This window comes from Pollicipes pollicipes, unplaced genomic scaffold (genome assembly GCF_011947565.3).
Source record: "Pollicipes pollicipes isolate AB1234 unplaced genomic scaffold, Ppol_2.1 Scaffold_4740;HRSCAF=5597_pilon_pilon_pilon, whole genome shotgun sequence".
Taxonomy (NCBI): Eukaryota; Metazoa; Arthropoda; class Thecostraca; order Pollicipedomorpha; family Pollicipedidae; genus Pollicipes; species Pollicipes pollicipes.
In genome coordinates this window covers 17932409-18066395 of record NW_023596545.1, presented here as the reverse complement: position 1 = coordinate 18066395, position 133987 = coordinate 17932409, and the positions used below count along the sequence as shown (strand labels likewise).

General features: G+C 52.1%; 2 protein-coding genes across 2 annotated transcripts; both read left to right on the top strand.

The window, feature by feature from the left end:
• The first annotated feature begins 21195 nt into the window (after positions 1–21195).
• Positions 21196–67898, top strand: LOC119098012 (homeotic protein ultrabithorax). Its single transcript, XM_037220944.1, has 5 exons — positions 21196–21588; positions 21667–21784; positions 66596–66631; positions 67291–67599; positions 67864–67898. The coding sequence occupies exons 1-5, from the start codon at positions 21322–21324 to the stop codon at positions 67896–67898; spliced, it is 765 nt and encodes a 254-aa protein (XP_037076839.1). The 5' UTR covers positions 21196–21321.
• Positions 67644–113732, top strand: LOC119098011 (homeobox protein Hox-B7-like). Its single transcript, XM_037220943.1, is given in 5 exon segments — positions 67644–67718; positions 108577–108917; positions 108919–108933; positions 109218–109491; positions 113182–113732. Coding segments are annotated over 4 exon segments (783 nt in total). The 5' UTR covers positions 67644–67718; positions 108577–108683; the 3' UTR covers positions 113442–113732.
• Positions 113733–133987: the final 20255 nt, after the last annotated feature.

The window sequence follows — 133987 nt, the reverse complement described above, 5'->3', positions numbered from 1 at the left end:
CGCCTGAGGCAGCAGACCGTCAGGTGAGCGGAGGAGGCTAGACGAGCGACGAGAGCGCGAATGTTCCGCCACCATTGGACATGAACGGAGGATAGCACGGCCCTTCGGACGGAACCATTTTTACTATGGTGTAGTTCAACGGACGAATACATTTCTCAAAACCGAGGCCTTATGACCAAAATAACCAGCCTGCAGTATGCCAGGACGTGCAGCTTAAAGAATATTGAGCATCTCCATCGATTCATCGATACCTTGAAACCTGCTCCATCTGCACATCGATCATGGTTTCCTTGAATATCGACTTTAAGTGGTGAGAAACCCGGTGTTTTTGGCAGCGCTCGTGGTCCTTCGCGGCCATAATCATCGTATCAGGCAGTCACTGAAATATATCACAAGAATATTCAACATCTCCGGCAGTGCTCAGTGTCACAAGTTACCATGCGCACCACTGGAAGTGCCGAACGTTTTCAGAACATATCTGGATGATTGACCTTAAATGCCAGCCTTTGTCTTAAAGGCCACGCCCCCCCCCTACCCCTCCTGGATAGGCGATATCCCCGCTGTGACCGAAGGCCCCAGCACTTTTTAACAATTTAAGACGCCCGCGGGGCTTCCATAATATAATAACGGGCCCCAGAGGCGCTAAAACGGGATCACGAACCTGAAAAGGTTCCCTGAATCCCAAAATATCTTGCAGATGAATAGTGGGGTCCCTGAGCTGAAAGAACCTGACTGACCCGGTTGATTACCTTCTGGCCGAGGTTCTGGCGAAGCCACTGGATGAAAACAGAGACAACACTGAAATTCTTCGAAATCCATCAAGATGCTGTTGTCTGATGTTGGAATGTTCATGAAAATTTCAAAAGTGAGGAATAAGGGTAACAAAAACATCTGATTGATGAAAAAGGATAACTGGAGCCTGGGCTAAAACAGAGCAATCTGTCGACAGCTAACCCGGCCAACAAACAAGCCGGAGCCCTGCGCTGAGCTGGCCAACAAATAAGCCGGAGCCCTGCGCTGAGCCGGCCAACAAATAAGCCGGAGCCCTGCGCTGAACCGGCCAACAAACAAGCCAGAGCCCTGCGCTGAGCCAGCCAACAAACAAGCCAGAGCCCTGCGCTGAGCCGGCCAACAAACAAGCCGGAGCCTTGCGCTGAACCGTCCAACAAACAAGCCAGAGCCCTGCGCTGAACCGTCCAACAAACAAGCCAGAGCCCTGCGCTGAGCTTGCCAACAATCAAGTGTGGTTGTTGGCCGGCTCAGCGCTGCTGGCTCGACTCGTCAGTTAGTGGTGCATCTGTTTTGTTTCAACAGACAGGGCAATGGATGCGGTCTCTTTCGTGCTGTGCGATGCTACGACACAGTCATCCAGTGGCCGTTCCAGTCCAGCCTCTTCGGACCGCTCCCAGTTGAGATACCGTGCCAGTCAGGCCGAGCAGTCCCCGTGTTTCTGCATTGGAGCTATCTACATTGGCATGGCCTGAGACATTCCGTGTGCTCTTCTGCTTTGCTAACAGTAAAAGCTCGTTTCTGTTCCTTTGCCAGTAAGAAGTTAGCCGATTTGTAAAATGGACCACAAAGCGCCCACAACGCCATTATGTCTTCGCAGCTCAGCAGTGACCGCGCCCAAATTGTTCCAAGGTTGCAGCGCAGACGTTAGAGATAGCGGCAAATTAGAGAGCGGTGTCGTGATTTTCTTATAATTCATTTGAATCACACGTCACTCCCAACTTCCTCGAGCGCCAACTACCTCCAATCACGGCAGCCCTCACACATAGCGGTTTTACGATCACCCCACTCACAGCCGGACATTGTCCCGTGACTTCCGGCCGGGGCGTACGGAGCCCCGCCCCGGCACCCGGCATCGCGCACCCAGCACCCGGCACCCCGCACCCCGCACCCGGCACCGCCACACAAGCCACCCAGGCCCGCTGCTAACCCCTCCCCCCTCCCCAGCCAAACCTGCGCACGCGTGCATACCGCAGCGTCGCGGCTGCGGCGGCGGCGGCTGCGGCGGCGGCGGCGGCGGCGGCGGCGGCGGTGGTGGTGCGCGGACGGCAGCCGCCAGACCCGGGCCACGCAGCGGGGCCGGCCGGCGCTGGCGGCGGCGTTCGGGCGCTGCACGCTCTAGTCGGGCCGCGCCGCCGCCGCGACCGTGCAACGCCAGTGGTGCTCGTGCCCGCCCGCGCCCCACCGCCCGCCGCCCAGATGTGGGTGAGTGCACGAGCCGTCGACGCGGGGGGGGGGGGGCGGGGACTGTCGAGGGGAGGGGAGGAGTAATGTCGTTGACGAGGAACGCTGACGGAAGGGTCGGAGGAACCAAGAAGGGGTTGGTTTGGGGTGGCTCGGCTTCGAACGCAGCTTGCCTCCGCGGTCGTCGGGCGGGATGTTTTACTCCACGTTGCGGCCCGTGTGAATGACCGTAGTGCCCAGGACTCGGCGCTGTCGTAAAACGTTAAGGTCTATAAACTTTGGGGGCGTGAAGCGGTAAAGGGTTAACTGTACGACACTAAAGGAGATGAGAAGGGACAACTTGCCACAGCTTTACGATTCCTCAGCTGGGCTGTTTAGCGTCACATAATCGTCGCAATGATAATAATGCAAAGAAGCGAAACCACATTACGCGCGGTCGTGCAATGAACTGACGAATCTGAATTGCCCCTGTTATCACAATCAGCTAGCGGACCAAACCAGCCCAGCCCATCTCATGACAAAACCATGCCGCCATGCCACTTCGACCACACCTGTAAATATTCACACAGCGCAGACATCCCCACATCAGCCGCTGAAGAATCGATACCTACCGGCCATTGGCAGCACAGTTTCCCGCTGCGAGACCGGCGCTTATCTCCAATCGATCGCAGACGCGGCGGCGGCGGCAGCGGCGGCGGCGGCGGCGGCCATATTGCTGGCGCCGGCCTCGGCCGAGAACGCCGCCCCGCAAAATGGACGCACGTGGCCGGCAGCGTACGCTGCTCTGGCGGGCGGGCTGGCCGCCGACGGGGCCACGACCTGAGACGGTGGCAGGCGGGGGCGGATCCGGGTAGGGGCAGGGGTCACGGAGTTGGCGGTGGCTGCAGCGACAGGGAGTTATTTCAAAATGCATTGACCGGTGTGCACAAGTGCGCTTGACGTTGAGTGCTTGCCGGATATCCCGACCATCAATTGGGAAAAAGTGCAGCATAGGTTAGGTCAACTGAATGCAATATTGAGCCACGCCATCGGCAGAGGAGCAGGCTACCTACTGCCAATGACGAGACGACGGTGTGCAGCAACAAACACGTCTCCAAAACTGGGCCATGGCCGGGTTTATACAAAAAAATCGGTCTTTGGGGAAGACTTCACGTGCGACGGATAAACCTTGTTCACTGGTAGCACGTATTATCCTCTGGAACTTACAAAAGAGGGCTTCGGAATAAAGCTCAGACGTCATCCCACCCACACCCTAGGCTAACAGCACGGCACACGCCTGTGGTGGTATTGGCAGCAGGAGTGCAGGGTATGCATGAACACAGACCGTGACACAGGCGAGAGAATGGGACCAGCGACAAGCATGATTGCAAGGTGTTGCATGAAGTTATGGGCCAAAGACATGGTGCGAGTATGTGGAATATGGTTGGGGTAGACCTGGCGACTACGTCAGTAACGTTTCGTTTCGAAGCGGTTATGTGCGTCGCTATCGAATGTGTGAATGGTCCGTGTGCGAAGGTTTTCTGGAATAAAACCAAAACAAATGTATGGTTCCGCACAACAATATTTCAGGGCATACAAACTGGGATGGGAAAACAGGCAATAGCTTTTGCACTGCTTCTAAGCGCTAATGCTCCCGAGGGAACAGCTGGGCGAGTCTGAGGTCAGTGCGGTCATAGAACTGTGTGACTTGAGGTATGGCTGGGCCCATCATGTGGGCCAGCAATGCTAGAAAAGTAACAACAACGTCGTTTAGCTGTTAGAACGAGGCAAATAGCTTGACCCGCCATTATGATGGAAATTGGCGCCTATTTTTAGGAAGGGAAGTGATGACTTAATGCCTTGATGAAATGCTGATGCACGTTTGAAATAGGAATGAGCTCGCCGGTTTAAGTGTTGGATCTTGGGATATTGCCTGAAATGGCATGAACATTTGATGCAGTGACAGTGACAGAACACGCCTGCAGTGATGGAGAGCATGTACAGGCATTGCACCTGGCAACCGTGGACACAAAATGACCCCGATATCGACGCGCCCTAAAATACCAAACCACCACTACATCTGGCAACCGTTGGGACTTCCATTACATTAAACAATATAAGTACTTACCCGCGTATGGGCCGTGAAAAAGGCGCCCTCCACGTGGACAGATGCAGTCGATCTGGTCGCTGATGGCGTTGGACATGGCCAACGTCACGCAGGGAGCAGCCTTCCACCGGTTCCGGGGCCAGACTGGCCGGCCCGAGCTCACCCGATGGGGGCGGGGAGCAGCGACCGTCCCTTCCAGGGGGCGCACCCTCCCCTGGCAGCGGCGATGACGAACGGTCTGCTCCCCTTCCCCTGTGCGAGACACCCGCTGCCAGGCGCCATCGGCCACCATTGCCAAGAGAAGGCGGCTCGACGCCGTATGGTTGCGCGATTGGGAGCTTTGCGCAAATGAGTTCTCTCCGAACAGGTCAGTGAGTGATGAGAGTATTTGGGTGTCTTTCTTGGTGTGTCGAAATGCACATTGCAAAGTACTTATTTTTCGCACGCGCAATATACCAGAAGATGCTGATTAAGCGATGTTATAGTGCCAAATGACGATCATGTCCTACTATTCGCTCAATTTGCTACATTTGATCACGTTCTGTTTGTTTCATTTTGTTCTAATTACTGTTTATATAATCGATGCATAACAATGCAACGTCGCTTAACCGGCATTTCCCCGTGTACATTAGAGCCTTGAACTCATTGTACTGGTTACCGCGGCTCATTTTGGATCTTTAAATTTTCTTCACCTCCGTCACGAACCATTCTGACCTCATAATAACGTTAATCGGGATATACATTTTTCACGGAATACACCCAGGAATTCTTCCATGCAAACATGTATTAGACTTTGTTCTGAGACCGACGTTTCAAATAATCAATTAAGATGAGAGGCAGGAAGCAGGCCTGATTTCCCCTAAACTGAGATTTTGCCTTTTGAAGTGCATGTAGCACATCCCTCTTCATATCCATGTACACCCCGATGGCTAATTCGACGTGTGTTAGATCATTTGAGATTCTCCTAGTCAAGGGCTTTCCCCCTTCTTTCCCCTCTTTCCCTGAACGTATCAAAAACATTTACACAGCATTACGCCACCTTCTCTTTGCATTTCCAACTTAACGTGCAAATAAACAATTCACTCATTGAAGAGAAAAAGAAATGAAATACTTTGGTGTACTCATTGACAAATCTCTTAAATTTACAAGCCACATTAATTGTGTTGCAAGCAGAGTAAGTAGAAATATTGGAATAATAAGTAGGGTTAGGTACTTCATTGATAAAACAACCTCACATCTACTCTATAACACTTAAATACTTCCTTATTTAAGTTACTGCTACTTGGTTTGGGGTGTTAATTATGCTTCTCAACTAGATCAGTTAGAAAGTTTGCAAAAAAGGGTTGTGCATCTGATAGAAAATGTGCATTCTTCACAAAGCTCAGAGCCAATCTTTAAACGATGCAAAATTTTGAAACTATCGGATATTGCTAAATCCCACATGTTAATTGCGATGCACAAATTTGTAACTTCACAGCTCCCTGCATCATTCGATTTGGTATACAAGCTCTACGAATCAAATGATATGGATATGAGGCGAGTAAAACATTTAGACCGACCTTTCTCTAATCGTAATGATAGGCTTTTTACAACATCTTTCCTTGGCCGAAGCTGTGGAACGACATTATGATTTCATATTTTCCAAGAATAACTGATATCTCTGCAGCAAAAACCATCGTTAAGAGCATCATACGCAAGCATTTCGTGAAGACATATTAACGTAACCAACATGTTTGTAGATATTGCAATCCTTTGCGCTGCACATATGCCACACACGTCATATTTAACCTTCTTCATGCTCCATAATCACGTTCTGATGTAATTAAAGTCATGCACATGTACCCAAATTCACGGCGATGGCTCCGGGAGCTCTCCCAGCAACAAGCTCCGCTTAGGTTGTTGGAGTCCCTGGACATCCAGCTCGAAACCCAGCACGAAAATGACCAGGTAATTGCCCCTCCGACTTGTGTGACTGTACAACCCTTACTAACACTGTGAATAAGTAGTAGTAGCTTTGGGTGATTCTATCGGGCTGTCATTAGCTGACTGCTAATAACTACTTTAAGCCTTTTCTCGTATGATTTTTCCCTGCCTATTGCCTAACACGATTCCTCCGGGTCTGCACCACCTCTTCGCATGCTTCTTTACGTTTGTTTCCTCTTCCTAGCTGGGGGTGCCGCGACTTGATTTTATGTTTTCTGGTGTTAACGCACGGTTCATAGCGTCGCTGCGATCGAGGGAGGGCCACTCCTGCTTACCTACCTGTCATAGCGTCGCTGCGATCGAGGGAGGGGCACTCCTGGTTACCTACCTGTCCTTGGGTAACGGCATAGAAAAAAGAATACGTCCACAGGCTCGGAACATGGGATCACAATAAAACAAAATTGGAAACAGGCCTGATTTCCCTGACACCCAGTTGGAAAATAACTGCCACATTAGTGCATATGTTTAATTGTAACACAAGCCTGCTGATAACAAGTTCTAATGAGGGTATTCAGGCAGTGAAACCTACCGTACCTGCTTATTCGTAAAACCCAGAAGACCAAAGCTCTCGCCAGCTTTCTGAAAAATTACTTGAATAGGGGGGAGTTGGTGGTTGGAGGATCGAAGCCACTGTGGTGTCCTGCAATGCCATTCTTTCTTTGCACAGCGGTGTATGTCTCTATAGGAATAAAGTAAAGACAAATAACACCATGCATTTGGCGTGGATGCGACAACGCGGCCAAGCTGTGTGCTGGAGTTCTTTTTAGACTGAATCAATCCACGGATTGTGGATCAATCCGCGGAGCGAATTAGACGGGATCAGAACTTCGACCAAAACACGAGTTAGGACCGGACCGGGTTTTCAAATTTACCAGCTCATACGGAATGAGCGAATCTAAAGCCAACAAAATCGAAATTACCACTAAACTGTTCATCATATGCTTAATGAAATATCAGCTAGAGAAAATACATTTAAACCAGTGCAATGCAGTACCTTTAATTCCCAGAAATGGACAAACAGGCCACATAGATCATAACTAAACCACACATTTCATAGAAAAATTATAATCAGATCACATTGACAAATTGATATCAGTGAGTGACACTCATATTTGCTGCTGTAAAATATTAAAACATTTGTTTCTTCCCAGGTAACCAAAAAATCTAACGATCGAATACCTATCGTATCATAACATAGCTGCTCTTCCTCCTGATCATGTCAGCAATCTCATCCAACCTCAAGGGGTGACACTGAATTTCAGACTTGAAACACAAGCCAGGTGCGTGTTTTGTTGGTGGAGAGCACACCATCGAGCTTTGAGCCACAAGCAAATTGAGGATGCTGCTTAATTGATCCACTTACAGGTGCCTACCAGAACGAAGATTGTTGCACCCTCGCAATTATTTATTGACCCACCCTCACACCAATTCATGTATTTCAAAGAATGTGCACGTTGTTCGCTACCATCATGAACCAAAGGTACTCTCTCACCCGCCAGATGGCTTCTTGATGTGAGCGAGGTATATTGGCACCTAGCAAAAACTTTGGCGCTATGTATGCACTTATGTGTGTCCTATCTTTTCTATTCCCACCTGCATGAACTATGCGGACATTGGACGCCAACGATACATTTGCATGTTTGTGAGTCTCCTGTAATTATTCCAAAAGTCCAACACACTTGACATAGAAAGTCAGGAAATTAGCGTGGGTGAACATGCCACCCATGACTGTCCTTCACACCACAGATGAATATTCGGTGAGATTTGGAGTAGCTTGCACGATCGCTAAAGGCAAGAGGCTAGAATGCATATGATATGCCAAAACGCCAGTGGTCATGACAAATGTTGGAATGATGGGCGACAAGTGCCTAACTCTCGCACCACATTTTGTAAATATGGGAGGTTTCTCTATTTGCGCCTAAGGCGCTCATGTCACACGAAAGACGTTACACACTTTGACTTAAACTGTGCACCATGTAATAAAGCATTCATGGTACTTCTCTTAGTACCCCGACAAAACAACGGATGCAACGTCACACACTGTTGTCAATACACATGGCAGAATTTGTTTTGGCCTGTCTAAATCTAGCTTCATGCAGCTATGCCATGCACGATTACAACTGAAAATAGCCTCCGCAAGTCTTCCATTATCACCAAAGGAAGGAAATTTGGCGGCGTCTGGCATCTTGACAATATGATTGAAAAATGACGAAACTGTATCATTTTCCTGGATGAAAGAGCAGGTACGACAGGCAGTGGACAGTCGCGCGAGTGAATCATGTTAACGCAGCCGGTTCTCTACTGGAAAATAATGGTCGCAGTTGAGGTTGTTTCATCAGTTGGTGAGTCTGATAATGAATACACACCTGAAGCATCACATATGAGGTAAGATAGTCGTTCGAGCTATTCCGAAGGCACACCATATGAGCATCGTCTTACGCTTGTCATCTGGGTGCCGATGGCACTCGAATGGCATGTGTAGGTATGTTGCACCTAACCTGGAGGCTGAGAAGTGTGAGATAATGTGCTCATGTTCTCAGATTATTGAAACCAGAGCGATTTTGACGCGTGCGAAGTGGTGGTACTTGTGAATTATTGGCCAAAATAGCAGTGAGGTGGCCTACAATATGGTGAACCCTGCCTGTTCTGGTCGGCATGCAAAATTACGTTTCTAATGGGCAACAATTTGTGTTAAGCATGTTTGCACCCATTAGTTTATGACAGCTTATTGCATATATTTATGGGATGAAGTCGACAATTTTATTGAATGAGACAAATTTGCTGTTAAAACTTAAAAAATGCCCTTAATATGGAAGCGCATTGGCCCGAGTTCACTCCGCAGACTTTCTGTTGAGTCGAACCGGACCGGATTGGACTGAGAAGCCTGGGAAAGTAGATCTGGGGCGGACTGGACCTGGACCAGCCGGACTGGACTGTACCGGACCCTGAAAATTCAATCCGTGAAAAGTGCTGTACTTTACCCTCAACTTTGAGTCGGGCCAGTTGGGGTCAGCGAGCTTTCCGAACTTATGTCCATTGCTCACGCGTCTAGCAATTCAGCACGCAGCCAGTGATGCCTCAGCGGATATAGCAAGGCACCGCCATGGCCGATGTGTCCTGATTGCCGGTCCACTGGAATGAAATTGGGCCTGCCAAAAATTCTGTCAGAAGTACCGCGCAACATAAAGCCGTGACTCCCCTATGTGCATCCCTTTTTGCCACCTTTTACTTTTAATTCCATTACACGCAGCAAGATTCTACACAGTAGTCACTTCGACACAGGTTATATGTGGACAGCGGAACACCACTGTTGACTGGTGAACCAGGATTCTGGGGGTGCACCCATAACATAACGTTACGTTGCAGGGGGCCGTGTCCCGCCTCCCTTTTGGCACAAATGGCAAGGCTTTCAATACAATGAGTTCGTTGAAGTCGAATGGCTGCTTATAGAGATGACACGTGCCTCTTGTTTTCGCGGAGTCAAATGTAAAGAAAATATCGTTAGGGGATGAATTAAACTGAATCTTGTTATTACTCGTAGACGAACTTGACTCGAAAACCTCTTGGGTTCAGTTCATTGTGTAAAGAAATGCTGAATATTTTGTCAATGTAGCTAAATTAAAAATGTTGTGATATGACTCAATTTTAGCTGCGCTCCATGACCAGTCATGATTTTTTTATACTTCGCCTAAGCTTCGTCCGTGTAGTATTGCAGCACTTGCCGGTGCTATCTCAATTTCCGCAATACTCGTGGCCCTGACTTGTGAGGACGTGCGATAAACGCCTCTATAACCCCACCGCACCAGCCCTGAGCAGTTGACTGACTGCTTGTACCTCCTCGCAACCCATTTTGCTTAATTAGCGGGTGTGTCTTCGGACGGGATCTTTCACACCGAGGTCACGAGCAGCGCAGTGTGCATTGTTGGAGTCACTGGTGACGCGCCTACGGCGTATACCACCGATGGCGTCAGCTGAGCGCCTCCTACTCGGGACGGGACTCGCACCGCATGCGTGGTGTGGCCGGGTGCGCTCCACGAGCCGGCCCGTCCAATTCAAGGACATCTGTTGGCTGTTTTCGGAACTAAGCCAAGTGCGGGTCGTTCACGATGTGTGGATATTAAGTGTGTGTGGGGGGGGGGGGGGGGGGGGAGGGCACTGGTCGATGTTCCATACTGCGGGTTGTTGCGGAACTGGTGCACCCATCGAGCTGAACTTGGACTCTCAGCTATCGAAGAGGTGGGAAGACAAAGAGACAGATAGGTAGTGGATTTAGGGCGATTAATTGTGAATAAACAAAAAAGCGCGGCGCAGTGTGGCCCCGAGCTGAGTTCGAGTCTCTCCGGAGCCGGTCACCGGCGCAGTGTGGCCCCGAACCGAGCTCGAGTCTCTCCGGAGCCGGTCACCGGCGCAGTGTGGCCCTGAGCCGAGCTCGCGTCTCTCCGGAGCCGGTCACCGGCGCACTGTGGTCCCGAGCCGAGTTCGAATCTCTCCAGAGCCGGTCACCGTCGCAGTGTGGCCCCGAGCTGAGTTCGAGTCTCTCCGGAGCCGGTCACCGGCGCAGTGTGGTCCCGAGCCGAGCTCGAGTCTCTCCGGAGCCGGTCATCGGCGCAGTGTGGCCCCGGGCTGAGCTCGAGTCTCTCGGCAGCCAGTCACCGACGCACTGCGGCCCCGAGCCGCCATGACAAACTGGACCGTCCGAGCCCTCGTACGTGCTGGCCAAAATAAGACACTGCATCCTGGAGGGCTGATGCTTGGGGCCCTGGCTCAGTCGGAATACGTATGGCATTATCCCACGCTGTAGACTTGCCTCCTGAGTGTCATCTCTGCTGTCATGTCCAAACATGCCAATGATTCATTTACAGCCAAAGTTGAGTCAAAACTTAAGCGCCCGATGCAACCTTATCCATTTTTAGGACCATAACCAAAAAGTGACACAAAGTCAAGATGACCGCGGCGATATTTGGTAGCATTTATGATTGCAGGACCTTTGCACACTGCAGGCAGATCATGCCGGATCAAGCAACCAGGATGCTATAGCGGAGTGTATGTCCAACCATTGTTCTCATCGCTCTCAGTGCATTGGGCGATAACCCGCAAAACCTTGGAGCGTTCCTTTTGAAATTACGTACGTTATTCAGTGCACTTGCAATGAATATAATGCATACAGATGACGCAACACTAATAGCCTTATTCCTCGCAGAATACACAGAAGGAAGGAGAGATAGACATGATCTTTTGGTTACGTGCTTTCAACAAAATAAAGATCAGTAGTAAACTCAAAATTTCCTGACGATCCTATCCGATTTTCAGATTTTTTTTAAGCAGCGAGCCACGGCTTTTACAGATTACCGGCATTCGGGGGATTAAACAGGAGACAAGGGCCCGCCATTTCCATGAGACAGCGCACATCAAGAATAAAAATACGCAATAAATACCTGTACATGCAAACGAATTCAAGTTAACAGGCATCGCGGGTAACACATCACTCATACCCGCAAGCTATTTCAAGGAAATTATTTTAAATAAACAGACATCATGCACCAGGCATCACTTGTACATGTGAACGATTTCAATTAAAAAGGCATCGTGTATCACGCGCCAGCATCATTCATACACGAAAACGATTTTAAGCTGGCGAGCATCACACATCAAGACACTTATCACATTCACATGATCGGCAATAATGAGCCATATACGTTAATGTCTAGTCACCGGCTCCTTCTTATGAGAAGAGATTCGCCTATTTTCCTATCTGGATGGTCCTGTGCTCTGTAGATGACTTTGAGCTTTCAAATGGGTAAAGCGCCCGTACCTCCCTGTTTAATTGAGGCAGGTTCGAACCTGATTTGCCTGTTAAATTGAAGCAATTTGCATGCGTAAGTGATGCATGATGCGTAATGCCCATTTACTTAAGACTGTTTTCTTGAAATTGTTTGAGTGTATCAATGGTGTGTTTTGCGTGATGCCTCTTAACTTGAATTCGTTTGCATGTATACGCATTTTTCGCGTATCTTAATTCGTGGATATCCACTGTATCGTAGAAATGGCCGGCCATTGCTCATTGTTTGATTCGCTGAATGTTAGTGACCTGCAAAAAACTGTGGGTCACCGTTTAAAAAGCCTAAAAAATCGATTAGGAACGGTAGACAAGTTTTTATCTACTGCTGACATTCGTCTCGATAAAGGCATATATCAAAAATATCACATCTATCTCTCAATTCTCCCGTTTATTCTACGAAGAATGAGGCTATTAATACTGTCTCATCGTTCGTTTTGAAGATTAAGTACTTAAGAATGGCATGCCCGCAATAATATCGAGGCTTGTGGTTTACTGTCATGGTAAGTCGCACAAAACAGCAAAATTTGGGTGTGTTACTGCAACCTTTTGTTTGATTTCTGCTAAACAAAAGTGAGTTTGGTGTTTCTTCCACTTTTCGAAGGGACGCGTCTTCCATAGACGGGGCAACGGTAGGTGCACGTGCACGCAAGGCCTGCGATTTGGACCAGAAGGACTAATAATCAAAGTCATGATCACGATTTTATCATCTTAAATTCGGACCAACTGACACCACAACCTGAAGACAAGAGGCTTCAATTTGAAATTGATTTTGTTTTGTTGCCATAACGCTGAGCCAAACTATGTGGGCGAGATGTGTTTGTTAGTAAATGTCAACATGTGCATATCCAGGGCGTGGCTGCTGATGAACTTATGCGCATGTTTCTCTCATTACACGGTCTCCACTGTCGATTAACCGATAATTGCTGAGGTCAAACATAAAGTGACAAGGTCTTCTCTGTCGGCCTCAACAAGACGGTTACAGGGAAACTTTGAGGAAACCTATCAGGTGTCATGGCAAGCCTGGAGCACGTCGGTGTTTCCTCCCGACTTATGATCGTTGGCATGGCAAGCCTGGAGCACGTCGGTGTTTCCTCCCGACTTATGATCGTTGGCATGGCAAGCCTGGAGCACGTCGGTGTTTCCTCCCGACTTATGATCGTTGGCATGGCAAGCCTGGAGCACGTCGGTGTTTCCTCCCGACTTATGATCGTTGGCATGGCAAGCCTGGAGCACGTCGGTGTTTCCTCCCGACTTATGATCGTTGGCATGGCAAGCCTGGAGCACGTCGGTGTTTCCTCCCGACTTATGATCGTCGGCATGGCAAGCCTGGAGCACGTCGGTGTTTCCTCCCGACTTATGATCGTTGGCATGGCAAGCCTGGAGCACGTCGGTGTTTCCTCCCGACTTATGATCGTTGGCATGGCAAGCCTGGAGCACGTCGGTGTTTCCTCCCGACTTATGATCGTCGGCATGGCAAGCCTGGAGCACGTCGGTGTTTCCTCCCGACTTATGATCGTCGGCATGGCAGGCCTGGAGCACGTCGGTGTTTCCTCTCGACTTATGATCGTCGGCAGGGCAAGCCTGGAGCACGTCGGTGTTTCCTCCCGACTTATGATCGTCGGCAGGGCCCTGAGCGTAAAATTAGAATTTTTCATCAACATTTCTTGGAATACGCCGCCTAACGCTACGTGCATTACAGTTAACTACTGAGCAGCACAAACCAACAGATATTGCTGTACACTGAGTATTGTGCAAGCACTTTGGCAGCACAACGCTTTAATTGCTTCACTTTACCACTTCTATATTCATTGCTATTTCGTTGTCCCTGCCTTGAAATTGCGTCATACTTGTTGATCTCTACACATGTGCGCAAAAAAACTTTATCTGGGCCTTAATCAACACATCTTGTGAGAAATGTAGCTTCTTCACAAAACAGAACACCAAGATCGCACTCACTCGATGGCGTCATCACTTAGAGTCCCAGGCCTAGTAAACGTAAGCTGCTTTCCAGTGAGTAACCAAGATCGATCATAACATCATAACCACAAAAAGTCATGCCGTCTTAGTGAGGAAAAAACATGGTAGGTAATAGATATGCGCAAACATTTAAATGGTATTTATTACGCACTCGGGTGCTGTTATCCCCTAACCCGCCCCCCCTGATGAACCCTCCGAAAAATTTTCCGGAAAAGTTTCTTAACGGCCGGCGTAGCCCCGCCAAATTTTGCATAGCTATAGACAATTGAATAGCGGATCGTCTGGTATCAAAAATTTGGATGTATCTTGTGGGGTAGCTGAAACTATGGCAGGTCAAAATCGGGCCATACTTTCAGCGAAAGCAATCTCTAGGGAGTCGTTTAATCTGATCCAACAACGGAGTGTTAGACGAGGTCATACATCTCTGAGATTCTTTCTTAGACAGCACAATAAGTGAATGAACAAGTTGCATTGACCTAGGGGAAGATACGAAGGTCAGTCCAGGGTCAAAACCAACCTGCTTTATTACTCTAGTGCTTGCTGTATGGGGTAGTTTCTGGTGTTCATTTCCTATTTACTGACGACAGAAACCGCATTATACACCTTCATTTACCTTTTAAATGTCAGAATAGATAACTGACCTAAAATGACCCAGGTCAGCATTTTGTTTTAAGGAACATCCTGCCTAGTGTAATCATCTTTGGCACTTACCCAAATGCAAAATCAAAGCAGTATTGCACGATTCTAGTCACCATGACCTTCAAAAGATTAAGCAAGATAACTGACCTTAAATGAGCTACAGAACAGCTATCTAGGTTCTGGGGACCCTTTGGAGACCATCCTGGAATCTGACCTTGCTTGATCCTTGACTCGAAGGTTATGCCCTAGGAAACTTAAACTTTGACCTAAGTGAGTTCACGTACAGGTCAACATGCGCTGTGAATTTGGTATCTCTCGCTCTCTTTATTCCTGAGATCTCATGGGGTGCGTGGTGGGGGGGGGGGGGAGGTGTCAAAATGGCCCCTCACCCGAACGAACCACATCCAACCGGCCACCCGGGCGCGTGTTAAACGTACGAGAACCGAAGGTGAAGTTTGTGCAGCAAGGCCTTAACTCGAGGCCATGCGCTTCGCTGACAAAGTGAAAACTTTATGGACAATGAGCTGGCGGTTAAAGATGGCTGTTTTGCATTTGACTTTATAATTGCATTCAATCCTTCTCCTTATACCTCGTGATGATTTGTGGATGCCCATGCTTGCCTTAGTTTTGCTTTTTGAATGAACTAATATTAAAAATGCTGGACACACAGCTAGTAGTTTTCAACTATGCGGTTGCGTTTTAAACTGCTGATCGAAATGCCAGGGTTTCTTTCACCACTCCCCAATCGTGCCAAATGCCATTACATGGGCCGAACATCGCCATGAAAAGCTCTCTTATTTAACGGTACCATGCTGGTATATTACAGGTGATAATTGTCCAGGTTATGGCGATTAATGGCGAAGTCGGCATGATAACTAATGCATTCAAATTGGATCCATTTAAACACTCTACACGCGAAGGGTGTATCAGGCTGGAAACGTGAAGGCCCTTCGAGTCGATCCATCGACTAGGATCAACGTTTGCATTGTTTTGTTGGCGGCGCGTGACTCATAAACTTTGCCAACTCCTCTATGGCTCGATAATTGTACGTTTGTGTTCCTTATTGCCCGGTTTCTTGCCCAAATGACGTCAATATTACCAACGGCTTATGTCACTTGTAATCTCATGACCCACTTATATGAGCACGTTCACGTGCTCCCTACGGCACACAGCCTCCTTGCATCATGCATATTGTTTATAAGCGCAGAGTAGCTTCGTTCTTTGGATGCGTTTGTAAAGATGTTTCGAAAAACGGGGGCTTAGCTTTAACTTGCATATCTTATGGTAAAATGCGCTTGCCCCCGCCGATGACTTCCTGGCAAAATCGTGGCCATAAAATCAAATTATAACGTTTTTAACGTACACACCGACCATACTTAAACTCAAGGAGAACGATTTCAGATATCGGTACCCCGCTGCTTTCGCTCAATATCAGTGCGCACATTTATTGCGGTGATGTCCTATATGCTATGCGGCGTACTTCCCTTGATTTTTCCTGCTCTGAGCAGCTCGGATGATTCAGCCGGGCTTGTCCTGGCAAAATATCCATCGATGGCGAACCTGTGGTTTGTCTTCTTTCGTAAAGATGTTTGTCAGAGGCATGCCAATGATACCACTCACACTTGTGTCGGATAATACTATGACAGAAAATGCTTCAAACTGCCCCGAAACAGCCTGGACCTAAGCCATCCACGCGTCACATTTGCGGTGGAGCCAGTTTGCACTGACACGGCCACGCCAGCACTCGCATGACTGGATCAGATGCGCCTGGGTGAGCTCGGGATGAGCCGGTTGGAGTGGGCTTCACACTCCAGATCAAGGCGTCAAACTGCCCAAACAGAGAAACGCACAGCACCGAGCTCCAGCTAAGATCCAGTCAGCGAGCATGATGAAGGATCGGTCTCGGAAGCTTCGCGCGCAGTCAGTTCTGGCTTTTGTTTTTGTTGACGACGGCCTGTGGCGACAGCTTGACGATGGCATGGTGGGAGGTCAGTTTAGACTCGCGACCAGTTCGACAGCTTATTTCTAACCATTTCTCGCAGTGACCTCAGAGAACCGCTTTTAAGAGATGCTGAGGTAATGTTTAAGACCTGCTAGAACCGGAAGATATGACAGCAACAAACATGAAGCGAAGCGAACTGAGAGTGGCACTGCTAAAAATCGCTGGTCGTGTTGAAAGCCGTGGGCCTCACGGGATAATGCTGCTTTTCAGGAATGCGTCACGATAAGTAGCTAACAAAAAGGTACAAAACACTCTTGTACATAGTATTCTAAACGTGCTTTTCATGCCGTGTGTTCTTTTTTCCCAAAATGCTGTGGATGCTAGCATTCCGCGAGGAAAGGGATTGGGTTCAGTTGCGCCATACCGGCTTCACCGACCGGCGGCGGCGGGCGGTGGCTGGAAGTGAGACTGACATTGAGGTGACCGAGTGTGCACATTACCACGGCATAAACGTGTTTTGGAGGATGTCGCTTGTCTTATTGTATCCAAGCTCGGAATGGAGCGTTTTAGCCCCGAAATAACGCTGATAAGGTTTGTAATATTTCTTGTGTAATACAACATGTTTGCCGCACACCAGGCAATTGCAATGTTTTAGTGCAAATTCAGTCGCGTGGCCCTGGTGCACTGGTGTCCCAATGTTGATTCAGCATATGTACCTCCTGCCGCACTGTTTTACAGCTGTGCACTGGTGTCCCAATATTCATTCGGCGTATGTACCCCCTGTCGCGCTGTTTACAACGCTGTAAGTTACAAGAACAAGGGTAGGCATACAAGACTTCCCTTTATATTTACAATTTGGGGCAAACAGTTTCTGATTTGGCCGCCTTTTTCTGAGGTTTGCCCATTAGGTTTCACTTTGCCCCAAGTGTATGCCAATGAGCCCGAATTGTATATGATGTTTGCATTATGTGGAAAGGTTGTCCTGATTGGATCAAGGCATCTCAGATTGTTTGGGGCGCGCACCAATGTTGTTTAGGGTCCGCACCGCTGTTGTTTGGGTTCCGTACCACTGTTGTTTGGGGCGCGCACCGCTGTTGTTTGGGGTCCGTACCGCTGTTGTTTGGGGTCCGTACCGCTGCTGTTTGGGGTTCCCACCATTGTTGTTTGGAGCGCGCACCGCTTATGTTTGGGGGTGCACACCGATAATGGCATACACTGGCATGCGCTCAAGCGCTCCTGCCAGACGCGTGCTGCACTGTCCCTGCTACAATGTCGACCCAATTTCGATGCAACCAATCACACATCCTACACGCGTCGAAAAATAATATAAAAATAAGGAATTAAGTTGTTGCATGGAGGAGACAGTTTTGAATGTCTAATGTCATTGATTGTTATGAATGTTAACATTGCTTTGAATGTTAACATTCTCTAATGAATGTTAAATGTCAGCCATGTCTACCTCTACAGGTAGTGCTGAGCACATACCGTTAGCTTGCTCCTCTCTTTTTTTTACCTTCGCATCGGGCCTTTATCGGTTAGGGCCTAACGATAGCAGAAGAAAATCTTGACGGTTCCATACTTTGTCGGTAATTGGTGATGAGTGAGCGAAATCCAGGGAGAAAACAGCTTTATGGCGCGCTTGAGACATTGATTTAGCATGTGCGCGTTCAGCCCCAAACGCATGTTACGAAACTACCCCCCTTAATGTGAGCCTGAAAAGGCTAGTATTATCAACTATTCAAATGGGGTGCGCTTACGCCATGACCACTGTGTATTCAAGGGTACTTTTCCCTCCCTGTTTAAAAGCGAAAGGGCGATTATTTCTTCCATTGCTAGTGTCATTGTGCAAACAAAGGAGCCATTTCACTTTGTGTCAGGTGCGACTAACTCCACTTAACGGCAAGGCCCAACAAGCTTTGCAAGTTCGTGGCAGTTAGTGGCAAATTGGACTTGGCGTTTTGCATAGCTAGTATGCGCTATAGTAGGTATGCAGCCAGCTGTAAGCACCATTTCGTGTCACATAAGTTTCGCCGCAAGAAGTTGATATCAGTATTATCGCAGGGAATTTCCACGCCGAACGACACGTTCTCTACGGGTTCCAATTCCCGATTATATGCCCGTCCTTTGTGTGAATGTGCCAGTGTCCCCTGCCTCCCCCCCCCCCCCCCCCCCCCGGGGCGTGCGTCATTCGATCCTCCTCTAGACCGTCGGCTCTTGGCCGTTCCTCCTCTCATACGGCGCCATAACCTTGAGCAATGGGCCCCAATTGGCGCATGCGGCCGAGCCGTCAGCAGCGGCGGCGGCGGCGGCCGGCTGCGGAGCGTGGCTGGCTCGTCACCTGCTCGGCCGACCGTGCTGCCATCTCGGGACGGCGGCCACAGCTGTCTTTACGGTCAATACGAACTGGCCTGAGACGTTGTAATTTAATGGATACGCCCACGAAACGAGATGAGGAAGAGGCCCTGAAACGGCGGCGACGACCAGCCAACGATATCCACATGCTCTATTCTCCACGGAAATATGGGTCATCTACAAAGATTGACTGGTCCAGTGTCACAGAGTTACGCAATTCGCATTACCATCAATTTAGCTGAAACATGCAATGCAGTCTTTGCCATGACCTTTGAACATGTTCAAACGGCTGCTCTATTGTGACGCATGTGGGTCATCGCATACGATCGTGTTAGATGCATGAGTTTCTGTCAGACAAACTGTAATAGGTAGACGAGGCGGAAAACAATTCGGAAAAGGGGCCATAAAAACAGTGATATATCGTTATGCGGTAGAGTTAAGGTTTCAAGTATGTTATCGTGAAAACTCGCATGGACCTCCTGAACAGTTTTGAGATCTCATCCTAAGACGCCTGCTCTAAATTCGATGCTCTTTAGAAAACTGGAGAAGCGTGGTAGTCAAAGATGGGAGGTTTTATTCAAAAAGGTGGATGGCAAGGGGTCCTTTTCTTTGAAACGACTTCGGTACCGAATCGTGCCGTGTCAGTGATAGTCCGGAGCAGACTGTCCCTATGTGAGCGCTCCTCGCACCAGGGGCCATAGAAACTAGCTATGCAAAAGCTAGTTTGCTATAGCTAGTTGTTCTGACGCTTCTAATAAAAAAATCTCATGTCCGAACTTAGCTTGACGGTTAGGTGTCGTCAACAGGATTTATATGGTGAGTATACGCTTTCAGTAAGCGTTCGAGTTTTTTTTTACGCTGAGGAAGCAGCACGTTAAGGACGAGGAGCATATGAAAAACTGAGCTAGAATGAGCCTTCAAAAAATAAAATACAGTGGGGTGTATCCACGAAGCACCTAGAAACGGTCTCCTCAAACGGCTGCGCTGAAAAAGGTCTAGGCCACTAAAATATATTTTCTTTGTCATTGTTGTAGTGTGCACAGCTTCATCGCAGTCAAAATTTAACGAAAGAACAAGTTAAGTGGATTTTCGAACGATGAGCGCATTTCATTCTCTTGTCATGACCGGCAGGCCTTGATACGAGTCTCTTACGCCCCTGGGCAAGTGGACGCTTTTTACCTCTGGTCTTGACCTCCTACTTGAACCATTTTAAAGCCCTATAATCCCCTTTAGACGCCTCGACGACGCGTTTTTATGTTCTAGAAGCCGTTTCGGGAATGCTCATTTAAAGGCACTCGAAGGTAATGTTCCGCATTTGAAGATATTGAGGGAAACAGTAGATATAATGTAATAATCTCACCTATAGCTTTTCGCATACTTATAAGTGAAAAAGTCTGCATAAAACAACACAATATTTCTGTTTAGTAAATATGCTCAATAATGCGTTATTGTTTTATCACGCCATCGTACTTTGCACCATATTAATCTAGAGGCAGTTGACAACTTTTTTCTGGAAATCGTGCTCAGAAACGAAAGACATGAACGTCTGATATGTGCGTCTGTAAAACAAAAGGCACGGGGTTAGATAGAAGGGCGGTGCACGCCCTTCCTGCCAGAGTGAGAGACAGGCGACGCCATGTAGCCCCAGTAGCTGAGTGCGTCGTACAGCCGTAATGACACACACACTCCCTTTAAATTGGCAAGAACTACTGGGGCCTTGGGCTCGAGGAAGGCCACGCTACCTCCACGAGGGCCTCACCTCCGCGTTACTTTGCGACTGTCTACGACCCGAAACATGTTTCAAAAAAGGAATGGATCCCAGTAACATTTACGGCATTGTTACGTCCATATATGTGCCCCTCCCAGAGCCTAGGCAAACTGACATTAGTGGCGTCATCTGGAACAATCATGGGTAGAACGATAGGTTACAACTTCCACCGTCAGAATGCGCTGGGAGCAGATTGTGGGCTGGCCGGGAGCGATGATGACGTCAGGGCACTACAGTCGTTTGCGCACGCAGCGGGGCCGTTCGCCGGCCAGCGGTGTTCAGCGCTGTGATTGGCTGGCTCTAGATGCCCTCAGGCCCGGCCTTGGATTGTTTACTGAGGAACTTCTCTTGCCGTAAAATTTTATCCAGCACATCGTAGTGAAAAGTATAATCGTCAACCAGTGGTGATCATAACTTAGTGGGAGCAGTTAGCGGGCGTCTCTGAGCTCCGTAAATCTGCACCTGGTCAGGTGGGAGCCGTTTGGAGCGTTCGGAGTCGAGCCGGACCATTTGAGGTGCTCGTGTGGCGTGATTGAGGTGACATGGGCGACAATAACATCGCGCTCCGTCCGTACTTCGAACAGAGCGGCTTCTACCAGCGGAGCTCTGGAGAGCAGGCCTACCCGCCCGGGTTCCTCGGCTTCCCGAACTACCAGCAGACGCGCGGCCAGGAGTCGCCCTTCGTGGACCCGACTGGCGCGTGCAAGCTCTACCCGGGCAACGATGTGTCGGCCACCGCCTACAAAGTCGACTGCTCCAAGGAGCCGAACGGCTACAGCCCCAAGGAGCTGAGCGGCTGGCCGGGCTCGGTGGCGGCGGTGGCCGGCGCCGGTCGGTTCGCCGGCCTGCCGGCGGCCGCCGTCGACCCGGCCCGGGAACGTCAGCAGGCGGCCTCCAACTGGCTGGCGGCGTGCAGCCAGAGCACGGCCCAGCAGAGCGCCCAGCTGGCGCAGCAGCCCAGCCAGTATGCCAGCACGCCTATCTACCCGTGGATGGCGATGGCAGGTGAGTGGCAGCCGCGCGCCGGTCCTGCCGTGCGCGGCCCCTTCAGTCCCGCCACCCGCCGCCCGCCGCCCGCCGCCGCCCGACTTTGCCGACTTTGCCGCCCGACCGGCCGGCCGCGCCGCCGCGCGTCGCGCTGTGCGCCGCGACCCGGTGCGGCCGGCCGCTGCGCCAACTGCCCCGGCGACGAGAGCCCCGTTCAGGCGGCGACACTTCGAGCCATCGCCACAGGGGGACCATTGTCGAGCCGTTCGTCAGGGTCTGAGGCAGGGTAAACACGGCGAAGTCGGCCGCCGCCGCCGCCGCCGCCGCCGCCGCCTGGACGGGCCGACCGGCCGAACCCTGTTGAGCGGGCGCCGCTCTCACTGCATCCGACACCCTGAGCCCCCGACCCCACCAAACCTGGGGAGGCACTGGAGGCAAGGCCGCACGTCATGAGCCAGAAGTGACAGAGAGACATGGAGGCATGTGTTGTCCACACTGAGGTCCTATACCAACTTGCCAGCATCTGCACATCAGACTGAGCTATTCGGAGAGGGCCCAGTGTCACAAAGGTTTGGGGATTCACTTCTGTAGACAAAGAGAAACTAGCAAGGAAGTGTGTAATACATGAATCACACTACACAGGGGCCTGTGACCCTGCACACTCTTTTTTTAGCTCCCGTCAGCATACCAGTTTGCCGACTCTGATTTGGATCGTCAATTCCAGTTGCCTTACAGAACGCTGAGAAACGTTGTTTCTGTGATGCGAAGTGTGGCGGGAGATCTACAAGCAATGGTGACGTGAATGCGTCGACACTGTGGGCGCCGCATTCCTCTGGATGCAGTCTATGTTAGCCGCAGACCTGGTGCAGCGTTTGTGTGCGCATCAGCCCCCTCACGGGCTGAATGGTGCCACCGTTTGCCATCGGAAGGGTGTTGTCATATCGACGTTTCCAAGCCCCGCAAGTTTTGAGTCCCAGTCCACATAAGTCTGAGTGGGAGCGACGATCCCCATTCCATCACAGTGCGGCCCGATCCTTTATTCCCAGTATTAATTGCCGCCTCCTGGTGAGACATTGTCCAGGTCCAGCTCCTGGCCCGAGCGTAGGCAATTTAGTTATCGAACGCGGCGAATTTACAGCGGGCGTGCTCGGTGCGCCGGGGCGGCGCGATTCGCAGCTGCGATTGCCTCGCCTGGAGCTGCGCTCCAGACGCCGCCGCCGCCATGTCTCAAACGCTGCCCACATTAATCATGGCCCGTCCGCATAATTTCAGTTGGCGGGCATAATTCCGGTCGGTCGGCGGCCCCCGACCGCGCTCACTCCTAACTGTCGAATGACGCCGTTAAGCTGGGGCGGTCTCGGCGCCGGCTCGCCGTGTCGGTTTATGTGTCGGCTGCGTGGTGTTGTATCACAAAACGCCGCCAAAGCTCAGCTGGGAATCCACCCGTCATGTGCTCACCGTATGGCGTTGCTCTACTCGCCTGTTTAGTAAGCGTGGCGCGTCGGGGGCTGGAGAGTCTGGGTTGGACAGGTTGGGAGAGGACCACAGGCCTCTTCGCGAAATTGTAAGTTTCACAAAGGATGGTGTGCAGAGCTGCTATGGGACTGCCCCCCCCCCCCCCCGGCGGGTTTGCTTGTGTCTTCACTGAGAATGAGTGTCGGCAACAGACCAACGATTTGACAGTCGTTGTAAAGATCTAAGCTGGGTTTATTGCGGGTTGAAGCCAAGGCAGAAGTGCTGCGAAAGGCACTCATCAGCTACGCATGCAACGAGACGCTCTAGTACATTGTCCACTGCTCAGTCTGTGCGTAGATACACCGCATGTTGCGCGGGTTTGTCGTGGCAACTTCTGCAGACTGCAAGCGGAGATTAATTACACTGAAATCCGGACATAAGCTGCACGCCTCAGGCCAAGATGGATGATGCTTGTTGCCACTGAGTGATGCCAGAACGTGCTAGCTGACGGCAGCATGAGGCCGTGTCTACCAAGCCACGACTCTATTGATGAAACGTTCCGCTGTGTGCAGTTCTACCTTACCACTGGCGCTTGGGAGCTCAAAAGCTAAAATTTGTGAGGAAATATTTGCAATGACGTTACAATCTATAAGTGCAACTCACATTGGTGTCCAATGCTTGTTTCCAGCGCAGTGACATCACTAATTCACCGCAGGAATAGTGCCTAATGCCGGCTGCAATTGAGTGACCGATTGACGTAATAACTCTATCGCACACTCGGTAGCTTGGACCCGTTACATGACTGCTCTTGACGCTTCCCGTAAGTCTTGCAGCCAAACAGCTCTACACTCACAGAATAATCACCGCAATCCAGCAGAGTGTCAAAGTTCCGCGCGCTGGGAGCCCGCGCGTGCTGCGAGCACGCTGTTGTCTCGATCTCAGCAGGTCTCAGCCAGCGGTGCGAGCTGACCTGCTTTACTGGACTATCGCCGTGCTGCTTCTAGCCGTCAGGCGGCAGTATTTATGACAGCATTAAATGACACATGATAACTTAAATGCAACAAACGGCTTGGCCAGGGAGGTAAATCAGAGCGATTTCACGGCTTCCTGCCGGCAGCAGGTCGCCACTGACGCGTGCGTCGGTCGGTTTCCTATCGGCAGCAGGTCGCCACTGACACGTGCGTCGGACGGCTTCCTATCGGCAGCAGGTCGCCACTGACACGTGCGTCGGTCGGCTTCCTGCAGGCAGCAGGTCGCCACTGACGCGTGCGTCGGTCGGCTTCCTATCGGCAGCAGGTCGCCACTGACGCGTGCGTCGGTCGGCTTCCTGCCGGCAGCAGGCCGCCGCTGACACGTGCGTCGGTCGGCTTCCTGCAGGCAGCAGGTCGCCACTGACGCGTGCGTCGGTCGGCTTCCTGCCGGCAGCAGATCGCCACTGACGCGTGCGTCGGTCGGCTTCCTGCAGGCAGCAGGTCGCCACTGACGCGTGCGTCGGTCGGTTTCCTATCGGCAGCAGGTCGCCACTCACGCGTGTGTCGGTCGGCTTCCTGCCGGCAGCAGGTCGCCACTGACGCGTGCGTCGGTCGGCTTCCTGCAGGCAGCAGGTCGCCACTGACGCGTGCGTCGGTCGGCCTCCTGCCGGCAGCAGGCCGCCACTGACGCGTGCGTCGGTCGGCTTCGGTTTCATGGGAAAGGGATACGTACAGTCGGTGACCTCGGTGAAATCCACGGTGAAATCACTCTGTGTATTGCCTGTAATAAGTTACTAGTGAAATGAGGTGTAAATCGCATTTAACGTAAGCTAAACTCGCGCTGACTTTAGCGTGACTTACTTATTTAAGGCTCGGCGAAGAGGGATACATTCAAAAGCACCGATAATCATGTCGATGGATGTGCAATTGGGGACGAGACATCGCCGTTTTCATCATTATTCTTACATTCGTACATCATGCGAACAAATGATATACGCCTCTCCACGTACGGCACGCTATCGCCCCGGCGGCAGCGCCGGTCTTCCTCCGCGGTATGGCTCGCCTGCGCGGTATGGTCCACCTCCGCGGTATGGGTACACCTCCGCGGTATGGGTACACCTCCGTGGTATAGTACACCTCCGCGTTATGGTCCACCTCCGCGGTATGGGTACACCTCCGCGGTATGGGTACACCTCCGTGGTGTGGTACACCTTCGTGGTATGGTCCACCTCGCGGTATGGTCCACCTCAGTGGTATGGTCCATCTCCGTGGTATGGTCCACCTCCGTGGTATGGTCCACCTCCGTGGTATGGTCCACCTCGCGGTATGGTCCATCTCCGTGGTATGGTCCACCTCCGCGCCGAGCCTCCACACTCCATCGGCGCACTCACCACGGCCCAATTTCGACGATGCTTTCTCAATTTCCAGCAAAGTGGCGGTGGCCGGCGATTCATTAGATGGTGATTTCGGCGGCGGCCTGCGAAACGGGCGAGCCGGCGGCACCCGCGGGACCGTCCGTCATTGTTATGACTTGGCCTAAGCTGCCATCAGAGAGGCCGGCCGTGAGCAATGGCACCGGCCGTCGGCCGGTTACCGCCCCGCCGACGACGGCGGCCCGGGCCCGTCGACTCGGCGCCGGCGTCGGGCGCCGGCCCCGGCCGAGTCCGCCGCATGCTTCGGCTGCAGTGACGGCGCTCTGCGTAGCCTTCACCTGCCTTGCTGCTGTCGCTGTGTGCTAAAATATGAAGCCTGGGTGGGTGTTTATGCAGAAACATCTCCAGCATCGTCACATTCAGTACAGACTGAACGTCAAGCATGATTTTTCTTTAAAAAAGTTTTAGTATTGGCTATAATCTTTTTCAAAAAGGACTTCAGAAGTTTCTATGAGCAACTTGCTGAGACGTGTCGCTGAGCCAGGAACCAACACGCTGGCATTGCTTTTGTAACGACGCCTGTTGCTGCTCCAGCACAGAACCAAACAATACGTCTTCATGACAATTTATAATCACCTTTTGAAATCACTGGGATCATCCGTTACGGAGGCTCAAAAATAGTCCCATCAGGCAAGTGCCCTGATAGCGTATTTGACCCAGTCCCTTACGGGTCTTGATAGTGAGAAACGTAGGTGTCAAGGCGCATCAAGCTCACGGACCTGTAAAAGCACATCAAGCTCACTGGACCACCCGGGTATCGATGGCCCGCCGGACAAGGCTGGACCACGTCGGCACACGGCTCGGTGGCGCCAGCTGTCGTGACATGAGCGTGTTGCCTGCGGCTGGACGTGCCGCTCAGCACCGCCAGTTGCGCGTGCTGCTGCGGCGGCGGCCACTGCCGAGGTCAGAGCGTGCCGAACCCTGTCCAGTCCGCTCAGCACCGCCAACTGCGCGTGCTGCTGCGGCGGTGGCCACTGCCGAGGTCAGAGCGCGCCGAACCCTGTCCAGTCCGCTCAGCACCGCCACCTGCGCGTGCTGCTGCGGCGGCGGCCACTGCCGAGGTCAGAGCGCGCCGAACCCTGTCCAGTCCGCTCAGCGCCGCCACCTGCGCGTGCTGCTGCGGCGGCGGCTTCCGCCGAGATCAGAACGCGCCGAACCCTGTCCAGTCCGCTCAGCACCGCCAGCTGCGCGTGCTGCCGCGGCGACGGTCACTGCCGAGATCAGAGCGCGCCGAACCCTGTCCTGTTTGAGAGGATTTGCGACGGCTTGAAAGGCGGCGCGCAAACCTGTGTCCACTGTTTATTTTACCAGACCGGAGTTACGATGTTTATCTAGTTGATGTGTGTCTGCCGGGAGTCTGGGCTGTGGGTGGGCGGCTGGCTCTCGGGCAGGCGATGTCCTGTCTCCCTTCGGTTCAGGTACAGCATGGTTTGCAGGCGTCACACCGGCTGTCACCTGGCGCGAGCTCAGGCTGGACCGATGTCCTGTCTCCCTTCGGTTCAGGTACAGCATGGTTTGCAGGCGTCACACCGGCTGTCAGCTGGCGCGAGCTCAGGCTGGACCGATGTCCTGTCTCCCTTCGGTTCAGGTACAGCATGGTTTGCAGGCGTAACACCGGCTGTCAGCTGGCGCGAGCTGAGGCTGGACCGTCGACATTCATTACAGAGCTAGGAAATTCAGTCAAGCACCTTGCGTATGATAGTGATAGTTCATTCCACTGATTTACTGAGAGGTCGCCAGTCCCGCTGTGCCTCCTCCTGTGTCAGCTGTAAGACCGTCATCTACGATGGAATTCTGATGCGCAAAATTTTGGCTCAGCCTAGGCGGAATGGGAAAGGGGAGAATAAGAGGTACAACGAATGCCGATTGCAGTAGCACTGGGGCTTCTATTCACTGAAATTTAAATTAAAATTCTGCAGAGAAATAAATGGAAGAGCAAACAGCTCGCAAAAAGCGGGCCAGAAAAACTAGTTCGGGGAAGGCGCCACATCTTCGCTTACAGTGAAGCCTGAAGCAATTATTCGGTATGCCCATGCTCTTTAAGCTAAATGGGGGTCTACACTGGTAGAAAAATGCACGGCGCCAGAGTTGTGTCGCTTCGGTAAAAACGAATGCTGATGACCAGAATAAAGCGATGCCTGAATGGTTGAAGATGTCATGACGTGCCCTAGGCTGCTGGGGCGCCGGAACCGAGGAGCAGCCCAGCATTAGCGTTGCCCTCTGACCCGGGATACAATTTTAGCATCATTTCTATTATGTTGTGTGGTAACAATGGGCTCAATGGGCTTTTCCCGAACTTTCCGTTGCCCCACCGTCTCTGCCCTGTAGGTTGCATTATCGTATTTGGAATATTGCATTTTCTTCACAGATAATGTCTCGATGCAAACATCAACCTTGTGATATGTAAGAAACAAAGCTATTCCATCGCTATCGTGATGCGCAAAAATGATTGTCGAAGAGGAGATGGGGGCGAGACGCGCGCGCGGGTCCGGAAGACTCTACGCGGAGGCGCGCCCGAGCGGCAGCCCAGGACCGGAGGACCGCGAGCGCCCGCCCCATGGCGCAGGACTGCAGCCCGGCCCAGCTGACTGCCGGTGCCGCGGGTACACTCGGCGACTGACTGCCGTGACGAAGGCTGGACGATCGTTGGCGATGAGTGCGCAGCAGTCACGGTGATAGACGTGACTGAGCTCTGCAATTACTCTGAGAGACGTGAATGAGTTCTGCAGTGACGCTGACAGACGTGGCTGAATTCTGAATCCCGCTGACAGAAGTGACGGAGTTCTGCAGTCACGCTCAAGGACACGAATGAGTTCTGTAGTCACGCTGATAGACGTGAATGAGTTCTGCAGTTTGGTTGGTAAACAGGCACCTGAACAGTTTGTGTCGCCTTGTGTTCCAAAGCTGACCCTTGCCAAGCCACACAGCCAAGTGCCCCAGTTCAGCTGAACAGGTGGTTGTTTGAGCACGGTCAGCTGCGAATGTGTAATTACTGCCCTGCAGAACATACCAGGCCTTACAATTAAATACCGGTACAATTAATCAACGGTCATACCACATTTTCATCAATAACAGGCGAATTTGAGGCGCCGGTGGCGAGGTAGACAGCTCACGTGCCAGACCTCAACTGTCCATTCTCACACGCGCACAATGACGACGGAAAGTGGAGCTGACACCGTGACCTTTCGTCCCTGATGACGCATCAGACCACTCGCGTCACTTGCTGGAAGGTTACGACCTCCTCAAACCAGGGTTTGGGAGAGTCGCCGGCTACATCGCTCAGGCGGCATCCGTGTTATGCTAATGCAGATACATGTGGTGATGTATGTGTAGTCTAGTGTGAAGTCCATAATGTAAACCATCGTTGATTAAACAAATGGTAGTTCATTAACTTCCTTCCGTATTCTGTATTTCTAGTTTCTTTTTTGAATGGGCAAGGAGGCACATTGCGTAGGGGGTGTGGTTTTACGAAGATCAGCCCAGCTCCAGCCTTCCTACCGATTGCAGTAGGACCCAGTCATTCTGCTCCCTACCTGAGCAGGATAAGCAGACACTGATGGCCGATTTCATGGATAACGACTGGATTAATGAGCCATCCCAGCTGTTTCATCTGCCGGCTTCAAACACAGACCAACCGACCTAATGCAGACCACCACGGTGGCCCGCACGTGCCGGGCATGTAGCGGCACAGGGATGCACATGGCACACAGCATGATGAGGTGCAAGTGCCGGAAAGTCTCGCAAGTGCAAGTGTAAGGGCTGTTTTTGTCATTTTGGCTGCCGGTGGGAGTTAGTTATTGAGCGTTTACAGACCTTGGGGAGATTACTTGGTGCTGCGAGCGTTTTTTGTTTGCACGCCTTCAAGCCAGCGCTGACGCCCAAAAAAGCGCTACTGCTGGCCATGTCGCTGCCGACGGTCGGTAGCCGAGCGGGGCGTGCGGTCATCCGGTGCCGTCGGCGACCTGAGGCCGTCCACTTCCGGCTGCGGCTCGAACGGTGACGTCACGTCGGCGCCATAACGCCAGCCCGGCCGGCCCACTTGAGTTTCACCGTGAGATGCGGACACCGGAGTGGTCCCCTGCTCAGGGTCAAGCTCAGGGAGGCACGCTCAGCGAGGCCGGACGTTCAGGGCGCGGTTCAGGACGGCGACTGGCCATCCCTGACACGCTCCAAGACTGTCCAAGGGACGGCTCAGAGGGAGCTGTGTTTCAGGCTTCGCTGTCTTTCGAGTAGGTGTGCGGTTCATATGAGGCTTGAGAAACAAGCGTGCAATGGCACGGAGCAGGATAACAGCGTTGGCGTTCCTGAGACCCTTTCGCCTCTTGGCGTCCAGTTTGGTCACTTTCGGTCTCAGTTGTCTTGTTCTGCTGTTTTCCACTTTTGAACTTCATGGCGTTCAACAAACCTGTTCACAAAACCTTGTATCAGAACTACACGAGCGATGCGGCGCTGGTCGACCTGAAACTCAGGATGCGTCGCAAAATTCTAAGAAACAAACATACTGCATGGTGCATTATTGCCGTCAGACGTTATTACCGTCAAACATATTGCCGTCAAACGTTCTGGATCAGCAGGTTTAGCATACGCTCCTTCGAGTTTCCTTTGTCATTGCCGTGTGTATTTGCCCACAGGCCATGCGGCTCGTCAGGTTTCCTTTGTCATATGGTTCGGTATTTGCCACAGACCATGCGGCTGGTCAGGTTTCCTTTGCCATATGCTTCGATATTTGCCACAGACCATGCGGCTCGTCAGGTTTCCTTTGCCGTATGGTTCGGTATTTGCCACAGACCATGCGGCTCGTCAAGTTTCCTTTGCCATATGCTTCGGTATTTGCCACAGACCATGCGGCTCGTCAGGTTTCCTTTGCCATGTGCTTCGGTATTTGCCACAGACCATGCGGCTCGTCAGGTTTCCTTTGCCGTGTGGTTCGGTATTTGCCACAGACCATGCGGCTCGTCAGGTTTCCTTTGCCGTGTGGTTCGGTATTTGCCACAGACCATGCGGCTCGTCAAGTTTCCTTTGCCGTGTGGTTCGGTATTTGCCACAGACCATGCGGCTCGTCAGGTTTCCTTTGCCGTGTGGTTCAGTGTTTGCCACGGACCTGTCCGCCGAGCTGTGTCCGCCCCCAGACAGCCATGGATGGACAGGCGTGCAAATAGTTGCTCAAAAACGCTGCGCATTCATTATAATGATCGGGGGCGGTAAAGGAAGAGCTGCACATTACTGCATATATTTCAGCACGTAATTATTCATGGTAAAGAGACGTAATGGATTTAGAACAGGCCCATAACAGCGGTCATAATGGACGGCGGCGGCATTAGCCGGGCACTAAAGGTGATTTTCTGTGCAGCCCGCCTTTGGCTTCGTTCCACGCAGTGCCTTTCGCAGAAGCGATTCCGTTACTCGTGATTCATGACGGCTCTGGCATTGACAGCCGTCTGTCTGCTCGGCTAGCCGCCTGTCTGGCCGCCTGGGCGGGCAGGCAGGGGGGGGGGGGGGGGCGACGCGGCTACATGGGTCGGCGAGCTGTGACGTCAGCGTGAGAGCGAACCAGGCCGGGCACCGCCTCCCTCTGACGACGCCTCCACGGCAGAGGAGCGGGGCCGTCTTCGTGGCGGCCACAGTGTGTAGGACCCCAGATCGACAGTTTAAAAATGAAAGGGGGGCAGGTCAGTCCCCGACGCTGTCTGCCCGCCTGTTGCCCATCTGGCAGCGCCGGGGAGAGACGGACAGATCTGGCAGCACTGGGGAGAGACCAGAGACGGCTCCCCGGCAGCGCCCCACCGTTGGCGTCCATTGGACGCGGCGGGCACGACACGGTCAGCTAATAGAAAACAGATCAGATTAACTTCAGCCGCTGCATGCGCTGGCGTAATCAACGAGCCGGCCGCACGCTAGCCATGTCCAGCGGGAGGCAGGCCGGCAGGGGTGCAACAGTGCACTGTGGGGCCGGCCAGGGGTGGACCGGCCCACTGCGCCCATATGGCCAGGTGTCCACCTGGCCACATGGGCGCAGTGGCCAGCTGCGTCCAAAAGCGCCAGCACACTGCACCGGGACACCAGAGCGGACATCCAGTGGGAGGGCTCGTGTGGGTCGCATGCTGAGGGCGACGAGATCAGTGCCGTGGATTCGGGCAGCTGGTTCGGGCTGCTGGCGGCCGCCGCTCCGCAGCTCGGCCCGTAGCCCGCGGGTCATGCTCAGCCGACTGGAGGCGTCCAGTGGGATCGGCTTTCTCGTCCATCATTGATGCTCAGGGGAGGCCGTCGGCGGCCTGCAGTATACAGGCCGCAGGCAATGTGTGCCCTGCGTCACTGATGTCCGAGTATGATGGGGCTGTCTTCATGCACTACTCCTGGCGTTGCTGTGACGCACACCGTTCTGTCAGCACCATACTGCAGTGGGAAATGTGACCCAAATGCGACAGCGTTGTCACTGGAATATACAGTTGTCGCCGTCATAATTCTGACATGAATGCCATTGCCGTCAAAGGTGTGTTTTTGTATTCCAGTGTGCTTCGCAGTGCACTCGAATATTTACGCTCCTCTGCTTATGTGGATCCTGTCGTGATCACTTGGGTTGAAACAAAGATGTGAATGCAAGGAGTGCGATCCAAAGCCTCCCGGCAGGCTGCGCCCGCCGCTCACCATTACCAGACATAGGGGGCCTCCCAGGGATCAGGCTACCAGGGACTCATCAACTGATGGGTACACCCACCGCTCGCCATCACCAGACGTAAGGGGCCTCCCAGGGATCAGACTACCAGGGACTCATCAACCGATGGGCACACCCACCGCTCGCCATCACCAGACGTAGGGGGCCTCCCAGGGATCAGACTACCAGGGACTCATCAACCGATGGGTATACCCACCGCTCACCATCACCAGACATAAGGGGCCTCCCAGGGATCAGACTACCAGCGACTCATCAACCGATGGGTACACCCACCGCTCACCATCACCAGACATAAGGGGCCTCCCAGGGATCAGACTACCAGGGACTCATCAACCGACGGGTACACCCACCGCTCACCATCACCAGACATAAGGGGCCTCCCAGGGATCAGACTACCAGGGACTCATCAACCGACGGGTACACCCACGTCGGCATTGCTCACATACGAAACCTCTCCGGGTGACCCTGCATCAGGTCCCAGCAGGTGCATCGGGTCTCAGCAGGTACACCAGGTCTCAGCAGATGTATCAGGTCTCTGCCGGCACTTGTCGGCGGCTGCATCGAGCTGAGGTGTGTTCAGCCTCAGAGAGGCCTCCAGGCGGTGCGATGAAATGCAACACGGCTCGTACGGCCTCCGGTCATGGCTGTCGTGACGCGTCACGGCCAAGCACGTGAATTTGACCCAACACTAAGTACCACGTTGAACCGGTAGTGGGAGCTTGTAGGTCGCCTCAGTCCTCCGCGAGACGCCTCAGGAGACTTTTAGGTCGCCTCAGTCTTCCGCGAGACGCCCGACGCGACTTCCTCGCGCCGCGCTTGTCGGTACTGCGAGAAAAAGCCAGGTGCTCTTGGTATCAACGAAGCCCGTCTACAATGCATGGCTTGACTGTCTGGAGAGACCAGGTCAGGCTTCGCATGTGGGACGAAGGAATAATCGGCGCTTAGGACATAAATGGTGGCAAGAGGACGAAGCGGCCTGCTCACGTTGGCGCTTTAACTGTGTACTGGTCCCAGTAAGGCCCTGCATGCCGTCTGTGGTAAGTTCTCGTCTCTGGCCAGCTTTTATCAGCACTTGCCCTCTGCTTGGCCATCTAAGCTTCTTCTTCAGTCCAAGACTGCAGCTTTTTTGTATATGTACGTTGGTCTGCAAAAGTCCTGAGCACAGGGGCAGTTGTATCTTGCTACTCAGGCATCAAATGGCCGTCTGATGTTGCCCTGCCTGCTGGCATCTGTTGTATGGGTGGCGGCTCAGGCTCGCCTCCGTCTGCTAGCGTGAGGCTGGCCTGAGGGCGGCTGAAGCTTCAGCGCCGCGGGCTATCGCAGCCTGTGGCCGAGGCTTGAAGACTGAGGCCTGGGGCCGGTCCGTGGCTGTCCGAACAGCAACGGCCAGCCAGTGGCCTGAGGCCTGAAGCCGGTCCGTGGCTGTCCGAACAGCAACGGCCAGCCAGTGGCCCGCCAGTCAGGCACGGCTTGGTAAATCAGGCGGCACGGTGGCGGCCGTGTTATCGACCGCCCCGCCGTGGCAGCCCCATGCACACGGTCAGGTCCAGTCCAGCTCTGGGTCATGGATCGGCGTGCGCGCTGATCCCGGTCGGATTGTGGGTGCCCCTGACAAAGGGTGGGGTGGGGGCGACACTGCGCACGGTCCCATTGGTCTGGTCTGCTCTGTATCCTGGATGCTGGAACACAGACCGCGGAGTCCAGGACCTGTTATAACACCACGGTTGGTCAGGTCATGTCAGACCACGAAGTTTTTGGTCCGGACGCAGCTGTCGAAGCCGGTCATCTCGGCGTAGTTTGGGCGCACGCGACCGAGCCGGTCCGACGCTTCAGTGACGTCAGCCATCCCTGTGAGGTTGAAGTCACATGTTCGGCATCCTCTGCCCTCAGCCGGGTCCGAGAGCTGAAGACATGCCTCTCGACGCCGGCTGAAGCGGGCCTTCATTGACCTTTAGGGGCCGTGGAAGGACTGATTCTGCTAACAGGCATTCGTTTTTTCTGTTTTGAAGCGCTTAGTGAGCATTTCGGGTGACCTTAGCTGGACACCGAAGGGCTAATGCAAGCAGGGAGGCTCAGCTCCTGAGCAAAGCTCCGCCTACGATGGCAGTGTGGTCCAGCCAGGCGGGACAGGGAGGCTCAGCTCCTAAGCAAAGCTCCACCTACGATGGCGGTGTGGTCCAGCCAGGCGGGATACAGGTGGCCATGTCCTCTGGCCACACTGTGCAGCAATGGTAGACTATGATCAACGATAATAATGTCAGGTTTTGTTTGCATGGACTCATCGCTGCTTAAAGTCTACGCAAATGGCGCATTAGGAATTTGTGATTTTGGCCTCTTTGATTCTCCTGCATTTCTTTGCCAACTCGAACAGCGGCTGTGCGCTCCAATATACCGCAACAGTATAGCGGGCAGCAGACTTGCACTATTCGGATACAGTAGTGCGGAAGCAAACTTACACTACCCGTATACGGCGGCGCAAACAGCGCAGTGAGGTAGCAAACTTACACTGCTCGGATACGGCAGGACGGCACATCGCCCGAAGGCGGGGCTGGCAGCTGCAGTTGGCTTCCGTTCCGGCAGATCAGGATCGTCTCACCTGTCTCCCCTCCACCGTTCAGATTGTAAATCAGGCATTCCTAACCAGGAGGAATCTACCACAAGGGGAATACAAGGACCTCAGCCGACGGGGGATGTGAGATGACCATAACAGGTCTGAGTCAAGGAGGGTAACTTTTCAGGCATCGCCACCAGGCAGACGCAGAGTGGAAGGTAACGCTGCTGCATGTACTTCCAGGCGCCATATGGGCTGAGCTAAAAATGTCTTTCACGTTTCTCTGGACTCATCAGCCGCCCATATGGTTCTGCTCCCAGTGCGAGATGAGAATAAGCGTGGCTTATGCTGAAGGAGTTCTTTTTTTTTGGTTCGTGGGGTAAAATGATCAATTGAGCCGTCCTTAGGGCAAGGGGGAATCAACCATACAAAGGTGGAAAACGCCGCACCAGATACTCCGCATTCCGGCAGAAGGCAAGCTGGGTCGCTTACATCGCATAGTCACGCTAGACACGGCCTGCGAATCGATGCTCACCAATCCTGTTAATGTAGTACTAGAGGGCTTGAACATGGCAGCATATATGCAGGCCATGGAGCGCTGAATACCCTGCAAAGCCTTGCTTTCTTCCTGGGCCAATTTGTGCAGCACAAATATAGGCATTCCAGGTGGTTGCGCAAGGCATGAAAAGGAGAAACCTGATGCAAATGAGACTACCAAATGGCGGTCGTAAAATCCCACTTCTCATCACAACTGTCATCACGATTTTACCACATTCAGCGACGTGCATGGCATCACCGAGTTATCCCAGCGACCCGTCGGCAGGGCGGTCCCACCAGCCTGTCGGCAGGGCGGTCCTACCGGCCTGTCGACAGGGTGGTCCCACCAGCCTGTCGGCAGGACGGTCCTACTGGTATGTCGGCAGGGCGATCCCACCGCCCCGTCGACAGGCCGGCAGGCACGTCCCACCGGCCTGTCGGCAGCGCGGTCCCACCGACCTGTCGATAGGTCGGTCCCACTGGCCTGTCGGCAGGTGGGTCCCACCGGCCTGTCGACAGGGCGGGCCCACCGACCTGTCGACAGGGCGGTCCCACTGGTCTGTCGACAGGGCCGCGCCACCGCCGAGTGCCTTGCATGCAGCGGTGTTCTTAATCTCCCTGACAACTAAATAACAGCGGCCCGCCGAGATAACGACCCCGGCCATGCACAGGTCACAACCAAGTTTGGAGCCACGGCCCCTGGCAATGCCCTCACAATGACTTCGTGGCTTTACACGGTCACATATGTAGAAGAGACACGAAAGAGCTTTACTTCTTTGCCATATGTTAGCATCCACACTCGACTTGGTCAATTACGGTTAGGCAGAAAGATTTTGCTTCAAAGCGTCCGTGTGGCGAACATGATCTCGAATTGGGTGCTACAAAAGAGGCTCGGTTCTTTCTTTCTTTCTTTCTTTTGGCGCGTAAAGCAGCGAATGCGACCGGCACAAACCAGCCTTGTGCTGTGTCCATGCTGTTATTTTGCATTGCACTATCGCCGACACTCGGCATCGAATCTGTGCGCGTAGTTCGAACTAGGTGCTGCATGACCATTTGTAGTCCACGTGTGCAAAAGCCCTTCGCTAGCTTTTGCAAAACACGACAGAACGCAACCATAGTGTGAGATATTCATAGTGTGTAAACAATGGCGGTAGTAATCATGACCTCAGTACTGTGGCCATGTGGATGTGAACTGAATGCACGTTACACATACGTGCGTCCATCGCCAGCAGTGCCTTCAGCAGCGTGACATGGAGCCCGTGTATCCGAGTTTCGAATGCACTGTACGCCATAGCGATCGGCCCTTTGAACCAGGACCGGTTTGATCCCGCCGGATGGCACTCACTTTTGAACCACGCGGTGCATACCTATTGTGGTGGGCATACCAAAGGGACGCAACATGAGCATAACAGTGCTTTAAATGACAACGCATACGCACATTGGCTGTTCTGTTATGACATTTTGTGTTAGTCGTTCTATTATGAGCATTGCCATTCTTGAAACATGTTTGTATAAGTATTGCACCTTGATGCAAACTATTTGTAAGATGCTTTCAGCTGCGTTAAAACTACGGGCTGCTAGCCGGGGTTAAGGCAAACAAAGATGTTAAAGCTCCGTTTCATCAGTTAACATGGCATAGCTGTGACACAGTTCAGCGTTCTACAGTAAGTTTGTTTTGTGACTCAGTATTGGACGCAGTGGCTGACACAGGATTTCCAAATTTGAGCGGAGGACACAGCTCAAAACTCACTGAAGACTGAGCAGCTTGCTGGAAGTACGCGCAATAGGTGGCTTGAACTGAAGCAACATCGCACGTTCCCTGCCCTCCTATTATTACGTATGCATGTAGTTTTATGCGTCTCGTTTTGCTTGTCTACCAGAAACTTTATTTGCCAAGATTAAGTCTCACCATGCATATATATATATATATATATATATATATATATATATATATATATATATATGCATGGTGAGACTCAATATATATATATATATATATATATATATATACAGCCACAGTTTGGTGAGGGAAGGGAGCACGTGACACGGGCGCTGCTATGTGCTTACCTCCCTGGGCGGACTGAAACTGGAGACCACTTAACAGATGACACATCCAGCGCGACTGCAATGTGATATCAGATCAATGAGAAATGCGAAGCTCAGTAGTGATAATACCGTGAAGTTGTGAAAACAGACACCTCGGCGAACCTATTTACCAATGCAAGCGAATTTTGTTGGCTTCTAAGCGTGTGGCGTGCTAATTTCGGTTGTATTTCATCACACGAATGACCCAAGCAAAAATTACATGGGTCTGGGTAACAAGCATGAAACTGGTATCCTGCTAACCGAAATGTATTTTCTTGAGATTCAATGCCCCTCAAAGAATTGCGTAAAATGTTCAGAGAATTTGCCAGGAATATTATTCACAAAGATAGCAGAGTAGTAATGGCCTTATTCCTCGGATAAGAAACAGGAGAGTGGAGATATAGTTGGTTGATATTTCGGCAATATGCCCTCTTCCAAACAATAGCAGAAGTGTTATTGTTTCGAAGAGGTGCTACTGCTTCTGCTATTGTTTTGATAAAGACATGTTGCCGAAATATGAACCCATTTATATATCCATTCTCCTGGTTTTCTCCGAGGAATAAGGCTATTACTACTGCTTTCTCCCTCAAAAAACTGAAATCTGATGTGTCCGCAGGTGGAGGGTTTAAACGCACGCACGTGGAGAGCTTATATCACATGACGTCTCACATATTCAAGAGCACGCCGCATGAGACGCCCTCTGGACGGATATGTAGATGATAACGGTGGTGTCGATGAGCTCGGCGGCCCACCCGTGTGCCATCTACAGCGCAGTGCACACACGTCTCGGGTTCACTCGCACTGGACGGCAGCGCCCGTCAGCGCCGCACACCCCGTCCGCCGCTGGCCGCCGTACCACCGGCGGACTGCGCGCAGGCCCAGCGCTGGTGTGCGAGAACGCGTGCCCAAACCGAGCTGGCTCAATCTGTCCGGAGGTTAGCAGCGTCTTGCGGCGGGCTGCCGCCGCACATTCCGTGATATGCCCAATCTCTGAAGGCGATGTCAGTCCGGTTAATGTTGCAATGGACAGAACACTTCGGGTGATGCATCGCATTCTGACGCAAAGCAGTGGTGCATTCTGGTTTCACTAGCCAGACTGCAGACATGCACCCGGGATAATGCAACGATGCATTCAGTGCTTAAGCTACAACCTGGTCGCTCGGATCTCAGTGTGGCACTGGACACCGCACCATTCAGACACACTGTGATATTTGACGCCGGACCATTCCGACACACTGTGTGGGTACCCACCTGGGCAGCGATAGATCGTTCGCGATGAGCGCTGCCCATGCCGCTGCTTAAGCGCCCCGCCCAGACGTACCACTTCGTCGTTAAGGCAATGAATTTCCGTCGGCGACATGGACGGAAGCCGTCAGCCGGCTGGCCGATATCGACTGTGAAGACCTCATTTCCTCCATTTGATTTCGGCGGTCATAACGCGTGGTTTCGCTAGTGACTTGCCAGCCTCGTAAAACGTCAGGGGCTGTAACGTTGCATAATATATGCGATACAGCCAGCGATTCATTCCCCGACCGGGGAGGTTCAGCGCGCGCCGTGCGGACCATTGACTCGGAGCTGTTGGAACCCTTCTCACGAGGCCTGGCATGTGATCCGACGTGATCCTTATGTTTTGATGGCAAACAGTGATTTCGTGTGCTACTGTGCTCTCCAGAACTTGGCTGTGTTTTCTGCAGGTAATATGGGTTCAGAACATCATGATGGCTGTCTGCTCCCTTTGTTACAGAAGTTCCTCTCGTTTAATTGGCCCATTGCGGGCCAGTGCTGCCATCTTTGGATGACGGCGCGAACTATCGTCGGCCTGTTGATGGCGATGCAGTTTTCGTGTGCTGGCAGCGCGCGCCGGGCTAGAATTTCAGCCATTGACAACGGGCGGTGGAAACAGAGAACAGGGGGGGGGGAGGGGGGGGGGGGAAGACATTGGGCGACCGCGCCCATCTCTGAGCATCGTGCACCACCCATCGACCACTGTGCAGCATTGACACTTCCTGTTAGAAATAGGACTAGCAGTTCGAAAAAAAATGTTGACGAAAACAGGGAAGGCCATTTTTTCATTTTGTCCCCCTGAACCCGCTTCTGCCTGGTAAAAGGCTTAAAAGGGCTCTGAGCAGATGTGAAGACTTAGGGTGTCCAGAGCGTTACTGTGAGGATGCAGCTAAATGACATTAGCTACCAGACAGAGGCGGAGCCGACAGTGGGCGCTCCGGAACCAGCCGAGAACTTTTGTGGCTAGAAGGGCTAATGGTCAGTCAGAGGTGCTCTTTGGCAGGAGCGCAGCCGAGGCTTTGACATCTGTGGTTGTAGAAGCAAGAGGGCAGTGGCCATGGCTCCCAATTTCTGATACTGTTAAGCAATGATCCTATGTCAATGCTTGGAAAGAATTTGCTTCGCAATTGAGATTTCTCCTTGCACATGCTCTGAACCGTTTCTACACCTTCTATTCCTGAATCGCTTCTGCCACTTTGATCGTGTTATATTGCAATATTCATCCTCATGTTGCAGCCGTCTTATTTACCGGAAGCATCAATTTCTCCTGTAATAGGAATGGAATGCGTACTATTCCGGGAAGTCGAGGCCCTGATAGTGCCGCCATATTTCACTGAACGTCCTTCCAACGCCTGACCCTGGAACCGTCCCTGCGCGTGCCATCCGTCCGACAGTTTGATCCAGTGTTTTGAAAAGGTATAGAAGAAAAGTCAGAAAGTTTTAGGGACCTACTCTAATCCCCTATGAAAAAGCAGCAAAATACCCAGAGCGGCATCCGCAAAAATAGAAGAGTGTCATCCCCCCAAATGCACCCCCCATCCCGGCCCCGCCCTGCCCGGAAGCCGGTTGGATCAACAAAATAGTTACATAAATTTAAAAAAACAGGCAACTAAGACTGTATATAGCACTATGTCACCCCAAGCATGGCCGCCACCATCAGTGTACTTGCCACTGGCCAATTACAGAATGGATGTTACAAAGACCATGACTGCCTTGACAGCGCGTTGCGGTTGGGTTTTGGTTCTACTGGTCAAACCAATTGTTTCCCATGGGCAAAATCTTATTCTATAAGTATTACACCGGGCTGCGATAAAAACGGCGACGCGTTTTTTTCATCGAAAATGTATCACAAGATCTAATGGGTATGGATACGTAATATGGGCCCAAATGACCACCGTCGACGCGCCATTAAACTCAAACCGCCATCATCATCACCATCACAAATTGTCAACGAAGTTGTTGAACAATTATTTTGACCATAGGCGAATACAATTAAGCTGAATTTTATGCAGGACGGCATTTGCACTTATAGCGAGGAAAGAGGAGTCCGATGGAATTCCTAACGCCGCCAGATCAAGAAAGCATAAACATTTGGGGGATATGAATTGGCTAAGTTATCTTGAAGCGTGCAAATAAGCCAGTGGTCTTGTTTCTTAGATGATAGGCTTGGGTCTACTGTCTTTTAACCCACATGAAGCCTCCAAGATATTAACGCATCGCGGCTGAGGGCCAAAATGCACCAAAACTGTCGAACTTCTCTACTTTTATAAACTTGCTATTTATGTATCTGTATAGTTATATTTGTAGTGCAGTCGTCTGAGAGTGGTCTGAGCCAAAAATAGACTTGGGTGTTTTACAGTCTGAGGTTCTGTCCATAACAAAATAATAAGAAAGATGATCGCACAAATCGCACAATCACCGCACTTATATAGAGGTGATTTGTGCAATCACCGATCGCACAAATGAACCGTACTTTGGCGAATGTACCTTACTGGAGTCTTAGTACAAGGTATTTTCGTCTGATCATGACATTAACCCACATTTCTAGACAGCATTTTGACAAATGTTCTTCACATTCTAAATTGATATGCTCGGTTTTTGTCGTTTCTACTTTGCTGGACACAAGTCGTTTCGGGTGACGTGCAATATCAGATAGCGGTAAATATGTATACATACAGAATGAAGATATGGTACGCCAATATTCGGCTTTCGAGGCTGATTTGTTCGAATTTGCAGGTTGTTGGATGTTACGTAACAAAGCCCACTGCATGCATTGGAATCGCTCCTACGCAAGCAGCGGGGGGGAATCACACGCTGTCTTCATGGCACTCAGCCACTTCCATCTCGCCAAAAACCAGGCGCATGCAGAGCAAGTGTCCATACGTTGCGCTGAATAAACGAATGCAATGCACCGCACGTATTGTGTCATGTCGCATTGAAGGCGTAGATCCCGTGTTGTGACTCTCTCGAATTCTTTGAGCTCCTGAAGAATTATTGAGTGGCGTTCGACTCAGATAGAATTGATTTGTGATCGCTGGCCCCGTGTCCTATTCCTTGTCCATCTCCGATTCCTCCCCATATCACTTACTGACTTCTCCTTCGCTGGCCGACCTAACACCACCCGACCCTCGCTGGCCGACCTGGCACCGCCCTACCCTCGCTGGCCGACCTGGCACCGTCATACCCTCGCTGGCCGACCCCACCACTGCCCTACCCCCGCTGGCCGACCTGACGCCGCCCGACCCTCGCTGGCCGACTCTCCATGGAGCCTCGGCCCACGCCGTCTGCGTGACACGGATACGTTTGGCCATTCTACACGGGCCAGACGGCGGCTGACCAATCGGCGGGGTCGACGGCACGCCGCTTGGCCGACGGCCGTGTCTGGAGGGGGGGGGGGGAGGGGTGGGGTTGACACACCCGGCTGGCCCGGCTGGAGGGTCGGACGCACCGCAGCCGACCCGCCTTTGTTGGCAAGCCCGGGACCGGTGGGCTCACGTGCATACGGCTCGTTGCCTCGAAGGATTCGAGTGATTAGGTCATGTGGCCGGTTGCTATGTGGCATGCTTGCACTTGTGGAGATATCTTACAGCGCTCAAGAAACGTCATGTGAGGGCTTGTAATCGGATGCTACAATAGTCTCAGACGGCTTAAAATTGCGAATAAATCAGCGGCAAAACAAGCCATTGCTTCTGGGTCGGGCCAAAATATTTTAGAAGGACCACTTCGGAACATAAAAGATTCGTCTACAAGGCATTGTATAGTGTAATAGAATGTTCTGATCTACAGCAGCTGCCATTTGGACCACATTTCACCGGCAGAGCGCATCGTTCCAGCGCTCTGATTAGAGCATAAACCATGGCTCGGCTATAAACCCCACCGAATTGCTGCTGCAGGAGTGCTCAAAGTGTGTTTAATGTATCCACCTACACTGTAGGCGGGTTGTAGGTCCTACAGCAACTGCTTCGCCAGTGAGTGTTCAAACGCATGCGAGACGCATGGACGTTAAAGAGCGTACACAAATAAAATAAATCGTCATTATCGGAATACAGGTTTGTTTTGTTAAGCACGAATTATGATTATCCCTAATTTTGATAGAGGGGACAGTAGTAATGGGTGTTAGCGTTGACAGAAAGAATGGAATTCAGTTCTGATATTGTTTCGATAAAGGCACGTTGCCGAAATATCAACATATCATTGTCTCCATTCTCCTAGTTCTCCTCCGAGGAATGAGGCTATTAGTGCTGTCTTATTATGCGAATAATGCTTCTCGCAATTGTACTTAACAACTTCCGTAAGTTTTATAGTTTCACTTACCTGCAACTTTGCCCACGCAGATCACGCAAATGCAAAGATCAATTGTGGAAAGAAGGCTTACTACAAGGTTAAGGTTGGTAGATTAGCTGTTGTATGGGTTACGCTAAGTATTTCGTTTTGTGGCCGCTGTTGTGTCGGAAAAAGCGACATATGAATTGAGTAAACAACTGCAAGTCTTGCTATTTGCATCTATCAAGAACAACTGGAAATATTAAGATTTTATAGCCGAATGAATTCCGTCCCACTACGTTCCACTGTACCTGTGGTAAGTTCGTGCGGTTTACGTGTAACCCATTCAATCCCTGCTCCTGAAGTAAGTTCGTGTGGTTTAGGTGTAACCCATTCAATCCCTACTCCTTTATAGGATATGGGTGTGGTGTGACCCACGTTCTGCTTTTCGGCATTGCCCACTGAACCGTTGTATAAAGCGTTCAATCTACTATCATATCGTACGGCTGATGGCCGAATTACGCTAAAACTGTCAACTTCTTTACTTCTAAGCAAAAATTAAATTCAGCTGCGTTTCAGTGTTTACTTCTATCCATGGAAAAATCAATAGGTATAATCACATCAGTCGTCCGGAGAACCGTACTTGGCGAATGTACCTCGCTGAAGCCTCAGTATAAAGTATTTCCGTCTGATCATGACATTAACCCGCATTTTCAAGAAGCGTTTTGAAGACTTCCCTTCTAATGCAAAATCGGTATGCTCGTGTTATTTCGGTTCTTTTCTGCTAGACACGGGTTGGTTAAGGTAACGTGCGATTATAAATACAGTCAAATATGTATAAATACAGAATGCACATAAAATTGTGGCAGTAATGGGTTCTTGGGACTCATTGGTACGAATTTGCAGGTTATTAGATGTTTCGCAGCAAAAGGGCACTGCAAGTACTGGCCCCGCCCTTACGTCAATAGCAAGGTATTGGGCACTGCCTTTACGGCGCTCAACCACTTCAATCGCGCCAAAAACCACAAACATACAAAACATGAATCCATATGCCGTAGTTAACGGACGAATGAAATGTACCCCGTCACGGTTGTCATGCCGCATTTGAGGAGAAGATTCCGTGTTCTGAAGTGTAGTAGATTCAATCCCTGCTTCTTTGCAGGATATGGGATTGCCACCCCTGTTTCACTTTTCGGAGGAGTCCACTGAGCCGTTGCTCACACCTAACGACATTGTTTGCAAATGAGTTTTAGCCTTTCGATGCATGATTTGCAGACTCTAAGTTCCTTTTACGACAGAAAAGGAGCCTAAACAAGGAACCCCTCGTCCTCTAAGTAATCTTATTTTCGGCACAGATACTCTGGAAATGTGGAATGGGTCAGTCACGATAGTTAAAATACGGTGGATGACCGCAGATTGACCGACGAAACCGTTGTCATTTGAACCAGAACCACCCGCAGACGTTTAAACTTAAGTTGGCGTCAGTTCAGCCCCGGAAAATTTAGAAAAGCTCTTCATGCGTTACATTCAGTCATCTGTCATATGTCAGGAGCTGGACCGACACTAAAGGCCGAACGAGTGCTTAAGAAAACTGGCGGGAACTACTGCTCCTGAGAGGCTCGGAAGAAACTGGCGGGAACTACTGCTCATGAGAGGCTCGGACTGGCCAGTCACACTTTCACAGGCTTATACCTGAACAACCACTCATAGCACCACCGTGCAGGCTGCACCCACTAGTGCAGTAGGCCTTCAAAAGTTGCGCGATGATATTTTAGAGACATGTTTGTACGCAAACTGCTTGGTCAGACGGGATTCTCTTCCACAGCTCCATTGCCACCGCTTCACTTCTCCGTTTGGTTGACACGTGAAACGCAAATCTTTAAGTTGCCAAGAGGTGAAAGAATGTGGATGGAGACTGGGCGCAGATATGAACCACAGTTGTCGCAGCGACATGAGACCAGCACATTGCGACAGTCGAGAGAACGGACAGCTGCATGGTCAGAGTGGTCAGTTGATTTGTGCGGCCAGTCACTCGCTGGCCGGTGCAAACCCTAGATCCGCACGTGGTGAAGCATTGCTATGATTGATGTCAGGTCCCGGCAAGCAGTGCAGATGCAATCGTCAAGCTCACTGCACGGCACTGCATACAAACCACTAGGCAATCTGCACTGTCTCATGCCACGGCACTGCATACAAACCACCAGGCAATCTGCACACTGTCTCATGCCACGACACTGAATACAAACCACCAGGCAATCTGCACACTGTCTCATGCCACAGCACTGCATACAAACCACTAGGCAATCTGCACACTGTCTCATGCCACGGCACTGCATACAAACCACCAGGCAATCTGCACACTGTCTCATGCCACGGCACTGCATACAAACCACCAGGCAATCTGCACACTGTCTCATGCCAAAGATGCGCCAGTGAAAGATTGAGAAGCAACCAATGTGGCCTTATCCGAAACTAGTCTTGCATATAATATCCCGGAGTTTGGAAAAAATTGGGCCATTAAAAGTAAATATTTACTATGCACACGGGACATGCGCATGGCCAAGTATATTGTGGCATATTGCCAAGCATGTTTTGGTCATAGTGGTCGAGGCCCGAAACAATGCCAGCTTCGCTGATTCTCTGGCTACAAATGCCAGGCCTTGCACGTTTTAGTTACCAAAGCATAGTCATTGTTAAATTCACGCGTAAACACTACATGCCAGTGCATATCTGTCTCCTACAGTTATCATTCAGGGATTGTATGTACTGAAAGGGTGAACCCTTTCTGTGTATACATTGTTTGCATCTTATGCCACAGAACCAGTTCACCGAACCATTAATACCGATGAATATCCATCCGTGTAAAACATTCCCATTGTTAAAAGCCAATGCATCTACTTGTATTTTGTTCATTTCATGCCGAACTTTTCATTAACATCGCGCTCTTGGTGAGCAACAGACAAGCAAGCAAATAAACAGGAACTGCCGTCCGACTGTGGGTTTATTCTGCGTTGGAGAATAAGGCTGCGTGTGCCATCACTGTAATTTGAGCGAAATTATTTGGTTTCTTTATTACTTGGTAAGCAAACAAGCACCGTAATAATATAAATAAAGGATGATGATGAAGGATACGAAACAGATGTCCATATTCTTCATACAAGGGTTTGATACGATTGTCTACAAAGGTTGACACTGAAAGTGTGACCAGCTACGTCGTGCGCGAGCTGGCGACTAGAGTCCAGTGCAGACAATTTGGCATCACAGATGTGTTATGCTCGTGCAAGAAAGTGTTGACAAGGCTGAACTCATCGCATTTGATCGGACACAGCAGCGAACGATTCAACGCGATCAAGACTCTCGCGTCCACTTCACATAACAATTGCAGTATCTAAACTAACAACCAGCTTCGAAATCCATTGGGACTGGACTCAAGTAACCACATATTTGTTGAAATGTGCGAGATAGCGCTATTTTGTTATCTTGCAACCACCCTGGACCTAGCGTCGGAACGTAAGCTTTCTCGGTCTCATCGTTTTCGCGCTGTTTTAATATACGCGCAGCTGAGACGCAATGAACCGCTGTAATGACATTTCTGTAGCCGTATGTAATGCCCAGTCGCCTTGATTGGACATTATTAAAAGCGTAAATCTTCCCGCTTCAAATACAAGGCGCGCGTCAGAGATACCACAACAAGGGGAGGGGGCGCTGGCTTCGCAGACTGCCGGCTGGGCTCCTCATGCTCTGCCAGCGGCGCGATGGCTTTGCTTCGCCTCCGTGGCCGTGCTCGACGTGATAGATGTGGCGGCTTCTGGCAGTCGGTTTGGACGGCAGGCACGCCGGGCGCCCGGCTTCGGCGTGCCTGCCGGCGGCGCGGTGGTTTACTGCTGCCTCTGAGCCGGTCCGATGCTATCAGAGCGTGCTTATGCACGCGGCGAGACAATGAGTGCCGCAGAGGAGTCAGTCACGAGGCGGGCTCGGACGGGAGGCAAGTCACGACAGCGTGATGGCTGCGTCCGGCCAGGAGCCGTGTCTTCTGACCAGGCGAGGGGGTTAGGAGCCTCCCCGTCGGATGGTCACTGCGTCCGGCCAGGAGCCGTGTCTTCTGACCAGGCGAGGGGGGTAGGAACCTCCCCGTCGGATGGTCACTGCGTCCGGCCAGGAGCCGTGTCTTCTGATCAGGCGAGGGGGGGTAGGAACCTCCCCGTCGGATGGTCACTGCGTCCGGCCAGAAGCCGTGTCTTCTGACCAGGCGAGGGGGGTAGGAACCTCCCCGTCGAATGGTCACTGCGTCCGGCCAGGAGCCGTGTCTTCCGACGAAGTGGAAAGGATTTGAATCTCCCCTGGGATGGCCACTACCCACGGCTGGATTATGCTTGAGCGTTGCAAAGATTGGCACATCCCTTGGGACAGCGAGGGAAGAGGGAGTTGGGAGAGGGGCGGTGGAAACACAGCGTAATGTGAAGCCGTCGTCGGCGGGATCTCCGGCAGCCGGCACGGTGGCCGGAGTGATCTGATAACTGCCCAAGTGCCGGCTGACGCTTTCCACCTCCCCATCGCTTGCAGTGGTCTCCCTGGCGCTGTATCTGCAGGGGAGGAGCTTAAACGTGCCGCGGAGCTGGGGCGTTTGTTTTCATCCGATCCCAAGTGTCCAGGGGAAATGATGGCATCCATAATTTAGTGAAGTTTGCTGGGGCAGAAACGGTCCGGACTGCTGACTTTACCTTGCAAATATTTGCCAGTTCGGCGTTCCAGGATCAGATCACGAGGATTTCAAACGGTTAAAGGCTCGAAATGAAAGTGCTGAAACCTAATGTGTAGTGTTCACCTCGCGCTTTTTTGCTCTGAACTGAAGGCCTTCTGCTCTTTGAAATGTCACTGGGACAGGGGTGAAGGAACCTCCAAGCAGTCTGGGGAGTCGCATGAATGATTCGCAAAGAAATTCTGTCAATGCAACGCCATAAGAATAAGGTTAGCTAGATTTTTAAAGGATTGGAGCATTCGCTTCCTTTCCCTGCCCACGCGCTATTGCTTGAAAATAATAATAGATGGCTACATGGCTAACGTTGAAGAATGGTCGTCAGAACGGTTCAGGGTTAAATGGTTGTGCTGCGGCATGCAGTTAATGAAAGATCCTGAGATCGCTAGATGCTCCAGCAGCCTTGGTTAGAGAACGGCCCTCTGCGTCCATTAATTTACCGCATGCAACCGCACTTAACGTGTCGTCAAAGCTGTTACCACTCACCACTGTCGACCGTTTAGCTGCTAATGCGGTGGCTGGGCAATAATTTTCTGATTTGGGCTCATTTTACTCTGTGACTTATCACAGGAATGCCTTAGGAGACTATTGTATCCTTCGCTCCTAGCCTATCATCTGACAAAAGTGGCATTTCCAAGAAAGTTTTTGCTCATTGACCGTTATTTCCCCTTCATCGAAAACGAACACTGAACAGCTCTTGGTCCAACGGCCTCCGACACTAACTCCTCGTCACCTCACTTGGGCAAAACACAGGTTTCCCGTATCCTGGGGCGGGCACTTACCGTGTGAATTATTCAAGATGGCCGCCGCCGCGGTGCCAGCCCGTCCGGCCCGCAGCGGCCGCCGCCGGCCGGTAGCCAACATGGCGGCAAACACGGCCTGGCGGCCACCGGCGCCGCGCCGGAAAACGGAGCCATTTTGCCTCTGTTTAAAGGTAATTGCATGTTTGGAAAATTAACGAAAATGAGTGCGCTTAGATTCACTGCGCTTGGGCGGAGTTTTAGACCACATGCTGAAGTTATTGGCGCTAGATTTGGACCATATCAAATTCATTCCCCTCTAAAGTTTTGCGCAGGTGCCGCGTTTGCGTTAACTACTGCGCGTCTGGGAAACCAGAGGTCCGGGTTCGATTCCCCGCGGTACCCACCCTTCCTGCCAGGGTTAGAGGCAGGTGACGCCACATAGCCTCAGCAGCTGAGCGCGTTGTAAAGCCCCAATGACACTCGAGGGTTTGGCGCAATTACCAATAGACTGCTTGAGTTTACTGCAGGCACAGACAATAATGGGCTGGGGCTTGGTACCCCGTCCCCACACCCGCCTTATCAACCTCGATGTGAGGTTGAAATGAAAACAAAAAACTGTGTTTAATGAAAAATTGGACCACTCCTCCCACATAAAGAAGAATGTTTTCCCGCCAGCTGCCCGTCAGTTGTCAATGTCCAGTCCGTGACAATGCTAGTGTGATTGCTGTTCGTATCGTTTATGGACGTGTCACCCATATAAAGCAACGCACGGTCACACGTAAGGAATATATCATCATTCGAATTTGGAACATTCAACTGGCTATGCCCACCACGTTACTGTCATTTCCTCTTTCAAGGGATATTTTCAAAAGATACCTACGTCATCCAAATTCACCGCCGAGCCTTGACCAATCAGATAAGACGTCCAAGAGTGCCCTAATACGTTCCTATATGTTACACGTTGTAACACACGTGACGTAATGTAGATCAATGGCAGCATGTATACAATACACTAAGCAAACATTGTTACGGTATACCCTGACCTGATAAGTCTTGCCGGCCAATGACTGGATAATTGAGAATGTTATTCGTACGCCCGTGTATATACAGCTGGCATGTAATGAGTTTTGAACAATTAAGTTCTAGTGAATATAATCCAGCAGGTTACATAACCGACACAAGCGCGTCTACACCGCCTGACTGCTTTGATGGTAGCCGTTGAACCACTGCATGAAATCAGAATTTCAATTATTGTCGAAATAAATTCGAGTGAAGTATGTTTCAGAGGTAGTTACCCAAAATGTCGGGGCGCATTCAAAGGGCAGCAATCGAACTACATACCGCCATAGCATATATGGCCCCTCAGGAGCGGAAATTTAAACCCACGCACAAACTCATGCTAGGAATATTCGCCGACATGCAATTTGGTTGTAAAGGCAATTTTAAGTATTCTTCAGTGGCACTATTTGTGTTGTGCTCTCCAATGAGTAGGCTTACACCCCTCCTAAGGAGCGTTGCAAAGGCAATGACCCTTTGAACAGCCTCACAGCTATGAAATTACGAAGCTGTAAGGACCACATGCAAAAACAATGCAACACGGGCCTTAAAGTGTCAAGACCCGTGCGATGACAAATTCAATAGGTTAACCATCAGAAGTCAGCCGGCGAAATCCAACTTCAAATTGATAAAGACAGTTATATGTATTTCATTAATAGTATAAACAGTAGGATTCATTCATTTTGCAGCATGCGCAACCACCATACACCCTCGGATTTTCCTTGTCATATTCTCATTTACCAAAACGTTCACCACTTTCGAACTAACAGGCAATCTAACAGTTATCCCACTCAAACCAATAGGCAAAAGACCGAACGTACTTCAAGATGACCATCTTATACTGCGCCACATTGCACCACTGTTTACCGGAGCGACGGCAGGACGGCACACGGGCCGTCACGCGTCCCCCACTCCACACGGGCCGTCACGCGTCCCCCCACTCCACACGGGCCGCCACGCGTCCCCCACTCCACACGAGCCGTCACACGTCCTTCACTCCGCGCGAGCCGTCACGCGTTCCCGACTCCGCGCGAGCCGTCACGCGTTCCCAACCCCACACGGGCCGTCACGCGTCCCCCCTCCTCACGGGCCGCCACGCGTCCCCCCTCCTCACGGGCCGCCACGCGTCCGAGTACTGGGCGCCGGTACATCGCTGCGTGCGAGGCCGCCCCACGCCCCTGTCCCATAAACCCTGGCCCTGAGCTGTGCGGCAGCCTGCCGAGCCGGCCGGGCGTGCGTATCAGCGCCGACGCTCGCCGCGCGTTTATAGCCCGGAATGTCTCAAGGCTGGGCCCGCACTAAACCCGTTCATGCCGCGCGAGCGTGGTGGCGAGGAGCGTCGCTTTGGCTCGGGAACGGGGTCCGAGCCGGCGTCTGGCCGTGGCGCCAGGCGTCAGTCGGGCTATGAGACGCGTCTGGCCGCGGCGCCAGGCGTCAGTCGGGCTCTCAAACGCGTCTGGCCGTGGCGCCAGGCGTTAGCCAGCCTCTGAGACGCGTCTGGCCGCGGTGCCAGACGTCAGTCGGGCTCTCAAACGCGTCTGACCGCGGCGCCAGGCGTCAGCCAGGCTCTCAAACGCGTCTGGCCGCGGCGCCAGGCGTCAGTCGGGCTCTGAGACGCGTCTGACCGCGGCGCCAGGCGTCAGCCAGGCTCTCAAACGCGTCTGGCCGCGGCGCCAGGCGTCAGTCGGGCTCTCAGACGCGTCTGGCCGCGGCGCCAGGCGTCAGTCGGGCTCTCAGACGCGTCTGGCCGCGGCGCCAGGCGTCAGTCGGGCTCTCAGACGCGTCTGGCCGCGGCGCCAGGCGTCAGTCGGGCTCTCAGACGCGTCTGGCCGCGGCGCCAGGCGTCAGTCGGGCTCTCAGACGCGTCTGGCCGCGGCGCCAGGCGCCAGGGGGCCGTCGAGAGGCGCGACTGGCTGGCCTCAAGGCACCGGTCGCGCGCTGACGAGGTATGCATTTCTGAGCGCGGCAAGAGCTAATGGTGACAGCCGTGTGTGACGGCCTCGTTAGTGCGGACGTTAAGAGCATTGTCCTGACGATAATGGGCCGGGCATGCAACACTTGACGGTGCGTAACAATGGCGCGGGCGTCATATTGCACACATGCGTGCGGTAAGTTTCAGGCGCCTGAGGAAGTTGTTGCGTTATCATGGGACGCAACACAGCGTCACAAAATTTTGTCATGGATGGAAATGTGTGGGAATGATTGTTAGCGGCCTCTTTGTTTCACCAATTAACATTAGTGGAGGTGCCATTGGAAAACAGCAGAATGGTATATTTTGCGTGGCGGAACAGACCGCCGGCAGGCACGGATGCAGGCTTCAACACTGGCTAAAGCGACGAGGACTGAAGCAAAGGACGAAGGACGAACGAGGACGAAGGACGGGGACGAGGACGAAGCAAATTCGATGGGATCATTATCACCGAAATCAGTATGCCGTGATGTAGCTCAAATGCTGCGCAATTTATCGGATGTCTGGTGTTTTGCGGGCCACAGGCAGACCTGTCTTCGATTCAAGATGAATGGGTCAACGATTGGTAAGTCGCAGCCTTTTCGGGTAGACCATACGTGCGTCGATGCGTTCTTAGCAAACTTCAATGTAAGTCGTAACTGGAGCCGATGGCTGTTAAAAAAGAATCGATCTGAATCGTGCAACCTATGCGCAGGCTGTATCCATCATTGTTTTCAAACCTGTGCACAAATTAGCTCTTTGTCTCAATTTTATTGGCGGAGATAGACATGTCCAATCAAGCCCTGTCAGCACGGCACTCATGAATGACGCCAGATAGTCATGGGCTGTCTTATCAGACTTAAGGCATGCCTAACCCACGTACACAAAGGCCCAGCTGATCCCGACCTCGCTACTACCATTGCCTTTACCTGCCAGGTCAATTTATCGCAGATCCCTCCCATATCCCATCCCCGCATCCAACAACATCTGAAATAGCGAAGGTCCAGGAGCAAATGGGTGCTGCCCACTCAAGTCGAGCAAAAGACCCAGAGGCAAATGGGTGCTGCCCGCTCAAGTCGAGCAAAAGTCGTATTAAATGAGAGCAAGTCATCCTCACAGCTCGACTTCCGCGGCAGTGCGCGTGGGGCATTTGCGCCGCCTATTGCTTTAGCTGCTACATATTGGGTTTATCCAAGGGTCTTAGTGAGCATTTTTTCTCGGAGCATTAATGTTTGTCCTAGACAGACAACTACGCAAGAAGCAGGCATGATATATGAAGCCATCAGCTAATTATAACAGCTCTGTACAAATGTGACGCACATGGAACGGGCATTCTTGCAGTTCAGGCCCAAGTAGGTTGGAGCATGGATAAATTTGTTGGCATATATATATATATATATATATATATATATATATATATATTGATGTGCATATATATATAAACTGATATATAATATAGCTATAATGATAGCTTAATGAGTACAGCATTTCGGGCTTTGGCTATGTGCCGGTTAAGTTTCGCAATCCTTCACACGCTGTGCTTGACGACGTTTGTAAATGTAGAACGTAGTTAGCCAAGAGACATGTGCTGTCTTTATATATGTATATTTGTTAGTGTACATCGTCTATCCGTTTTAAACTTCCCTCTCAAAATGATTTTGCCACTCCACGCACCTAAAACATGCACATAAAACACGAGCGAAGCGCAGTCAGTAATAAGCAAAACACACATGCGCTCTCACGCAAAGGTTATCTTTTGCAGTGTGAGTCAACACTCAAACTCAACCACGTACAGATATGCATTTGTCCGGCATTGCGTGATACGCACACACACACACACACATCACGCATATATATATATATATATATATATATATATATATATATATATATATATATATATATATATATATATATATGTGTGTGTGTGTATATACATACATATATAATGTGTATAAAGATATACATATCCCTGTTTATATGTTGTGGTCGTTTTTATGTTTTCTGCAGAGTTTGGTTGGTGCAGACTGAAGATGAGACGAATATGGACGGACTGGGGCTCATTGGGAGAGATACAAAGCTCTACACGCGGTTGATTTGACGATTTTGTGTCCTTCCTTGAAGTTTACCCAAAGAAACGAGCAAATTGTCTGTAGCCGCTATAAGGCCATGCTGTTGCCTGCGTCCCCGAAAACGACATCCTCGAGTTTCAATGAGACAGCTGCGCTCAATGGTTAAACAGCCGTTAACTAAGTTGCGCGTCAGCTTCTCCTCCGTGTTTGGTCTGACGCGCCGGCTCGGCGGCCTGCGCACAGCGGCCGTTGGGCTGGTCACGACACGTTAGTACCGCGCGCCCCTGGGATACGGCGCCAAATGGAGCTCCCAACGGCCGGCGTATGAATGGAAAGAGTGCGTGATGCACATTTACCACGCAGAAAGAAACTTTATTTGGGGCTAATTTATAATGTTCCCAACATCGGCGCAGCCGCTTTGCCGACCCCTGTGGCCACAATCTGCCTGTTCGCCACGTTTGCGCCCGTGAGGCACCAGTGCAGGCATCAGTATTAGGTAGAAAACGCCAGCAACAAACCCATATTTTTGCGATCATCTTTGCAAATGTAGGTGCAAATTAGCGTCTATGTTCAGTGCTTATTGCAATCCTGGCGAAAGTGAGGAGCCAAAAAACAATATGTGCACGATCAGCGCCTGCAGACCGGTTTACGGCGAGAGGATTGTGGCTGAATTCCCCCACGGCTGCGTTCTGATGCTTTAATATTGTACGGAAGCTTACGTGCTATAGCCGGAACACAGCTTTATAAGTATTCCAAGTTCGCCAGGAGCACGAGGCACACCTGTTTCAGACAGCTGATTCAGTGCACGCGAAAACTGCGCGCTCCTTGAGAATGCTACACGTGCTGGCATATACACATTGATCGGAGGTCATTCTCAGTGACATCGCTGGTTTCACTGTGTTGAGAAGTAACGTAGACATAATTTGCAAAATCACAAAAACGAGTTCACAAGAGCGTCCTGACGGCATGCCTTTCGTCTTTTGTTGCATTACAATTACGTTTTCATGTTGCATTGGGTTGCGTGGTTAAGTCACAGCATGTGGGGCGCAAGCGAGGCACGAAAGTTGCGTAACAGCACCGATCGATACGACATTTTGTGGCTATCGAATAGGGGGCTCGGGCTAACCTTGAAAGTCAATTTTGACATTTCGTGGTAAGTCATTCATCGGACAAAATGCTTTGGGTGAAAACTTTTCTAACCTAGCCGAAAATATAGTTAAGCGAGGGTCTTTAAGATCGCGAATAAATATTGATAAAAAATCATACAAAAACATTCTGACCCATAGCCCATATGGACAATATTAAGAAATTCACAGGGAATGCGAGGATGTGCTACGACACAGCCGCAATTAAAAACCACACATATTGATCACTGCACATGGAGGCGAAGTTGAGAAGGCGGCTATGGCGGGTCTCGCCACTCTCACCACGCAACGCCAGACATTCGACGTCACAACGCCCATTGCCTGCACCGTATATCCACGCAGCACGCGTCCTCACCGCTGACTGGCACCGGCACGCGCTCCCCAGGCTCACGCACTGGGGATGCGGCCAGTGCGTGACGGCCGGGCATCTCGTGTTCGGCCGCTGCCAACTGCGTCAGCTCTGATTTAATCGGTTCAAAATGGCCGAGCGGCGCGACGACCAATCAGCGCGCGGCTAGGCAGTATCGACCGCGCTCGGCCAGCCGGCCGTGCGTGCTCTGCCCCGCTGCCGCCGCCACCCCCGCCGATGCCGGACGCCGCTTTTGTCTCGGCGCCGCGCCACGACCGCCGCGGGTATCAAAAGCTGTAGGTGCTGCGGACAGAGGGACGTTTGGTGAGCCACCTACCCGGCACGGCGTGTACGGAACAGGCCTCCGTGCTAGTTAGGACACATTACTGGATTAATGCAACTATGGCGAAATTTGATGGAAATGTCATGGAAGTTTCTTGTCGGACGATTCCATAAAGATAATTAGAACGTATTAGGTGCAATTTACGACCAAAAGTGATGGGAGTCTTCCGAAATTCTAGTATCGTGAGGACTTACACGACCTCTAAATCAGGCCTAATGAAAGGTTAACCCTCAACGATCAAAATGTTATACACACACCCAACGGAGAAAATCACGTGGGATAATTATGTCAATTATTTTATAGAAAAGCACACCCCTAATTTTTAGGCTCGGACTCGGAGTGAAATCACGCCCCTATGCTCCAGGCCACACCGGGTCTGCAATCATGGAGCCCGCCGCGGGGCACAGCCTGCCAGCTGCCGCTCGTCGATCTCACAGATGCGGCGGCTGCCGAGGAGATTTACCAGGCCGTCGGAAAGGCCGGCGAGATTTAGCACAGCGCTTTCGGAGTTGCAAAGATACGTCGGCCCGTTTGAAATATCGGTGAATAAATCGGCCGGGCTGGGGCCAGCCGGGGCGTTACTCTGGGGCCGGCCTGTCCGGCGGCCGCCGGTCTCATGTCCGCGGGCCGTCGGATGCCCAGACGAGTCCGGCTCCCGTCCCTTCTGCCCGGCGATTGGACATCACCGCCGACGCTTCGGCGGAGGTAGACACACATGACTGGGAACCACCACACATGGCTGCCATGACAGAGACGACCACCGGCGGCCACGCAGACGGCCGCCAGTGGACTGAAGAGGCGACCAGTTGGGCAGTGGAAGGCTAGCGGCCGCTGCCGGTGCTGGGCGTCTCCTGGTAACGTGTGCCCGCGCAGTCATACCGTACCCGCGCAGTCATACCGTACCCGCGCAGTCATACCGTACACGGGGGGTGACGTGGGTTGTGCGTAAGGGATGTGACGCTAAACCATGCACCGTTGCCTCTCTAGAGCTCATTCATTCACATATGAACAGTTCATCTATGATAATCGATCTAGCGTCCTCCTGGCGCTCCTCGTGCCAAAGGAAAGAAAGTAATATTTAACCACTTTGGTTATCATCGGGTGCCCAGAACACTGCCAGGCTGCTGGGGGGGGGGGGGGGGGGGGGGAGGGGAGGGGAGGCGAGCATGGTTCACTAGGGCAGAGGCCTCCGGGAGAGATGGTCCGCCCGCTATCATCGGTGCCTGCAAGAGACGGGTTTGGAAACGTAACAGTTGAAACAAGTGTTGGAGGGGACGAAGGGGTTGCTAGGTTACATGGATGGACTTGTAATACAAAGGCCAACACATGTGCTTGAATGTCTCATTCAAAATTCAGACCGCGCTGTTTTGCCTCTCTTCCCAAAGTCGACGAAGCTCAAGATTTCACATGTAAAATGAATAAAACACACAAAACAAAACAAAGCCAATAATACCTATTAAATAGGCCTTACACTGGCAGTCAAGTATCCAAAAATTACAGTATGTGTCCCAGTGTTATCCCTTTTAAATAATTTGCCGACACGTAAAGCTTTACCCATTTTATCACCTTTTAGCAAAAAAATCGCTGCAATCGCCTTCCATTGCTTTCTGCTGCAAGGCTGGGTGGGGGAGAGAAAATCACCTCCGACAAGCAACGTAAGGGCAAAATAGACGATACCATTCATTTATCGCCTTCGTACGCAAGTTGAAACAAGACATACGGGGACAATTTCTTGACATTCGGACTGGGCCATAGCCCGGGCGTAAATTGCAGTCCCAATATACTGTTGAAATGGGTCTTACTTATATTGACCCAAAACGCAAGGCGTAAGCAGCAGCCATGCGCCTCCATATACCAGCAGCCGCAAAAGGCCTCCTGATTCCAGCAGCCGCAAAAGGTCTCCTCATACCAACAGGCGCAAACAACCTCTATATACCAGCAGCCGCAAAAGGTCTTTATAAACCAGCAGCCGCAAAAGGCCTCCTTATACCACCAGCTGCAGACGGCAGCACTTGTTCATCTTAAGACAGTTATCGAGTAACAAACACGTTATTAATGAGCACAGGGCTTACATATTTAAACCTGTCTGATCCCAATGAATAAAGGCTGAGGAGCAAGGAGCCTGATGATGTTTGATAAATCACTGGCGCTGTTAAGCCTCAAGATTGGCGTCGGGGGGAAGAGCCTCGACAAAGCAACTTATCCTGGTCACATCTTGATCTCTCTGTCTCTCTATATCAAACTTTCATGAGGTACCCCAGGAATACGCACACCTGCTGGCTACTCACGAGCATATGGTCCATTGTTACGTGCACCTACTGGCTACTGGAGCGAATGGTCCATTTGCAACACGCTTGAGTCCACACCGTATTTTCGTCACATGAGGGATGTGTCTCACCCCATGGATTCGGGAAGGCGAATTTAGCTGTAACATTCGTGCCTGTGCACTTATTTGTTAAACATCTGCTGCCTCCGCCTCTGATGCCGCTGTCTCGGCCTTTGGCCTATGCTACGAATCGAGGCATAAGGCGAAAATGGGCAGAATTCAACAGCGACAGTTATATAAAGGTGAAAGATCAAAAGCTTAAATTTCGAGAGATACAAAGGTCCACAGGAATAAGAGTGCAATGAAAGGATGGACGGGCAACTGGTTAAAAGACAACAAAGAAGCAAAATCCGTCGTAAAATAATAAAAACGGAAAACCGTGAAGAAGTGCACCTTAGCCCACCAATGGGGATTGGAAATAAGCACGGATTGGCCCCTGCCGCATTGAAGGGTTTCTCGCCTTTGTCGGACCCCAGACGGCCTCTACCAGGCCCTAGTGTCTTCCCATTGTATCTAAATAATTGTCAGGACTCTGATGGAGGTCGTCGTCGAATGGCCATCATAAAAGTTATCAGTCTGAAATATCATTATACTGCTGCCGCCTACGGATGACCATGAGTGAAATCAAAGTTTGTTATTGGCATGATACCCTCATTTTTAGATAATAACAACCCAGAATTTAACAGCGACATGCAACTAATGGCTCTCGATTAGCACCCCTGCGGTGCCACCCTCGGCCCAATGGGACGTGATATAACGTTCTGTAGCTCGGTTCGTGTGGTTCATTGCCAACCGCGAGTGACGCCGTGTAGTGAAGAAGCTCTGAAGGGCGGAGGTGGTGCAGGGCATCCGTGCCGTGATGTCCCTCAACACGCGAGCCGCGCAGTGAAGAGGCTCTGAAGGGCGGAGGTGGTGCAGGGCATCCGTGCCGTGATGATCACCAAAGGCTTTGGTCCCAGAGTTACCCCTTCATATCCTTGGGGTCCGATGATATTTATTCACATAGAAATGATGTTAACAGATGCTTTGTATCCCAATTTGATTTGATACTTCTGATGATGATTATCAGCGAACTTTGACTGCTCTTCACCGATGATGGGAGAAGAAGGCGGGGTAGGAGGGTTAGAATAGAATAGGCCAGAAAAAGGCAATGGTCTCTTAGTACAACCAGTGATTTAAACACTCCCAAAGCCTTCTCGTACAATCGGCGAGCGCCAGACAGAATGCAAGTAACTCCAGAAAAAAGGGTGTCACGGGACGCCGTTCCTCAGACCGTTCATACAGGAGCGACATGATAGTGGGCCAGTTACCTCGAAACAAGACGAGACAAGAGTGTTCTATGGGGCTTGGGGGATGGTAAGGCGACTCCAGCAGACTTACTGTCTTCCTTTTAGAGAAAATTGAAGCATGCCTCAGGCTGGAGTAAAACGATCTTGACGTTTGAAGGGGAACGGCCTTCTCTGTTTGATTGAATCTGAAATTTCGCTGGATTTTTATGTCGGCCGATGAGAGAAATGTTGAAATTATGGAACTCACTTCTTAATGCGTCTCCGAGTTATGTCCAGAAACTTCACTCATTATCTCAAGGCGCGGCATTGGTGTTGTTTGGCTCGGCCAAGACATCCTTTACTACGCGCAATGGAGCGGGGGAGGGAGGCGAACTCCCTTCCGTTTTCGTCAGTATTTCCAGAGTGAATGCCAAATATGCATGCTGTTGTGTGTGCCTGCAAATGGGTACCTAGCGTGTCTTTAAAATAACTAAGGACAGGATTGACAGGTACGTTTTCAAAATGCGGTCCGTCAATTTCACAACACGGCCAGCGCGACGTCCGAGCGTGGAAGTTGGTGCTAATGCATTCCAGGAATATATGCAGTAAGAAATGCTCTTGACAACATTGGCATGTTTTTCAATGCATTTTGTAATGCATTATAACATCAAGTTCATGGTGGCGTGGCCGAGATCGTTTCATGTCCAGTTCGTAAAAGGTTGACTGAAGCAATCTTGGGCCACCTCAACGTTGTCACATGCACAAATGCCGATATGTGAGTCATGTCCTTGGTCGAAGTTGTACCCTAAGCTTAATGGCAGCTCGTGTTTACTGCTCTTGTCAAGCAATACGTGTGGATAATTCATCAATTACCGATTGCGCCCTTAAGCTGTTTCTACGGAAAATCAGCTGCTGCCGGCCAAGCGCGATGGCATTACAAAACATTCAAAATTTGAAATTCTAGACCTCACCTTACCTTAAAGATATTGGTCTGGGGATGATTCCCACAATATTGCTCTCTATGTTATCCACCCGCCGTGTGAGTCTCGCCACTCCACCTTTCACAATTATTAAAACGGCAGGAGAAGACCCGCCCCCTGCCCCCATACGCTGCGTAGGATTATGAACAGCCCTCCCGCTCATGATAAAGGGATTGGGCATATTTAACAATAGTTTTCGACCAAAATATGTAGAAACTTGCAACGTGCCCTTTTGCCTCATTTGCTTCGTTCTTATCTTGGCTTTTAGTATGGTGCTGCAGTCAAAAGCCAAAACAATATGGTGCCTCGGGTAGTTGACTAGTTTCTCCGAAACGGTTTGAATGAGCTGGTTGACGCCTTCTGGTTTTTCCTAGCATCTTTTTGACTTATTGAGTCAAAAGTTTGGGTTAATTATATAAACAGGGAAATTCCAGGGCTTGGTGTTGTGAGGAACATGCATTGAAGTTTGGTGACCAAGTTTGAAGACCAAAGGTAGGCATCCAAACTTGTTTTGGAATAAGGTGGGAAACCTTCCTGAAAGCACTTACAACCTGTCGTAGTATTACACTCAAAACCTAGCCCTAGCCAAATCTGATGACATTTTTTAAAGATTATGCTGAGCCATTGAACATTTTGTTTTGCCTTCCCGGCGACAGACGTTCCTTCCCAGCTCCCGCGTGGTAAGTGTTGCAGTCTCACTATGATGACTTGAGCGAAGCCAGAGAGCTGGCCCGCACGTAACCTCTCGGGCGAGACGGCCATTACATTACTGGCACAGGGGTGACCACACCGCAGCCGAAAAGGCAGTCGGTGCGTGCTCTGGCGACGACTTTACTTCCTAAGCTCTGAATCAGCACCTGACATGTTGGCTTGCCCCTTCATTGTGCGACCATTCGGCTTTCCACAAATCTTGAAATGTTGGTGCGTTGGAATGTTATCTTCGACAACGATGGCTTTGCCTTAATTAGCCTTGCCTAAGTGGCCATTTTATCCAAACAGTCATTCATGCATGCCGTTTAACCACGTTCGTCCTCGTGCATTTCTTCGCTTTTCTTGACAATGCCACATTTCATTGACCTGAACACTTGCGTGTTATCAGAACATTTCAAATAAAAATATGAATTCCAACAAAGTAAAAAATGTAGCGATGTAGCATACTACGGGTTTGCACACATGCAAGGGCAGGTTTGGAACACCGCTTGAGGGGAGCAACCCTGTCTTGGGAGGCCAAAATCATGATTGTCAAGATTTAAAATTGACAAATGAAAAAATGCCAAAATTTCAGCTCACAGAGGTGTCATGCTTAAAAAAGCACACTATTTTTATTTCCTTTGCGTAAAGAAGTGTTCTAAAACAAACTTTGCTTAGTCAAAGGTGCTCAAAATTTCTTGTAAGTCCAGAAACGTGTCATTTTTTGCCCAACTTGACCTATTTTGGGTTGATCCGATGCATACCGATATCCTCGACTGGTGGCGACACACCTTACGTGTTGGACTAAGGCTTATTTGATTTGGCCCACCATCCCCGATACAGTGCATCTGTCGCGATTGCGATACTGAGCTCTTTTTATACGCATGCTCAGCGTACGGCTACATTTTTATTAAAGCAGAGAACGAAACTAGCTGACATGCGGTGTACATCGTCACGCAATCCTCTGACGACGGTACAGCGATAGAGATATAGGCGCGAAGAGACCTAAGAAGCCGAGTGCTGACGATGATGATATTTAATCCTCTTAACACAGCGATCAAATACACGCAATGTTGTGCAAACCGATTGGTTCGAAGGCAAACCAATAAAAAATGGCCGAAGATCTTTCCGGGGAGCCTGGTCGTGGTGGGTGTTCAGCATTGGACAACTAAGACTAAACAAAAAGCGCGGGTAACAGCAGACTTGTTGCCTGTTATGCCAGACTGCACGGGGAAATACGTACCCTTCACATATTGCGAGAGCTCGGTTGGGCTTGTTGGGCTAATTACATGCGCCAGGATCAGCATATGAAAAGGCGGGTTATCTCTGGTTTCCTCTTCTAATTTTGTGCCGAATATGAAACAAAATATCCTCAACTGTCATGTAACACTTGTTTGCTTATAGTTCCTAATAACAACTTAAAACTTTTTAAGTCGCAAAAGCATTATGATCCGGTGAAGCGACCGCTGAACGATGTGACGTCAGCAAATGAAAACCAGAGCTGGCAGCCAGCCAGCGGGCGCCAACTTCCTTCGTTCATATGGCGCTGCTTTCCTTTGTTGTGTGTAAAGTGATATAGTAATGTTTTGTGGGTGCTGGGGGTTGATATCTGTCCAGTTGGAAGCTGCAGTCAAGCTTGGGAAATTCCGGGAAAGTTGGCACGGTAAAACTATCAAAACGGTTGTCATTTAGTCGGAAAGTCGCAAAATAATGGCGATTTCAAACATGACTTGTGTGACTGCTGCCCCATCTACCATACAGCATTCCCAATTCATGGCTGCAGCGCGCTTGCTTCAGAGACGAGAGAGGCTGTGAGCGGTATAGCAGGCCGTGAGCGGTGTAGCAGGCCTTGAGCGGTATGGCAGGCTGTGAGCGGTATGACGGAGTGTGAGCGGTATGGCAGACTGTAAGCGGTATGGCAGGCTGTGAGCGGTATGGCAAGCCGTGAGCGGTATGGCAGGCTGTGAGCGGTATGGCAGGCTGTAAGCAATATAGCAGGCCGTGAGCGGTATGGCAGGCTGTAAGCAATATAGCAGGCTGTGAGCGGTATGGCAGACTGTAAGCGGTATGGCAGGGTGTGAGCGGTATGACAGGGTGTGAGCGGTATGGCAGGCTGTGAGCGGTATGGCAGGGTGTGAGCGGTATGGCAGGCTGTGAGCGGTATGGCAGGCTGTAAGCAATATAGCAGGCTGTGAGCGGTATGGCAGGGTGTGAGCGGTATGGCAAGCCGTGAGCGGTATAGCAGGCCGTGAGCGGTATGGCAGGCTGTGAGTGGCGGTTCAGTGGAGTGGCACTGGTGACGTCATGTTCATATGGCAGAGCACTGGTCCAGAGTCAGGCTGCAGGGCCGATTTCCCTGACGGTCTAGCTGCTCCAGAAGTCAGAAAACAGTGGTGAGCCACTGCTGGGCATGGCCCACCAACCACATCTTGCGCTGATTTTTAATGCGAAGATCACAATTGTGTGGCGATTTTGCTGTGACGACCACGCTTTTGCTATACTGAGATGTAAAACGTCTGCATCATGACGCGACATTGCAGTTCATAAAGGAAGTCCAAAGCGCGGTAAGCATGATGCACGACTGCAGCCCCCGCAGGACTGGCAGCTCCCACTGGCCACCACAACATTTTAATGATTATTTGTATACATTTCTCTGGGACTAACACATACGTGCTATGTCAAGCTGGCACGTCAATTTCTCCAGTCATCTCAGGGGATCAGGGCTTTTCAGTGTGATTCATACTGACAAGTAGTAAGGTCTTAGGTCATTTCTGCATTCAGCAGCCATACACAAAGACATCCTGGATATGTTTGGCAATGAGGTCTCCAACGTATATGGCACTGGCATCAGCCATCAGACCTTAGGCCTAGCCACTGGTTTGTTGGTCCTGAATAAAGTGCAGAAGACCATCGAGATCACCAGTGGAAACCAGACCTTCATTACTGCTAAAGATAACATAGAAAGTAGCATCAGCAGGTGTGACACTTTTGAAACTGGCGGCGGCGGGCGGGGCTGGGTCCATGCGGTTGAGCAACCGACTCCGAAACCTGATTTTTTCCCAAGTTCTCTGCCACCTTAACTTGCATTGCTGATGTCTTTTTCGTATTTGATTCAAGTTTTACTTGTCCTGCTTTGGAATGACTTCCCATCTCCAGGTAACGTGATTATGCATTTTTGCAATACTCAAAATGGGTTAGTTCAAAGAAAAGAAACATCACGGTATTTCGAGCCCTTGGGAGCGATGAGAACAGGCGCCCTCCATCATTCGTCGAAGTTGACCCGAGGTGAAAAAGACTGTTTTATGCAGAATGACGTGCCTGACATGCAGTTGAGAACCTGCAGAAAAGTTTTGGGTACACTACTGTGATATGCCTAAAAAGACAAGCAAGACTATTCCTGTCTTGATTGATAAATCTAGTACCTTAAGTAGTCACAATTTTATTGGTGTGGAGCGACTGATGACTACTGCTGCCGCTGATCATGTTTTGCCATCCCATTAGTATTTGAACACCACCAGAGTCACGACCGTGTGAAGAATATTCTTGCCACTGTTGAGAGAAACATCGGCTAACTTTTATCTGGACCATCCTGTACTTTTAAAAGCTGCTACATATTGCAGTCAAATGCTTTTCATCCCAATCCAAGGTGTCATCGTGTGAAAATCTGTTAACAGTTTGCAGATTGGCCTAACACATGAAAAAGCTGGCAAAATAACACCTTTGGGAACCTACAGAATGCTATTTGGTACAAAAGGAGCAGGATCATGATAATTATTCGTCTAGGTCTAGGAAGTGGCATAGCCCAGATGCCACCCAGAACGGGGCTGAAGCATAACAAAGGGCGCCACTTCGTCGCATATAGGCCCTGTTTTTTAATCTGCGGACCATCCTAAGCTTGTAATGCCGTTTTGATGCTTGAAGCGCCGTATGTTGATGTTTCAAACTTTCTACGGCAATCGCGCCCTTATTCGCCGTTTTTCACAAGACGAATGGATTGGAGGCGGGGGAGATGAGGGGGAGGGGGAATCGGGGACACCCCTGCGATTTCCAAACCAAAAGTAATATAGACTGGCGGGAAAAGCCAGTGGTTTGGTCTCAGCGAGATCTTGGGATGAGTTATAAGTGTTGTGTTGCTTCGTCAAGAATTGGCCCCACTAGCCACAACAAAGGTGAATTTTTCCCACATCCTGGGATATTTCAGCTTGGCGCACCAACTTATAAAAGTCATGCATCGCTTTAACATATGATTTATGCATGTTATGTGCATGTTTAGTTTAATTTTGAGTACGCAGGCATGTAGGCTTGTGTGATTTGAGCAAACATTGGGGACGTGAGTGACCGTAAATACCACCGTGTCTTTGGCACCGCCGGCGATCGGCAGACCCTTCGGCTGCCACCCGCCGGCCGCACCGACCGCAGATCTCCGTGCAGGGTCGTAAGCAAAACATCTCTACTCGGAAGTCAGAAATGACAGATACGTTTTTGGTTTAAAGAAACACGTGCAGTGAATGCTCCAGGGAATGGTGAAAAATTGGCGGCAATTTCACACCACATTGGGAGAGATGGGCGGAAAACCTACCAGAGCAACGGTAGAGACGGTTGGTATGCCAAAATGCACTGGGGCCTTCGCTGTCATTGGGCACCGCCTTCTACAAGGGGGAGGGGATGTGACACGACCACATAAACCCCACTTCATTGGCTACACCACTGGTCATGCCTGTCAGTCCGCCCGTCTTTAACCCTCATGGAGGCTGAATTGGTTAAAAAGGTTCCTTTATCGGAACACTTCTTTATCAAACGTTCCTTTATAATTCTGACATGTCGACTCATGGGCTCAGCAGGTCCGGCCAGCGACTCCACGGTCTTCCGTGTGGCTTCGGTACACTGCACACTGTGTGCGGGGTGGGGGTGGGGGCTGTCTGTCTGGTCAGGATGACTGAGCGCTCCCAGGCCCTATTCGAGCGGCTCTCAGGCCCTGTTCGAGTGGGCTGTCTCTCTGGTCAGGATGACTGAGCGCTCTCAGGCCCTGTTTGAGCGGGCTGTCTCTCTGGTCAGAATGACTGAGCGCTCTCAGGCCCTGTTCGAGCGGGCTGTCTCTCTGGTCAGGATGACTGAGCGCTCACAGGCCCTGTTCGTGCAAGCTATCTCTCCCGTTATATTTACTGAGAGTTCTTAGGCCCTGGTTCGTGCGAGCTGTCTCTCTGGTCGGAATGACTGAGCGCTCTCAGGCACTGTTGGTGCAGGCTCTCTTCCATCAAAATTACTGAGAGTTCTCAAGCCCGGTCCGTGCGGGCTGTCTCGTTCTTCAAAGTTACTGAGCGTTCTTGAATTGTTTAGCGTTGTTGAGAACTACGGTAAGCCGTTTGGTAAGTTTTTCGCGCCGACTTTCCTGCTGATGCTGCTGCCATTCGATGCCATCCGATGCCGTCCGATGCCGTCAAGTGCCGTGCCGAGACCGGTGTATCCTTGTACCCCATCCCCCGACTTGTGTACCTTCGTCCTTCCCCCGACCAGTGGTACTCCACATGCCCCGCTGATCCCATGCCGTCCCGCTACCTCACCAGAGGGTCTTGTTGTTTTCCACCGAGCTACCAATCTGTGCAACCTGGCACTGCCTGTTACCTTCCTCTCGATGGGAGTGGGGGAGCTGCCTGTTACCTTTCTCTCGATGGGAGTGGGGGAGCTGCCTGTTACCTTCCTCTCGATGGGAGTGGAGAAACTGTGCAGGCGAGGCAATGGCTCATTTGAACGCGTTTTAATACGTTGTGTGACGTATGAAAAATGACGCTATCAAAGCGATTGTAATTTGTGTTGCCTGCAGCAACGTACGTGGTCACGATTCGCATTCTTTCATGGATCTGTGCGTGTTCAGTCAGCTAAGTTTTCTCCTTTTGTTTTCAGCCTCGGAGCGCGCCAATTACCCCGCCTGGCTGCAAAGTAAGGAATTGCCTTTAAGCGCGCTTTCCTCTCCTGGCCCTGGTCGCCCTGCCCCGCTGCCTCACGCGGCAGCCAGTAATGCCCGGTCCTGATCAACACCAGTCCTGTTCGACAACTTCTGCACTCGCCCCTGGCGGCCGGCCCACCCGCGTATCTTGCTCTGTTTCACGGCCTGTGCTACCTCAGTTGACTTTTATGCCTCGAATTACCCCTATTCTACCCTTTATGACCTATCCAAGTGTTCGGGATAGCATGCCGGGGTGCTGACGACGTAACGCGAACGTCGGTGGGCTCCTTTCACCTAGCGGAGAAAATGTGTACTCGAAGTGTGGACAGTGATCATCAGGGTATTCACCAGGACTAGTCGACGAGTTGGTTTTGGTGCAGATGCTGGGATTCGATAACCTTGCTTTATTGATAATTGAGAATGATATGCACTTCTTATGCGGTTGGCTTGTGTATTTCATTATCTCATCACAGCTAATTTGCAATCAAAGTGCGCTTGGTCTTATCGGAAATTTTGAATTTAATCGTGGACTTATTAACACCCAAGCTACTCGTCTCCGCCCAGTGCCCATGCCCTTGCAGTGCCTTGCGTGACATTTGCACGCCCTTGATAACGACACTGTGTCTGAGCGTCTCTCCCCGCGTGCCCTCAGGTCATGGTCCGCACGGCCTGCGGCGACGGGGCCGGCAGACGTACACCCGGTACCAGACACTGGAGCTGGAGAAAGAGTTTCACACGAATCACTACCTGACTCGCCGGCGCCGGATAGAGATGGCGCACCAGCTCTGTCTAACGGAGCGACAGATCAAGATCTGGTTCCAGAACCGACGCATGAAGCTCAAGAAGGAGATCCAGGCTATCAAGGAACTGAACGAGCAAGAGAAGCAGTCGCAGGCGTCCAAGTTGGCTGCGGGGGTAGCAAACTCCGACGAGAAGCCGACGCAGCAGCCGCTGCTGGGCGGCGCCGACCCAGCGTTGGCCCAGCCGCCCAGCAGCGCCGCGATGCCCAGCGGCGCCGCGCCAGCCCCGCCTCACCCCAGCTCAGTGGCCAAGTAGACCTGCTCCTACTGCGTCTCACAGGTGAGGCCACCCAACCAACAAAAGCGCACAGGTCCCTCGCAGCGGTATTCTGAGTTGGACCAGTGTCCGGTGGTGGCACGTTCTGGCTAGTTATTTTCTTGCCTGACATGTGGTCAGGGCGGTTCACCGCCACAGTGTCCCACAGACGGGCCCCTCTCCTCGCGCCAGCGCTCCATCTGAGAGTCGCGGCGTCCGATGCCTCGCGGCACCGCGGCCCTGTTCGAATTCACCCGCCGTGGGCCGGGCCAGCGCCGGGGCGACGCGCAAGCACATCGCAGGGGGCGGAGCTTAAACGGAGGGAACTACTTTCAACATGGCGGCCAGTCGATGGTTGGTGGCGGCGACGGTGGTTAGATTTGGAGATTCGGCAAGTTTGTTTGGATAATGCTTCTAGTGATACTGAGTTCTTTGCGTCTCTGAGTGAAAGAAGCAGTGAGAGATAGGCCTGGCAAGTACGTTCTGAATGTGATAGTGGCGTCACAGGTCAAGCTGAGACGTTGCGCAGTTAGTGTGGGCGCACTGCTTCGAACTGAGCTGTGCCGAGTTCCCCGAGCCGCCTCTCTCTCCGTGTAGAGGAAAACTGAACGTATTGCGTGGCATGAATGTATTTCAGGGCAGTGAAAGCCACGACCAGTGTTGACCTAATGCACTCAAAATGCTGTCACAGCTTGTGTAAGACACGTGAATACGATTGCAAGTATAGTAAGGTTGGGAATTTCGGAGTTCAGCTGTTAATTTTGTCTCAAGTGTACCTAGATGATGAATTTCTCCTTGATATGGCCTGAAAATCTTCAAAAAAATCTTCGGCGTAGTTGGTTGTCCAGGTTTTTTCGTTCTTACCAATGTGAAAGATAAGCCAAATTTGGATGCTCCTCAAGATCTAGTCATGAATTTGTAATGAGTTGTACGTGAAAACGTAAATGTGTGATTAAAATATAAATTCACACCAAGTTAGGTTTAGTGCAACCGATTGCACACCCGATTAAAAAAGTTATCTTAATAAAGACACAGTTCTATCTTAAAACGTGTCTCACGAAATTAAAAAAGTCAGGCATGTCATATCCGTGTTTGAAGTATTGAGTAAATGAACAACCTTTCCTTTACCATATTGCTGTGCACTCACAAACTTTGACATGCTTACATGCTTTTGTAAAGTACCTGTAGGTACATTGTTGAGTGATGCAGGCATGCGGGCAAGACACCTGAGTCAGTGTTCATCCCAAAATTGTGCAGATCAGTGTCACACATATTAACCTTGGCTGCAAACACGTCAGGTTCGTGTTGTATTTATTTTCTTATTCAATTCATTAACACTTGAAGTGATGCATACCAGTCTTTGCAGCCAGTGCAACTACTTATATGTGATGTATATCATGATAAACAGAATTGACCGTCTGGCTTCAGTGACAACGTTCAAATTCGATGTCCTCTGAAGCTGAGCGACACACAGATAGGTGGCGACTTAAAGCTGCCTTGGGGCTCACTCACGCGCTCGCAAGCACAGAGGCGGCCCGACCTTTTGTGTTTGGCGCGTGCCTCGCGCACGGAGCGAACGGATGTACCCGGAGTTGAACGGAGGCATGAGCTCTGGGACCGATGTCATCGCCACAGAAGTCGGCCAGACGAATCAGGCGTGCCGAGTGATGGTTTGGGTCATATTTGGGCATCAGATTGCACTGGCGGTATCTGTACTGTTCTGCCATGATGTGCACTAGGAGCATGGCCGCAGCGGATTGTATTGCCCACATTCAAATAAGATATGCCGCGCGCAGTTACCAGACGGACCGTTTCCGATCCACCGTATTGCATTTGCTGAGTGGGTATGATTGTCAACGTCCAATTGACAAAAACGTCATTTTCACATGGTAGATTGCAACCGATTCGCATCTTACAGATAGCTGCCGACGGCTAAAAGTGTGATACATGTCATATATATATATATATATATATATATATATATATATATATATATATATATATATATATATAAACCATCGCGGAACGAATGGGCTGGGGGGCCAGCTCGTTCCGATGGGGGGATTACACACGAGCCGCCCAGCATTCCAGGGCACACGCGTGACGTCATAACGTCACTGGACAGAGCGGCACACGCGTGACTGAACATAGTGGCACACTCAGAACAGGACGGGTGTCTAGGGCAGGAGTGTAGAACGCTCATCGATGCTGGCATTTGATGGCATTCGTTTTCGGCGATGATTTGCTGCTTGGCAGTCAATGTGCGCGTCGTGCCCACCGCCCCAGATCTGTCTGGGAGCGTTCCTGACTGAGAACGGACGTCTGGCTTAGAGCCACCGTACCCTCCCACTGTGGCATATCACAAGGCCCCGTGGCCGGCCCCCGTACGTCCGCCTACGGGCAGACGTACATGGCCCCGGCTGGCAAGATCGGCTATTCATTCGCTGGTCAGCATGACACGATTTCAAACAATAAACGCACAGAACTGAACTTGCTGAACTGGACCGTGGATTAAGCTGCTGTACGCCGAGCTCTTGGTTGATGAAATGCTACAAGTCAGTTAGTGCACCACTTAAGGTGAGTGGCGCCACTTTTTGTGGCAAGAATGAAATAGTTCAGTGACTTCATTCTCCCAAAGATGCACTCGCCCAGGCTTCGTTGCGGATAGCAGGTCACTTGATGACAGCAACAAAGGCCTTCAGTTTCCGGTTTTTTAGTATAATGTGTGTTGGGTTCTCATGGCGAGTTATCGATCTTCAGCATAGGAGGAGGTACTTGCTAAACAAATAACCAGTACCTCCTGGTAAATGAAGGTCGGTAACTCATCTGAACATCTGAGCTCACTGAACACATAATACAGAGTTAAGTGAGTTAACTCCCTCTGTATGGGTCAGAGCATCCGTTAAGTCGTATTTTCCAAAGCCCTTTTAGATTACTGGTCCAGATGTCGCGCAAACTCATCTGGCATAGGCTGGCTGATGGAGGGACAGTTCAGTTCCCACAGGAAGAAAATGTCTTGCTCGATAGCATTCGTTTCGTGCGAGGCTGGATGCGAAGAGGAGCGTATAGTAGGACACCAAACGCTAGAACACCAAACGTGCTCAATTCACTCTTATGATTGATGAAGCAGCAGACAATAACATGAGTGTCATACCATCCATTCACAACCATCTGGCATGACAATTCCTAGTAGCCTTAGCAGCCTTCCTGACCACATTAGAGTTTTTACACAGTTGGCGAATATTGTGAGAAGCTTGTGTTGAAAAGGTGATGAAATAAGCATCCTTCAACTGGTATATGTTTTGATTATGATAGATGGAAAGGATATTGGCGCTAACGGCAACACGCTTGCCATATCTACATTATGCTCTTGTCAATTTTTTCTCCTTTTTCCCGCATTCTCCTCTCGAAAATAGGACCCCTACGTCGGTGAACATGCGGAACCTCCAAAAGCATAGAGCTGATATAACATACACATTCGCACACATTACAATGAAGGCCATAGAAGACGCTGCTTGTTGTGCATCCAATTTCGCGATCATACTTACACGACATTTTAGGTCCCTTTGCTAAATGATGTCGCTGAAAAATCCGCCGAAAAATGAAGCAGGCTCTTACGAAATATGTATATATATATGTATATATATATATATATATATATATATATATATATATATATATATATATATATATATATATATATATATGTATATACGTATATGTATATATGAAATGTATATATATATATATATCTATATATCTATATATATGTGTATACGTATATGTATATATGAAATTATATTTATATATATATATATATATACGACAATTACATATATATATATATATATATACGACAATTACATATATATATATATATATATATATATATATATATATATATATATATATATATATATATATATACACATATACATATACATATATGAATTTGTGAGCGTGAATTTGTGCTACATGCACCTTGCATTAATGAACAGCTATATCAATAGCATTAAGGCTGTGTACTTCATTATGGCGATCTAGCCACGTGTTATGATAACGTGATGTTTTACCGTCTCACCTGATCAGTGCGGCGCTCCGGCGACGCGTGAGGCGCTAGAAAAACTGTGTCACGCGGCCGACACCGGCTGTCCACTCACGAGACTGATGTCGGCCAGCCAACGCAGGTTTATTGTACCGAGCGGCGCGTACGTTTGTTGGCACCCGGTCAGTTTTATTGAGCGCTCGCCGGGCCCGCGGACGGCGGCGCCCCTTCCTTTCACTCGCGGCCGCCGGCCTGCATCAGTGGGCCGCCTAGGCAGTAGTGCTGTGTTTTTGTAACTCAATGTCACCATGCAACGACGATTCATACGCGTAGGACAGGCAGATGAGATAGTTAATTTTCACATTTTTCTAAAGATGTTCAAAAGTTTTGAGGTGGCGTTGAGCAAGTGGCTTTGTTGTAATGGGTTTGGGATCAGAGTCTTTAGAAAACACGGCTACCTGCACGGGTCCTGATTGCATCCCCCCCCCCAAAAAAAACAACAGAAATTCGGTTTGCGGACAACTTTTAGCTGAAATCGGTTGACCCGCCACTCAATGCTACAACATGGCCGCCCAGTTTCAGCCACACCATCATTGCCAATTGACAATTCTGCTCCACAAATGAGTGACAAAGTGCGGTGTCTAGGGCGCGACCGCCTATTTTTACCATAAATTAGCTAGTGTTCCACACCCTAATGCTCTAAGAACTGAGGTACAAAGACGACAAATGTACGTGAATTAAAAAGATCATGTTAGCTTCCTCCCAGGTTTTAAACTCAACCATAGCCAGGTTTCAAATTACCCAAAGACCCTGCAAAGAACTGACGGTTGACCTTATCGATAACCGCCTCGTCACTGAGTGCATCACCTGGGGATAGTCATATCACTCTTTCTGCTGCGTTCCTTTCTGCAGTCGGTGGACTCTTAGTTGTAAAGTGAAGAAAACCTCTTTGCCTTTGGCCTTACGTCAGGTGAAACAATCTTTGCCGCGTACTGCCCAACACATTACTACTGACAGCATGCTTGTGATGAGGGATGGAGTGTCAGGGATGGGGGAGGCTCATGTGTTTCTCCATGAATTTTAGCCCTCTTTGCTGCGGCGAACGGATCTTTTTTGTCTTTCATCGTTTCTTCCTTGGTTTCATTATCAGACGAGCCCTTTATGCTTATTTAAACAGTATGTGCAATAGCCATGACCATCAGAAATATCCAAGCGAGGGAGGCTTTCTGTGATATTGAACTTTTCCTCATTTTCTTTTGCGTTGCACCAAAAATTTCAGCGGTTGAAATCCACGTTAAGGGGCAGAGCCTTCACAGAATAATAACTGACTCTCCTGCCTCTAGTCACATCATGCCACCTGTTACTACTTATTATGAACAAGTCGTGTCAGGGCCAAGAAGTACCCGCTTCTAGACCATCGTAACACAAAGGGATCGCATCACTCAAAATACAGCCGTGATGGTGAACAATTAGTCAAACAAATTCAGATGCCGTCATGCGTTCGTAATCAAGCGTTCTTTCTAGGACTGGGCGTGGTGAGATTAAGTCGTGAGGTTCTCCACGCCGAAACAAAGTTTGAGTTCCTGAGTTCGCAGTAAGCTGATGTGGAACGAGCTCATCATAAGCTGCTGTAATGTGACCTGGGTCTGGCAGGGCGCGCGTTGGGCATGACAAAATTGGCTCTGAACCTGTAGGAGGCACCTATCGGATTTCCACATCACACCGCAGAAGGTGTAATCTGGGAGTGCTGCGACGCCGTTCAAAGAGTCCAGCTACCTCCTAACGGACATTTAGAAGAGTCGCGTCGGAGTAGGGGCACCATGAAGTCCTCACACCAGTTCTTTTTCCCCGCCTTACAAGATCTGTGCTCGAATCGGATCTCCGCCTCGATGGGTCTCCCACACAGAGGCTCGTGATTTGCTAGATGCAATCTGCACCCAACCAGTTCAGCCGTCCAGTTGAACATCTCCGACGACCACACAGGCCGCGTTGATCAGGTGCCTCCGCCGGCTCTCCGGCTCCCCTCCCCTCTCCCGACCCCACTCCCTAACCGGACACCCGCTCGGCGGCGGCAGCGCTCCGGTGCCGCCCCCCCCCCTCCCCGGCACGCCGACCGCGGCGGCGGCGGCGGGAGGGGGGGGGGGGGGGCGACCTTGTACAGCATGGCGGCTGACGGACCGCTCAATTACAGCGTCGTGCCGCGCGCTACACGAGCGCGCAGCGGGCCCGGGCCGGGCCCGGGCCGGGCCGGCGCGCCAGCCCGGCCGGCCGAGGCGAGGTCGCGCCGCTCACAGCTGACGCACCTGGCCGGCTGCTGGAGCGGCGCCGGCAAGGCTGGAGAGCGCGGCGCCGGAGGCCGCGCCGACTGAGGAGCGCGCCGCGGACGCCGATCCGCGTCTGGCCGTGTCAGCTGGAGACGCTCGGACGCCGGCTGGAGAGGCTCGCACGCCGGCTGGAGAGGCTCGGAGGACAGCTGGAGACGCTCAGACGCCGGCTGGAGAGGCTCGGACGCCGGCTGGAGAGGCTCGGACGCCGGCTGGAGAGGCGCGCAGCGGCCGTGCGGACTGAACCTCGCCTGAAAACAGATAAATGAGCTTGATTATCATCCAAGGGCTGGAGGAGCGGTTTGATGCTCTGTACAACGAGCTTGATGCTGATCAATTCTCACGTTTGGTGCATGTGTGCTTGTCGACTGATCATAATATGTAATCAAGTTGGGAGCACCAACAAGTCATGGCTAAAGTAACTTTGTCCACAGCCGACAACGCTTGCTTCTGCATGACGGTGGGTTCTTTCAGCTCAGTGGACGGGCGTTTGAGGCTAGCTTGTCTTCTCATGACCCAGCTGACGTCAGCACCCGGTTTGGCTCCGCTCATACCAGGGTCAACTGGTGAGGGGGCGGCGTCCAGGTCAGCTCAGAGGCCTCCGACAACAACCGAGAATGCTGTGAAGATCCCAAGAGTAAATCCAGGATCCAATAAGGTGCCATGTTAACAAGAGTCATGGATCGGACCCTGCAAGTTTTTTTGGACCCAGGCACATGTCTGGTCACGAGGCAAAACAAGCCACGTGTGCCATGCAATAAAACAAGTCAGTCGTTAGTGCTCACTAGAGCAGAGGCAGCGGCGCACCAAGACGCCGCCAAAACGCAACCACGGCCCGAGTACGTGTAGCGAAGTAGGAGAGGAGCAATCGCGCCCAATATGACGGCCCGAAATTCGGTCACAGTTTGGCAACGGCTGATGTAGCGCCTACCGGCCTAAGACTCCATCTTCTCCGGACTGCCATCTGGCAACTCCGACAGGCCGGTCGGCATCTGACTGAACCTTCTGGCCGGCGCAAAGCCACAGCCTCCGGACCGACGCAAGGGCACAGCCTCCAGCCCGCTCAAAGCCGCAGCCTCCGAACCGACGCGAGGGCGCAGCCTCCAGCCCGCTCAAAGCCGCAGCCTTCGGAGCGGCCCACTCGACCGTCTCTCGCGGAGCTTTCCCCGAAGACGTCATCGGGCCGCCTCGACCCGGCTGATGATGTCATTAAGGCCGCGCCGCCGGCTCGCGTGACCCGCGCCAGTCACATCCCTCTGGCTGGGCTTCAAATTACCAAATGATAGGTTGAAATTTTGGCCGGCAATCACGATGATGAATGCCACTGCTGTAATGGCGGCCGGGGCGGCGGCGTCCGACGTGGCCGGCTGTAATTGGTTAGCTCCGCATGGCCGAAACTCATTAACGGCGGATTTCTGTGCACAGGGGTGGCTAATCACACACCGGGCACATCGGCTGCGCCGTTAGGAGGCGGTAATGAAGTGATATTCGATGTTTTGTCCTACAAGTTTGGGTTTCGGGTAGTGTGCAGGTACGCAGTGGCATGGCATTGGTGCAGTCGTGTGAACGATGTAATCGCATGTCAACACAGAACGGACTGGCCATGGATTGCAGGATTCCCGAAAACGTATGGTGATTTTCCTGTTTTGTTTTGGTTAAGACTAAATGGATCACCAGAGCAGAACCACCGCATGAAATTTTGCCTGGAAACTGGCAATGAATAGTTGACTTCTTTTCCGATGGGATATATCCGGGGTTTTGTAGCCAGTCCTTGAATTGAACTAGACTGCAGATACGAAGTTTCCCAAAATAAGTGTGGGGAGGGGCTTAACATGGAAAATGGCTAAAGATGCCCTAAGTTAGCCCAGAAAATGCTTGGCTTACTGTATTCTCAAAGTTGGTAAGGGCTGAAGTGTCCCTCTCCAAATGAATAAGAAAATAAACTGCTGCTGATTGGACCAGAAAAACTTCAGACGACGACTGCACGTCAAACTGATGGCAGCTGATGGTGCGCTGCTGGTCACTGCACGTCAAGCTGATGGCAGCCGATGGTGCGCTGCCGGTCACTGCACGTCGAAATGATGGCAGACGATGGTGCGCTGCTGGTTACTGCACGTCGAACTGATGGTAGCCGATGGTGCGCTGCCGGTCACAGCAGGTCAAACTGATGGGAGCCGATGGTGCGCTGCCGGTCACTGCACGTCGAAATGATGACAGCCGATGGTGCGCTGCTGGCTACTGCACGTCGAACTGATGGTTGCCGATGGTGCGCTGCTGGCTACTGCACGTCGACCTGATGGTAGCCGATGGTGCGCTGCTGGCTACTGCACGTCGACCTGATGGTGGCCGATGGTGCGCTGCTGGCTACTGCACGTCGACCTGATGGCCGGCCGACACCCACCTGTGTGTCGGCTGGGGAACGCCGATGTTAAGGCCACGGTCTAGCCACAGATGGCCTGTGGTTGGGGCCGCGAAACAGTCACACATGGCGGCCCGCCCGCCAGCCGAGCACGGCCAGCAGGCCAGTCGGTGGGCGGCGAAACAGTCACACATGGCGGCCCGCCCGCCAGCCGATCACGGCCAGCAGGCCAGTCGGTGCACCGCCAACAGGTCAGGAGTTTTCAACCCCAGACCAACGGCGGGTCACTCCGAGCCTCGGGTGGTCCTCGAGCGGTCTCTGTTCGGCTCACCCCGGATGTGACCTAAGTGATGCTCCGTGACAGCGATCACCTCAAGCCCATTGGATCTGGTACCTTCTAAGAAGCTTGTGCAATTCTTGAATCAATAATGGATCTTAAGTAGTCTGTATCTGCAAGCCTGTATCTTAAGTGGTGCTTAGGAATAGAAACCACGCATGATTAGGGTCAGCACGCTAGATAAGTGATCTAGAGAGCTAACAGCCCACACGAGTTGATGCTGGGCTAGGTTCCTAGAAATTGTATTCAACACGAACATAAAATCCCGCGCCTCATTTGCCGCCTAAACAACTTCAGTATCTTAGCTCCCACCCTGATATGGATGGGAATGGTGAATGGGGGTCGATGCGAGCCTCCTCCTAAGGTTTTTTAGAATACCTTTGCTGCATTTTATGCAATCGCGCCCGAAAGTTCAGTAACCTATCGGGCATCCATTGTGCGTGTTCGACACTAAAAACATGCTCCTAGCTTTCCTAGTTGCGGAGCAGCGGCGGTTTTTGAGGCACATCACACGGGGATCTACGGCCGCCGCGGGCGACGGGCGACAGCCGAGGATGCCGCGGAACGCGCGCGGCGGGCGACATATCACATTCACAGGGCCATAAATAATACATGTGTGCTCAAAACACACTAAAAGTACACCAATGCACTCGGAATTGAACAGTGAATACGACTAGGTTGGTATTTGTGTTTGTTTGCTTGTGTTTGTGTGTTTATGGCCCTATAAGGCATGGTCTCTTATGTGTGGCGTAAAGCTGAAAAGTACGATATTTTGGAAAAGCTGGCCTTTGGCCTGGAATAATGGGATCAATTACTAATCTTAAAACATAGAACTACTAGCAATGGCGAGATCTCGCTAAGACCAATCCACTGGTGTTTTCTCCATTAATTCTATCTCCATGAATTTAGAGACGCCGGGAGGGAGTTCGCACCGCCGTCCCCATCCACCCGCGTCATGAAAAACAGAGAATCGGGGTGAGGGTTAACACATCTCATGCTGATGGTACACACAAGCTATTATCTCAATGCTGTTGTGTAGGCATGTTTTATGCCCAATCGCATGAACAGGTGTTGGAAATGCGGACGTTGTTCGTATATGCCGTAACGAAATCCTTTGATGGAATATGTCAGCATCATGCTACTTTCAACGATGTTTGTGTTGCCGCAATTACGCTTACCGATGTCACATCTGCCATTTACAAATGTAAGAAACTTCTAAGCCTGACCACGTATACAGGTTATTGACCAGTTCATGCTTAAGTATGGTTCATAAGAATTGATTTCGGTTTTGGGTCAAATGTTCGCTACTCTGTCGGAGTTGATCATGTAAATAACGCTGACGGATTAATCCTCTCCACGTACATGTTCTGAATTTGACGTCTTTATCTGCTCACGCCGAATGGAAAACAGTTTCTCGCTGCGGCATGATAATGCTAGACGTTTGGCTGTGTGCTATCAACCAAGACCTGAAGCCCCTAACATCCGTATAGTGCTGTTTACAAGTCAACGACCTACTTGTTTACATACGGTTCATAAATAAACGGAAACATTATTGTGCATAAAGCCTCTGTTGGCTGGGAATCCGAAGTGGTAAATCGTGCTCATCTACAGGCTTGCCGTGTTTGTTGAACAAGCACCTGTCCCTGTAACACGATTAGATTGTGTTCAAAGCTCAGCGTTTGCTCTCACTCGAGGTGTAGTTTTATGGGATGCTCCCGGGACACTTTATAGCCGCAGTGGCTGGAAACAGGTCGTAACGGGTTTACGCCGAGTCGTTAAAGCATAAACGTCGAACGAGTGACAACAGACCCGAGAGACCGCTGCAGACTGGTGACGGCGCGTGTCCGCGCGGCCGGAGAGCGGACCGGACCGGGACCACGGCACGTGCTGGCGGTCATCACACGGATCATCCAGTCATGCTTGGCGCCACGAGAACGCGGCCAGATGATCTCATCGTCCCGGTGGTGGCCGGTGCACCTCAGACAAGTTTCGCCCCAGGCACTGGTTGCATGTTATCCAAACCACGGAGAGAGGTCTGCCAGCACCCCCAGACTATGGCTCCAACCTGCCCAGGGACCGGTCCTTGCCCCAGGCCGCCACCGGGCGCCATCATGGGAGTGGTGCAGGCCGCCACCGGGCGCCATCATGGGAGTGGTGCAGGCCGTCGCGGGTTGCCACCAGGGGAGTGGTGCAGGCCGGCTGCCAGCCGGCGCTCGGGCACCCTGCTGACCGGCCAGGGGGGGGGAGGAAGGGGCAGCCGGCGCTCGGACACCCTGCCGACAGGACAGGGGGGGGGGGGGAGGCCGGCACGGGCAGGCCGACTTTGCCGACAGAGCCTCTCGGCTGCAGTGTGGTCGTCTGCAGCTTATCATGACTGTGTAGACGCGGCGACACATGCGCATAGTCGTAACGCGTGTGAGCACCAGTGAAAGCGGCTCTTCTTGGGGACATGGAGGTGCAGCAACCTCGTCATCATGTTAAATAGAGTCATGCAAATGGAAACGATATTATGCTTTTGAGGACCGACGTAAGCGTTCTAAGTCATGTTTCTCATTGGCAATGCCGATAGTAATTAGTACATTCATTTCTCTAATAATGGTCTTTAAAAAGGGCTTGGACAAATAGATGACTAAGTTGTTGCCAAGTATGCGAATGCTACCTTTTACCCTGGCCGAATAGGTCATCCTTAGTCCTAGTAATAATGATTCATGCGGTTATGGAAGACATCTGGCAAGTCAGTGCCACTTTCCCACATTCATCCAATGCAATTTGATTTAGTGATATGTACTGCGCATGCATTCAATCTACTGGTAATTCTTTTGAAACGTCCGATCTGGTTGCTTCAAAAAATGAGATAAGGCGCAATTCGTATTGAATACTCCACCACATGTGGAAGTGGTCTGGATTGTGGGTTGACGGTGTTCTACGTCCACATAATCGAGGACAGCCGTGGTGTCAAGAACATTCCGCAGATATGTGACAAGCTTGTGGGAAACGTAAGTTGCACCTTATTTTCCATGGAATACCATGAGCCATGTTAGTCTTTTCAGACATGGTGCAACTCTGCCTCTCTCCTCCTCCTTCACTCCTGCCGTCCCTGCTTATTCACATCAGGCACAGCCTGGGTGCAGGGAGGATCGACTGCAGCCTTTGCGGTGGACATTCCTATGGATGCTCTTCCTGGTTATGAATAACTGCTCATTACATCGTACCGAAAATTATGGCTTAAACTATTCATGCGTGATGCTATCATGTGCGCCATGCCCTAGATAGTCCAAAAAACATCGACCACACGCAAGGCTAAGCGGACAGGATGTTGGGCTGCCAAACGCAGGGTGTCACAATCCCATTGATATGAATCCATATGGGATCCTGGACCTGCGCTTGTGATCCAGGCGCATGTCTGGCCACACGGGCGGTGTTTGACCGCACGCGAGAGTGCTTAGGGCGTTGTCGTCTCCAGCACAAGGCCGCTGCCATTTGTCGGCCCGCATTTAGCAAAGAGCCGTCGAGTTTTCATCATCGCAAAGAGACACAATCAATAAAGATGCCCGAAGATCCGTATCATTTCTACAAACCCTGGGCATCCGTAGACGATATGCAGGCGTGATCAGGGGGCTGGGGCAACTGAAGCCAACACTGCTACAGGCGTGATCAGGGGGCTAGGGCAACCAAAGCCAACACTGCCACAGGCGTGATCAGGGGGCTAGGGCAACTGAAGCCAACACTGCCACAGGCGTGATCAGGGGGCTAGGGCAACCAGAGCCAACACTGCCAAAGGCGTGATCAGGGGGCTAAGGCAACTGAAGCCAACACTGCTACAGGTGTGATCAGGGGGCTAGGGCAGCTGAAGCCAACACTGCTACAGGCGTGATCAGGGGGCTAGGGCAACTGAAGCCAGCAATGCCACCATGCCTGGTTTTACGGAGCTCAACTCGTCATTTGGCACCGCGTATTGAGCTAGGCCGGTTTTCATGACAATGCCACACAGGCGGTTTTTAACTGCACCCAAGAGCGATGTTCTGAACGAAATATGGGTACCAGCCAAGGCTGGGGCTGACACATGATAATTCGCTCTGGCGTTGCTGCTACAGTGTACTGTCGACGCCCCCAGTTACTGCTCGTAACGACGAAGGGAACACGGGGCCGGGCTCAGTGTTCTTTTCAAGCGCGATCACGGGTAGTGCGACTCCCAGCCGGGGCCGACAATGACCCAGACTGGACTGCCAATGCGTCGGCTGCATCGTGTACCCTGAAAAATGGCATAAGTGAGCTCCCGATAAAACTACTACCTTAAAACAATGAGACATACAGCGATCCTGTAATTGAGCGGAAAGAGATTTCTAAAGCGTCTGGGAGTTATCGACTTTTCAAGAAGTTGCGACGAAATGAGGTGACATCTGGGACAGATAAAATCTTGTACAACAAATCGCAATATGCGGCATAGTTAAGCCTCTGAACGTAAGCAACAAACACAAAGAAGTGAAGAAAATGACGAGCGTACCTTGGGGAAAAAATTAATGAAATACTTTTCTACGAATGCTCAAAATTCCTCAAAATATTGAGCAAACAGAGTCAGCGTTAAGTCAAAGGAGATAAATCTCACAACCTCCAAAAACGGGATTATGCTGATCGCCTACGGCTCATATCGTACAGGTCCGCTAAAAAGCAGGCGCCGGCCCGAGGGCTACCGTCTACCGAGGAACAGTGCACGCCCAGAAGCCTGCATATGGATGAAGCCTGCAGTGAAGGTCAGCAGTGGATACCAGAAATGAGGAGATTGGGGATAACAAATAAATAGCCGAAAATGGCAGCGAAAGAAAAAAGTGCTTGTTTGTGTCTGGGCGGGCGGGTGGTTGTGGCCGGGGGGCTGGAAAGCCGGGGACAATCTTATCGTGCCAGTAGCGGAAAATATTGTATAGTAGCTGCAAGATCAAAACAAGCAAGCAAGTAAAAGCCTTCACAGGTAAGACTTAGGAAAGCAGGGAGTATTTGTAGAGAAGCAACAATGTTTGTTTGTTAGCAGATGATTGAAGATGGGCTAGTTGAGACATCATCCTTAATTTGGACCCGTTGGTTAACTTATCATAAATTTGACCGGTCGACCTGGTAAGCAGAAACAATGATTTTCCATGGAGTGCGTCTTTATACTTTTTGTCTGATAAGAAAATATATTTCCAAATTTGATGACGTCATTTTCACAAAAAAACTTTTTCCTTCACTGAATCGCAAGATCATCCCCCCAATCCGATGCCATTGCTGACGGATCACGGCAAATCTTGTTCGTCCATCAGTGCAGTGCTTTTTCAGTTTTTGTTGGTGCATGATGTTAAGACAACTTGGTTGATCAGTCGGCATGTTAGTTAGCCTGGTAGGGGTTGGAGCTCTGGTCCTGCAAAGCAGCATCTAGGTATCTTACCATTTGGTAAAAATATGTCAGTACTGTTTGCATTATATCTTTTACCAGTTTAATATGTGGATGGCTGCACTCTAGTAATTATCCAAACTATGCTACAGAGAAGTGACTGTTGGGTAGGTGTTCGGAACATACTATCAACAATGGTCGCCGACCATCAATAGACAGTGAGACAGACGGCTGTGTACGCAGATCGTAAAGTGTCGAAGCAGGTTTGAGGGTGGACAGAAGATAGAAGAAAAAGCTCACGTAAGACAGCTTGACTTTGCCAACATAATCTGCGCGGCTCGACTGTCAATTCTGTACTGTAAACTCTGCGGCTGTTACTTAGATCCTCTCTATTATTGCTTACTTAGGTAGGTAGGCTTAGGTGGAGTAATAAGCAGTCTTATTGGTTATTTCTCACGAACGCTTGGGCCACGGGAGTTGCCGGTCAGCTGAACATTGCCTCCCGGGACGCTTCGCATAACTGATGCTGGCATCTAGATTCACTGACTAATATTGACCAGCGCCGCTCAGTTTCATTCAGTTGCCCGGGATCCTAACCTCAGAGCAGGGACTTCTGGTATGACTCACGCAATGCGCCGACCAATGAGACCCTCGTAACTCAGTGACGTAGATGGCAGCCAGACGGCAATCGGGTTTTATGACGGCCCTCAGTTGAAAATGGCCGCATTTCTGGAAACGTTGGCTCCGGTTTGTTTTCACATCTTTCCGTCAGTCATTAAACTGGAGCAAGGCCGTATCTAGGCAGAGAAAGGGGGTGTAGCCAGAGGTAGTGTGGAGAGGAGGGGGGACGTGGCTCTACCATGGGTTAAATGCTAGGGCTCGCTGCTTTTATAAGGCCTGATATCCATGCAGCGTTGAAATGTCATCGTATTATGTCGCAATATTCCACCATCACATAATGTAACACAATGGTGGTGATGTCAAATATCGCAAAAGTAATAGGTAGGGTTGGGGGGAGGGGGGGGGGTGGAGTGGGAGGAGGCGCGCCACGGCCGGAGCCAGGGCTCCCGCGTGGCTGATGAGGATGAGGATACGATGAAGAAGAATTGGAGGAGACTGAGGGTGTCTACCCTGCGGTCTATATTGCCTTGTGACCCCATCGGCGTCATCGTGAAGTTTCCGGCCCTGGCAACACCGCCGCTGTTGCCTGTGGCTGCGCATTGCGGCAAACTCAACAGAGAGTATAATTATCAGCTTCATAGTCACTGCCGCCTTCCTCTCGAGGGCCCTCCGCCCTCCCCCTCCCCTGCCCCGACCCCACACAAGTCATGGGGTTGCCGACATCCATATACTAAAACGGTGGATGTGGGAATTTATGCGCCAGTAGCCACCGACCCTGTTTTCAAGAGCTCTAGGCAACCCCCCCCCCCCCCCGCCACCGCTTTGTGACGCGGGTAGCCGCAGCCAGCACTGTCAACCATTTCTTTGTTTCTATGTAATGCCAATGTAATGTTGAATTCCGTGGTAGCCGTGGGACGCGCCGCCCGTGCCAGCCGTCGGCGGCGTCTGACGGCAGTACGCCGGGCAGACGCCGTTCGGCGAAGCTCGTCGGCGGCGCCGTCACGGAGCCGGCGGCGGCGGCGGCGGCGGCCAACGCAGCAGCGTCACGCGAGGCGGCGCCGCGCGGCCGGCGACGACGCCATAGCCGCCGCCGGCCGCCGCGAAAGGCAAACAGCGGGCCCTAACGCGGCGCAGTCACGCGGCGGCCGGGAGTTCGTGGAAGCGGGGCGGCGCGGCGGCTGCGCGCGCCGATGGCCGCTCCTCTCTGATGAACGACGCCCCGCTCCGGCCGTGTTCCCTCTGAGATATGGTGCTGTCAATGCGGCCTCATTAGCCCGCGTAATTATTTTAACTGTGCTTAGATTCAATTACGGGTGCAATTATTGCTAATAATGCACTCGTTTGCGTGCGATTATCGCTGGTGGAAAAATTGGGTACAAGGCATGAGGTTCGTGCAATTTTAGCGTAAGTCGTCTGGCCGTGCCATGTATACAATGGGCCGGATGTAAGGTGGGCCGCCATTATAGTCTTCAGGGCACAAACGTGTGGATCGCTCAGAACGAGTGGAGGAAGCTGAAAGCGGGCTTTTGCTCGGTTTGAGTTTAGTAGAGTCAACTGGCACTCCGATCCACAATGCGCATGGTTCACTGCAACTCTAACATTTACAAGTTTGGGTCGGCTCCACACCTGGCACCTGCTACTAAAAATGAATGGAGTCGCCTTTTACACCGGCCCGAGAACACAGCCCAATTTTGGAACCGTTTCCAGGTGAAATGACTCTCCCTGTTTTCTTTTAGGTATTATTCCGATAGACAGCTTCTGACATTGTTTAACATGTAAGTAAGTAGCCGGACACCAGGAAGGAATGTGCGCAGATCGATCGACTCATGGTCAGCACAGGCCGGCCGACTCATGGTCAGCACAGGCCGATCGACTCATGGTCAGCGCAGGCCGATCGACTCAAGGTCAGCACAGACCGATCCACTCATAGTCAGCACCGATCAAACGACTCATGGTCAGCGCAGACCGATCGACTCATGGTCAGCACAGACCGATCCACTCATGGTCAGCGCAGACCGATCGACTCATGGTCAGCGCAGACCGATCGACTCATGGTCAGCGCAGACCGATCGACTCATGGTCAGCGCAGACCGATCGACTCATGGTCAGCACAGACCGATCGACTCATGGTCAGCACAGACCGATCGACTCATGGTCAGCGCAGACCGATCGACTCATGGTCAGCACAGACCGATCGACTCATGGTCAGCGCAGACCGGTCGAGTCACGGTCAGCACAGACCGGCCGACTCATGGTCAGCACGAACCGGCTGGCTCATGGTCAGCACAGGCCGATCGACTCATGGTCAGCGCAGACCGATCGAATCCAGCGCAGACCGATCGACTCATGGTCAGCGCAGACCGAACGACTCATGGCCAGCACAGACCGATCGACTCATGGTCAGCGCAGACTGACCGACTCATGGTCAGCGCAGACCGATCGAATCCAGCGCAGACCGATCGACTCATGGTCAGCGCAGACCGAACGACTCATGGTCAGCACAGACCGACCGACTCATGGTCAGCGCAGACCGACCGACTCATGGTCAGCGTGTATGCGAGTGCCAGGACTGTTTCAGAACCGAGCGCCAGCCCCGTTCGTAGCACCTGCACAATGCAAGCGGACCACATACAACACAAACATTCATAGGCGCTGTACCTAACGTATATGTTGGCTATCGATGTCGCCTGTCCTGGCGCCGAAAACAGCTGCGGCCCAGCTGCCTACAGTACAAATCCGTTGGTCGGTCGCTGAGCTTGTCAGTACATACTGCTGGGGGGCATGACGTGTTCACACTCATGCCGGCCAATGAGATGTAAAATCAGCACAACTGTCCCGGCCACCGGACAGTGGAACTATATTTAGTAGTGTAGTGTGAGTGAGCGAGGTTATTCCTCCCGCTGGTGATTTGTTTCCGCTCGGAATCATAGGACGTTGGCGTGGGATATAACTCGACACTCTTCGTGCTCACTACGTGGCTTGAGCTGTGACTGTGACAACATTTTGCTGGACGTAACCGGTGCCATGGGCATTCCCACATCCAGCCGCCAATCTGCTGGTGGCATTGGCCGCCTCTCTGTTGCTGATGAAGTTCTGGGCCGAAAGGCGAATATCATGCACATTGTAAGTTGAAGTTGAATTATTTAGGACAAACTAAATATTGTAATGTCAGGATGAGAAGTCGTGAATGTGCCCGGCTATGCTAACGCAGTGTGATAATACACACGTGTTTAATACGTCCATATAAGCTCAAATGCTCAACTGAGATCTAACGTCAAATCGGTATAAAACATTATGGATTGATACGGATTTTGCTGGAAATATATTTGTTGTGACGGATTAAAATGGGAAAGCTTTAGAGCTTGTAATTAAAAAGGAAATGGCCAGGTCAATTCAGCACAAAATTAGTAGATTGGATGACAATAGATCCCGATAATTCGATCCCTGGGTTTTTAAATGACGTCCACTCTTCTCTGTGTAACACAGCGTTCCACCTTCCGCCCTGAGCTGTCCAATCATCAGACATGACATGGTCGTTCTTTAACGACGCACTCAGCTGGTGAGCCTACGTGGCGTCGTCTGCCTCTCACCCTGGCAGGCAGGGCTAGTACGGCAAGGAATCGAACCCCGTTGCTCTGATCTCCTAGGCAGCGCAGTTGCTATCACAAACGCGTTAACCGCTACACTATCGGCACCCTCTTCAGACATTGCAGACGTTCAGTTCAGATGGTGGGGTGCCTCACACGCTCTCCAGTTTAGGGAGACGAGTCGGCGCCTGATGCCGCAGCCTTCTGGCCCCTTCCGAACCGCAGCGGCAAGAGCGCCGATCGCGCTCGCCTCCGAGGCAGCACAGACACCGAACGTGTCCGGCGGCCAGAAGCCGCCCGGCCCGTGCTGGAAAGAGTGCCAACGAGCGGGGGATCATCTCGGCCGCGTAACAGGCCATGGGGTGGCAATAAACGGGCCAGACAGCGTCTATGTGACTGCCACGCGGGCCACGTCATAAAACTGGCCACCCTCGGCCTCACCGTAGTGGCATCACAACAGGCTGTGACCCGAATCAACGGTGCTAGGGTTATAGCGGCTCGATTGCCCGGGAATTTATCTGTCGTCGATCTCGGGCATCCGTTGAGACAATTGCTGTCGACGTCATTTAATCAACGGCACAAAGAGTCGGGCTGAAATCCACAGGCCGATTTCAATGTTCGGCTTGAGTACACTGGCGTTCCTTTAGCAGTCTTTGACCATTACATACCTCTAAGATTAAAGAGAGAGGTAAAAGTGGTAAAAGTGCGATAGACCCGCTGCGATCTCGAATTGCTTCCGACGACGCTGCTTGCCTCGCACAAGGAATCTAAGCCAGATCTGTGCGGATGCCCGACCGGGGCTGCCAGCCAGGGCGGCCGTGCGACAGACTCAACCTCCCGGGGCCCCCAGCCAGGGCGGCCGTGCGACCGACCCAGCCAGCCGGGGCTCCCAGCCAGGGCGGCCGTGCGACCGACTCAGCTGCCCGGGGCTCCCAGTCAGGGCGGCCGTGCGACCGACTCAGCCAGCCTGGACTCCCATCCAGGGCGGCCGTGCGACCGACTCAGCCGGCCGGGGCTCCCAGTCAGGGCGGCCGTGCGACCGACTCAACCAGCCGGGACTCCCAGTTAGGGCGGCCGTGCGACTGACTCAACTGGCCGGGGCTGCCAGCCAGGGCGGCCGTGCGACCGACTTAACCAGCCGGGGCTGCCAGCCAGGGCGGCCGTGTGACCGACTCAACTGACCGGGGCTGCCAGCCAGGGCGGCCGTGCGACCGACTCAACTGGCCGAAGCTGCCAGCCAGGGCGGCCGTGCGACCGACTCAACCGACCGGGGCTGCCAGCCAGGGCGGCCGTGTGACCGACTCAACCGGCCGGGACTCCCAGTCAGGGCGGCCGTGCGACCGACTCAACGGCACGGGCTGCGGCAAAGGACGGCCGATCAGGGTGGCTGATGAGACGAGACTTTGTGGGGATGCAAAATGAACTGGGGCTTACGAAGAGGCGGAGCACATTACGTAAAGCTCAACCGAAGTTAAAAGTTACCATCTACCAAACCATAACCCTTACGCCAGCTGCAACGTTCAGCAAAAACGCAGGATATGCTGTCAGCTCACAGGAGCTTAGACTGAAAAGGAGCATGACACTCTTAACAGGGACTGTGTTAGTGAAAGCAATCATTAGCAGCCTGCGCGGATTCGCCGAGGCGAGTACTTCAGACGGTGGACCTTTCCTGCCATCTAGGAACAACAAATAGAACTATCTTTCGCTTACCGTCCGCCAGGGCTCACCTCAGCTCGGCGCTAGGATGTGGTGGGAATGTGTCAAAGGCACAGGCAACTTAAGTTTATTTCTTCAGTGGTCATTTTGTTTCTGTTGCTTGCAGTCAGGTAGGGTGTGACCATTCATGTGTCATCGATATCAACGAAGAATTATGCAATGACAGCCATGTTGCTATAGGCCATAGTCATAGGCCATATCAACGCTTCTTTCGCAATTCTCGCCTCATCCTGCCTTCCCACCACGTCCCGTTTATTCAGGGTGAGCTGTGTGCACCAGCCATGTCCCGAGCGAAGGCCGCATACTCCAAATAAAGGTGCCTGCACCTGTGCTGCCATCTGTGCGCCGATGTTCGGCCCGCACAGGGCGAGATATTGGCGCGGGACTCTCGGGTGCATTTAATCTTGCCCCACCATTATCCGCTCTCCTTCTTTTCATAGTTCTGTAATGAGCACTTCTGGTCGAAAGCGCTTTAACAAGTCCTCGAATATATCAGAGTATTATGGCTGTGCCTGCATTTTTGATGTTGTACCGTTAGACAACTTCATCTGTCCCGAACAAACTCAGTAACATCTGGATTTGCAGCGGCTGGTTTCTCACCCCTCTTACATCTCCTGTCTTTGTAAATTTCCCATTTTCAAGTCGCCATTGCGCGTTAATTTCGCATCTATCAATTTCGTTCCGCGTCAGTTATGTCAAGATTGATGAGTGAACATGACAGTTGTTGCTCAGCAATAAGATATCACATATTTCGGGAGTTTCGCTCCCTTTCCTGGGCAGCTTCAAGCACTAATGGTAGTACTGCCACCGTACAAGCCCCTTGTCATCACACCTGATTCGGATGGTCGTACGGGAGGAATATACCGCTGACTGAAATCGCACCGCGCTGATGCCGTTTACGTTCCTGTTGCACGCGCAGGCGGCCTGCTGCTTCGGCGACAAGCTGCCCGCATGCTACCTCTTAACGGCTTACGCCGCGCGTCGTGCCATGCCTGGCCGCCAGAGTGCTCGCGTTCTTCTGGTCCTGGCCAGGGTTGCCCTGTAGCGTAGAGTCTGCACCAGCGTCCGCGTCGAAAATATTGCGCCCGCAGGCGTCAACCTGAGTGACGTCATACGTCAAAGGCGAGCCGCGCTCTGTTGGGGACTGAGGTCGAGCACAACTGCAGAACGACGTTCTAGGATCGCTAGTGCTGTAAGGCATTGTACTTGAGAGTAGATCGATGGCCTTTAAGCTCTAAACGAACTGAATAGTTTGTTGCTGAGGACATGTAGGCCCGAGGCTAGTGAAGGTTAGAAGTCTAGTTGGGGTGCGAATTTTCGGCGTTCACCACCATAAGTTGGGTAGAGAGGGAAGGAAGAGAAAGGAGGCGATGCCACTGCCCTACACCTGCCTCTGCCGGCGCTGGACTGGTGGTTTTGAAGACTTCCTGCCAGTGTGACGCCGGCGCTGATGATGGCGAATGCCGATGATGCATACCGCCAGCCAGACCTCCTCTGGCCTTCACTCATCCACTAGACCACAAGTTTTGAGCAGACAACAGGTCAGGTCATTTAGAACTTAAAGGACAACTATCCACTCACAACTGCAGAACACCCGGTTGGACTTTCACGAGTAGAAAGAACATCGCAGCCAAACAGCATAAGTGATTGGTAATCGTATATTTGGTTTATTTCGGTTAGCTAGTAACTAAGAAACTCACCAAATTATTCACAAGTCATCTAACATGTCGCCTTGGTCCGTATTTGGGAACGGACGGGGGGGGGGGGGAGTAATCGGTCATGGTGCTTGAACTGAAGGTGGTTTCTTAGCGATCTGACACTGGCCTGTGATGTATATCGCATCGACCCAAAACAGGAAGCTGTATGCTTAAGCATTGATCAGCTTAGTCATTTGCGTTCTCATGACCTTTGTCCCCACTCAAGAATATGTTATCCCACTCCGCGCGAGGCCCCATTTCTGTGTGGAATGCACTGCAAAGGCTTGGGAGAGATCGTTCTTGCCAACAGAACTATTAGATCATTATGCGTTCCTTTCATGCTGTTCTTCCCTCTCCATTGAGCCATTTTTACGCGCTGCTATGCGCTAGTTGGGCCCTTTGCGGCCCATCATTAGATGCAAGACGAGCCAGAGCCGTGATCTCGTCTGGCTGGCCAGCGAGCACTGCTTCATGTGTGTAGTGCGTGCTCCAACCGCGGAATGACGTGATGCTCCAGCCCATCAGAGCCCCAGAACCTCTTCATTCCGCGTCTGTTTGCAAAAGAGGGCCAACCCAAACAAGATAATCCACCCAGAACGCAGAGCGCCATAAATTGTCGCTGAGAATCATGCCTGGATGCGTCATGCATAAACACATAACTCCTCTCCCGTCATCCCACCACATGGCGGGGAAGGGGCAGGGGGACGGGGCCAAACACAGCCGACAGACGGAGGGGCGTAACTGCGGATCGCCCGTGCTCCTCTCGGTCGGGTTCCTTCGTTCGTGGAGGACATGTTACGAAGCACAGCAGTGCATTCCTTGACCATCAGCGAGACCGCATGCTGGTTATGATAACAATACAACAGTCTGCCGTGGGCTCAGAAACCAGACAGGAGGAAGGCGCTCTAAAGCTGTAATTGTTGGGGCTTATGAAATGTCTGACTTTTTCCATTCTATTTTCCGCCAGATTTGAATTATTCACAGGTCATGTCTCTCACAAGATCACGTTTCCAAAGCTGAGTTGAAAACTTGCCCCAGCCTTGTTTCGGGCCTGAGTTATGTTACTCTTCGCCAGGCGGAAGCCATTTCCGTTCGCGTCGTTGGCCACGGGGCGGCCAGGACAAAGGTCATCATTCCTTGCGGCATCCCGTCGCAACTCACGTCCCGCCCCGCAGAGGGACATTCGCAACTCACGTCCCGCCCCACAGAGGGACATTCGCAACTCACGTCCCGCCCCACAGAGGGACATTCGCAACTCACGTCCCGCCCCACAGAGGGACATTCGCAACTCACGTCCCGCCCCACAGAGGGACATTCGCAACTCACGTCCCGCCCCGCAGAGAGACATTCGCAACTCACGTCCCGCCCCACAGAGGGACATTCGCAACTCACGTCCCGCCCCGCAGAGGGGCATTCGCAACTCACGTCCCGCCCCGCAGAGGGACATTCGGCCGTTCCTCACTTCATTGAGGAAGGCCAGCGGACACCCAGCCGGCAGCGGGCCAGCTTGCTGAGCAGGCCTTCCGCCGTCCGCGGCCCTCGAGCGGCGGTCGAGATGGGGGCTCCGGGCGAGGAGGGTTTAGCACAGGCCTGCGGCTCGCGTTCACTGGCGAGCAGCGTCCCCATGTACACATGGTAACCAGGCCTGCGGCTCGCGTTCACTGGCGAGCAGCGTCCCCCGTGTACACATGGTAACCAGGCCTGCGGCTCGCGTTCACTGGCGAGCAGCGTCCCCCGTGGTTCACTGGCGAGCAGCGTCCCCCGTGAACACACGGTAATCGTGCCGGAGCTGCCTGCGGCGCTGAAACAGATAACCGACCCAAACACTTGTGGCGACGGCAGCATTATCACTGAAATGATGGTCTGAACTTCCCGGTGATCCGACCTCGCGTCTCACAAATCGTGAATCAGTCGACCGTGTGTGAAATACTACCAAACGTATGGAAGGCAGCCACGTTTACCACTTCACAAATCAGGCTCTGTGTGGTTTTAGGGCGTGTTAAATACCTTGGTTATTTAAACAAGTACAGGCTATTACACACTTCAAATTTAATTATAAAGCAATCTATTCTGCCCACTGTGGCTGAGGCGACTGAACGCGTCATTTACAATCAGCGTTGCAATGGCTGTCGTGCTGCGGCTGTATGGAGCGGAGCTTCCGCTGCCATCAGGGACCCACATTTTGACTGGCTGGCGGCTGTATGGAACGGAGCTTCCGCTGCTATCAGGGGCCCAAATCATGACTGGCTGCGCTGTGTGGAGCGGAGCTTCCGCTGCTATCAGGGGCCCACTTAGCGACTGCCGCGGAAGGGAGGCTCGGCCGTTGTTGAAGGGAGGAAGCCGACTGGCGTAGGCCAGGGATTTCTGACATGGTGAGAAGGTTCGATATTTCTGTTGTATATTGCGTTGTACCAGCATTGTCACAAGAGCCATCAGTGGCAACCGTGCACGATCAGTTATGATCATGCTGGGAGCCGCGGCATCGTGCTCCATCTTGAGCTAGAGCTGTACAACGAGGGCCGGTGGAGACCCTGCCATCCAACAAATCCATCAACGTAAAGTTTTACGCTTTGAGTTCAACTAGTGGCCATCCAGTTCAGGTTAAATACGATGCTTCGGTACACAAAGTCAAGAATTACGATTTGAGGAGAACCATAGCACAGAGCAGGGCAAATTCGAGACAGATAATCACAAACACCTGTTCCGAATCGTGTGCGGTGCGGGTTGATCTTGGCAAAACCAGACTAAAAATGTCATTGATCTTTCTGCAGCGACCTGTGTGCTTATCCATCGTCCTTCTTTGCCAGTCCAGTGCCCAAAAATGGATGTACCTTTGCCAGCTCCGGGCCCAAGGGTGGATGGAACTTTACCGACTCCGTGCCCAAAGGTGGCAGTTAGTACCGATGGACATCAATCGACTCGCATTTCGTGTGCGAAAAGCTCTGCAGGCTCTTACAGATGGCACTGCTACTAATCACATGACAATGCCTCGGGCCAGCTGTTTCCAAGCCATTTTGGCGCCGCCTTTTACGCCTTTCTGGGTCTCAACGGGGCCGGTTGAGACGGAGATACTCCATCGCTTAGCCCGGCGAGGGCCGACAATCCAGTGACGTACCGCCCACCAGCGGCGCTCGGGTCCCTGGAATACAGGGGATGTCCCTGTCAGCTGCCGTTCACCAGCGGCGCTCGAGCCCCTGGATACAGGGGATGTCCCTGTCAGCTGCCGTTCACCAGCGGCCTTCCAGTCCCTGGAATGCAGGGAATGTCCCTGTCAGCTGCCGTCCACCAGCGGTGCTCCAGTCCCTGGAATACAGGGGATGTGTCTGTCAGCTAACGCTCACCAGCGGCACTCCAGTCCCCGGATTACAGGGGATGTCTCTGTCAGCTACCGTCCGCCAGCGGCACTCCAGTCCCCGGATTACAGGGGATGTCCCTGTCAGCTACCGTCCACCAGCGACACTCCAGTCTCCGGATTACAGGGGATGTCTCTGTCAGCTACCGTCCACCAGCGGCACTCCAGTCGTTGCATTCCAGCGGATGGCTCTGTCAGCGCTCCGTTTCACACGGTACCCACCGACGCGCTGAACATCGTCCCTCGCTGCCCATCCAGTGTTCCACAGATGAGGAAGGATCGACGCCCATATTTAACGAGCGGACACTCGAAGGGAGGAGTCGCCCGACAACTCAATATTCCGACGGCGAGCTACGACCCCATTCGGTGGGGCCCGGCAGCCGAGCGGCCCAGAGCGGGCCGAGTAGCCCGTCAGCGCGGCAGACCCCTGGCTGATTGCGGGGGCGCTGCTGCTCCACGCTCCGCACGACCGAGCTCAAACTCCTGGCGTACAACTCCTGCTCTGCAGGTCCTTACACATACACGGCAACATCTGAGTCGTAATGCAAACCAGGGATGGAAAGAGCACATCTTGTTAACACAACCTGATAATTAGAGTGAATTCACGTCTTTGCAGTCTGCCACATGCCCAATGGCCATGATGCTTCATTTCAGAAGGTCGTATGCTCAGCTGCACTGAGTGGGCAGCCCTGAGACCAACGCGTGCATCGCAGTAGTCTGTGCACATGAGTGCTACAGTATGTAAACCTGCACATCCTGCGCAATACGGTAGATGCATATTGCGCAGTCACGATCGCCGCAGAGCACTAAATGCCGTTGGCCACGTGACGGGGTGCCGTCAAACACACACCACACCGCGGGCACCGCAACAGGGCCGGAAGGAAGGCACTGGCTGTTTGTCACGGTGGCTGGGCGCCTGGTTAGAATAGGTGCGCACATGACGACACCTCCTCCCCTGCTGCCACTGGCGCCCCCCGGGCAGGCGGCTGATTCAGATACCGTGTGTTACCTGGCCAGTTTGTGCGCAGCTCGGCGCGTCTCGTCGTGCGCCACTGTGCGCAGCTCGTCACGTCTCGTCGTGCGCCACTGTGCGCAGCTCGTCACGTCTCGTCGTGCGCCACTGTGCGCAGCTCGTCACGTCTCGTCGTGCGCCACGTGACGAGCTGCGTTCCTGGTCAACAAAAGCCGCACCACGTCTGCTTTCGGCGGTGAAGCTCCGCGTGGTGGCTTCGGACTCGAGTCTCCAAACAGTAGCGTCTTTTGTCCCTCCGACGCCCGGCGCGCCTCGTTTACGGCCCCAGATGAGTTCAGATGTACCGCTGTCTGCTCTATGACACGCGTCCTTTCCGACTGACTGATGATCAATATTTACCACAGCTTCCAGCTAGCTACTTGCCATTTGCTCTTGTTGAATAGACAACTCTGCCATCACAAGCTCGGCAGCAAATGCACAGCCCAGGGAACAAACCGAACTGCAGTCATCAACCCCAAATCGCAGCCTGCAATTAGCTGCAGCCGCAGCAGCGACCGGCTGATTTAGTAGCGTGCTGAGCGGATGCACTCCCGACCGCCCCCGACACGGCTGCATTCACGGCCGACAGCGACGGAGCCTCCTGCGGGCGCCCGCCAGCCGTCAAGGCGTCGGGCACGGTGACAGGTGGTCTCTCCCCCCCCCCCGTGCCGCTGAGACAGATCTCGGCAAGGCTGATCATGAGATCCCCTGTCGCGGTCACCGGAGGGGGGGGGGGGGTAGGTCACTGGCCTCGCTGGCTGACTTGTCGGCTAGGCCTCCGGTCGGCAGCTGGCGGCCGCACTAGCAGCCAGCGGCTGTTCGCCGCTGACACCGCGGGCGGCCAACCGACTCGGCGTAAAAAGTACGGTTAATGTTGTACTTGACCCGGGAAGTCGCTGGGCGGACGGCGTCAGGCGGCGGCCGGTGGTGAGCTGGCGCCGGGAAGTCACACCTCACGGGCGCTACGACCCGCGGGGTGGGCGCTGGCCGGCGGTCCGCCCCCGCCAAACGGGCTTGTGTGTACGGCCGCTGCTATCGAGGGGCAGGGGGTCACGTGACCCATTCGGAGGTTGTGTAACAGGAGTCGGATATGCAGCAGAACTGGCCATTCGGACAGAGGCGTTGTAGAGTTCTGAAATCAAACGGCATGCAAAGAGTGGACAGTTATCTGGATTTTGACCAGGGTAACAGAAGACCGTTATCAAATTTGCAGTTTATTGAGAAAAGATGATAATAAGTTGGTATTTTGTATCACGTTTTATAAATTTCGCTTGACCATTGTTTTCTAATATCGGTAACCCAAGCAAACTAAATGCTTCTTAGACCCGTGTACCTTTGGAAGACGTTTAAAAAGATTCCCTGGTTAGATGTGCCCGGCTGACCAAAAACTGTGAACGATTGACTTGGCATAGGATGTTGGCCGGCACAAACCTTGACCACACGCCCGCGCCTGTGTTAAAACCCACGACGACGGCTGTCACCATCACGGACAAAATGTGGTGTAGTCTTTCCGCCACTGCCGCCAGCGCAGCTCGACTGCCCGAGTGGTCCCTGCTGGCCGGCGAGCGGCGGACTCGTATGCGGGTTAGTCGTTCCGGCACTGCCGCCAGCGCAGCTCGACTGCCCGAGTGGTCCCTGCTGGCCGGCGAGCGGCGGACTCGTATGCGGGTTAGTCGTTCCGGCACTGCCGCCAGCGCAGCTCGACTGCTCGAGTGGTCCCAGGTGATCGGCGAGCGGCGGACTCGTATGCGGGTTAGTCGTTCCGGCACTGCCGCCAGCGCAGCTCGACTGCTCGAGTGGTCCCAGGTGATCGGCGAGCGGCGGACTCGTATGCGGGTTAGTCGTTCCGGCACTGCCGCCAGCGCGGCTCGACTGCTCGAGTGGTCCCTGCTGGCCGGCGAGCGGCGGACTCGTATGCGGGTTAGTCGTTCCAGCACTGCCGCCAGCGCAGCTCGACTGCTCGAGTGGTCTCAGCTGGCCGGCGAGCGGCGGACTCGTATGCAGGTTTACCTGCAGGTTTACCATTGGCCCGCGACAGGCCGTGGCGAGCCGCTGGTGCCCTGCGCTCTCCACGCGGCGCGCGGGGCTGGCGGGCGCCGTGTCCGCCCTGTGGCCGATCGAGTGGTGGGGACAGCCCGCCCGGCGGCCACGAACCTTGCAGTCTGCCCGGCTTGGGCCGCCCACCAGTAGTGATTGGAGTTGCAGATGGCGGCGGCGCCTGGCGCCCAGCTGTGAGGCGTTCGCAGTTTGTGGTCACTAGAAGTGCCAGGAAGGAAACGGTCATTCAGATGGGTTGAGCTGCACTTAATATGTGTACAGCTGCCGCGGGATGGCGCCAGCTCAGTGGCTGCGTTTTAGCCGATCAGCTGTTATATCCTGGAAATCCAGCGGGAAACATTGCACAAACGTTCGTCGGTCTCGCGTCGAACAAAGGCAGACCAGCTGCAGACCCCCAGAAAGTGTTCATCGCCCCGTCTGTGGAGCCGAGGTCAGAGTGTATCGGCCGCTGGTTACAGTGCAGGCTGTATGGTGAGGTCCCAGACACCTGCTGCCTCTCTCTTGCTGCAGGCACTTGAAAGGTGCAAAATAACACAGGTCTGTTGATGATCTGATGGGACTCACAAGTCAAACGGCATAGCTTACCCTGCCTGTGGTGACATACGAGGCCTTCGTTACCTACATTTACCCGAGGTTGGAGCATCAATAGGGGACGAGACGGCCCAAAGCCCTTACATGTCCGTAAACAAGTGAGGCTTAGCTTAAAAAGGGATAAATAATCATACAAAACACAAAAAGCTTCAGTAAAGATCGAAGCGACAAATAATAGCACGCGGAGCGAAAATCGTTTTGAAAACAATTCACGAAGAAAGGCTTTTCGAGTGGTTTTGTGGCTTTCGCGTGAGCTGAACTGAGCGGTCTACCCGTCATCATCAACTTATGCATAATCTACAAGTACCTCCTCCGCTATGCCAGAAGACTACTTCTGTTCGGCAATAACCCCGACGTCTCCCTCCGCCCGAGATTGGCTCAAGCCCTCCCTGATAGTCAGCCGTTAATCCAGTCGTCTCTCAAATAACCCAAATAAATACATAAATAACAGTGGATGGTAAAACAGGTGCCATAAACCCAGCGACCCGTTCCCTAACAAGCAGAACCGTGCACAGCCACGCCATCCCGTGGCGTTCGTTTCACGCCGAAACGGGCGTTGTTTTTAATTTGGCATGAAGATGCACAATACGTTTTCGATGCATGACGATATAGCAGTGAAGGAAGATGCAGAGTCACGTTTTGTTCTCGCTTGTGGGCGCAAAATGCACTTACGTCGCATGCAAATTGCCAATTAACAATCCTCAGTCACATCTACTTCAAAAATTAAGATGAAATATGCTTATTTTTCAATGAACTCAAAGCCTAGGGTGACAAGTAAAGCTACATATTCTGTTGATGACGACTTAAGACAGATTTTGTCATCCCGCGTTGTTTGCAAAGTGTTTTGTAATACACTTCGACCCTTCTTTCTCAAGTTGTTTTAACTTGACAGTTTCGCTGCGAAATCATTCTGCTCATACTTCACGGTTGCGTACTGATGAGGGTTCGTTATGCACGGAATGAACCCCAAATGTAGTCTGCCCACTCGCCCACTCAGTTACGACGTGCCAACAGAAGTGTGGCAAGCAAAGTAAGGCATGACTGCTGTACTGCGTGACCAAGATACAGGGAAGGCCGAGGGGGAGCGGAGAGGGCCATGGTTCCCCAATACTCATTAACATCACCATGACGTGACGCCTGAAAATGACATATTTTAGGGAGTAGTAAAGCTTTCTCGCTGATAGGGACGTTTGCGCGGCCGACCATGTACCGCATGTTGTTCCTTCTCGCAAGGAGGCGACCCGATATGTGGTCGTCTCCAACACAGGAATTACCATGAATTGTGGGAAAATGCGGTGGTAAAATACACAATTGCTGGTGACGCAGGTTACCTCAAGCATGCGGCTGAACATGCAAGTTGGTTTTTAACCCAGGGATGACCAAGGCAGAGTGGAACGAATAGGAAAGCATACTGAGACTAAGGAGTAAGCAAGCGGTTTCGTGTAGCTGAACGTTTGCGGTCTACACTCCGACTGGGAAAAATCGCTTTGTGCAGTCACATAATCAAGTCTACTCACTTGTCAACTCAGTGACTACATACCAAACTGAAATGTGTTAAGCAAAGTAAGTCATGGCTTCTGCATCCCTTCACCAATATGTGGAAATGGCGGTGTGTGTGTGGGGGGGGGGGGGGGAGAGGCGGGGGCGGGGGAAGTTATAAATCCAAACCTGAAACGTTTGCGAAGCAAGCGTTTTGGTGGAACGTGTTCATGATCACGTTTTTGTGAACAGTCAGTTTTCGTCACGAACCGGTGACAAATCTTTTGCACATGATCAGGGTTCAAGGTAGTGAAACCCTATCCAGCACCTTCAAACAGCAGCTGACCGAGCAGTGGCCTCACATAGTGTGGGGCTGAAAGACTGACTGAGCAGCGGCCTCACATGGTGCGGGGATGAAAGACTGACTGAGCTGCGGCCTCACGTGATGTGGGGCTGAAAGACTAACTGAGCCGCGGCCTCACATGGTGCGGGGCTGAAGGATCCGGAATTATTTCCGCTGCCCAATCCAACAGAAGTGATGAGCAATCAGCTATTGACAGTCTGATTTGCAGACATCCGCTGCAGCGCAGTTTATGCCATTTGGTTTGGAATCTCACGAGCACACATTTTTTAACAATCAGACAGTTGTCACGACCTTAGTGTAACAACTTAAATTGAATTGCTCCATCCCAGCCCCTTTTGGTATTTTACAGCCCGGTTCATGAGCTGGCTAAGAGGCTAGGTCAGCGCAATCAACAATTGCTTACGAGGCAGCTGTAGAACGGTTCGCAAAGCTGTTATCATGAGCCAGGGCACTTTGGGTTTAAAAATGACCAAACGCTACCCTATCCCGCCCCTCTAAGACCTCTAGCAGCCTTACAACTTGGCAGACCATAGACATTGGAGGAGGATGTCTTGACTGAAAAGTAGGGTCACATTTAGAATATTACTCACGACTCAGTTCCCCTGAAACTTTAAAAGTGAGAGAGCTTTAGACATTTAAGCTTAAGTAGAAGAGCCAGTGCTAAAGACCTTGCATTTTGGCTGCCCTGAAATGTCATAACTAAGAGAGCTAGAAACCGGTCGAACGAAGGTTAAGCAACGTCAAGCTTTAAATAATGTCGGAAGTGCCGTCAACTTTCCTCTCCAACTGATTTGGATCAAGATGCATTTTCAAATCAATGTGACACTCATAGTAATTTCTAGTCTTTCTGTTCAATGACCTGATCTGACTTTCAAAATGCCAAAGTGAAGAAGATCTCTCGAAATTATTTCGAAATTCTGACTGACAGCCGCCATGAAAACTGCCGTCGGCATCAAGTCTTGTGCAATAGGTTGATCCTCGCCATTTAAGGTCAGTGACATCATTTTGCTCATAAAGTTAAGGTGGGACACCGGTTCACGTGCTTATTTTCTGAACAGACATGGTCTTGGTGTGACAGCGACTCATACCACGATACTAAACTTGTTTCCGACGTCTTAAAGTTTGTCTCTGAGAACTGTACAGTTCACTTACACATCTGGAAAGCTGTGCCCAGACCAGGGGCGTCCGACAAGAACCACATTCACAGGCAATCTGGTGTAGTTGATCATGCTGAGCAACATCCACATGGTGCAAAGCGCAAAACATAACGCCGAGTATTGGGACTTTGTACCATGCTACGATAATATGCTGAGAATGCTAATGACTTCCTTTGAAGCCTGCTTTCACAAGGCAAAAAGCAGTTGCTCCAGCATGATGAATAACTTCCGTCACTTATCTTATTCAGCGAAGAAAGGCATTTCCATCATTTGTGTTAACTGATGTCGTGGGTTTGTTGCTCAGACCATGAAGCGGAAATTAGCTGTGCAATACAACGCGGTTCATCAACGCCGCTTTGCAACGAAGACGGGCAATTAATATTCCAGTCAATTCGGCCGCGATAGAGATGTTAACAGAAATTCATGTTGGTGCACTAGGTACAGCTCTACAAATGTGGCTGACCAGAGCTTTGCGATCTTACTTCTGAGTATATATATATATATATATATATATATATATATATATATATATATATATATTACAACAACTTTAAAGTGCATTGCAGGCCGAAGCGGGCGCTGTGTTTTAGGCCGCAAGAATGACACGCAAAACGTGCCCCTTCCAACGTCAATTGTATGAATTTATGTTGGTTGATCAACATTTGGCATTGTCAACCGAAAGTGCCATTGATGATGTAAGAATTTTTTTGCGATTTTGCAAAGCAGCACGGCTGAGCTAGACTGACTGTTGGCTGCAGTTGAAGACTGCGGGGTGCGGTCTGCAGTGGTCTGTTTTGCCCTGCCGTGAAAACGCGCGGGCGTTATCGGGACGCTGTCATCTTAATGCAGCTCAAAGCATGCCCTGAGAATAAGCCTTTCTCACCACGTCCCCCCAGACTGGCAATATCTACCAAACAATGGGCAGCGTAGTGTCCTGCCGCGCACCATCCTGCCGTACAGTGTCCTGCCGCGCAGTGTCCTGCCGCGCAGCGTCCTGCCGCGCAGTGTCCTGCCGCGCAGTATCCTGCTGCGGCTGCTGCACAGTGGTCTGCCGCGCCGTGTCTTACCACGCAGTGTCCTGCTGCGCAGTGTCCTGCCGCGTGGTGTCCTGCCGCACAATGTCCTGCCGCAGTGCCCTGCCGCACAATGTCCTGCCGCACCGTGACCTGCCGCGCAGCGTTCTGCCGCACGGTGGTCTGCCACGCAGTGTCCTGCCGCACAATGTCCTGCCGCAGTGCCCTGCCGCACAATGTCCTGCCGCACCGTGACCTGCCGCGCAGCGTTCTGCCGCACGGTGGTCTGCCACGCAGTGTCCTGTCGCGCAGCGTCCTGCTGCGCCCGCTGCACAGTGCCTTGCCGCGCAGTGTCCTGCCGCACAGTGCTCTGCTGCACAGAGCCTTGTCGCACAGTGTTCTGCTACGAAGTGTCCTTGCCGCACAGTGTCCTGCCACACCGTGACGCTCCGCGCAGTGTTCTGCTACACAGTGTCTTTGCCGCACAGTGTCCTTCCGCGCAGTGTCCTGTTACACAGCGCCCTGCCGAGCGGTGTACTGCTGTATAGTGTCCTGCTGCACAGTGTCCTGTTGCGCGTTGTCCTGCTACATGGTGTCCTGCCGCACAGTGTCCTCACCGCGCAGTGACCTGCCACACAGTGCCCTTACCACGAAGTCTCTTGCTGCACAGGGCCCTGTTACGCAGCGTCCTGTCGAACAGGGCCCTGCTGCACAGGGTCCTATGCCCTAATCCATGTTTGCATTTCTGCGATCCTCTCGAAGATGTTTGTTGACGTGCCCATATACTATGCAAGCATTCGTTCGAGTGACTGCTGCTGTCGTGGTTATAAAGCTCATACAGGTTTGCGATGATAACCAGGGTGTAATGCCAGTAGGTGTCTTTACCTTTAGGGTTTATTTATTCAGCAGTCCTTGCACTTGACTGACAAAAACGTTTTTGTACTGCATTTCAGCGTTGGTATTTCTGGCATTTGAGCCTTGGCGACATCTGTCCAAATGTCGATTATTTATGGCGGCTGTCGAAAACAATTCGCAGGGGCCAAGGGTGTCAAACATTCCGACTTGTTACGCTCGTATGCACTTCCTTACCATGGTACACCATATTTCTGTGGAAGTTTCTCTAGCTCACGTGCGTTTTCCCTATTAGCGCAAGCCATTAAAAGTCAGATTGTGCGCCTCTCCATATCTTGGTTTATCTGCAGAATTCCTGATCGGGATGCAACAGCATTCCAATTGCCCAGAAAATAACCATCCGGCGTTTGGCATTTCGTACAAAATGAACGCAAAAAAGGCACACGCATTCCCAACATTTTTGAAAAATTTCGGCTTTGGCTACATCCATGCTAAACTGCCAATAGTTGCGTATATGGCTGATTGAATGGTGGATGGCGTCGACAAATACGGACTCCTGATGCCACCGGTCGTCCTCCACGCGGCGCCAGTCCACGAAATGGATCGCTCGCTGATTGGTCTAGCCGCCGGTCACGTGGTGCACGATGCCGCCGACCCATCGGACCGGGGACAGACTCCGACAGCCATGCCACGACACCGGGTCATGAGAGACGCCTGCCAGCGGCCGTTGTTGTCAGTGGCGAGTGGTGTCCGGACGTGGGCGGCGCGGTGACGAGCACGGCGTGGGCACGGGGCGCGGCTGGCACCGGCGGTGAGTGGGACCGGGGCGGGTATGACCGGGAGCAGCTCTGCCCGGGGCTTACGGGCGCATTCGCTCGGCGCGGCGGCAGGGGGGGGGGGGGCTGTTTGGTGCCCACCTCCGGTGCTGGCTGGATTTGTGATGATACGATACAGCTGATGGTTATTTCAGTTTGTTGTTTATTGGTCAGGTCATATGAGCTGCTTCTTGCGAGGTGACCGGTCATACAGAATTACTACTAAATACAGCGTTTGATAGCGTACAACAACATGCCATTTATTAGTGTATCGATGTGATGTTGCACAGTACAATTCTGCACTAAATATATAGTAATGCGATATTGACAGGTCTGTTTGCGCTGTGGACATGTGGAATCACGCATGCAGTAATTAGCAGGTAATGCGATATTGACAGGCTGTTTGCGCTGTGGACATGTGGAAGCACGCATGCAGCAATTGGCGCGGAATGCAATATTGACAGGCCTGTTTGCGCTGTGGACATGTGGAAGCACGCATGCAATAATATGCAGGGAATGTTGACGCGCACACGTATTTCAAAGACAGAGGTAGAGAGGCAGGTAGTCTATACACCTTTGCTTGAAACAATGACGTAATAACCGACATAGATTAAATCCCTGCGCACTTGTTGTCTGAGTCCCAACAGGAAAGGGCACCGTAAAACTATCCATAACAGAGAGCCTACAGGTGCAGCCAAGACACCGCTAGAGCGCCAGAGCGGTCCGGCTAGGCCAGTGGCACATGTGAAGGTCTGTAGACCCCACGTCACGGATCACCATCAATGTTGCATTCGACGGCCCCGAGTCATTGATGAGCGCCTGTTGGTGGTCGTTGCTACCTAGGCAGGCCATCACCTCCGAACAGAGCCGGCTGAAACAGCATTTGGGTAGAATAAGGCAGGAGGCCCATGGAGCGCCAAACAATCGGCGGAGGGGCAGAGCCACAGAGCAGGCGGGGGCAGTGGTGGCTGATGATTGTATGACTGGCAGAGACCAGTGCCTCCACCGCTGGCCCGCTTTTCCACGCGTCCTGCCTGCTCTTCAATGCAGGGGGCCGGCGGCGAACCCAGCATCTAATGGCCTCGCGGAAGCTGTGCATTGGGATATGTTTGCCATGCCGGAATATTGCCGGTCCCAGTGTGGACCGTGATGAGAGGCGGCGCTCACGATGATGCCGCATTTGGAGGGGCCGCCAGAAGTCATTTGGGGTGGGGTGAGGTCAGTGGAGGACGAAGGCTGTGTCAGCAGCTCGATGTTGTCAGCCAGAGTTTCAATCAAACAGCGGCGCGATGAGGAGGGGCGTTGTCGCGGGAAAAATGAATTGGACGCGCGTCTTTGCCATGCTGTGCGTGGTAGTCGCCGGAAAAAGACGTTCATTCATTTGCTCCGTCGACAATCATACTGATACGATGAACTGTTCCGCTGGTCATTCCGATGTTCTGAGGCATCTGCCCGATTGTCATACGACGATCTTTCATCATGGCAGCCTCCATTTGTGTGACGTGGACAGATCGGTCTGTACCTCGGGTCTCCCAGAGAGTGGTAAACCCCTCACGTTCGCGCTACTCTTCTCCAGACCACACACCCACCTACCCACCTTTTCACTCGGAAAAATTGTTACTGCCATAAACTAGAAGAGTATCTTTGTGTAACTCCCCATGCTTCTAGTTTTCCGGTGTAATGCAGCTGATGATCGGACGCTACAAGCTTGCGTCGAAAGGAACACAAAATTTCGGGTATGTAAGCACGTGAAGCAAGCTCCAAAATGGCATTCTTTCCCTCAAATTAATCACGATTTCGTGCTGAAACCCTGTGTCTTAGGAAAGTGGATTAAAAGGTTACTTGAAAAAAGGTTACGTGCCAGGCCACGTTATTTTTTCATAGCAATGAAATGGAACTTATTTTTAGAATGAGCCTTGTAAAGAAATGCAGGACGTATCTGTGTACACAGACATAATACATATCAGGCATTTGGAGGGCCAGTCATAAGCTCCAAGGAGGTGGACCAACTTTCGGAGAAAGGTTTTTGTCCGGAAAGATGAAGCCGACGCGTCGTACCGGGGACCGAATTCAGCGATGAATGTGCATTTTTTTTCGACCAGCATGGTAGGAAAAGACAAAACCTACTTCCGGGAAAATTATGAGTAAATGTTCCCAGACTATGCAGTGGCTGCGTCCATGGCTGTGTGCTGCTGGCCGGTAGTGCGCACAACCTAAGTATGTTTATTTAAATAGGTCATTGCTTGGCGAGGCATTCACGTGGGAAGTGGGTTTCCCATCGGCGCAGATCTTGACAAGCCATAATGACAATGATATCTCAAATTCGGACTGGAAATATCTTGGATGCACGTTTAGTCCAGAAGCCTTCTTGAATCGGAGAGGCTGAGCTTGCTGACGGCGGGTCGGCGCCGCCCGCAGCCCTCGCTGCTGTATCGTAAGCTCGTCTGGCGTTCTTGGCGGCAGCCAGTTTGTTGTGTCGGACACCACTGACCAGCATGCAGGATCAGGTTGCACGATCGGTGATCAGTGTTCCGCCAGGACTGGGTAGCTGATCGGTGTTCCGTCAGGACTGGGCAGCTGATCAGCGTTCCGCCGGGGCTGGGCAGCTGATCGGTGTTCCGTCAGGACTGGGCAGCTGATCGGTGTTCCGCCAGGACTGGGTAGCTGATCAGCGCAGGAATGGGTAGCTGACCAGTGTTCGGCCAGGGCCTGACCGCGCCGTCCGAGCGACGCGCGCTTGACTGGTGTTTGGTTGACGGGCCAACTGTCGCTCAGGGGCTGATTTCACGCCGACAGGGGATCGACACGGAGCACGGGGTACATATGACCATGCGCGCGCAGCCGAAGCATGCGCTGTGTGTCGTCCGGCCGCGCGATTGGCTGCAACATCTGGACTTAGCACGTGATTCGTCGAAACAGCTGATGAGCCGGCTGACCAATGGTCGTGGTCGCCAACCGAATATGTTTTCCAAAATTTAGCCCGGATCTTTTGATTGCGTGAACTTATGAGATCAAAGCCCATGATCTTCTGAGATCAGCGCGGCAAAGGAGCGCTTACCGCGTGAGCTCCGACCTCGCCATGCTATCATGGAATTCCTGGTCAACGGTATAGTTTAGTGGGAAAAACTGAACCTGCCACAATGCTCGATACGGCCCGGTCAGCCCTCTCCCGTTAGCGCTACTGCTACCACCGGTCGCAGCCCATCGCGGTCAGAGGCAAGTAGCGAGAGCCTAAAGCGATTCAAATCGACCCCATCACATAAGGGTGAATCGGAGGGCATGCACTCCAATCAGCTGAGCTATCGGGCAAACGTAGCCGAGCGCCTGGCGACTGCCGCCTCGCTTTTGTACCACAGGCAAGGAACGGGACCCATGCGACCTCGTATCTCTCAAGTTCTGACCTTGTTCGCCTGCACCGCCGTACCGGAGTACACGATCTCTAATTTTCGCGCTCAAAGTTCGCTTAAAGCGCTATACACACTAATCCCTCGGTCTCCAAGCGACCACGTCTTAATGAGGAAGCCCTGGCCTGTAGTGATACCAGCATACAACGGTTATCACCCTGTCATCACCTTCTGTGAAAGCCGGCTCCACTCGCCAACGTCTGTTTTGCGTTGAACTGGATGCTCTGTGATCCAATCATCGTCTCTTAGCTTAAGTGGTCTCGTATCCGACACAGGCATGCCATGTGCCACGGTTGAACGCCGTTTATGGCTTGGCCGGGAGCACGCCTTGTGATCTGCAGCCGCCTGACGTCCGCACATGCGGCGTGGTGCACCGGTGCACGGCCGACGAGCCGCCGAGAGGCTGCATAATGGGCACCTGCTCACCAGTGCAGACCGCCGGCGCGATGCGACACCGGTACGCCACTCTCTCACAGCGTCCGGGTGGCTAGGCAACGTTTCCCAAGACCACTCTCCGCAGCTCCCATCAGCTCGTGGCGATCAACAGCAGTTTGACATCGGCCCAGTCTCCGCGAGCACGCCGCCAGCACCCAGCTGTGCCGACCGTGGCGGGGGGGGGGGGGGGGGGGGGCAGCTGGAACTGGAGAGGCGTCTGCGGTCGGACCGCCCGCCTGCCGACGGTGCGTGGCCGGCGGCTGGGCTGGTGGCGGCGTTGATTTACACGCGGGGCCGCCGGCGCCGGCAAGCAGGTCGAGTGTGCAGCTGCGGGCCGCCGCCCGCGCCGGCGTCATTAACGCCAGCGAGGTGATCTATGCGTCTGCCCACCGCGACCGGAACACAATTAGTCGCAGTCTAGCAGGCGCGGACAACGGAATTGGGCGCCTCATGTTTGCAATGCTGGATTCGAGACAGCGGTATCATACACAGGATGTATTTCACGCGAGCGGCTGACGCTAACTGGTGGTTAGAGTACGAGGGCTGGTGTGAGGCGACCAGTCGAGGCGTGGACAGGGGTGCCACGGTCCGCAAGGGCTGTGCGGGCCGGACGGCGAATCAAGCACCCTGCTGAAGTGTTACTCCAGCGCCAGGTTACGCTCGCACCGATGGCATGCACCACTTTAGTGTCCTGTACCTCCTCGTGAGAACGCTTAAAAGACAAGGCTAATACCGCCTGAAGAGGCTCAGGCTCATATTTCTTAACATCATTTACCATATCACTCTTTATGATTATTACTGTTCTGTACTATCAGCATTTTTTGGTCACGGAATACCAATAAGGCAAGCTTTACGTACCTGCCCGGCCAGCGGAGATAGACTACACCGGCCCCAGCCAGCGGAGATGGACCACACCTGCCGCCGGCCAACGGAGATGGATCAACACCGGTCCCCGGCCGGCGGAGATGGACCACATCGGCTCCCAGCCAGCGGAGAGGGAACAGGGACCACACTCACCCAGGCCGATGGAGGACCACGCCCGCCCCTGGCCGGTGGAGATGGACCGCACCGGCTCCCGGCCAGCGGCCTTGGGCCACACCGGTCCCCAGCCAGCGGAGATGGGCCACACCGGCCCCCGGCCAGCGGAGATGGACCATGGACCACACCCACCCGGGCCGGTGGAGGAGGATCACGCCCGCCCCCGGCCAGCGGAGATGAACGACACCGGCTCCGGCCAAGGGAGGTGGACCCCATCTCCCCCGGCCAACGGAGGTGGATCACATCCATCCCAACCAGCGGAGGTGGACCACGATCAAACGTGGCCGACGCCCGTTGGCTCGTAAAAAGAGCCATTCATTGACCAGCGGGGATGGGGCCTGTGCGCGCGGCCGCTCGGCCCCTCAGAGAGGGTTTTGGGGACGCATGACTTACGAGACGGACCGAGGGCGGGGAAGGATTTATGCCTCCAGTCCCGGGAAGTTTCTAATTAACAGGAGTTCCACGCTCTGGAAATACATGGCGTCCGCTAGGAAGCGCATAAATCACCTGCGCAATCGGCGGTGCAAGCCATTTGCGACTGTGCACCGTGGAAGTATTGACCCTGCTGAAGCCTTTAATGGGTGTAACCGCTGGGTTCGAGGCGCGAACTGGCCATTTATTCTGTGGTTGAGAGCGCAGCTAGAGAACGATACACCACGTGTTAGCACATAAACTATCTCAGCTGCCCAATCTGGTCTTGTGTCTGCTTTTCACTATATTTTTGTTTTCACTTGTAACGCTGGTCAGGTGCGTCCATCCATGAACTTTGTTCAGAATATCCCGAAAGTGCTGGCTGATCGCGTCACCGGTGATCGGTGACCACGAGATTCGAAACTGTCATCTGCGCATCGTTAGCCGATGATGTACGGGTCACTAACTCAGCAGGTAGCAAATCCGGCTGTACCGAGCTCAAGAGGGGCCATCAATTCAAAGCGTGGCTTACAGCCAAGCCATATGTTCTGTGTCCAGACTGTGGTCGGCCAACGAACCGCGTTCTATTCTGCACGCCCGTCAAGTGTTTTCTCTCATATGTTGGTATAGCAAAATGCCAGATGTCGGCTATGTTTCACGTTCAACGCTCTCTTAGTCATAGGCCAGTTTTCTCCAGAATATCCTGCGCAGCTATTCATCTTGGCAACCCGTCCTAGCAAATGAACTACTCAGCCGCCTGCCGCTGAGAAGACAAGTGGCGCGCTGATTTTGTATAAGACGTTTCTCCGGATGTGGCGGCACTGACAGCGTCCGTTCTCCCTGTCCGCAGGCGGAGCGCCATCACGGACGGGAGGCTGCGATGCGCGGCGTTCCGTGCCGAAGTGATCAGTAGTGTTGTGTGTAGCGCGATATCGCCGGCGCAGTGCAACGCCTAGAATGCCGAACGACCCGTACCGCGAAACAGACTACCCGCTGCCGGACGCGACCCACCCGTGTCCGGGGCGGGGCTTTGACTTCGTGGCCATCCCACCCGAGTGCCCCCCGGCCGCGTCACGCGGCTTCTTTCAAACCATGGAACCGCCTCTACCGGTCCAGCAGCTTCGTCACCACCAGCATCCACATCAACAGCAGCAGCAGCAGCAGCAGCAGCAGCAACAGCAGCAACAGCAACAGCAACAGCAACAGCAACAGCAACAGCAACAGCAGCAGCAACAGCACCACCACCACCACAACCCCCACCACCAGCAGCAGCAGCGGCAGCAGCAGCAGTTGCACCAACAGCAGCTGCTCCAGCATCAGCAGCGGCTGCAGGCCCAGTCCCCTAGCGGCAGCAGCAGTCCCAGCCGCCAGCCGCAGCAGCACGTCCCGTGCCACGGGCGCGCCGCCGCCACAGACCCCCGCCAATACGCGCCGAACAGCTCGTGCGGCAGCTCAGCGCCGGGCCGCGGCGGCAGGCCGTGGTGCCCGCAGCCGGCGGGCGCGGCCGAGGCGTACGCGGCCATGTACCGCGCCGCGCCGGCCGGCCTGCAGTCGGACCCCGGCTGTCCGCAGTATCTGGCGACGGAGGGCGAGCGCCCACCGGTCGCGCGCCACTGCCCAGGGGCAGCCGCGCCCGACCGCGGTCCGTCCCCAGCCGGCCGGCTCGGCAGTGACGGCTACCTCGCGCAGGACGTGTTCGGCCGCGGTCCGTGCCCAGCCATCCAGCAGCCAGGCAGCCTCTTCCCTTGGATGAAGGCGCAGTTCGGTGAGTGCTATGCGCCAGCGGGAGCGGGGGTCACGAGCTTAACTGATGCACCAGCGGAAGCGGGGGTCACGAGCTCAACTGATGCACCAGCGGGGGCGGGCGTCACGAACTCAACTGATGCACCAGCGGGAGCGGGGGTCACGAGCTCAACTGATGCACCAGCGGGAGCGGGCGTCACGAGCTCAACTGATGCACCAGCGGGAGCGGGCGTCACGAGCTTAACTGATGCACCAGCGGGAGCGGGGGTCACGAGCTCAACTGATGCACCAGCGGGAGCGGGCGTCACGAGCTCAACTGATGCACCAGCGGGAGCGGGCGTCACGAGCTTAACTGATGCACCAGCGGGAGCGAGTGTCACGAGCTCAACTGATGCACCAGCGGGAGCGGGCGTCACGAGCTCAACTGATGCGCCAGCGGGAGCGGGGGGTCACGAACTCAGTTGAGGAGTATCGTGAACGCGGTTCTGTGATGATCGTGAGATCTCACCAAATCCGGGGGTGCCACTGGCCACGCCGCGTGTGTCCTGAAATCATTTGAATGCAGAAAGAGAGCGACCGATCTCGATCACCCGCGCAACTCAGCAGAACAACGCCTCCTTCCTGTCCGCCCCGACGCCCTCGACGGTAGAGAATCGCGCCGCTCGTCCACGGGGGAGCCTAGCAGGCAGGGGAGGGCATCGCTGCGCCACTTTTACCTTCTTTTTCGTCTTGCCAGCACACGCCAACCATCACTCAGGTATTGCGCCTCATATCCGGAGGATTACACTTCAGCACAAACCACTTAACTGGTATACATTTGGCGTTTCGAAATTTTACGTCCCAGTCCGCATTTCATGACAGCTTGAGTGCTGGCACAAATCATGTGCTTCCTACTTTGATACGGGATCGGACGACTGGTCTAACTGCTCCACAATATCGATTTTGAAAATCAAATACATCACACACCCGGCTGGTGCGCCCCTCTGTCGACCCGCTGGCTGTGTGTGCGTGGTTTCAAGTGTGGAGGTGTCTATGTGCGGCCACGAGTGTGTTGCCACAAGTGCCGGAAACCGGTCTTGCACTATAAACTATTCGTGATGCTGAAATGGGCCACAGAAACTTCCCATTGAATTATTAATTTTTATGGAGGGTTTAAGGCATCAGGTCGCGATAAAACAAACTAAAATGGGCCTGTCGTAGGCGCCGTGTCGGTCCACGGTGAGCGCTGGTCGCGGCTACGCTGTGTCGGTCCACGCGCTGTGTAGGTCCACGGTGAGCGCTGGTCACGGCTACGCTGTGTCGGTCCACACGCTGTGTCGGTCCACCGTGAGCGCTGGTCGCGGCTACGCTGTGTCGGTCCACGCGCTGTGTAGGTCCACGGTGAGCGCTGGTCGCGGCTACGCTGTGTCGGTCCACGCGCTGTGTAAGTCCACGGTGAGCGCTGGTCGCAGCTGCGCCGCATCCACCGACTCTAGTCCTGGAGTGCCGGCCGGTCCAACAGAAACGTCGATTGAACCAGCCAAACGTCAGACTCGATCAACCAAAATCGAAATGTCGATGGCATTTGGGGCCAGCATGAGGTCATAAAATGGAGAGGCTGTTAAAAAGTTGTCTCAAAGACATTGCAATGCTGAATGCTGTTAAAAAATACGCTGCCAAGTCATGTTTCTTAGTAGCGGAAGCCAGCCATGCTTCTTACCAGCGGAAGCTAGCCATGCTTCTTAGCTGCGAAAGCTAGCCAGGCTTCTTACCAGCGGAAGCTAGCCATGTTTCTTTGCAGCGGAAGCTATCCATGTTTATAAGCAGCAAGCCTTCGACACGAGACTCCGAGCGCGCCTGGGCGCTCATTACGATACTAACGGCACCACAGGCACGCCGTTGGTTTTCAATAGGCTAATGACCATTTCAGACTAAAAAAAACAGTGTTAATATTGTACCCCGCAATTGCATGGCATGTTTCGTAAGCCCCCAACAAATAATAATGCTAATCGATATCCGTCATAGCCAGGCGGAGCTACTGGTTACTCCATATGATTTATACACTGTGTCACGCTCAACGCTGGTTGTACGTCATCGCCAGGCGGAGCTACTGGTTACTCCATATGATTTATACACTGTGTCACGCTCAAAGCTGGTCAGACGTCATAGCCAGGCGGAGCTACTGGTTATTCCATATGATTTATACACTGTGTCACGCTCAACGCTGGTCAGACGTCATACCCAGGCGAAACTACTGGTTACTCCATATGATTTATACACTGTGTCACGCTCAACGCTGGCCAGACGTCATAGCCAGGCGGAGCTACTTGTTACTCCATATGATTTATACACTGTGTCACGCTCAACGCTGGTCAGACGTCATAGCCAGGCGGAGCTACTGGTTACTCCATATGATTTATACACTGTGTCACGCTCGACGCTGGTCAGACGTCATAGCCAGGCGGAGCTACTTGTTACTCCATATGATTTATACACTGTGTCATGCTCAACGCTGGTCAGACGTCATAGCCAGGCGGAACTACTGGTTACTCCATATGATTTATACACTGTGTCACGCTCAACGCTGGTCAGACGTCATAGCCAGGCGGAACTACTGGTTACTCCATATGATTTATACACTGTGTCACGCTCAACGCTGGTCAGACGTCATAGCCAGGCGGAACTACTGGTTACTCCATATGATTTGTACACTGTGTCACGCTCAACGCTGGTCAGACGCCACGCTCAACACTGGTCAGACGCCATCGCCAGACAACTCGTCAGGTCACTGCTTCCTGGGCTATGACCTGTATATCATACATGCACTGGAAAGGTGCAGGAGGGATGGAACTTTGAAGCCAAACATTCTTTATTACTACGCTCTGGGTATCGTGTCCAGCCTCTGCGCCTTTGCCGTTGGCCGACGTTCGCCATGGTAGCTCCGCCAGCGCCAGTAATTGTCGCCGACGTCGCCAGCAAGACGTGCGCGGCTGTCCGGACGCTAAACACGGCTGAACGACGTGTTTAGCGCGCCACAAAGGTCGCTGTGGTGCCAGGCTTGATTTACGACTGCACCGGTTCAGCGTGTGTGTTCTGAAACCCGTCTAAATGACAGCGTTCGGCTAAGTCGCGACGGTTTAAGGGGAGGATGCAGTCGTGTGCAGTTGATCGAGCGTCAATAAGTTCAACTCTCGTAGGTTTGGCTGGCGACGTAGGTGATACACCCTTTGCTACTTTTGCTGCTCACCATCTGCAATTTCGCGATGTGAATGAGGCTGTAAAGATTTGAACGGCCCATCAAACACGCCGGCAAGGCGACATATGCGGTATCTCCCTGCCATCAATATAATGGGAAGAAATTCTCTCCACTTTATACCCATTGTATCGTTTCAAGTTAAAGAGATGTGTGAAACGCCCCCTTTCCCTCCCACCCAACAAGCGACGTTTTATTGTTTTTGCAGGCTTGGTAAACACTCAGCTATTCGTGGATCGTTTCGTATGCTCCAGTGCCCTCAGGGGATTCTGTGGCTCTTCGAAGACCATGCGATCCTAGTCGTACTTCAGTGGGCCTCTGTCTGGATAATGTAACATGTTATTTCCTCGCTTCGTCTCGAATCCTCGTATCGTCTTGTTCCTACCCTGCGTACCTTTTTACAACGGTATGCGCGCTATTGCCCATATTTCGCACCACAGTGCACCGACAGTGACGGTTCGCAACGTTTTTTTTTTTCAGACAGGAAGCGTGGTCGGCAGACGTACACCCGGTACCAGACGCTGGAGCTGGAGAAGGAGTTCCACTTCAACCGCTACCTGACCCGCCGGCGTCGAATCGAGATCTCCCACCAGCTGTGCTTGACGGAGCGCCAAATAAAGATCTGGTTCCAGAATCGGCGCATGAAGTGGAAAAAGGAGCATAGGACGCTCGACACCACGGACGACAAGGCGGCGTCGGTGGAGGTGGCAGATGCGGAAAAATCTCCGGGTGGGGCGTAAATTATCAGCATTTCTGCGATTGCGGTGGTGAAATATTATTTGGCTACTGTGTAGGACAAGGCATGCTGGCGCGGGCTGGTGGTGCTTGCTGCTGGCCCAGTGATATTCGGCCGGTCGTTCATCGGAGCCGCGGATGATGCTGTGGAAACATTCGGTCCCGATCACCAGGTTACTGGCACCTCGGGGCCCGTCATCGCGTCATCAGGTGACGTCATCGGTTCGTCGGTGCTCGTTCGTGTTGTTATGAGATCGTCAGCTGTGGTGTCCAGCGCCGGGGGGTCAGGCAATACTGTGCCGCCTGCAGTCACCCATCGTGTGACGTCATCTCCCCACCGACGGCTGGTGACGTCAGACGACCAGAGACGTCAGAGACAGACGTCAGGCTGGGCCCGACGCCGTACGGCCTTACATCCGTCTGGACCGCTGGTGAGGCTGTCCAGCACGCTCGCCCAACTCACACCGATACTGGACATGACGTCTATGACGCCGGCTTACACAACACTCCTTGCACGCCACGTGGCAGAGGCTGTACACACCTACACCGGGTGGGGCGAAACGGAGAGCCAAAGCAATTTGGAGTCTTTTGTATTCGCACGGTGATGATATGTTTAAACCATTTGTATTTTATACGCAATTTAAAACGACATACAGCTTTCACCATCGGGTACGCTTGAGAACGGTTGATCTTCGCCCTCTTCGTTGGGAGGGAGATCATCTCGACCTGGTCTGACATGTTCGGACAGTAGGTGGCAGCGACCTCTCCCAGGGTCACTTCCATCCGTGCGTAGGACCTTACGCGAAAGGTTATGTATGCCGGTGCCGTGTGCATTTGTGCTTCGTCCAATTTGTACGGAAAAAACGTATCACGCAATACTGCATATGTGATTAGGAACGGAATACGTAACTGATTGTGTGGTATACCGATACGTAATACGTTTCCATACTAGCACCGTATTTTAGAACGCTTTCACTTGGTTGTTTGCTAGCCACTAAGGCCGTTTGTAGGAGGATGAGGTAGGTGGCTAGGCTCACTGCACTGTTGCAGTGTTCAACGCACTATAAGTGCATTCGTCTCACTGCAATTTTTGAATGTAGGATATGCTTGTGATATACGAAAAGCGCTGGCCAATGCGCCCTTTCACACGAGGCCACCGTTGGATGCATTAGTTTCGGCAGGCGTCAAACGCCTTTGCTTTTTGTGATTTGAGTCTCTGCCGCTGCGCAGTGCAATGTAGCGTCGCTCGCTTGCTCTCCCAAAGATCGGCGCGCGCGGCGTCCTCCCTGCGGTGCCTAGCACGCGTTCTCTCGCGCTGCCTCGTGAGCCGGTCACGATCAGCGCCCCAGGCTGGCAGCTAGGTTGTTACTGTGGCGGGATGATCTCGGAGGCGAGGACGGCGACCACACCTATCGTGGCGGACTGCAGCGTGCGTGGAATCGGTGCGGTGCGGTGCGGTGCGGTGCGGTGCGGTGCCCGCTGGACGGTGGCGACGGGTTTGAGCAGTGCGTATCTGATGTGTGGCGTGGCGGGCTGGCATTGAACGGTGCTTGCTGTCAGGCGGGAGGCGGACGAGCCATCAGGGGCCGAAGACATCGGACTGTGACAATCGTGTACGTAACATTTAGTACAAGCAATAGCTACGACCTGTTGGCTTCCGACTCCGCGCCGGGCTATTTTCTGTTCGGCGATTTCCGCGCTGCGCTCGCCCTGGGGTCACGCGGACCCCGTGACTCACCCCTGACGGGGTGTGGTTTAGCTGTGTTATCCGCGCCTACCTGACGTTTCAGAAATGGTTTTTTCGTTCCTCGCCGCACAAAAACGCTCTCCGTTGTTGAAAAAAATACTCTCCGTTGTTGGTTTCAATGCACGATCCATGAGAATTATGTCATCACGGCGTCGTTGTTTTCATTAATTTGTTTCACGATGTCTATGTAAATAGTGTTCATTTTAATCGATAAAACAAACTGAAATGTCTTTGTTTCGTTCGGCGTCGGTAAGCAACACAAACCGAGCAAACGGGTGAACGAAGCTATAAGCGACCCATCCATAGACTTCCGGGAGACGGGAACTGGTTTGCAGAAGGCGCATCCATAAATACATTTCCTGTGAAGGGGAAGGGTGGCTCGAAGGCGGGTAATCGAAGCGTAACAGAGGGGGGGGGGAGGGGAGAACGTCTTTGGGCAACGCAGTGGCGGGTTCAGTTGTAGTGGCAGATTATGCTATGATATTTTACAACATTTTCAAGCCCTAAAGATGGATACCATTGGCTTCCTCTTACGACGAGAAACACGTCCGATTTTGTTCCGCACCTCCAACTCACTTAGGGGCCAAGTGGACGCCAAAGTGACGTGGACGTTACAATAAGAACAGCGTAACCGGGAGAGGAAGCTTGTGCCCAAAGTAACTAGTGCTTAAGGAAGAAGGAGTTGCGTTGAAAAGTTGCCAAAATGCGTAGCGTGATGTGTGGACGGCTCTTTACGTATATGCTAGTTTCCCCAGGGAAGCAACGGTTCACGCCAGTACGGCAGACATCATTCCAAGATCCTAGCTCAGGCATCATTCCGGGATCCTAGCTCAGATATATTTCCAGGATCTTAGCTCAGGCATCATTCCAAGATCCTAGCCCAAGTTGTTCCGGTACGGGCATGTGCAGTGTGGTTGTGTCTAACCGATCAGGGAATCTTGGGATTGGAGAGAAACACAGACACCACAGTGCATGTAAAGAGAAAACAAAAAACGGTGGGGCAGGAGAAGTGGAAAACGTGTGCAGCGTATTGATGAACCAACCTGAAAATGTCACTTATCCGTTCGTGCGTCATCACTGCTGAATGCATAGATAATGACTGGACCAGTATTTCTGTCTCAACGCTACTTTTGAAATTTTCAGCTTTGATACGATAGGTAGCGGTCTTCTCGAAAAGTCACTGCGATTGGGGGCGTGTGCAGGAGCTCGCACTGGGCGTGGGAGGACACAGCCAGTATTTCTCACTGACATCCCAGCTTAGCGCGTTCCCAGCGTGCAAAACTTATTGCGTACATGAAACAACATGGCGTATCGTAGCTCTTCAGTTTCTGTTCGTTTTCCCGTAAGTTTTCGCGTCAACATTTAGTTGTTCAGACAGATTTATGCACTAGATTTATTAAGAGGAAGGTGACGTGCTCTTGGCGGCCATTGCGTGGATACGTCCCAGACTGCACATGGCCTAACGAAAGACCGGCGGAAACGCTCTACATCCCGGATTGTAGCTAAGCAAAGTGCGATGCTTGGGGCCCAGCCTGTCTTGACGCACACCTCTGGGTATATTTATAGCTACCAAGCTTGCATGTCGCGATTGTAACCGAGAGAGCATAAGAGCAGTCACATGCAAACATACTCGTTGTTATGTTACCGCAGCCACCGTGTGAAGTATCTTCTCGCAGCAGGGGACCAGCCTGGGGGTTCTTGGTGTCCAAGCTATCTAACGTTGGCATGCATCACGGGCCAAGTTACATTATTCAAATCATGGTAGGGCACTCAGATGACCTACACTGTCAGTGAGCCCAGTCATGAAACAAGCGAGCGTCTACGTAAGGCATTAGTCGTCGACTGGGCGGAGAACGGACCAGAGATGTTACGATACCGCAGGTTGATTAGCACAGGGCGAGGCAACGTTCGGAGATGGCAGCCAGGACCCGGGTGATCCCAAATATGAGGGCCAGATAACATCATAGGACGAAGAGAAAGTCGCAACAAAAATAATAGGGAAGGGCAGCGGCGCTCATGAGACACTAAGAGCTCGCAGTCGGAGCAGGCGGAGAAGTGGAAGAGGCGTCGATTCGGCAACATTTGCGTAAACTATCTCGGGTACTTGGAGAATTTGGCGACTGCCAAAAGGCCTTAGGTTCAAGAAAAGTCAACGTGCAAATATCAAGAAATGCATTTATACAGGACTGACATGACATCAAACGCTAACATAACGCGGTCATTATTTGCCGCAGCAGCGAAGCAGGCGACATGGGAACTACTGCTATCATTACTAGCCACTAGGTGGCAGCAAATGACAACTATTTGTGATGAGCTTGTGAACGTACCATCAGTACTTGCGTCGGCATCAAAAGCGTACCCACGTGGGAGGGGGGAGGCGTGGGTGGAGGTGGGGGGGGGGGGGGGGAAGGTGGAGATGACAGCCCGCTTTCTTAAAGTAGGATTCCCCCCATTTTGCTCGTAGAACAGATATTTTCTTAAAAGTTTTTTCATTCGAAATGTGGTTTTCATGTCATGTGTCCCCCGAGCAATGGCGGTGCTTTCACTCAGACAGTTTAGACACAGCCAAACAAAATTTGAGAGCCCACTTCAGTATCTTTTTAAAACACTTCATAACCTTATAAAGTGATGCGGATTCGTTTGTTGTAGGGAATGACCCACCGTTGTACCGTTGTAGTACGGTCACAGATGAAGAGTATCTGGAGTCAGTTTTCCGTAGTTCCGCTGCCGGCTGTTCAGATGGGTGGGCGGAACATGTAACACTCCTGACGTTGCCAACGAGGCCGGTCGTCGGTAGCGGAACGGTGCAGAGACGGTTACACAGATCCCCAGTTCGTGCGCCATAAGAACCACTGTGAGGCCCGCCCAGCTGATTTCTACACCTCTGTGCAGCTTGCTTACAACGAACCATTTGCAACAATGGAACTGCGGGCTGCTGTCAGCAGCGTTCGGAGTGTATCGGAGAGTTCTGGCGAGACGCAAAACGCCATGATCCGATATCTACCCAGCTGTGCACTGTACGTTCTCCTAGCCATTTTTAATCGTCTTTGAGAGCGACGCAAATTTTCGAGCACTTGGCGAGAAGCTGTTGTGATGCCCCTTTAAAACCAGGAAAGAGTGGCAAAGGTCCCATTTACTGAAGGCCCATCTCTCTCACATTTTCACAGTGGAGGCTGATGGAGAGGCTCGTCAATGTTTGTCTTTCGTGTTTTTTCGAGGCCAGTACCATTTTTACTAAATCTCAGTGTGGTTTTAGGAGACACCTTAGCACGCTGGATCATCTTTTCACCTTGAATACTGCTGTTCGTGCTGCTTTAAACACGCGCACGGGTGACCGGTTGGATACTCTTCGCTCGGGGGAATCTATTTGACCTACTGAGATATTACGAACTAAGAGAGCTAAATACATCAAGTTCACAGAATGTGTCGCTCAAGATGCAAACTCACTCAAGTCAAGCTTTGAGGTCCGTAGGTCATGACCTTTGGGTCAAATAAGGTCAAACGAGGTCAAACTCCAGGCTGGTCTCCAAAGTGCCCCCAGGAACCCAGATACATGCTCTAAGCAAACGGCCACATGCTCATTTAAGGTCAGTGACCTTGTTTGACATTTTGGAGATCATGATGACCAAAATGATGCAAGACCGCTTGCTGCTTTGCATTTGACTTTGCGAAAAAGATCACGCCTATCAATATGTTCCTTACACAAAGTCATTTTATGGTCATTTTATGCAAGTGATCTATCCAGGCATTTAGGAAGTCCATGGAAGGTGTATAATGCGTTTTCTGTTATCAATAAATTCGAAATGAGCACCAGAAACTATCCCATACAACAAGCCATAAAACAATAAACTGGTTGGTTTTGACCTTGGTCTGTCCTTCATACCTGACCCTAGGTCAGCTGAATTTGTTCATCTAATTGTAATGTTGCCTAAAAAGGCATCTCAGAGATGTATGGCTTCGCCTAACACTTTGTTGTTGCAGCAGAATGAATGATTACCTTGAACTTGAACTCGCTGAATCCATGGCCCGCCGCAGGTTGGCGACCTTACAACGTGTATCTAAATTTTTAACGGCAAACAATCCGTTATTCAATTATCTACAGCCATGCAAAATTGAGCGCGGCTACTCCGCACCTTTCGAAAACTATTCCGGAAAACATACTCACTCGGCCTGGCCTGCTTGCCGTCACTCGCTACGCGGCCTCCTTCGCCGCAGCCTGCGTACTCGCTACGCGGCCTCCTCGCCGCAGCCTGCGTACTCGCTACGCGGCCTCCTCGCCGCAGCCTGCGTACTCGCTACGCGGCCTCCTCGCCGCAGCCTGCGTACTCGCTACGCGGCCTCCTTCGCCGCAGCCTGCGTACTCGCTACGCGGCCTCCTCGCCGCAGCCTGCGTACTCGCTACGCGGCCTCCTTCGCCGCAGCCTGCGTCGGCTGCGCCTGGAACGGGGAGGGGCTGAGCGGAGCTACCGCCGGCCGGGAGCCCCGGAAGCCCGGCATTCGTCCGTGTCTCCAGTGCGTCTCTGTTCGCAACTCCACGGCGTCTCCATCCGCGTCTCCAGGGCGCTAAGCAGGTCGCCGTCACGACTGGTCCAGAGCCAAAAGTGCTGGGCCTGCATCATCGATTTGGTAGGGTTTAATGCGATTTCGCAAGTACTGCACATTGACGCTGTGAGGGTCCGTGAACACTGCACACGACTAACTATTCTACAAGATATGAAACTCTTAACTGTACCAACTCCATTCAACCGTCGCACGGTTGCCAGGGACTTGGGTCTGGGAAGTGGGAGTTCCTGCTGATCACCACGCCATCTCGGAATCTGACCTCACAATCAATCGCCGCGCAACTAGGCTTTAACGAGTTTTCATGGTCTTAAGTATGTATTTATGGCTTAGAAATAATACCAAAAGGCAACAACAAAAGAAAAAATAAAGGAATTGTAGTTTTGGCATCCATAAACAACACCTCATTTATCTCCGTCGTTGTCGTCATTGAGGTTTAACGACACTCTCAGCTGCTTAGGCTACATGGCGTCGCCTGCCTCTCAACCTGGCAGGAAGGGCGTGCATCACGTCCATTTGTCCCCTAAAATTCACTAAGAAAAACCGCAAACTCCGTGGCTCTTTAACCTATTGGAACACCTAGTAAGCTTTCACTCTGATTTTCAAATCTTATAGCTGACATAATTCAAATTTGGTATGCTTGCCCCGAGGGCTGAATCCAAATGGCCAAACGAGATGTTTCTGACCACTCACCCTGGTAGAAGCAATCCCCTGGTTTTTTAAGAATACCTGCCCAGCATTTGGAGCAATCGCGCCCAAAATTTCGAAAGTCTGTGAGGCATCTATTGCGCGTATTTTGACACTAAAAAATGTTACTCGCTTTTTGATTTAGGAGCAACAGCAGTTTTTTAGGAACACTACACAGAAATCCATGGGCGGCGGGCGGCAACCAATGATGCCGCGGAAAGCGCGTGGCGGTCCGACACTGTTACATTAACAGGGTCACATATCATAAATCTGTGCTAAAAGCACGTAAAATATACACCATTTACTCAGAATTAAACAAAACCTCCACCTGTTTGAGTTTCGTTTCCCTAAAAGGCATGGTCGCATAGATACAACGTTGTAAGGCTGAAACATTGAACTTGGCTAAACAATTCGGTGTTTGACCTGCCATAATGAGTTGAGTTAATGACTGAGGTCATTTATTGACTCAACGACATACAAACCGGTACCAATAGTGAATTCTCGTAAAGACTGCTCCACTGATATTTTTTGCTTAGGTCCACCTCTATTAGTTTGGAAACATCAGGTGAGGGAGGGTCGCAGTACCCCCATCGGTCTGCGTTACAAAAAACGGAAAATCAGGGCGGGGTTACAGGGTGTGATTCACCTGTGCATGGGCGTTGCGACTGAAATGGCCATTTTGAAGATATTCGTGCAGCTTACAGCCCTGCCTTCTTGAGGCCTGAAACCCTCTAGCACTTAAGCTACATGTGTGCGAAAATGTGCAGACTTTCGTGCAAATTATTTCGAGGTCATAGAGGCATGCATGATGCCGTAGAAACACCATTCACTCTGTGAGGGCGTTTTTTCCTGCACCTTATCCCGTCATGCGGATATAATTGATGCTAACCTCCAAGCATCACCCAAATACAGCACTTCCAATAACGCAGACTCCTTGCGTTGAGGAAAGCGTTGGGAATGCTTCAGTCCAATAACAGGTGTATACATATGGTCAGTGGTTCATCTATGTGCAGACGTGGTCAGTGGTTCGTCCGTGTGCAGATGTGGTCAGTGGTTCGTCCGTGTGTGGATGTGACCATTGGTTCGTTCGTGTGTAGATGTGGTCAGTGGTTCGGTCGCGTATAGATGTGGTCAGTGCTTCATCCGTTAAGAGGGCCTTGGATCCGCCCACGTTACATATCTGAGTGAGCGCCTCGACCGCCCAGACCCTGCGACACTTCAGCTGAGGGAGTGCGTCGATCACCCAGACCCTGAATGGTCCGGCGTACTGTTTCCAAGGGTGACTCACTGTTGTCACTCCGCACGTCAGACCCAGCTTTCCGTTACGTCACTGTTTTGGGTCTTTTTACGTCTCCACCATTACACCGAATGACATTTCAAGCTCAGGCTTTTGCGTGATGCACAGGACGCATATGATTAAACACCGCTCTCTGCGTACGGCGGCGTCACGTCGGTTCAGCTGCGCTCAGCACACGCAAAAACTGAGTGCCGAGAGCAGCGCAATAGCTCGGTCAACAAAATCCCCCGGCCTATATCCACAGATGGCGTGCGTCCGCGGGTGCCTCAGTATGTGTATGGCAGAGGCAGGAGCCTCGTCCCCAACGTTTTCGCATCTCTTTTTCAGAAGCCTTTACTTGGAAACTAGTCTCTCAAAAGTATCATGTCTGGACGAATCCCTCATGGATGCTGCCATACAGCTACCCGAGCGTCCGACGAGACGCGTGCGGGCGTGTCCACCTCAATCCACAGCAGTCTGGATTCTCAGACCACCGCCGCGTCCCTGCGGGATGCACGCTCGCCACCGGCCTTCTCACGCCACGTTTCTCAGCTGGCTGTGATGGCCGTCGCGCTCCTCTGCACGCATCCCTTACTTGTCCTGCCCTGCCCTTGCCATTCCGTTTGTTCGATCACTGGTTATCGTCTCATATGTCGGCCATTCGCCCTTCTGTGCAGCCGCGCCTCCTTCCCCTGCAGGACGCGTCCAGGCGGAAGGCCAGCTGACCGCGGCGCTGTTCCCAGCAGCCTTCACCGCGCGGCCGTGCCCCGCGGGCCGTTACGCCTCGTCAGCCCTCGTCAGCCGTCGTCTGCCCTCGTCCGCCCTCGTCTCTGCGGCGGCGGCGCCTCATGCCGACGGCAGTGAATTCCGGGAACGGAGGAGGCGGCGGCCATTAGTTTCACCAGGCCTGCAACAAAGGGTGCCGCCGGCCGGCCGGCGCGGTGGGGAGGGTCGACGCCGGCCGTCAGCCAAACGCGGCTGTTTCCCGCCGCCGGCCGGCCGCAGCGGGCCGGCCAGTGCCGTCCTGGGCCCCGCGGGTGCCGGCTGAAACAGTCGGCGGCCGCCGCAGTGTGCGAGCTGCCGACAGTGGCCATCGCCATCCAGGTGCGGAGTTCGGCAGAGCAGCGCAGAATCGGTGCGATGAAGAGCTAGCGCAGTGTTGTGCGGAGCCGGTTAGTGCGGTACAGGACCAGTCGGTGCAGTGCAGGAGGGGGGAGGGGGGGGGGGGGGCAGCGCGTGGTCAGCGAAGTGCGGATCCAGGCAGTGCGGTGAAGAGGCGGTCGTTGAAGCTTTTGGCTTGTCAGTGCTGACCCTGAGCCCCTTTCAGTTTGCTAGCGCGGCCCCTTAAAAGTTCGTTTCAGCTTGAAAGCTTGCAATCCCTGAACAAGCTCGCACCAAACGGGCGGTGCCGTCTCTGAGTCGAAATGAACTGGATGGCCCAGCCTGGGCCCTATTCTTGGTCATTCGAAAAATTAGCCCCATTTTAATCTCTGGAAACTCTCTTGGGCACAGTGCGTGTCCCGAGCCCAAGTCGGTGAGCTATGGCTTTCCCTGAACCTCCGCTGGCCGGTCACCATCGGCCTCCGGCACCCCTGGCTCGTGTTTGCCCGCCATGACTGTGCGTGATAAATCCCGAGTCCATCTTGCTTCAAAGATCACTTTCAATTCCGCTTTGTTTTGATGGGATCATTAATCAGACCATTGTCCTCGTAAGGGGTGTTGCTTGATCACAGACCATTTCAACTGGCATATTCTGGGACTGGCGTGTCTCGAACCCACAATCGTTGGATATGAGCAATGACACTCTTCACAACTTAAAATATCGAAGAAGTTTGTACAAGCCCTATTAGTTTAGTGGCTAGGGTGTCTGCCAGGGGTCAAAAGAACGATTATTCGACGTTAGCAGGGGCCAATAATTCTCGTATCTATATGACTGTGTGCCAAACATCCTCAGGTCATTATCAAAATCAACCAACATCTGACAACGGCCAGAGAAGCTGCTGACCAAAGTGTGGCGTAGGTAAGGACACCACTGACGAAGACATTAGCAGCACGGATTATTTCATCTTTACAGACGCCTGATCCGAAACATAACGCACAGGGAATTTGGGTCCATGTGTTCTAAAATTTGTGCTGATTTCGTTCGGCCATGTTGCTAACGATGCGCAGTATCCAGGTCAGATGTGTGACAACTGACGAGATCACTCTCCCCCCCCCCCCCCCACCGCCCAAAAAACCGAGTTCGGATCCCAACATCTGAATTTAGAGTCTTTTAGAACTTCGGATCTTGTTTGACATTTTGTCGAACGATGATCTTGGGATCCTAAATCTTTTTGAAAATGTTGTCGAAGGATTTTCAGGGACCACGCATTGTATGATGATTTAGGCAAAGTACTTATGGGATTATGGATATTTTCTAAACGTGTTACCAAAATCTCTTTTCAGATCTTAGATACTCCTTTAAATTTTCAAATGCATCTTCCGAGCTCCATTTGCATAGCCGTCTAAGGCTCTTCATATGACTTGAAAAGCCTCATCAAGATTTTGCCGGTCGCTCTCATTGCATAACTTAAACCTCAAGTTTAGTAGCCGAGCAGCCAATGGTTGGACTTAATGGTTTTACAACGAGTGTTCCTTTTGTAGCTGGTCCCCGTCCGTCCGTTCGTCATTCCGTTTACAAGGATTATATTGGAATGGCCTGGATCCAAAATATTGCATCCAACACCTCTGACACACACTGGTGCCCGAACCCGCTGGAATGGTACTTATTCAAATTCCGAATCAGAGAGCATTAGATAAACTTCAACCTTTGATCGAAGACAAATGGTGGCAAGACAAATGGTGGCAAGACAAATGGTGGCATTTCCGGGGCACTTTGCTTCCCGGTTTACGGGAAAGCGTACCCGCGAATGGGCGCATGAACACCTGGCATCACTTCACAGAAGCTCATCTTAGTGGGAATAGCTTCAGCTTGACGTAATAACTTATTCGAATTCCATACACAAAGCGACCTGTGCGCAATGAGGGACAGGCGAAGAAGAGACACTCTCTTCGTATTCACTGCCCATATGTACTACAACACTTCACGGTTCTAAATCAAATCATGGATTGTGGATCAATCCGCGTGGATCAATGGGTTGGATTGAAGCGGATCACAAATTTTAACCTCAACAAGGATAAGGACCAGACCGGATTTTAAAATTTGCCAGCTCACACGGATAAAATGTATTGAAAATCACTCGATTAGAAATTATCATTAAATAGTTCCTCAAATGCTCGATAAGAATATCAACTCTTACAAACTATTTAAACAAATAAAATACAGTACTTTCAAATTAAAGCAATACACAAACAGGCTACGTAGAACGTGACTCAACGTCCCATTACACAAACAAATTTTCTGATATGCAAATTACATTTAAAATTGATCTGACTGAAGTCACATTAAAATGTACCATGATGTAATACTCCGTCTTAGCAAAACATAGCAACCATTCCTCCTGACTTTGTCGGCAATCTCATTTGACCTCACGGGGTGACGCCACATTTCAGAGTCGAAAAGGAGAGAAGGAGCATGTTTTGCGGGTAGGGGGCACACCACAGAGTTCTGAATCACAACCTCCTGTCTGTGAAAATTAGAAAGGTTAACTCCATGGCAACACTATAGTTTCTGCTTGTCTAGTCAGCCAAAGTTATGAGGCTAACGTCAACTTCACATTACGTATGCTGCTTCAACTGACCCATTTTCAGGTGCCCGCCAGGACAAAGATTGTTGCATCCTCACATTTACTTGTTTACCCACTCCCCTCCCCACTGAATGTACCTAAAAAAATGTCTTCGTGATGCGTGATGGCGTGATGGCGTGATGTCTTCTACAGACATGGACCAGAGGTAAGTTTCTGACCAAAAGTGAGCTAGGTACCCTTTGTATGCAGCAAAAACTTTGACATTGGGTAGCTACTTGTTGTGTCCCAGCAATTCTTCTCCCACCTGCACAAACTATGCACAAATTGAACGCAAACAATGCATTGCATACCTGCAATGATTTAGAAGCTACAACATACTTACCACTGACTTAAGAAGTTAAGTGAGTGAAAATGCCATTCAAGACTGTCCATTCATACTTAAAAGGAAGGTTTGGTGAGATTTGGAGCAGATTGTGCGATCACCAGAGCCTTTGGCAAGTGTCTAATACGTATATGAGATGTCAAAGCGCCAGCAGTAATGTGGATGCCGGATGATGGGCGACAAGTATCTAACCTCGCACTACGTTTTGTGGATATGAGAGGACTCTAGATTTGTGTCTAAGACACTCACGGCAAACGATAGGCGTTACACACTTTGAGTAAAACGCTGCGCCATCTAATAAACGCTGCGCTATCTGATCAAGTACTCATGGTGACCCTCTCACCGCGCTGAAAAGCAAAGCGACAGATTCAAAATAACTTCTTTTCCGCATACCTGAAAAGTTTATTTTGACTGCGGAGGTGTGAGTTCATGCAGCTGCGTGATGCACGATTCAAATAGAAACAGCTTTCGTATGTTTCCAGTATGGATAAAACAGGGATGTTTAGTAGCATCTGGCATTTTAACGATAGGATTGAAAAATGACGTATCTGTTTCAGTTCCCTGAATGAAAGAGCAGATACCGCAGGCAGCGGACAGGCGCACGCGTGGATTGTAATGTTATTGCAGCACGCCTATCTAGCAGCAAATAATGGTTGCCGTTGAGACCGTTTCATTAACTGATGTGACCGAGAATAGATACACACCTGAAGCATCATATATCAGGTGTGATGGTCGATCGAGTCATCCGGAAGGCGTACCATATGAACTTCGTCCTGCGCTTGTAAACTGGGTGCTGCTGAAACTGTCGAGTGGCGTGTGCAGGTATGTTGCATCTATCCTGGAATCTGAAAGTGTTCCCGAATATGCTCACGCCTTTGGGTCGTAAAAACCAGAAGCGACTTTGGCCCCTCTGGCGTGGTGGTACTTGTAAACTATTGGCCAAAATAATTGTGATATGATTAATAATACGATAAATTAGTTTATTCTCATTGTCATGTAAACCTGCATTACCAACAGGCAACGAGATGTGTTAAGTATCTCAACACCCAGTGACTTATGGCAACTTTTGCACATTTTTATCAAGATTAATTAACAACTATATATAATAACTTTAATAATAGCTTTCAATTAATAACAACTTAATAACGTATTTAATATATTATTGTCATATATTTTTATGTTTTTAATATCTTATTCAATATCTTATTTGTATTATTTTTTGTTAATAACTTGGTTAATAATAACTTGCCGCCACTGTGGTCTAGGTGAATAATGCTGGACTCGTAATCCAGCGGCACTGGGTACGAATCCCAAAGCGGGCGCATCGTTTGACCCGACTGAAATGAAAAAGGTCAGCTGGCAACTAGCCAACAAGGCTAGTTCCCAGGCCCAGGGCGGCCGTGTCGCAGCATGGTGCGGCACGTAAAACCCTCCGCATTCCTGTCTGGCGCAAGGGCGGAGGCAAAACTATCCGTTGAACTGGGCGGTGCGACTTGGGTGGTGGGTTCATGGTGCACGCAACAAGCTATGCTTAGCAGGTACTTTGAACCCAGTCACCCATGCAAACCATTCGGAATAGATTTGAAAAGTCCGAAAGATAGGATACTCTAGTGCTCTAATAGATATATATTGACTGTGTATAAACGACTGTGGCATGTCCTACCTTCACATAACTGTTATGTCAGATGATTCATCCAATCGTACGTGACTCGATGCCTGCCGCACCTCTCAAAGGTCTTGACAGAAGCTCAGTTTATCTCTTCTTTCAAGGGACTTAGCTGAATCCCTAGTCGGACTCTCTTGCTGATTTTGACCGTAGCCAGACCACACAGAGCTCAGCGAGCGTGACGCTGTATTCGGTGAGGTGGGTCAGAAAGACTCCACTTGGTTGCAGTCTGAGAAATCTACGATCTTGCGATTCATGAGGCAGGCAGAACACGTGTGTTATTTCGGGAGCCCAGTGGAACATCTGGAATCGTCGCCGTTTGATCCCATGACAGCGTGTATGATCCAGAACCCTTCTGACCGCATCATCTGTAAAAGCTCGTTGCAAGGTTTGCTGCCTAAGAACGTGGTTTACAGATACACGGGATACTTGCATCATCGTGGCATGCATGGCTTTCTGAGTAGGCTTTACTATACAATACTTTACAATACCGGACGCTTGTTACAGGGCTTATGACGAGCGGGAATTCATCTCAAGGTGCTAACGCTCGCGGAACAGCCATGCTCAACATTTCGGAAGGCCGATGGTTTTATTTATTAATGCTGCTATTGAGGACCGCACTCGTCTGCCAGCCCGAGCGCCGCCTCTGTTCAGATGATGCCAGATCGTGTGAGGACCGCACTCGTCTGCCAGCCCGAGCGCCGCCTCTGTCCAGATGATGCCAGATCGTGTGAGGACCGCACTCGCCTGCCAGCCCGAGCACCGCCTCTGTCCAGATGATGCCAGATCGTGTGAGGACCGCACTCGTCTGCCAGCCCGAGCGCCGCCTCTGTTCAGATGATGCCAGATCGTGTGAGGACCGCACTCGCCTGCCAGCCCGAGCACCGCCTCTGTCCAGATGATGCCAGATCGTGTGAGGACCGCACTCGTCTGCCAGCCCGAGCGCAGCCTCTGTCCAGATGATGCCAGATCGTGTGAGGACCGCACTCGTCTGCCAGCCCGAGCGCCGCCTCTGTCCAGATGATGCCAGATCGTGTGAGGACCGCACTCGTCTGCCAGCCCGAGCGCCGCCTCTGTCCAGATGATGCCAGATCGTGTGAGGACCGCACTCGCCTGCCAGCCCGAGCACCGCCTCTGTCCAGATGATGCCAGATCGTGTGAGGACCGCACTCGTCTGCCAGGCCGAGCGCCGCCTCTGTCCAGATGATGCCAGATCGTGTGAGGACCGCACTCGCCTGCCAGCCCGAGCACCGCCTCTGTCCAGATGATGCCAGATCGTGTGAGGACCGCACTCGTCTGCCAGCCCGAGCGCCGCCTCTGTCCAGATGATGCCAGATCGTGTGAGGACCGCACTCGTCTGCCAGCCCGAGCGCCGCCTCTGTCCAGATGATGCCAGATCGTGTGAGGACCGCACTCGTCTGCCAGCCCGAGCACCGCCTCTGTCCAGATGATGCCAGATCGTGTGAGGCGTACGCCAGCCGGTGCTTCCTATCCCCACCACCCACGCAAAATCGATATGCAGACGGCAGTCTCGGGGCGGAATCGTGAGGTGCCTGCTCACACCATGTGGCTATGATGTCAGTATGATTTCATGCCTCAAAATATGGAAGCATGAAATTGACTGGCCTTGGAAGAGTGCATTACGCCAGCTGATTGCCCACGTCGCTCATCACTGACTGCTGATACATGCATTACGTCAAGAAACATTTCACGGTTCGTTCACAAATTGCCCGCCGCACAATGCCTTCAGTTGCACACGAACCAAGCCGCCCACTCAACACTAGCACGGCCATCCTGCGGCCTGGCCCACGGGTCTTGTATACGGCAAGCCGTCGGCCGTCCGCTCCTGCGCCCAGCTCGGCCGGCGGCGGACGTACCTCGGCTCTCACCAGACCGGCCAGTCGGCCGTCCGTTCCTGCGCCCGGCTCGACCGGCGGCGGACGTACCCCGGCTCCCACCAGACCGCCCAGTCGGCCGTCCACTCCTGCACCCAGCTCGGCCGGCGGCGGACGTACCCCGGCTCCCACCAGACCGGCCAGTCGGCCGTCCACTCCTGCACCCAGCTCGGCCGGCAGCGGACGTACCCCGGCTCCCACCAGACCGGCCAGTCGGCCGTCCACTCCTGCACCCAGCTCGGCCGGCGGCGGGCGGCCGGCGGCGGACGTACCCCGGCTCCCACCAGACCGGCCAGTCGGCCGTCCACTCCTGCACCCAGCTCGGCCGGCAGCGGACGTACCCCGGCTCCCACCAGACCGGCCAGTCGGCCGTCCACTCCTGCACCCAGCTCGGCCGGCGGAGGGCGGCCGGCGGCGGACGTACCCCAGCTTCCACCAGACCGGCCAGTCGGCCGTCCGCTCCTGCGCCCAGCTCGGGCGGCCGCGGACGTACCTCGGCTCCCACCAGACCGGCCATTTAGCCGTCCGCTCCCGCGCCCGGCTCGGCCGGCGGTGGGCGGCCGGCGGCGGGCGGCCGGCGGCGGACGTACCTCGGCTCTCACCAGACCGGCCAGTCGCCCGTCCGCTCCTGCGCTCGGCTCGGCCGGCGGCGGACGTACCTCGGCTATCACCAGACCGGCCAGTCGCCCGTCCGCTCCTGCGCCCGGCTCGGCCGGCGGCGGACGTACCTCGACTCTCTGCAGACCGGCCAGTCGCCGGTCATATTAAACCAGCGCCCGTCCCGGGCCAGCCTTCGACGGTCGTCGCCGGCTGCGGCGGCGGCCGTCGCTCGTTCACCGCCGGTTCAGCCGGCGGCCGGCAGCAAATTGGCGACGGCCGGCCCGGTCAGGGTCAGGGTCGTGGCCGGCGGGCCTGTCGGTGTCCGTGCTGACGCCAGGCGGGCCATGCCAGAGGCGGGGAACGGCGGATCCCCAATATTCCGAAGCGGTGCGAATGACAATTCTTGACTTGGAAAGAAATATAAACAGCTTCGGTGAAGGGAGGCTTGCTTTAGAACCTTGAGGTAAAAGGAAGCGAAAATCGCCGATTTAAAAAGAAAAAAATAATTGCTTTCGGTTTCCAAGATGGCGTTGCCAAACCCTGGGAACGCGAACGCGACCCTCGCCTGAATCCGTACACAGTATCTTCTTTTCCTTACAAGCTAGCTCGGCATGAATTGTTAGCGTGTAAAGCATATTTATTCGCAACCCCAATACTTGCAAATGTATTGAATTAGGAGCCCTCTGTCATCCGTCTAAATCCGTCTGGGCTGGTAAAGGGGTGTGACCTAATTCAGCCCTAACCCACGCTGATCAGCATTTTCCGTTCCAAGCCAAACCATTTTCTGATCCGCAACCTTAGTATTATTACAGCACGCGAATTCCCTAAGCTCCTAACGATTTTCTCCAAACAAAAATTCCACTCCGCCATGAGCTTAACTGCCATTGGGCTCGGCGTGGTCCAAAACCCACTGTCTTTTGGGTAAAGTGGACAATTGTTATGCTTAACTGTACAAACTGGCACCAAAAAAGAACTGGAAGCTGGGCGGAGACGTCGGCGTTCACTCATGAAACTCTGCCTGTTGAGGGCTTCATTCACTGCCCCAATGGATCACATCGTCCATAGAGCCCAACTTATCCTTCAAAGTCCGACCTCTCTCCAACACAAGGGACAGAAGCGGGAGAGGATGCGACGACAAGCTTGAAGGATAGGACAGAAACGGAGAGGTGCCGTGGAAAGCCACGGCACTAACCAAAAATGGGAGAGGACATCGGTGAGAGGGGCTGTTAGCGGTAGGGGTTGGCAAGCGAGAAACATTAGAGTTGCCAGGGAGGAAGCAGTAAGAGAAGACGAGGATGGTGGAACGGATTAATGGTGGGAGTGAGTAGATAGTGGTGCGACGGACTAGTGGTGGGAGTGAGCAGATAGTGCTGGGACGGACTAGTGGTGGGAGTGAGCAGATAGTGTTGGGAACGGATGTGTGGAAGTGATGTGCTGAACACTGCCGCAAAAAAGCACATACCAATTTTAGCCGGCAAGTTGACGGCTGCAGCAGACGAGCGAGCTGCGATAGGACAGAAGAGGGACTTGTGGTGGCTGATGGGCCCACAGTCGGCCACTGACTGGCTGATCGGCCCACAGTCGGCCACTGACTGGCTGATCGGCCCACAGTCGGTCACTGACTGGCCGATCGGTCCACAGTCGGTCACTGCCTGGCTGATCGGCCCACAGTCGGTCACTGACTGGCCGGCTGCAGGCGTCCGGCGGCGCGCTGCTCGGTCCCCTGCGGGACGCACCGCGACCTGAGCATGTGGTGGGACAGCGGACTTAGGTTTGGCGTCTCGGCGAACTTAACATTCTTAAACGCGTTTGCTTCCTTTCTGTGGTTTCACTACCGCTGTTGGAAGAGAATGCTATGACATCCTTCAGATCGGTGCGCTTTGAAAGCACGTGGGCCTACGTCGGCGGCGGTCCTTACACCCGAAGTGGTCTACATCTACCCTGTAGTTCCGAATTTGTGGGAAATCAGATGCCAAATTCGGTTCTAGAGAGGTTTGTGTGGAACATAACGAACGACAGTGTGAAGACGCAGCTGGAGGTTACTCTGAGCATTTCGGTCACTGGGTTGCTATATTTTATCCCAGTTGTTGTGCATACAAGATAGTACAAAGCACAACAGAGATGCAACGAGCGGGAGAATATAGACAACACAGTTCGATTTCCAATACTAAGAGTATGGTCATTCGGCGCGGGTGGAGCAGGCAGCTCTATCACTACGGTGGGATCGTTACTGCAGCTTTATCACTGCGGTGGGATCGTTTCTGCAGCTCTGTCACTGCAGTGGGGCCGTTACTGCAGCTCTGCCACTGCAGTGGGGTTCTCCATACAACTTCGGCACTCAGTGACAACTTCACCAGCAGCTTTAGAGGTGTAGAGGACTGATACAGAGAGTCCTGTCACGGCTAACTGCACTGTGATGGCCGGTTCCGGACGTATGAGGAACTGCAGGAACACTCAGTAGCTGAAATACGACCAGTACTGTCTCTTACGGCAGTGGCGAGGAACCCTTGCCACTGCGGTAAGGGACAGTGCACACGAATATGCCAGTCTTGTGTCATGAGTACCGGGTCAAATAGGCCTTCTAGAAGCACCAGAAGTGAAAAGTAATGGAATAATAAAAAAGAGGGAAACTGAAGAAAACAAAAACAGAAAACCGCCAAACAAAAACAAAAAGGAACATGCCCAAACTTAGCTGAACTGACGACACCTAGGCTGCGGTGGAAACTTTACCTTCTTTTGGTATCTTTATAAAGCCTCGCCCGACAGGGAGCTATTGGTGTGGAAAAATCTGCCGATGGCAAAGAACACAATTACGGAAAAAAACGAGCTTCAACTTGTCATTAACAGAATGTCACCTGTGAAACGAACAGGGAAATTGTTACATGGTTATGGGCTGCGAATGAAATATCAATCAAGTGAAACATGATCTAATTTAACAGAAATGCTGGTATATGTATGAAACTAACCCTTCATGACAAATTAATAATTTCGGTGGAAAACATCTGACCCGTTGCTCAGTCGGTAAGCGCGCCCGTTTCCCAACCCACCAGTGGCAGAGTAAGTGATTTGGAGTTGCTTTAGTGCACACCACTTGCCTCAGGCTGGGATGGCCCTCGGCCGGTGGCAGCGCCCGTGCTGAAGGTTATGTGAGATCAAAGAGCAAGGTGGATCGTGGCGAGCATTGTGGAATGTTAAACTGTTGCGACCAAATGTTTCCGTTGAATGGAAATTTCACGATCAGGCGGTCACACACACACACACACACACACACACACACACACACACACACACACACACACACACACACACACACACACACACACACACACACACACACACACACACACACACACACACACACACACACACACACACACACACACACACACACACACACACACACACACACACACACACACACACACACACACACACACACACACACACACACACACACACACACACACACACACACACACACACACACCACACACACACACACACACACACACACACACACACACACACACACACACACACACACACACACACACACACACACACACACACACACACACACACACACACACACACACACACACACACACACACACACACACACACACACACACACACACACACACACACACACACACACACACACACACACACACACACACACACACACACACACACACACACACACACACACACACACACACACACACACACACACACACACACACACACACACACACACACACACACACACACACACGCTCACGCACACGCACACACACACACACACACACACACACACACACACACCTGTTTGTAAGCCCTCCCAAGTGGGGACCGCGCTGGACTACTACCGAGTGGGGACCACTTACACACCTCTTTAAACATGAGCTAGCGTTACGAAATTAACATCTTAGTGCTGCTGAAAACCCGAGGAGTGCGATGGTAAGCATTTCGTAGGTCTAGCGATAAGGGATCAATATCCGTAGGATGCCGCGAAGCGGGGACCAGCTAATATGACGTCAAAGGTGCGT

Coding starts and splice junctions, on each gene's coding strand:
- LOC119098012 (XM_037220944.1), top strand. CDS start 21,322: ATGGGCGACAATAACATCGCGCTCCGTCCGTACTTCGAACAGAGCGGC. Junction 21,785..66,595: donor CCCGTGGATGGCGATGGCAG/GTGAGTGGCAGC, acceptor TTTTGTTTTCAG/CCTCGGAGCGCGCCAATTAC. Junction 67,600..67,863: donor GCAGCAGCCGCTGCTGGGCG/GCGCCGACCCAG, acceptor AGTGTCCCACAG/ACGGGCCCCTCTCCTCGCGC.